Source organism: Pyrus communis, chromosome 7 (assembly GCF_963583255.1).
Source record: "Pyrus communis chromosome 7, drPyrComm1.1, whole genome shotgun sequence".
Lineage (NCBI taxonomy): Eukaryota > Viridiplantae > Streptophyta > Magnoliopsida > Rosales > Rosaceae > Pyrus > Pyrus communis.
This window is the reverse complement of record NC_084809.1, coordinates 2,492,317-2,623,897: the sequence shown is the minus strand read 5'-3', so window position 1 is coordinate 2,623,897 and position 131,581 is coordinate 2,492,317. Positions and strand designations below refer to the sequence as shown.

At 37.3% G+C, this 131,581-nt stretch overlaps 20 protein-coding genes and 1 long non-coding RNA gene across 22 annotated transcripts; 11 read left to right on the top strand and 10 right to left on the bottom strand.

Moving 5' to 3' along the window:
• Nucleotides 1-5,464: 5,464 nt before the first annotated feature.
• LOC137739382 (mini zinc finger protein 2) lies at nucleotides 5,465-6,180 on the bottom strand. Its single transcript, XM_068478950.1, has one exon. It carries the CDS (start codon nucleotides 5,955-5,957, stop codon nucleotides 5,688-5,690), a length of 270 nt encoding a protein of 89 aa, XP_068335051.1. The 5' UTR covers nucleotides 5,958-6,180; the 3' UTR covers nucleotides 5,465-5,687.
• A 10,601-nt stretch (nucleotides 6,181-16,781) lies between these two features.
• LOC137739309 (GCN5-related N-acetyltransferase 5, chloroplastic-like) lies at nucleotides 16,782-17,662 on the top strand. The gene is made up of 2 exons (XM_068478864.1): nucleotides 16,782-17,128; nucleotides 17,392-17,662. Exons 1-2 carry the CDS (start codon nucleotides 16,782-16,784, stop codon nucleotides 17,660-17,662), a joined length of 618 nt encoding a protein of 205 aa, XP_068334965.1.
• A 1,499-nt stretch (nucleotides 17,663-19,161) lies between these two features.
• LOC137740115 (myb-related protein 306) lies at nucleotides 19,162-21,354 on the bottom strand. Its single transcript, XM_068479924.1, has 3 exons — nucleotides 20,842-21,354; nucleotides 20,504-20,633; nucleotides 19,162-20,312 (listed from the first exon to the last, which is right to left on the bottom strand). The coding sequence occupies exons 1-3, from the start codon at nucleotides 20,972-20,974 to the stop codon at nucleotides 19,550-19,552; spliced, it is 1,026 nt and encodes a 341-aa protein (XP_068336025.1). The 5' UTR covers nucleotides 20,975-21,354; the 3' UTR covers nucleotides 19,162-19,549.
• A 7,493-nt stretch (nucleotides 21,355-28,847) lies between these two features.
• LOC137739549 (uncharacterized) lies at nucleotides 28,848-32,571 on the top strand. Its single transcript, XM_068479157.1, has 5 exons — nucleotides 28,848-29,498; nucleotides 29,624-30,837; nucleotides 31,411-31,830; nucleotides 31,922-32,154; nucleotides 32,251-32,571. Exons 1-5 carry the CDS (start codon nucleotides 29,323-29,325, stop codon nucleotides 32,500-32,502), a joined length of 2,295 nt encoding a protein of 764 aa, XP_068335258.1. The 5' UTR covers nucleotides 28,848-29,322; the 3' UTR covers nucleotides 32,503-32,571.
• Nucleotides 32,572-34,111: 1,540 nt separating this feature from the next.
• Nucleotides 34,112-35,727, top strand: LOC137739292 (large ribosomal subunit protein eL34). Its single transcript, XM_068478844.1, has 4 exons — nucleotides 34,112-34,269; nucleotides 34,408-34,487; nucleotides 35,222-35,331; nucleotides 35,447-35,727. Exons 1-4 carry the CDS (start codon nucleotides 34,191-34,193, stop codon nucleotides 35,547-35,549), a joined length of 372 nt encoding a protein of 123 aa, XP_068334945.1. The 5' UTR covers nucleotides 34,112-34,190; the 3' UTR covers nucleotides 35,550-35,727.
• A 1,365-nt stretch (nucleotides 35,728-37,092) lies between these two features.
• LOC137740864 (protease Do-like 8, chloroplastic) lies at nucleotides 37,093-40,938 on the top strand. The gene is made up of 13 exons (XM_068480668.1): nucleotides 37,093-37,398; nucleotides 37,599-37,726; nucleotides 38,121-38,203; nucleotides 38,325-38,423; nucleotides 38,554-38,620; nucleotides 38,914-38,989; nucleotides 39,082-39,148; nucleotides 39,244-39,461; nucleotides 39,553-39,620; nucleotides 39,740-39,819; nucleotides 39,927-40,013; nucleotides 40,132-40,239; nucleotides 40,515-40,938. Exons 1-13 carry the CDS (start codon nucleotides 37,208-37,210, stop codon nucleotides 40,641-40,643), a joined length of 1,401 nt encoding a protein of 466 aa, XP_068336769.1. The 5' UTR covers nucleotides 37,093-37,207; the 3' UTR covers nucleotides 40,644-40,938.
• A 5,412-nt stretch (nucleotides 40,939-46,350) lies between these two features.
• On the top strand, nucleotides 46,351-48,001 carry LOC137738990 (protein FEZ-like). Its single transcript, XM_068478460.1, has 3 exons — nucleotides 46,351-46,531; nucleotides 46,866-47,167; nucleotides 47,348-48,001. The coding sequence occupies exons 1-3, from the start codon at nucleotides 46,351-46,353 to the stop codon at nucleotides 47,999-48,001; spliced, it is 1,137 nt and encodes a 378-aa protein (XP_068334561.1).
• Nucleotides 48,002-49,208: 1,207 nt separating this feature from the next.
• On the bottom strand, nucleotides 49,209-54,565 carry LOC137739308 (uncharacterized). The gene is given in 7 exon segments (XM_068478863.1): nucleotides 49,209-49,592; nucleotides 49,683-49,918; nucleotides 50,003-51,297; nucleotides 52,168-52,351; nucleotides 52,481-52,589; nucleotides 52,683-52,816; nucleotides 54,226-54,565. Coding segments are annotated over 7 exon segments (2,322 nt in total). The 5' UTR covers nucleotides 54,544-54,565; the 3' UTR covers nucleotides 49,209-49,546.
• On the bottom strand, nucleotides 51,470-52,034 carry LOC137738684 (uncharacterized). Its single transcript, XR_011069044.1, has 3 exons — nucleotides 51,988-52,034; nucleotides 51,781-51,886; nucleotides 51,470-51,648 (listed from the first exon to the last, which is right to left on the bottom strand). It is a non-coding gene; the product is annotated as an uncharacterized lncRNA (long non-coding RNA).
• Nucleotides 54,566-54,595: 30 nt separating the features above from the next.
• LOC137739307 (uncharacterized) lies at nucleotides 54,596-55,947 on the bottom strand. Its single transcript, XM_068478861.1, has 4 exons — nucleotides 55,749-55,947; nucleotides 55,142-55,650; nucleotides 54,792-54,850; nucleotides 54,596-54,624 (listed from the first exon to the last, which is right to left on the bottom strand). The coding sequence occupies exons 1-4, from the start codon at nucleotides 55,755-55,757 to the stop codon at nucleotides 54,596-54,598; spliced, it is 606 nt and encodes a 201-aa protein (XP_068334962.1). The 5' UTR covers nucleotides 55,758-55,947.
• Nucleotides 55,948-59,552: 3,605 nt separating this feature from the next.
• Nucleotides 59,553-60,833, top strand: LOC137739305 (uncharacterized). The gene has a single exon (XM_068478859.1). The coding sequence runs from the start codon at nucleotides 59,553-59,555 to the stop codon at nucleotides 60,831-60,833; it is 1,281 nt and encodes a 426-aa protein (XP_068334960.1).
• A 1,631-nt stretch (nucleotides 60,834-62,464) lies between these two features.
• Nucleotides 62,465-71,552, top strand: LOC137741041 (NAP1-related protein 2-like). Its single transcript, XM_068480848.1, has 10 exons — nucleotides 62,465-62,628; nucleotides 63,337-63,459; nucleotides 63,561-63,611; nucleotides 63,747-63,821; nucleotides 63,984-64,097; nucleotides 64,194-64,255; nucleotides 64,660-64,699; nucleotides 70,498-70,554; nucleotides 70,777-70,812; nucleotides 71,227-71,552. The coding sequence occupies exons 1-10, from the start codon at nucleotides 62,500-62,502 to the stop codon at nucleotides 71,269-71,271; spliced, it is 732 nt and encodes a 243-aa protein (XP_068336949.1). The 5' UTR covers nucleotides 62,465-62,499; the 3' UTR covers nucleotides 71,272-71,552.
• A 2,736-nt stretch (nucleotides 71,553-74,288) lies between these two features.
• Nucleotides 74,289-81,676, bottom strand: LOC137740207 (uncharacterized). Of its 2 annotated transcripts, XM_068480040.1 has the most exons (5): nucleotides 80,692-80,828; nucleotides 78,152-80,332; nucleotides 77,660-77,931; nucleotides 76,909-77,505; nucleotides 74,289-76,789 (listed from the first exon to the last, which is right to left on the bottom strand). In XM_068480040.1, the coding sequence occupies exons 2-5, from the start codon at nucleotides 80,303-80,305 to the stop codon at nucleotides 74,365-74,367; spliced, it is 5,448 nt and encodes a 1,815-aa protein (XP_068336141.1). In that variant the 5' UTR covers nucleotides 80,306-80,332; nucleotides 80,692-80,828; the 3' UTR covers nucleotides 74,289-74,364. The 2 variants fall into 2 exon arrangements, with proteins under 2 accessions (XP_068336141.1, XP_068336140.1); XM_068480039.1 differs by having other exon boundaries at nucleotides 78,152-81,676.
• A 2,129-nt stretch (nucleotides 81,677-83,805) lies between these two features.
• LOC137739951 (cullin-3A-like) lies at nucleotides 83,806-87,420 on the bottom strand. Its single transcript, XM_068479707.1, has 2 exons — nucleotides 86,981-87,420; nucleotides 83,806-86,008 (listed from the first exon to the last, which is right to left on the bottom strand). The coding sequence occupies exons 1-2, from the start codon at nucleotides 87,139-87,141 to the stop codon at nucleotides 83,968-83,970; spliced, it is 2,202 nt and encodes a 733-aa protein (XP_068335808.1). The 5' UTR covers nucleotides 87,142-87,420; the 3' UTR covers nucleotides 83,806-83,967.
• A 2,038-nt stretch (nucleotides 87,421-89,458) lies between these two features.
• On the top strand, nucleotides 89,459-91,554 carry LOC137739012 (small ribosomal subunit protein uS4y). The gene is made up of 3 exons (XM_068478484.1): nucleotides 89,459-89,599; nucleotides 90,209-90,590; nucleotides 91,177-91,554. Exons 1-3 carry the CDS (start codon nucleotides 89,572-89,574, stop codon nucleotides 91,358-91,360), a joined length of 594 nt encoding a protein of 197 aa, XP_068334585.1. The 5' UTR covers nucleotides 89,459-89,571; the 3' UTR covers nucleotides 91,361-91,554.
• A 1,339-nt stretch (nucleotides 91,555-92,893) lies between these two features.
• On the top strand, nucleotides 92,894-94,143 carry LOC137739050 (uncharacterized). Its single transcript, XM_068478526.1, has 2 exons — nucleotides 92,894-93,343; nucleotides 93,871-94,143. Exon 1 carries the CDS (start codon nucleotides 92,916-92,918, stop codon nucleotides 93,309-93,311), a length of 396 nt encoding a protein of 131 aa, XP_068334627.1. The 5' UTR covers nucleotides 92,894-92,915; the 3' UTR covers nucleotides 93,312-93,343; nucleotides 93,871-94,143.
• A 95-nt stretch (nucleotides 94,144-94,238) lies between these two features.
• On the bottom strand, nucleotides 94,239-96,151 carry LOC137739049 (tubulin alpha-2 chain). Its single transcript, XM_068478524.1, has 4 exons — nucleotides 95,954-96,151; nucleotides 95,630-95,864; nucleotides 95,176-95,546; nucleotides 94,239-95,011 (listed from the first exon to the last, which is right to left on the bottom strand). The coding sequence occupies exons 1-4, from the start codon at nucleotides 96,044-96,046 to the stop codon at nucleotides 94,358-94,360; spliced, it is 1,353 nt and encodes a 450-aa protein (XP_068334625.1). The 5' UTR covers nucleotides 96,047-96,151; the 3' UTR covers nucleotides 94,239-94,357.
• Nucleotides 96,152-102,017: 5,866 nt separating this feature from the next.
• Nucleotides 102,018-109,593, top strand: LOC137739140 (ABC transporter B family member 19). Its single transcript, XM_068478646.1, has 10 exons — nucleotides 102,018-102,476; nucleotides 102,678-102,732; nucleotides 102,965-103,140; nucleotides 103,716-103,916; nucleotides 104,011-104,270; nucleotides 104,354-104,670; nucleotides 104,766-104,989; nucleotides 105,069-105,888; nucleotides 106,011-106,252; nucleotides 108,205-109,593. The coding sequence occupies exons 1-10, from the start codon at nucleotides 102,228-102,230 to the stop codon at nucleotides 109,411-109,413; spliced, it is 3,753 nt and encodes a 1,250-aa protein (XP_068334747.1). The 5' UTR covers nucleotides 102,018-102,227; the 3' UTR covers nucleotides 109,414-109,593.
• An 848-nt stretch (nucleotides 109,594-110,441) lies between these two features.
• LOC137739302 (uncharacterized mitochondrial protein AtMg00810-like) lies at nucleotides 110,442-110,906 on the bottom strand. Its single transcript, XM_068478855.1, has one exon. It carries the CDS (start codon nucleotides 110,904-110,906, stop codon nucleotides 110,442-110,444), a length of 465 nt encoding a protein of 154 aa, XP_068334956.1.
• Nucleotides 110,907-113,680: 2,774 nt separating this feature from the next.
• LOC137739297 (uncharacterized) lies at nucleotides 113,681-114,264 on the bottom strand. The gene is made up of 2 exons (XM_068478849.1): nucleotides 113,935-114,264; nucleotides 113,681-113,836 (listed from the first exon to the last, which is right to left on the bottom strand). Exons 1-2 carry the CDS (start codon nucleotides 114,262-114,264, stop codon nucleotides 113,681-113,683), a joined length of 486 nt encoding a protein of 161 aa, XP_068334950.1.
• A 9,260-nt stretch (nucleotides 114,265-123,524) lies between these two features.
• Nucleotides 123,525-125,147, top strand: LOC137741051 (transcription factor PRE1-like). Its single transcript, XM_068480857.1, has 2 exons — nucleotides 123,525-124,048; nucleotides 124,738-125,147. The coding sequence occupies exons 1-2, from the start codon at nucleotides 123,929-123,931 to the stop codon at nucleotides 124,891-124,893; spliced, it is 276 nt and encodes a 91-aa protein (XP_068336958.1). The 5' UTR covers nucleotides 123,525-123,928; the 3' UTR covers nucleotides 124,894-125,147.
• The last annotated feature ends 6,434 nt before the right edge of the window (nucleotides 125,148-131,581 follow it).

The following is a 131,581-nucleotide window of genomic DNA, read 5'->3' as shown; positions in this document are numbered from 1 at the left end:
AAAACAAGCCCAGGAGCGCCTCTTTGGTTTGGTCAGAAACTGGAAAGCATGGTGGCTTTCTGGCATTTGTTGCTATGCAGCACCCCTGCACGCTGCAAGATTTGCTTTTATAAAAAATAAAAAAAAAATTTATGAACTAAAATGACACAATTTTATAGCTTCATTAAAAACAATAATAAAAGATTGTGTGGACCGTTGGTCCCCATTAGCCATCACCCCTTTCAATTTCCCATCTCTCACTCACACTTTACCAAACACAACAAATCCCCCAATTCCTAGCTTCCATTTCAATCACCACCCATCACGCCATCCTTCCCAATTTTATGTAAATTTTTTATTTTCTAAATTTATATATTATTTCAAACCCTAATTAATTATTCAATACAATTTTTTCTTTAATTAGTATAGAATAATATGGTTATTGATTATTGATATGAATTCTATAATTATTGATGGCAATGAAATTATTGTTTAGGGTAAAAAAATGAATTCTTGTTATTGATTGATTAATTGAATTATTGAATAATGTATATGATTACTCATATTGATTAGTTGAATTGAATTTTTGTTTATTAAATAATTTGTATGATTATTAGTATTGATTAATTGAATTGTTGGATTGATTAGTTAGTAGTCATATCACTATAGTCTAAGAGTCTAAGAGTTTATTTAATTTTTTTTCCATGATACAGTTAAGTAATGCAACGATACTATAAAAAAAAACAATGCTTAAAATCCTCCTTCAAATATTCCAGGTAGTTCACAACAAAGTGAGGCTATTGAGTTGAATGAATTAGTGGCTAATTTTCCTGCAGACCTTGGACATAGACGTCAAATACTTGCTCATCCACATAATTATCGCAAATCAATTCATAGACACTCTTCAAAATGATTATTGTTAACCTAAAGACCACCTCATTGCCAAAAAAAGCTAGCAACAATAGATGTTTTATTACGGTTGGGATCAATGGTTAAATGATAGCATGATTGTTTACATTGAGATACATGTATTTGCTTTTATTGACAATAATCTATTATGCATGTTTTCATGACATGAAATCTTGCCAACAACAATTGTAATTTTTTTAAGTTCGCCCCTCTCCTCGGCAATTCCTGGCTTCACCATTGCTCATGTCCCCAACTCATCACATGATAATCGTCCATTAGATGAGTATGGCACTTTTTAAATATGAGGTAAGCGTTTATTGAACGACAACACTGCTCGAACTAAAACTTAATTGAGTGAGAGAATTTCTCCTAATTGTTTCTACTAGACCAACATATTTTCCTATACAACCGGTAAATTCTTCTTCTATGGAAAGAAGCTCTCAATATTTCATGCTCTTGCTATGGTTAAGCGATGTTATATGATAGGTAGTACAACCCAATGTCAAATCCGTATGAACTAATTAATCATTGGTGGTGACTCTGTTTGATGTCAACGAAGGATTGGTAATTATTTGTGGACAAACTCACCTTAACATTCGGTTACTCGGCTCATGTGAACCAATCACCAATTGTCTACGGTTTATGTATTGACGGATTTTGAATGTTCAAAAGTTGAGACCAAGAATTACCCAGCTAAAGTTTGTTCTCGGACAGCAAAATTTGTGGCCCATAGCCCAACAGAGTTTGGTTCACTATAGGTTGTGTATTTTGCACCCTAAATTTTAACCAAACTTTTAAAGCCCAATATTCTGCACAATGAATTCACCGGTCGCTATAGAGATCCTTAAACCCTGCGTACCATTTTAAAACCTAGTCCTACAGTCCTAGTGAATATAAAACAAATATATTGGACATTACCGGTAGAATTTGGAATGTGCTCGATTAATTGTGAGAAAGCAAAAATTGTATTTGGGAATTTCTGATTGTATTTGAGGTACAGAAATAGTTGGCTAATACGACACGTAAGCATAACATATTTTTAGATAAACAACCAGAAAGAATGGAAAAACAAGAAAATACGAGGGTGAGTTGAAAAATGATTTAAGTGTTAACTACATTGCAAAAGATGAAGAATTCGTACAGAGGAAAAACCAAAACCTCTGCTCACTCCATTATCATCACATAAGACTACAACTTTAGCCGTTGGTGAAGCAATGATGAAAGACACAAGTACAATCCAGAAATCAAAAAAACAAATGAATTCTTCTAGGCAGCAAGAGAATGACACTCTTGACACAAATGCTAAGGCAACAAGAGAATGATACTCTTGAAAAATTCTAAGGCAACAAGAGAATGATACTCTTGACTCAAATGCTAAGGCAACAAGAGAATGGCACTCTTGACAAATTCTAAAGCAACAAGAGAATAATACTCTTGACAAATTTTATGGAATCAAAGAAAGAATGATACTTTCTTATCCATCAAGAAAGAATGACACTTTCTTGAAATCTTGTAATCCAACAAAAAATCACTAAATGAAACAGTAGTTTATCTCAGACAATTCATCCAAAAACAACAAAATAAAACCCCCATTTTCAATATAAACCCATATCGGCAAGATCACTCCACACCAAAGAATAGAACACGAATCATATGTCTTCACCAACTTCACAAAACAACTTGAGCTGTGCATTTCTTCAAACATGTATACCATTAAAGAAAGAGAGAGAGAGAGAGAGAGAGAGAGAGAGAAAGAGAGATTCATTTCTGCAAGTCAATCTTCAGCCCAACAATGCCATGTGTGTATTTCAGGATGTGACCAACGCTCTCTGTATACCATAAGTACCTTCACCAGCAGGTCACCAAGAATCACCCAATTGAAAGTAAAATCCATAAACCATCAACAAAATACTTATTCTGACAATACTGAACCCCAATATTAGAAAAATAACATGAAACTCATAAAAGATCATCGAAAATGAGATGATTTCATGCCTTAAATTGGATGAAAAGGATTAAACCCAATTTTCAAAAGTGAAAGAATGACTGAGAAAGGATAGTAGAACCTTAAACACTTGCATCCAAGATATGTAGTTGCATTGTTCTGACATTCAATTTCATTGAATCATAAGATCGAACAAGTGATATGCAGGAACCCATTAGCCAACAACATTTAGAAACAAAGAGATAACTGCCAAGAAGCACACGGCCAAGGAGATCGCCGCCAAGATAGATGCTGCTGCGACGCGAACTGCGACGGCGAGAAGGCCGAGATAACTAACTGCACCGGCCAAGATAAGGGAGGACACACGAAGATGGAGTGCCCACACAATAAGATTACGGTGCCAGATGTGAAATCGATCAAAATTCACCACGCAGTTACATAAAACTGAGCTAGAATGGACCCGATTCAAGAACCGAGAAGTTCCCACTTCTAATTTGGCCCAAAGGATCAAGATTCAAGCTTACAGACGAAGCAAAATTTGCCACAATTCCAAAGACCAAGATATCATATCACCGATGATCTCTGATCACAACCCAGAACGAAAATTTACCCAGAAATTACAGAACGAATTGAACAATTACGGAAGCACCAAAGAAATTAACGAAATCTCTAACAAAAAAATTAGAAAAGAAGTAAAACTAGAAATAGACGAAATGAATGAGAAGTGGAACCACCATAATCCATGGCGTGAGCCTGGTGGCTCTGATACCATGTTAACTACATTGCAAAAGATGAAGAATTCGCATAGAGGAAGAGGAAGATGATAGAGAGAAACAAGAGAGATTGTATTGATTGATTGGAGACTATGTATAAAACCGAACTTAAGGAAATGATAGCTATACAATCTCTTATATAGCCATATAACCTAATTACAATAATATCCTTCTAACTATATTTCTGTTATATCAGTTGTTATTAAGTAGACTCGAATAGAAATAGACTAATACAAGAGAAGGCTTCTTGAGAACTAACCATCATTGGCTTCAGTCTTACGGAGTACTAAGGTCCCATTAGAGTTCTCCAAGAATAGAAGAAAGGTGTGGTAGCTTGCTTGCTTAGTGCTCGCGCTTGGAAAAATGCAAATTTGGGATGAAAACTTGTATGCAGTAATCATGTTCCTAAAGAAAAACTTTTTAAGTGTAGATTCACACTTTATGCGATGTTTTGTTCACGTGTTATCATGATATGAATAAACGACAAAATTATGCGTCACAGGTATATATAGTTAAAAAAAGTGATAATATAAGTGAATCGCTATTACATGACGTGGTAGTGACACTAAATACTTTCTCGTTTGTGAAGGGTACATTGTAGTGCAAATTGTCCAAGTTGTCAATGAACTCTTACCTTATTACTATAAGCATTCAATTGGCCCCCCAAGAAGCTAGACGAACATGCATACGTACATACTTCTTTGAGGGTTTCATAGAATTGACATCTGCCCGATCGGCTCACCTACAATGTAATGTATACCTGAATGTTTGTTCCCTCTCCATACTCAAGGCCTAACTTGATTAAAACAACTCACATGACCATGTATTATAAACATCAAAACCCTACGAACATCGAAAAGGAAAAAGAAAGAAAAAGAAAATCTTGTACCTATTTGGTTCTGCAATTTCCATTTTCATGATACTTTGATCACCTAGCTAACGCCAAGAAGGGAATCGTTTTCTAAGAAAAAACTACTACTGCATATCTATGTGCATATATATATATATATATATATATATATATAGAACATGGTTTTAATGATTCTAATTAATCCAACTTCTTCATAACGTTCTTTTGAATACTTGCAATCGAACTTGCATATGAGCGTCGTGGAGCGTTCTATAACGTTCTTTCTTGGTTTTCTTGGGATAATCAACAACTTGGCCTACCAAAGAAGATTATATTAGTGGGAGATTTAGGTTAAGGACCTACCAAAAGAGATATTAGTGGGATAATCAACAAGTTAATCACCTTTCGACTACGTTGCTAATTAAAGAAATTCCCACCATTATAACAACCAACACGATTAGATATGTGGGCCTTCAATCCTAAATACAAAGCAATCTAAACATTTATAGACTAATTGAATTAGATTAATTTTAGCAATATATGAATTTTTTCTTTAAATATATTAGAGACAGAAGGAGGAATAATTCCAGAACTTACCATTAAGATCAGTCAGTACCACTCATAAATTGATGCTTTACATATGCCACATATATGCACTTATCAAGCACAGGAATTAAGAGGATCAAACATCAAAGGTACATAATTAATTAAAAGAAGTAAATACATGAGAAGAAGTTTATTTTTTACTATGAGAAATTCAATTAACTAGCTAGGTTACATGAACTAATTACCTCAAGTAACCTAGGCGAGCTAATAATTTGTCTCTCTCTTTCATATATATATATGCCCTTTTTTGTAACAATAAACTAAAGGTTAGCTCAAGTGGTGTCATATATTCCAATCAAGATTGTCATGAAACTCTTAATTAATTTTCTTTGAGAGATATGAACTAATTTCACATACCTTTTTTTTCACCGCTTCATCACCATGTAAGGCACATACACCATATAACTGCTAGCCGTTGCTTTCTTTTAATCTGCAAACACTTAAATTAACTTGGAAAATACAACATACCCTTTTCACCTTCCATCCATACATATACAATAGACTGTCCAGCCATATATTTCTATCATCTCTCAACCCAGAAATAACTAAAACAGCAATAACTCTCAAACCACACACTTAATAATAATAATTACATATACATAAATTAGCTGCTTAATTATTTTAATTAGGCACCATTTGAAGAAGGCGAAGAGCACTCGCAGACAGTCTCGACTTCTCGTCTGTGGAAGTTCCTGTGGCAGCCACAAGCAGCACAGGTGAGTGCAGCAGTTGTTCCCTCCTCTCCGTTACTTGCCATGAACTCTCTGCATCCGTCAACAGCGTAGCCTCCGACCGCAGCAGCATGGTTCTTCTGGCACTCTCCGTATCTCACGACGGTGAAAGATGATGCTGAAGCTTGTTCTGTTCTTCTCAAAACTACTTGCCGCTTCCTCATTTAAGTTTCTGATTAATTCGTCCCTGTTTCAGATCTTGATATTTATTGCGTTTCTTGATTTCCCCAAACCCCCTTGAAACTATGCTGAAATTTCCTCACTGGTTTTTTGACTCAGAATCAAAAGATGGCAAATTCGAAGTTGGTGGAGGTGAGTTAGAGAGTGAGAAAGAGAGAGAGAGAGAGGAAACAAGAGCTTATGGTTATGTGGTGGTAATGACCAAGCCCTAACCCTAGATATATATTTATAGCATATTAGCACGTAATATTCTCTCTCTCTTCTTGCTTTAGTAGTTTTAACTATTGGTAAGCACAGTAATCAACCTGTTTTTGTTTATTTATAAATTGTTTTACTGATATATACTAAATATCATTAGAAGAAAAGTTAGTCGGTAATTTTTTTTTTTTTTTTTTATCTTTCTATTGAAAGGAATTGGGGGGCAATGATCCATGACCACCATTTTACTGTATAACTATTAATGTTTTAATCTCATTGTTTACTAGCTAGTTAGTTGTAACCCAAAAATGGTCGTTGTGAACTGATGGTCCAACAACCTCACAACTCACTAGCATAAAATTAAAGAAAAATAAAATAGAATTATGGAAACTAATGTGTGTAAATAAGGCAAAACCTTAGATGCTAAATATGTTGAGAAAGCTTTTTCTATCAACCATAACTGTGATTGGTTTAATATAGAATGACCAGCTAAGCAGAAATTAAGACCTCATAAACCATAATTATACATGTACATTGTGGACCCTTAAGTGGTACTAAAAGGATTGTTTTGTGGGGTTCATTGATACGATGCCAATAGAAATTGTCTAGCTTAGCTTCCTCAACGACCTAAAAAAGTCTTGTTTCACCACCCCAGAACTCGATGGAAAATGATATCTCACCTCGCCAACCCCGTACGGAAAATAAAATTGCAAATGCTACAATTATAATTCTCTTCTTGTTACTTAGCTTGCATTGCACAAGGTAATAATTCAATTTCATGATTTATATATGCAGAATAAATAAACAAAAATAGAAGTTTGATCTTTACCCAAAAAAAAAAAAAAAAATAAGTTTGATTGTTAATGTTTACAGAAACAGAGAAGACAATAGTTGGTGCCATGCAATATATCGATGATGGTTTTCCCAAAATTATATGTCACGGATTCATCCAATCTCAAACACACACAGATAAACAAAGTGCACACTGTTGGCTTTTGATTAATTACAAAAACAAATGATGATTCCATTCCTATTTATATCGATGTGATACTCTTTGCTTGTGTAATTATAAACTAACACGAGCAAACATTACATAACCTACATCACTTCATATGCTTTTTATACGTGATTTTCTTTTATTTTGTGCCAATTGTACCCGACAAATTACACTAAACAAAATGAATTCATGTGCTCTATAGAGCTGATTTGCACATCCATGCTTGTGAGACGAATTTTTATTATTAAAGAAACTCCCTAACATGTTAACAGCGACGGACATGTGGTTAGGTAATGCTGGTATCTGATATCAATGGAGGACTATGCCAACTTTTTGCCATTTTTGTTCATTACGTGGCTCATAGTTTGATCCACATGCATGCATGCATCTTTGCGTTATTGCCACAATTTAACTACATATCAAGTCTGCCGAACATCTGGAATCTCCCATGTCCTTGACGACACAAGGAGGTCTAGGATGACAATGTCCGTGAGGGGAAATTTAACAGTTGAAACCTTCATATACTAATTTAATTGTGTATCTGCTGAGAAGTGATGTGGAACGTACGTCTGTTGTGACTGAAATTCACAAAGCTACCTATAATAGGAAAAAAAAAATAGATATCATGCATTCAAAGCGTTTGGATGGTTTTGGATTTTATGTTGTGTTTGATTTTGAGTGACCTAATTCTCAAAACTTGGGAGTCAGTTATTTAACACTAATACTAATTACATCTTAAGACTAGCCAGCCTTGTAATTAATATTGTGACATAATGACATTTTACACACATACCGTTATGGATAATGCTTGCATTCTCCTTTTATTAGGGGGAGATCTTATTTTCTTATTTACAAATAACGTATCTTCATCGTAAAATTTTCATAATTAGAATCGTTCAAGATCATCTCTACAAAATTGAATCCGAGATCCTTTAATCATCTCACTGTGTCAAATAAATCAACGACTCATTATGAATATACTACTTGGCAGCAAATTAAACTACTATAAGGCTGAAATGTGCCTATTTGCACTTATTTATTAACAGAAACGCTTATTTTAGTTGCAATTTTAATATCTGGCCGTCCTAACTATTAGGTGCGCAAAACCGAGTCTCTTCCTCCTATTAAGCTCACGTGTAATTAGACTAAATAAGTTCCTTTGTTTAATTCTTAAAAATAGGAGGCTGGTCATCTTTTATTGTTTTCTTAGGCTAACCCCGCTACTTGCGAAAATGCTCACTGGCTTGCTTTTTCTTTCTTTTGGGAAGGTTGTATCCCTTTTATTTATATTTATTAGCATATGGGCACATACAAAACGTGTAAGAAAATTTTTTATTTTTGTTTTTGAAATAGAAGTAGAGAGGAAGAGAGTGATAGAAAATGTGGGAGTGAGAAGTTTTTTTTTTTTAATTAATTAGAGATATGTTAGGATTACATGTGAGACTTTGCAACAAAAAAAACAAAATTTGGTTGTGTAAAATTACATTTATGCCCTATATTTCTTATTCATGTTTGTTTTAATTAGAAAGTTATACTGGTAATTTCATAGAATTTTAATTAAAAATAAGTATTTTATTAATTAATAGAGATTAAGTTGGTGTTACTTTGTTGTGGCTTCTCGGGATTTCTAAGGGTCCTCGGTGGTCCCTACCAACCCCGCCCTCCTACTCGACCACTTTTTAAGGCTCCCTTACCACGACCCGGAGTGGGTGGAATATGTTAGAACCGTCTAGCTAGATGAACACACCCCCGGGCGAGACAGCTTAGAAAATCCAATGTTTTATTAACCTCAAGTCGGCAAATCCTCAAATTTTGCCCCTATTTCTAATTCATTGGTGCAAACATATTAGTCTCTACTTGTTCATAGTTTTGTAGTGTGATTTATTTGATATATGGAGATAACTAAATGATCTCTAATTCGAATGATTTTTTGTAGGAACGATTTCGAAATGAATATCGAACAATTCCGATCATGAAAATTCTACCGTAGACATACGTTATTCATAAATGGGAAAATGAGCTCATCCCTCTAAGGAGTAATTTAAAGGTAGTTAATTCTTAAGTAAACTTAGGTTATCAAATTTTTGTAAAAGGCCAAGATTTTTTGTCGTACCGGCGCCAATGATGACATAAAAAGGGGCTAGGGACGAGTATTCCACAAAATGTATATCTTATCCGTAAATTGTACTGAACTATTGCTTATATGAGTATACGATAATAAGAATACATATTTCAACCTTAAGAAAGTATTACTTGAAGTACTCAATTGCCCTAACCGTCGTCACAAAGATTTTGCCACTGAGATCAGTTTGACTATATATTCATGATCAAAACGGAACAGAATATATAATGTCTTGTAATACTCTTTCTTTAGCTTGCCACTTCCCTCTTTGGTACTTGATTTGATCATGAGAAATATAGAGAGAGATATGCCTATATAACAAGGATAAATATTTTGTAGATTGATGGGGGCTTTTTTAAAAAATATAAAAATAAATAAATATATATATGATTGTGCTTCAAGAAGTTAGCGAAAGAAGAAGCCTTTTGCCTCTCACCAACCCAACCCAAATTTTTGATGCCCATAGGAAAAGCCCTAGTGTGATTGTGCCCTTTGGGTCCTTAGGATAAAAGCATCTTAGGCACCTAAGTAATCACGTATTTCCTTTTTATCACAGTATAACATACTCACGTCAAGGGTGACAACAGCTCACTAATCCAGTTGATCAATAATACAAACTAAAATGGAAATTTTTAAACAAAAGTTGGTGTTGATTGATGCAAACTTGACCTAAAGTTCTTTCCCTCTGCAAATAAATTATGGTTCACAGCTGCTGGTATATGATGCACTTGTCAATTAACCTCCTCAATCCCAACGAAATTTCCATGTCAAAAGAGGAAGATGCCTCGTGAGCTTGGACCACATAATACGTAGAGTTTTTGTCTATATTAACCAAATGTGATTTATTTGAATCTTTTACAGTTTTAATTTTTGAGTCACAATTCTTTTACAGTTTTAGTGATTCCCTTTCGTTTCCCACTGAGTTCCACTTAGTCAATCTTGGGTTAATTTTTTTCTGTCTAATTCATTAGAGGATTCAGCATACCCTTTTTTGGTTGAATTCAGGCATGCCTAAAGTATAAAAGTCTACCAAATGAAAAACTAGTTAGTATATATGGTAATAATCTCAACGTTTCCGATGAGCTAATATTGCCTAGTTCATGTCCTACATCATCCTACTCCGATGAGTTAATATCGCCTGATTCTTATTAATTTAGTATGGAATAAGATATCCTACATGGAATATGCATGCAATGTGCTGATGGCCTTAATCATTCAAGTAAGATTTGGTTGGTGTAAATATCTGGCTCAGTGTCGTTGAAAGAAAGGCAAATAATTAATAGCTGGTATCTATCGAATAGCAAGAACACGAATCGTTAATTATCTAAGGACCAGTGTCTAATCTTTCATCTATATATATTAGGTCAGAAAAATTGATAATTAGGAATAGAACTTAGGGGCATGTCAAAATAGAAAACGTGGCCACTGAAACGACAATGAATTATAGATCCTATAACTTTCTTGTCAATTGTCATGATGGAAAATGATATTAAGTGGGAATCATTAAGTTGATGTGAAAATTTTTCTGTTTTTTTTTTGTTCATAAATGAAAGAGAAAAATCGGGCTTATATATATAATATTATGTAGCCAAAAACAATCTCAATTCTAAATAAACCAATGTAGTCATTTCCCCCCAATTCTTGTTGTTTTCAATTGTCAAAAATTCATGGACAAATATTATAGGAAATTGTTATAAGTCCATGTTTAAGAAATTGTTATTAATCCATGTACAAATATTATTTCTTTATTCTTCCCTAGTAAATTTTCATTTATTTTATCGCCCCTGATTTGAAATTTGGCCGCTTAATTGTTGATGAATGCTCGAATAAAACACTTAGTATGTAGAAGAAAGTTGCATGGAGTAACTTTTATAACCGGGCAGACCGTAAAATTTGGGAAGAAAAGCTGGAAAACTAGCAGTATTGTTGAGGACTTTAGGTTAAATAGAATAGAAAGTATGATTATGGGTAAACTATTAGAAAAAAAAAAGAAAAAAGAAGCTTCTTAGTAGGGAGTGGAGAGGAAAGACCTATTTTCTAGGGTAGGCTACGTACCCCATATTTTGCCTTTTAATGTGCTATAGACATTCGTTAAAAAAAAAAAAAAAAAATGTGCTATAGACAATCGGTTTCATTTTTTTTCGACACTTCTCAAATTAGAGACCCTTGAGCTTGCAATCGATCACCTCTGTGTTGGATAGTTTATCTTACGTAGATGCATGTGAGTCTCATAGTGAAATTTACATGAATTTATTTTTACAGATAAACACTTAGGTTTTACCTATTACTTTGTATCAATTCATTTGATACATAATTAGTTGGTGCAGCAATTAGGCGTTTGATTAAGTTTCTGTTGTGCATATTGATCAGGGTTTTGATCATACTTTTTGTTCAGTTTGTTTGGTTGTTACAAAATAGCATAGGCCAATTTAGGGTATACCCATTTCTCACACAATCCTTGTTTAATAAGCAAACCAAATCCAAAAGAACAAGCAAATTTAGAACTTATTACCTCTAAGGGCAATTTACAAAACCAAAAAAAAAAAAAAATCTCCTCATTTAATTAATTTTCAACATCACCTAAGCGCTTGGGTGGTATTGGGTAGGCTCACAAACATCTACGGTCACAAATAAACAATTACGTTTCATCTATTACTTTGCAACAACTGACAAATTATATTGCTTCACAAAAATTATACAGCCATCAATCATGTCTAAGTGAAAACGATATATATGTCCTTGAGAGCCTTCGATTTCCCTTCCTTCGAGCCAGCATTTTCTTAGTACATAAAAAAACTACATGTGCAATGTATATTCTTGAGCATGCATGTGAAATTGTGGATGTCTCGTTTGAGTACCAAAACCCTATGACACTCTCATGTGGTAGCATTAAAGAGACAGCAAAAATAGCTTCCTGTGATCTGACTCTTGGTAGTTCCTCATGGCTGTGACTGTTTGCAACTTCTTAATTCGTCAATCTCTGAAATTTATTTCTTTATATTTCTTTTTTTCCAGATTTTAATCACCCTTCTAGAAAACTCGGGGGCATTGGTTCCTTTTTTTTCTTGGTGATTGACCAAAATTAAGTATCAATGAAGATTGTGGGACACAAACTCCATACATAAGTACTACTGATTTGCTGTATATATTCAATTTTCATGGCAGATAGACCAAGTCAATAGAACCTTAATAGGAAGTCACCTCATTAGCCGGCCAGCCGGTGATCATTTTCCACATACAACAGTACATCACGGCCCATAATAAGGAACTGCATGCATGCTTTTAGACGACTTTTCATACAAACCATTAAATTACTGAGATTTTTGGTCGCAAACATAATTTTTAGGGGTTTCGCTAGAATCAATCGTACACATAGATGTACCTTGTCGTTGATCTTTTGTGTGCCGGCTAGGATCTGGCGCATGTGTAACTAACCCAAATACCGTCCTAAAGCTAGCACAATCTAATGTATATATACCTATTCAGACATATACTCAGAACACATACACAAACACATGCAGCAGTAAGTCATGTCTGAGAGGAGCACATGTTTCTGTCATGGAGCAGGTTAATTTATCAAAGTGGCAAAGACTTACAAAAAACCAATATGTTTTATATGTACATACAGAAAGAAATAGTATTATGATCAAATTAAAACTGCTCTAAGCTAGCTGTGTGCCTGTTAGCTAGCTATAGCTAGAGAGCGTTGCCAGATGGAAAATCCTTACAATAGTAGCCGGTGGGTAACCCTGGGGGCATAATGTCACAATTTAATTGGATGTGAACATCAAATTAAAAATTGGGAACACATACTTGCTAGCTTAACTAGAACAAGTTGCCTCTCATCATGATAGTGTCTTGAGAATTTTGGTCTTCCTTTCCATATATTTCTGAGTTTGGGTGGACCATCTCACCGTCCGATCACACTCACAAAAAATCATAACGTCTTACATGTACTTATATATGTTGATTTCTTTCAAATGTATGAGAGTACCTACTTTGTGAATTTGGCCGGACGGATAAACATCTCCAGACTTGAGCATTTATCCACCTAAGCCCTACAAATCCATCCCTTCATCACACCATGCTATTGCAAGAAATTAAAGACGTCTAAGGGGGGCGTTATCAACTTTGACTTTCATGTATTTGGTAGGCTAATAATGTTACTTAAATCAGCTGTTAGCATATCTGATAAATCAAATGAAGAAGCTAGAGAGGGCAAGTATTTAGTAACTTCACTATCCAACTTGCACAGCATGGTACGTCACTACTACAATATTAGTTTTAGGTGGCGGATATTAGAAAAATCTTGTCGGATAAATTATATCCGACACATCATTTAATTAGTGGCAGATAAAAATCATATCGGTTATATCCGACATAAAATCCTGGCAGATATTTAGTGGCAGATTCTGGCGGTTTTTAAGTTAACGGTGGCGGTTATAATTGACAGAAATTGACTATTTTATTATTTTACTTTATGGCGGTTATTATTTTAGTATTTTGACGGTTATAACCGACAGAAATGAAAATTTTATTATTTTAAAATGTTATATTGATTATAAATAAATAAATTAACACATATTTTAAATATATTTTTTTTCACTCATGATCCTAAAGTCTAATGAATCCAATTCCCACAGGCCATAAATTTTCTGCGAGAATAATAACAACAGACTACAATCTAAAGCTTGATCATTTTTGTAATAAGGATTATGCTCCCTCACAGGCAAGCAACAAGATACAAAGAAATTCAAACAATTTTTTTCAATGCATCACAAAGCACATTGTCTAGCACATAAACACACATGAACATCCGGTGTACTCTATCATATCTAATTTTATTATTTTAAAATGTTATATTGATTAAAAATAAATAAATAAACACATGTTTTTAATATATTTTTTTTCACTTATGGCCCTGTCAGATATAATCGACACGAACAAAGCAAAATTTTGGACTGCCGCCAAAATAATCTTTGAATGTTTATTTTTTTGCGATTTTTTACACATGCTATCTCAGAGTATATACAAACATATTTGATGGTTGGATTGTTGAAATTAGTTTCATAGAATGCATGTCCTATCAAATTGATAGATTTAACAAACACTTAAGAGTTAATGTTATACTTCCATTAAGTATATAATAAGATTTATCCACTAGTGTAAATAATTTAAATTGAAGATCGAATTCATTCATTGCATTCTTATAGGATCGAGAAGTGTAGCTGCAAAAAATCATCAAAATCGGAGCTAAAATAACCGTTAAATTGTGAATTTTCGTTTATAACCATCGAAAACTTTTGTTCCATTACCTAATCTCTGAATGCTTGTATTTTTTGATTTTTTACGTATGAAATCTTGGAGTGTATACAAACAAGTTTGACGGTTGGATCATTAAAAAACGTTTCATAGAATGCGTATCGCATCAAAACGATAGATTAAACCAAGAGTTAGTGTTATACTTCCCCATCAAGTATAAAATAAGATTTTGTGGTATCCACTAATGTAAATATTTTAAATTGAAGATCGAATTCATTCAATGCATTCTTATAGGGTCGAGGAGTGTAGCTGTAAAAAATCATCAAAATCGAAGCTAAAATAACCGTTAAATTGTGATTTTTCGTTTATAACCGTCGAAAACTTTTGTTTTGTTACCTAATCTCTGAATGTTTGTTTTTTGTGATTTTTTACGTATGTGATCTCGTATTGTGTACAAACAAGTTTGACGGTTAGATCATTGAAAAAAGTTTCGTAGAATGTGTATCGCGTCAAAACGGTAGATTAATTAAACACTTTAGAGTTAATGTTATACTTCCATTAAGTATAAAATAAGATTTTGTGGTATCCACTAGTGTAAATATTTTAAATTGATGATCAAATTTATTCATTGCATTCTTATAGGGTCGAGGAGTGTTAACTGTCACATCCCAGCCCAGGGCGGATCACTTCCCCGGCCTGCTCCACCACTGTAGCACGATATTGTCAGCTTTGGGCTTACCATTCCGTCATGGTTTGTTTTTTGGGAACTCACGAGCAACTTCCCAGTGGGTCACCCATCATGGGATTGCTCTAGCCGCCTTCTCGCTTAACTTCGGAGTTCCTAAGGAACCCGAAGCCAGTGAGCTCCCAAAAGGTCTTGTGCTAGGTAGGGATGAGAATATACATTTAAGGACCACTCCCCTGGGCGATGTGGGATGTTACATTAACTGTAAAAAATCATTAAAATCAAAGCTAAAATAATCGTTAAATTGTGATTTTTCGTTTATAACTGTCGAAAACTTTTGTTTCGTTATGTAATCTCTGAATGTTTATTTTTTACGATTTTTTACGTATGCAATCTCGGAGTGTGTATAAATAAGTTTGACGGTTAGATCGTTGAAAAAAGTTTCGTCAAAACAATGGATTAAACAAACACTTAAGAGTTAATATTATACTTCCATTAAGTATAAAATAAGATTTTGTGGTATCCACTAGTGTAAATATTTTAAATTGAGGATCAAATTCATTCATTGCAATCTTATAGGGTCGAGGAGTGTAGCTGTAAAAAAATTATCAAAATCGGAGCTAAAATAACCGTAAAATTGTGATTTTTCGTTTATAAATGTCGAAAACTTTTGTTCCGTTACCTAATCTTTAGACGTTTTTTTTTTTTTTTTTTTTGCGATTTTTTACGTATGCAATCTTGTAGTATCTACAAACAAGTTTCATGGAAACTAGTTTCGTAGAATGCATATCTCTATTAAATTTGCCTAAATTTTGAAGTGGGAAAAGTAATTTGTGCTAAATTTTTATTTATGTTTTTCAAGTATTGATTAGACAATATTTAGTTTGTGTAATGACATTTTCATTACAATTCTCTTTTTGTTTCTTTATCGCATATTTTACATGGGTTATTATCTATTAAACCAAATAATTATTTATTTAATTTTTAAAAATGTATTCTATTTAAATACATATTATTTATTTATTTATTTATTAAACCAAATGATTATTATTTTATTTTTTTAAATCGTAACAAAATTTTGGGGGAATTTAAAATTTTGGGAGGGAATTTTGCTGCTGTCACATCCCGGCCCGGGGCGGACCACTTCCCGGGCCCACTCCACCACCGTAGCACGATATTGTCCGCTTTGGGCTTACCATTCCCTCACGGTTTTGTTTTTGGGAACTCACGAGCAACTTCCCAGTGGGTCACCCATCATGGGATTGCTCTAGCCCCCTTCTCGCTTAACTTCGGAGTTCCTACGGAACCCGAAGCCAGTGAGCTCCTAAAAGGCCTCGTGCTAAGTAGGAATGGGAATATACATATAAGGATCACTCCCCTGGGTGATGTGGGATGTCACAGCTGCCATTTTGTTTATGTAGGTTATAACCAACAGTAATGAAAATTTTATGTTGGTTTTTATTTAAAAAAAAAATTATGTCAATTTTAACTGACAATAATGAAAATTTTCCAAAATAAAACCTTTCCATCTCCAAGCAGCAATAATGGCTTGGTTGCTCGCTAAGTCGTTTGCAGAGTCCATGTTTTTGCCTTCTGGGTATGTGTCTGTGTTGGGCTGCTTGGTCAAGCAGTACTTGTTTGAAAGAATGGAGCTTCTTCCCAACACCGTCACGCTCATCACGTTTTACAGAAGAAGAAAAGAAAAGGACAAAGAAGAAGAAGAACAGCGACTGGAAGAAGTAGAAGAAGAAGAAGATGAAGTTGAGCTTTTGGCGGGGACTGTGGAAGTTTGCTTTAACAAAAAGGGTGTCGTTGCCTCTCCTCCTACACCAACTCCTCCCAAGAATTCACCTTATATTAGTAACATGGTGATGAAAAAATTGCTTCGGAGGTTTGTTTTGCTTCCCCAATTGAAGTTTTACTTTATCAAATGTTGTTTCTTGGGCATGTTATGTGCTCGGCATAATTGCATTGCATTTTATTCTTGTCGTAATTCATATATTGAATGCGTTTGGTTTTCGTAATTGTATTGTTTTTTGAACTGAATGATCACAAAACTACCCACATATAACACCAGATTTGAAAAGACAAAGCTTTAGTTCACTGTGTCTCAAATGAGACTTGATTTAAGATTATGACTTCGTAAATTTTCAGGAGGGGCATTGGATGGCATCTTTTGAAGGCAAGCATGGAACTAATCTCGCAGATGAGTTCCTCAAGAGAGGTGTACTTGCATTGTAGGATGATTGATACAGCTCCATTCAACATGTATAAAAAAGCAAGATACGACATTGTAAAGATGGATACCATTTTGGTTTTGTTGCTGTTGCAGAGGCGCAAGCACTTAATGTGCAAGAAACTTCCAGTCTTAACCAACTTTTCAGAATCGGATACGTTCTGTTCACAAGAGGAATTAACACCATGAATGTTTATGTGAAAATTTTAATATGTGTCTCTGAGGTGCATGCAGTTGTTGCCATAATCATTTTTGTGGATTTGTATTGATAAATCATTATGCAGTAAATCTCATATTGTTGCCTTCCCTGAGCATAGTGAAAAAAACTAGGAATTTTGTGTCTTCTCTAAGCAGCAGTAATGGCTTGGTTCTTTATTGTTAAGCAGAAATTAATACATTTGAAAGGGAAAGAAATGATTCAGAAAGTGGTTTATATTTTTTTTATTATTAATATATTTTCTGTCGGTTTTATCGGACAGAGAATGCTCTTATTAATCATTATTAATAATTTCTCTGTCGATTATATCTGACACAATTTCTGTCGAAAAATTCATTTTCTGACGCTGGCAATTCTGTCGCTTATTATATCCGCCACTGCATCTATTTTCTGTCGGATTTTGCTTAATATCCGACAGTAATATATGTTTCTTGTCGGTTATCATAGCGACACTAATAAATAGTTTCGTAGTAGTGCGTATTGTGTACGTATTTTGAATAGTGTTTCTTAGGGACCAATTACCTGTGATTCTTACCCAATCATCCCATAATTCCCATTTTCCATGCATGCCTTTTTCTTATGGGGTTGTAATTTGCCTTTACAGTCTAGATTACTTGCTTGGCCAGGGTTCAAAAACAACTTGTAAAGACACGTAGTAGTGATGAACATCACGCCTTCACATGTTTTATATAGTTTTCTTGGCCAGCCATCAAACGCTTCACATGTTCGTTTCAAGGCCAATTTGCCCACTTCCAATGCAACTTCGCCTACCCATTTGGTTGACAAAGTTTTCTGTATGATGGGTCACATAGTCGCAAATGTTAATATTTCATCTATTATAATAAGAATGGATGACGTAATTGATATTTATTTTTTGTTTAAATTTTGCCCAATCAGTTTGTTATGATTGGTACAATGAAATAGCTTTAGCTTAAAACGCATGATTAAAGTTTCTTCCTAATGGTTGTTTTTGGACTGCAATGTTTAAGTAGACTAGTAATGCTAGGAGAAATTTTATGTAAAGCATTCAAATTTCCACAGGATGTAGCTAGACATAAAAACCCTCACTGATGATTCCACCTACTTCAATTACATTTTTTAATTATGCAAGCTGCAATACTGTTGACTTTAATTCTGTGTTTTAACATTCAATTATGCTATCTGCATGGTTGACTTGGTTTCCATTGGCATACATAAATCTGTCATTATCGTTTACATTGCCACGAATAAGTGAAAGCCATCTGTGCACAACGAGTACCATTAATTGATGCTAATCTATTGAATGAAACGATGGTTACAAAGCACAAACGGTCAGAACCAGCTCACGCGCAAGTCGCAGTCATCGTTTATTGCAATGTTGATTCGGTTATATATTAATTAGGTGAAGCGAATGCAAATGTCCAAGAAACATTGAATCTGTATTTTGATTCAATTTATTCAAGTATTTTAAAGTTTGAAGAAACAAGAACAATAGCTAGCATGAAAGAACTCTTTATATTTACACAAGATAACGAGAATATAATATACATGTAGTGATCATGAAAAGAAACTAGGCAACAAAATGGTGTATGATAATTCAATTCGTAACAACATTCCAACATCTTACAGAACAAAATCTTAAGCATGAAATGGGAAATATAATTATTAGCTTCTGAGACATTTGACAATTGACATAATAATAATATAAAATTTTTACACTTCCTTTTCTAGCAGTGAGGGGTTCTAACAATTTCCCCTTGCTAATCAAGGCACCGTGAAATTAATCAGTCCCAATAACACCTAGAACCAGATTAGATTAAGCAAAAGACTAACAATTAATTAAGATATTACGATCTTTCCGGAAAAAACAAGCAAACTCCTCAGAGAAAGTTAGCATTTCCATGATCTGATAGCATATCACTAAAGAAGTGGTCCTTCCCTAGAGCAGCAGGAGCAGCACTTTCATCAAACAGCCACTTCTCAAGAAAAGACAGCGGCAACTGATCGCTGATAAGATCCGGCTTGCTTTCGCCTTGGAATAAGCTGTCCGGCGACATAGACGGAGACAAATCGGAATTTGAGGACTCAAAACCGAACAGAGACTCAAACGTATCAGATAGCTCAACATTGCCACTATTGGCAGTATTTGCCACAGATGTGGTTCCCTCACTAGATGAGTAATGCTGATAATCTGTCTTATTATTAGCCAAGTTGGTTAAGCTAGCTGATTTCTTTGGTGGGTTTTTCATCCAACCCTTCAACAATCTTGAAATGTTCTCAGTGCTTGAAGCATAAGTGGAACTGCTTGATTGATCTAGGGTTGGTTTCTTCGGGCTCGAAATTGAAAACCCATCTGTGGGATTCAAATCTGAACTCAAAGTCAGTGGCTTTTCTGGGGAAAGGGCATCTCTGAGGGCTTGCCTGGCCATGTGGATGTCTGTTTGAAGCCTCCTCTCCCATTGTCCTCTGGATATTGGCTGTGAGGAAGAATTGCTGTTTAGTCCTTGATCTTTTGAGTGAAGGCCTTCAGCGCCTCCTCCTTCAGCTTGGAGCTTGCTCAGCTTCTTCCTCAAGTGTGTGTTCCAATAGTTTTTAATGTCATTGTCAGTTCTCTGTGGGAGGTATGAAGCTATTGCAGCCCATCTGCAATCACACATTCAATGGTGCCATTAATTAGATTTGCAGAATCCAAACCTACTCAAATTTATTTTAGACTGAATATTTTTTTCAGATTGAAAAAAATAAAAAATGGATGTTTTACGACTTAGATGTAATGTAACACACATAGAAAATCTACAAATTTATATGGTGGATTTTATATTTAATATACTTACCTATTGCCCAAAAGAGCTTGAAGGTGGATGATCATCTTCTCCTCTTTGTCAGTAAAGTTACCGCGTCTGATCCCTGGCCTGAGGTAATTAGTCCATCTAAGCCTGCAACTTTTACTGCATCTATGCAGCCCTGGATTTACCAAAATAGAACAAAATACATATTAGTTGGATTCCCAAAGAAAAAAAAATGTGACAAATTAAAGGTAAAATATCACAAATTAACATCCACTCTTAATCTCAAAGTTAAACAAAACCCATGTTTTCATTCCAAGCAAAATCCAATATTTCACTCCAAAAAATGAAGAAAAAACAGAAGATAGAAAAGAAAGAAATTTTACCAGTATTGGTAGGAACAGCTCTCCAATTTCCAGGTCCACGTTCTTGAATGTAAGAGACTAAAATGATGTCTTCTTCAGGAGTCCAAGGTCCCTTCTTGACCCCTTGTTTGTCACAGCAAGGAGGCCTCCCCATAATATTTCACCTTTCTTTTCTCTGTTCTTTAATCAAATCACCACCACAGAATGTCTCCCAAGTTTCTTGCTATGTATCCTCTCACTCACTTGGAACTATATGTCTTTCTTTCTTTCTTTCTCGGAAGATGCTAAGACAAGAGACTCGATACTAAAAATGGAGGGTTTGGTCTGCATAAATAGACAAATGAAGCCTAGAGAGAGAGAGAGAGAGAGAGGGGGGGGGGGGGGGGTCTTAAGAGATAGGGGAAGACGCTGACCTAAAAGATATCAACAACAGAGCGGCAAGGGTAGCAAAAGAGTCAAATGGTGACAGCAAGAGCATTTACTCCAATGGCAGCAAGGCTTGCCAAAGTCAGCTATAGTGGCATCTCTCTCTCTCTCTCTCTCTCTCTCTCCCCTCCTCTTCTGCTTCTTTTTCTCCTGCCTAGCAAAACCGCGTGGCATTCAATGTGGCTCAACTGGGGAAAACCCCGCCCTTTAATGTGGTCTTAAACCCACCATTTCATCTCTCATGAATTATGTGCTTCGCTTTCAACAGACTCGGCACTCGTCCTAGTGAAAAGTAAAAAGTCAAAAACCCTACAAGCCCCCTTAGTAATTACTTGGAACCAAAGTCTTTAATGCTAGCTCTCTTATAAAATTTTTGTCTCCGCACTCTCCTTTGGAAGTGCTTCACGAAGAAAGCACTAAATGTTTCTTCTATAATTCTGAAGTAATTTTAACTTTTGTTATCAAGAAGTGCTTTTAGGTCTTCTTGTAGTTCAAACATGTCCTTGAGTATACTCTCCTCTTTCTTGTGCCATACTTGTTTACATTACCTTATTAATATGATAAAGATGTGACCATAACATGAAAGATTTGGTAACATAACATATTATAATACGAATAGTTTAGCAACATTATGTGACGATACTAAGATTATATATACTAAAACAACTCTCATATGGTGAAAGAGTAAGTTGGACTTACCTTGAATCATAACTAGTGTTTGTATATCGGGGTGTTGGATTTGTCTCATGTATAGACTTTGATTTTACTTGACATCATACTGAATTAAGAAAGAGAAAATATGACCAATTTGATCACTGTTAAGTAGCTAAAATCCAAGAGGGTGACACACATGGTGATTGACGAGTCTTGTTTTCTCTTGCATCATGCATGTCGGCTAATCGGTTTGGATAGCGAGATAGTGATCAAGGTCAATCATGTTAGCTACTAATGGAAATCTCTTGTTATATGTCTATTACAGGCTTGTTTCAAAGAGATTTTAAAATAATTGAAAGTGGTTTTGATGAAAGTGTTTTTGAAATCATCAATACAAATTAAAGTGGATTATGAAAAAACACTTCAAGCGTTTTGTGCAAATGTACTTCTTTCAAAAAAACATTTAAATTGCTTTTGAAATCCAAAATAAATTTCAATCGTGCTTCTAGCCATTTTATCATTTTATGATCTTATCCTTGGAATGATTCTGACAAATAAAGAATCACATGGTCTCCCTAAGACTGACGTCTTTTCTAAATGAACTGAACCTGGATACCACGAATGGAGTTTGAAGAAGGCGAAGGGGTCCTTGACCCGCAACAGATAGAGGAGGAAGTAGGTTTAAAAAATGATCTTAGAGTGTCCAGGGTTGGACCAAGAGGGTCTCTTAACGCCTTTTAAATTAGTATCATCTAAGCCAGTGCTCAATCAAGTAAGACCATGTTTATCGAAATGATTCCCATAAATAAATAAATAAATAAATTGCATACTTAAGTCGTGAGGTTAAGCTCACCCATCTCCTATTTAGTGTAGATAATATTATTCGTTCGAAAAAAAGTCGTGAGTCAAAATAATATTTACTTTTTTATATATGAAATAAAACTATTTCTTATGATTTGATACATAATTGTTCATGTTCGAGATAATTGATTTAATGTGATATGTGCTAGTAACACATGGTATGTCATAAATCAAAATAATATCCCTATCTTAGATACCGTTTCCACTTCTTGTAAGAAAGATAACATCGATCCACACACACTTAAGCTGTATATTTGATTTTTCTTCTCCAAACTTGCTCATATCGAAGAAAAAATAAAATCAGTTCTCTTTCACCTTTTGGGTTCTGCGTATATTTTCTAGACATTACATTAAATAATTCATTAATGAATTAACAGACATAATTAAAGAGCAGGGTGTAAAAATCATTTTCCAAGCAAAAACCCTACAAATTTAATAATAGAAATGAATTAGATGATTCTCACCTCAATTAGTAATTACCATTGCTATATTGTATAATTTCGATTCATGGGTTATTCTTACCCTTGAAAAGTGAATTGACTAAGGGATAGAAGTGCATTTTGGCTCACCCCCATTTAGTGTGGTGTATACTCATCACCTTATTTATTACCATTAGATAAGTTTGAATTTTGAGATTTGTGCATGTCTGCTACACGAATCTCAAAATTCAAACTCATCTAACTGTGATAAATATGATGGTGAGTGTACACCACACTAAATAATGGTGGGCAATTAAAGAAAGCTGGGACCAATTGGGAGGCAACCGCTTGTGGTGGACTCTTTAATTAGGCCTAATTATAATTATCTAAGCTTGGACCCATCACTTTTATATCATCCTAAATTTACATATTCAAAAAATAAAAATGTGACTTCTACGTCTCGGATTTGCATTTTCTTCATTGAAGATGCTCTTAGAAAGTGAAAAGCCTGGCTTTGCACTAATTCAACCGGAAAATTAATGGTCCTGCTGGTCCCTATAATCTTTAATTTAATACTAATTTTGAAAGAACGAAGGTATAATTAAGCTTGGTCGAGAATCAAGTTATCTTGTATAATTACCACGTTTCTAATTATTTTTCCAAGTCATTGAAGCAGTAAAAAATCTAGGTTAATTAATATAACGCATGCATTAGAAGTCATACTTAAAAGTGTAATTATTCTGACTATCTGGTAAATTGACAGCAACCCATATTTTTCATTCCTGTTTGTTTGTATCATTTACTCTTTTTTTTCTTTTCTTTTTCACACTAGCGATATTATATACGCACGTTGTATACAACAACATTCTTGTGCGCCCGGTTCATTGTATCTCCATCAATATGAATAGATTTGAACTTTTATCTAATACAAGGGCTGATTTGGACCCCAAAAGCCGAAACCCTAGCAGTCTAGCAAATGAAGAAGGCATGCGTATGTTTAGATTTTAATTGTTCGTGTAAAAACATATAATATAAGATTTGGCACTTTTTCCACGACAGAGTGACTACGATGGGTTAGAGCCGTGCACCTTGCAGTCGTTTCTTCACCGATTCAGCGGCGTACGCGGTTGGCGGAGATCTGTTTAGGATTTTTAGATTTTTTTGTGTGGTCACTTTTGGGCCTCTACAATTGGACCTTAACTTTTGGGCTCCTATGTAATTTTTTGCTTTAGGTATAGATAAGAACCTTTACTCATGCATTGTGTGCATGTATGGCGTCTTGTTTGTACTGATCCTTTTTTTTAGGACTGTTTTATTTCTCGCTTTTAACTGCGAAATCTTTGCAATTTGTCATTCTGAACTTTGTATAAAAATTCCCTTTGACCGAAAAAAAAAAAATATATGTCAATTTTAAATTGTGTCACGGATTCTGTCACACCGCAACTTCCATGTGGCCTTTAATATATGCAGAAGCGAAATTCCTTCTTCTTTCTCCTCCCGATTTGGCTCTATGCTAGCTATTTGTGATAATATTGAACAATATTTTAGTCTGCAATCTACATATATATGATATCTCTATACATGCATGATCAGTTGGCCATATATCTTCTGCTGCCAATGTACGTAAATAATGGATGCATAATATATATATATATATATATATATATATATATATATATATATATTCGGGTGATGAAATTGGAGAGCATGAATGTTTGTAATTTGTTTATGATACAATCAGTCAGGATCTTGAAGACCATTGTAGTTAAGAATTTATGTCCAAGTTTTAATGGTTAGGTTACTTGCAATTTGAATTTACGTTTAAAAAATGTACATATGAATTTTAAAGTGAACCAACCGAATGGTAGTTTTCCTTGGAACCAAAGGTCAGTTGAGATTTGCTATAGATCGAAGAACTGGGTTTACTTTTTTGTTCTTTAGTTTATATTGATTATCCTCAATTTGACTTTGTTTTAAAGACGAAAATAACCTTATTTAGTTTTTAATAAAATACCAAATTGATATCAATTTGCGGAATCTTTGAATTTCATTTTCTTATAATTTAGATCAAATATATTAGAGTATCGCTCGAATAAAACAAGAACAAATAGATTTTTTAGGCCCATATAGTGCATGCCCATCTCTCTCATTTTCACTTGTTTTTTACTTGTATATTTATCTTTCTTCCGGCGGGCTACATATCCATACCAAAACAAATACATGGCCCTTATATGAAGGTGGTTTCTAGTAGTAGACGTTGACTGAAACAAATACATGTCCATACTTTCTATTTTCTTTGATATAATGCCCATACTCTCCATACTGATTTCAAGTGTCCAAGTAATGGGTACTGAGAAAAACCATGTGCATTATAGTTCCCCACAATTTACAAGCCACTTTAGTGGTGTGTATAACAAATGAAAAATTAATGCATGTGAAGTATTCTCACACGTACGCGGGTATTTAAAGATAAAGATGAGTATATATGATCTTTAATATCTTTATATATATATATATATATATATATATATATGTGTGTGTGTGTGTGTGTGTGTGTGTGTGGATGTATGTGAGAACTAACTCCAACCTTCAAGATGTGCATTGAACTTGTTATATTGTGGCCTCGTCAATGTATTTCGTCGGTTTCATTGGACATGCATATTCATATGATCAGATCGAGTAGATAATTCCGTCGACTGAACGCTCTCCAATTCCAAAATATGGGAGTACTTGATGGAGTAGTAATTTGCAAATTGATAAAAGTTTATGTACATGATCAACAATATTAATCGGAAAAGAAAACACAGTATCACCATTTAGAAGGGTAGCATTTCTCGAAGATGAAGACCTACCACATGCATAAGCATGGAAAAAAAATAATATTATGATCACCTTTAGGAAGCTATTTGACTCAAACTCAGTCTTGCCAAAAAGCTTCTTGCATATGTAGAGCATTAAGAACAGTCGTGTTAGCTACCAGAAATATGAGAATTCCAATTTCAAAGACAACGCTTAAGCACCTTAAACTTCTGCAACATAACAAACGTGCCCTTAGTTACAATAACAAAAACAACAAAAAAAAAAAAAAAAAAAAAATCCCAATTGGATCCATCATCGTGATCCCAATCTAAACTGAGGTGAAATGAAAAAGATTGGGCCTTAATGTTATTCTTAAAAATTTGTTGATTTTGGGCTGATAAAACCCAAGTCAAGGCTTCAAATATAACGAAGAAGAGATGTCCCAAGAAACATAACAAAGAGAAAGTGCGGTTGGGTGATTTAGGATTTAAGGTTTGTCTCTCATCTCTTCTTTTCTTCACGATGCAAAGATTGTACAAACCTCACACACGATTTTTCACGATTTAACTATTAGAATTTAATTAATCGCATTCGCGTCATTTGATGCGCAGGAGAACAAAACTTGCAACAGTTGATTCATACGGAATATCAAATGAACATAGTCATGAGAAATGATTTTTGCATATTCTTTTTTTCACGTGTACTTTTCTTTTTTTTTTAGGTGTTGAATTGAACAAAAGAGTCTCCATGAACGAAAGAAAAAAAGATACTGTAGAAGGAAAAAATAAGTGTCTGAAAAATCATTTTTCATATGCATGTATAGTGATGCCGTATTTGGTAACAATTACAACGTGTTAAATTTTGTATTTGGTTAGTTTCTAGTAGATTTTTCAAACGAATATTACACTGTTACCCTCTTGTTAATTTCAAACTTCTTAATTTGGGATTGAAAAAATGATTCTTTTCCATATATAGTTTGATCCCAGATATGACAATATTTTAATGGCATTCGCTCATATTTGCCCATAAGGCTGGTAGAGCCACTGTGCTGTTCTTCCAGTATTTGAGTTTTTCTTGAAACACAAGGGCAAGGTGTTTGATGAAATACGTCGTAGAATTTTTCTTCTTGGAAACCTGCCTCTTTACGTACTCTTTGGTACAACAAATTTCTATCTCCGCCACTGTATATCCACGAATACGCATACGAAACTAGAGCTAGCGGTGTTGTGCCGTGTATTGTTCTGTGAGAATTCGATCTAGAAGAAGGATTATTTTGACTAAGGGGTTGCTTAATTGTTTTCTCTCACCGAGCGTTAGGGTCGTTGTCCTCCTCTCTTCTAGAAAACGTCCCTCGACATCTTATCATGCGGTCTCCATATCTAAATCTCATGCTGCTGTCGACTGACGAGGATGAGGAATTAAAAAGAATTTTCTGCAATCGGCAGGTAAGAAAATGACCCTTAAGAAAACTCTAAACCCCAATATTATATATGTATATATATTAAAGCGGATTAGTGATACTATTTTTTAACACGTATTTTTGTAGAGCATATTTTTAATATATTTTAACTATTCAAACCGTCTATTTTTTAGAACATAATTCATATATCATCTTTGTAAAAAATAGACAAATCCAAAACCATTAAGTTATAGTGGAGAAAATGAACGAATAAGATTCTACGAAAAAAAACTCTAAATCCAATAGATCTGTTTCTTTTTGTTCTTACGAACATAATAGTTTCATTATTACTAAAAGTAATTGAAAAGAATCAAACAAATCAAACAAATATTATAATCCAACGATCATATGATTATAGAGATAAATGATTTTTGGTAGACATAACCCTTTAGGACAGGTCTAAAAAATACACAATTCTAATTGTTGAAATAAATTATAAAATGAGTCTCATAAAACCGTGTGGAAAAAATTATGTAAACAAATGCTGCCACGAATCCGTCTCATACTTATATAAGTTAAGTTCGTTGTTTGACTTGTGTGTGCATGTCTATGTATAATGACATTCATACTATGTGAAGACTCAATATTGTAGTGCGTGTGACGCGAATTCCACTAGGCATGCATAGGTTATGCATATATAGCCCCACACGTTATTAGGCAAATATTGTCTTCAGATGTACCAATCGAGGTCGGCATAAAAAGATAAGCAAACATTCTAACTTCAACTTCAATCACAAGTGGAAGCTTATCTGAATTTGTCTCGTACTTGATTTACACATATTGTATTTATAAAATAAAGATAATCGGTTTTCAGTACAAATAATATTGGAAAATAGAGAAATTAAACACACGGTTTTCGAATGTAGTAGTGTACATTTATAAGCTGTGGCTTGCAGACACGAAATTAGAGATAATCAAGGGCATAAATTATCGAAGATAAGTTATTTTTCAAGATAAATATGAAACGTTGATATTGTAATAATAAAATTTTGTAAAGTAATATAGATTTTGAAATGATTAAATCGATATCCATATAATCGCAAGAATTATGTGAAGAATACTATGTTATTGATTTTTGAGTAATTATAATTTATTAAGAATTTTATTTACTCTTATTTGAATTTGTTTAAGTTTCATAATTTATGAGATATGGAATTCATAAATGCAAGAGTTACAATGATGCTAAGAACTTTGATCAAAATATTTAAACAAACACAATTTCAACCTAACAATATGAGCTGACTAGGAATCAAAACCAAAATGACTCTTAATTCAACTTTGCAATTAGAAACAAAAGAGAAAATGCACAGAAATAAAACCGGGGTGCGAAATGACCAAAATGCCCCTTAATTCATTTGAAATTTAGGACAAGAATAAAAAATCCATAAAAAGTTAAAACTTAAGCTTTCAATCTCACCCAATTCCTCCTCTTTTTCTGATTTCTCTCTCCAAAGTTCTTAGCAAAAAAAAACAGAGACCCCTCAACCGATCGATGTTATGTATAAATCTTCTTGCAAAAATAACAGTCCGTCAGTAAACCAATCACATAACGGTCTCCTCAGAACTCCGAGGCTCTCTCTAAGCAACCCCCCATAAGATTAGTTCAATTTCAACCCCAAGTCGCTGACATGTTCTTTTCTCACCTCCCCTAAACTTTTGCTTCCAAATCCCCCTTAAATCTCAGCAGTTAGGTCAGATTTCCACCTTCGGGAATCCCATTTCATGCAACCCTTTCAAGCATTTTTATGAATCTTCCTGCTCTCTTCAGGTGGGAAGTCCATTCCTCCCTGAAAATTCAACGTGGAAATCAAAGCCTGCGTGAAACTCCTCTGTATTTTTGCTTCAAACTGAGATAAAGCGATTGATTTATGGGTTTCTTCACTGATGGGTGCCTTTATCATTTCTTTGCTAAATACCCACTTTGATTTGGAAAATATGGGTGCTTCTGGTGGGGAGTTTTACTCAAAGATGGCTCCTTTTCCTAGACTTTTCACCCTCTCTGTCTCTTCCCTTTTGCTTGCTCTGTTAAGATTTTTCAGCAAGTTCTTCCTCAGAGTCAGGTATTCAAATTCCCACTTGGGTTTTGTAACTCTGATGTTTTTAGATGAATTCTCGGCTGGGTTTTGTAATTCAGATACTTTTTTATTGATTCAGTAACTTATTTTTGTGTTTCCCTTTGTTGCAGTTTTGGTAATGGCGAGCGTTCTGGGATGAATAATTCTTGTCGTTCTCCTAACCCTCTTTCTGAAGAAACCAACCAAATGGTATCGAATAATAATCTTGTTGAGACAGAAGCTCTACCCGGAAAAGTGGATTCTTGTTCTGCTAGCCTTGTTTCTGAAGAAACCAATCAAATGGTATCGAATAATCCGGTTGAGCCAGAAGCTCTGCCGGAGAGAGCAGATTCCGAGATTTCGGAGAGCGACGGAGATTCGGAGCTTGGTGATGTTGATGGTGCAGAGGCCTCGAAGCCGAGTTTCGTGTTTAAATTCGAGTACCAGACTAGAGAAATATTAAGCAGAAGCAATACAGAGTATGAGTTTCTGGCTGACGAGTTTAACCTATTCAAAGAAGAAGGACCAGAATTCACAAGCAGCAGCAGCAGCAGCAGAAAATACGAATTCAAAGCCGGAGAGAATGTCAGTTGCTTCGTGGAAGAAGCTAAAGTTGCAACCTTCACTGTCGAAGGAGGAGGTGATCATGAAGAAATTGCTCATGAATTCTCAGGTGGGGAATGCAAGGAAGATGAAGAGTCTGATAAGAAATCGGCGATGGAAGATGCTCGTTCGGACGAAGAGCTAATGGGGAGCCTCGAAAGCGATTCTGATCGTGAGGAAGTTGATTCTCATGAAGTTAATTTCTTGTCAGAAAAGGACTTTGGCTCCCCAAGTTTGGGGTTTTTGTCAGCAGAAGATTTTGGGGAAAGAGATGAACTTCCAAATTTCGATATGGGGTACGAGTCTGATTGTTTCGATGAAGAAGATGAAGATATAAACGAACAAATTCGAGAACTCCAAGAGCTGCCCAGCAGCTCGAATCCAGAAGGGTTTAGTAGAAAGGACGAAACGCCAATCGAGCGTTCCGAAAATGCTGAAAAACCAGATGTTCGTAATTCGGTAACCAATGATTCTGAGGATTCAAACACATTGGAAACATTGTGGGAACACCAGGAATTGTTAGAACAGTTGAAAATGGAGCTCAAGAAAGTCAGAGCTACCGGTTTGCCTACCATTCTCGAAGAATCCGAGTCTCCAAATATGGATGATTTGAAACCATGGAAGATTGATGAAAAGGCCCATCAAGGTGATCGAATGGGAGAGCTTCAGAAGTTCCACAGAATTTACAGAGAGCGTATGCGAAAATTCGACATTTTAAATTACCAGAAGTTATATGCAATAGGTCAGTTCTTTTTCATCAATTTCGATTAATTTCTTCACAGTTTCAAATCATTTTGCTTGTTTTTTCTTCCCAAATTCTTTTCTTCTTAATTTCCATCTGTTCTTATCCATTCGATTCATCGGTATGATTAATTTAACCTAATTAGGACCCACTTACATCTCAACCATCAAGAGTGATTATTACATGACCTAATTAAATTAGAACACACACCTTTCCCGGTTCTCCATTGTGTAAGCACTTTTCAAAAAAAAGCACTTTTGCATATGTAGGTATCAAATATTGTCCAAAAGCACATTACATACTCAGTGGCTGTGCAGATAGTACATAGAGCCATCTCATTACCCTTAGTTTATGTTTAATTAGCACCTTCTGAGCATGCTGGTCTTTAAGCTCCACCAGTCTAATTATGGAAGTGCTTTTGTGCTCCACCATTTTGTTTGTTGGTTTCTTCTTTGCAGACAAGCTGCAGAAATTCATGTATATGAAAAGTTAATCTGTAATTATTAAATTAAATTGACTTTAATTCACATGATCTCAATTTCTTATGTGTTTTATGAAAATCCAAATGTGTAGGTTTCTTGCAGTCCAAGGATCCACTTCAGTCGTTTCCGAGCTCCTCCAAATCCTCAGCTCCGGCAATCCCATCCTTTCTCTCACAGAACTTTTGGAGATGCAAACCGAAAAAAGAATCAGATTCCGACCCAATGGAGAAGTTTATTAGAGAATTGCATGGTGATTTAGAAGCGGTTTATGTGGGGCAGTTGTGCCTTTCTTGGGAGATCCTTCAATGGCAGTATGAGAAGGCCTTCAAGCTATGGGAATCCGCTCCGTATGGAAATGGTTCGTACAATGTGGTTGCCGGCGAGTTCCAACAGTTTCAAGTTCACTTGGTTAGATTTGTAGAGAACGAATGTTTTCAAGGGCCTAGGGTTGAAAATTACGTCAAGAATCGATGCATCACGCGCCATCTTCTTCAAGTTCCGGTGATTAGAAGTGAGGGAGACTTGTAGATCAAATGTTGCGGTTACTTATAGATGTTGAAGGTTTGATTTATCGAGACTAATACAAATGTATGGCATTGCAGGGGACAATTTAAAGGAGAGGAAGAAAGCAAGAAGAAAGGGCAAAGACGGTGGTGCAATTACAAGTGACATTCTAGTAGAGATACTCGAAGAATCAATACGGACAATTTGGCGATTCATTCGAGCTGATAAATACGCTAATTGTACGCTTGCACATCGAAGGAGAAGACAAGAAGAAGAGCTTGAAGAATCGGATCTGAAGCTTTTCACGGAGATCCAAACAGATCTTCACAAGGTAGGTTTCTTATCAGATAGTCTAACATACGAGTTTTCATGTTTCGGTTTGACCTAACGATCGAATTAACTTTTTTTTTTCTTCCATGGAATGCAGAAAAACATGAAGCTAAAAGAGAGACTGAGGTGTGGGAACTGCATCCTGAAGAGATTCAAAAAGCATGAGGATGAAGGCACAGATCACCTCTACTTCTTCTCCCAAGTTGACATGAAATTGGTAGCTAGGGTTTTGAACATGTCGACTATAACAACAGAGCAACTAGTGTGGTGTCACAACAAGTTGAGCAAGATAAATTTTGTGAACCGAAAGCTTCTTGTAGATCCTTCCATCTTGCTGTTTCCATGCTAGCAATAGCAGTAGTCACATTTTTGTCTAACCAAAGTAAATATTAGGCTTCAAGCTGCACATTATTGTTCATATTTTCTTGGCAAAGCGATATTCTAATTCACATTAATTTATAAGAAAATGATTTTGAATTTAAAAACAAAGGTGGAAACAAATTGGCATGGCTAACTGATTCATCTCATATCTTATTATTGTTCATATTTGATTGTTTGAAGAATATATGCCTAATTAGATTATTAGTCCTCGTGGTAATAGGAAAGTCGGCCCTTGTGGTAAAGTTCTTTGGGATTTAGGTCCAACAAAAAAAGTTCTTTCAACTCTTCGTTAATTGTTATCACGTGAACCACATGTGTGATACTAACTCTTATTTTTAACCCCACATACAAACAATTAATGGAGAGTTCAAGTTTAGTTCAAATACCCAATTTGACGGAACTTTCAAATTTGGGTCTAACCAAGTCATCACAACAATTCTTTATTTTTTTTATTTTTTATTTTTTTTATTTTTACCGTTAGATTGTTTTTTCTGACTACCATGTCATCACGAATATTATTAATTGAATTAAGTTAAAAATATATACGACGGTGGTAACGTTGAAGTCCGTGGGCAGAAGACTAAACATATATCTTGCGGCAAAGACGAGGTCCCCACGCGTTTGCGTTCTCAAGGTGCAAGAATTATCATCTACTCGGTCAAATTTTCAATTTTCAACGATGCTATAACTAACTTACCTGTAAAGTTTTATGGGGAAATTTGTAATGGTGGGTGGAAGGTGGTTGACAATTTTGGTAAGTAATTAAGCAAGATTTTAAGAATTTTAAATGGCGTTTAACTGCATTGATAGAAAGTAATAATGTATGTGCACTCTAGCGCAGGTTTTATTGGTGCATGTTCGATTTCTACTGATTCTTTTTCCTTAATATTAACAATTTAACCCACTAACATTATTGTTTAGGTAGCAGAAACTTTGTTTTATTTATTTTTATCATAGTGAGATTTTTTTTTTCAACTAGAAGAAATTTTTCGATGTGCAGGAATACGGATCGGTACACCAAGTGTAATAATATAATTGGTTGAAATTTTTTTTTAAATATTCAACAAATTATGTTATTACACTTTGTATTGAATCATGTTCCCGACACAGTAAAATTAGAGCATAGATGGGAAGTTAAACTTGATCTCTCTTCCAACGTTATGGAGAACAAATTCTACTAGACCGATACATAATTGATCGGCCACACTGAAACTCGAATTTAGGTCCAAAACTTATAACCGTACCTTTCAATGAGATAGAAGGTAGGTAAGGCAAACACATGAAGCACCCAATTATGGAACCAAATTTTGAAAAGCATGATCGGTTTGGTTTGGTTTTCAACCGAAATTATAAATTAGCAGTAAAACCGGATTGAACGACAGAGGCCGGTCCAGTTCAGCCGGTTTGTTGAAATTTTTGTTGATTTTGCTAATTGCTAGGTTCAGGCCCGTCCCTTCTTAATTTGGACCCGGCCCATATTTAACTTAATCCTCACCGTCGAATACTACTAATCTCGCCTGAGCCGTTAGATCTAGGGTTTCTCACCCTTCGAAAACCCTATTTAAACTCTGTCATCTTCAAAGCTCGGCCCTCTTGTTGCGCTCCATCGCACTTACAGAGAGAGAGGGGCAGCCGAGCTAAACCAGCACTCCAAAAATGGTGCAGCGGCTCACGTACCGGAAGCGTCACAGCTACGCCACCAAGTCCAACCAGCACCGCATCGTCAAAACCCCCGGTAAGATATTTTTCACCGATTGCATTCCCAATTCGCTTCTGAAATATGATCGAGTTTTCAATTAGGGTCTTACTGGTTTTGTTTATGATGTCGTTTGATTGCTTTGGCTGAGTTGATTTTGTGCGTTTTGAATGTTAGGTGGGAAATTGATCTATCAGACCACCAAGAAGAGAGCCAGCGGCCCCAAATGCCCTGTTACTGGCAAGAGAATCCAAGGGGTATACATATTCTTTCTTTTGATTGTTTATTATCTGTGTATGCGATTGTATGTGTGTGTGTCTGTATTTGTTTGACTAAGCAATTAGGTTAGTTTTATGATTTGAATGCAAGAATGTGTGTGATTGTATTTGGTTGATGAATGATTGGTTGGGGTTTATGAATTTGTGGGAGACTAGGCAGTAGTTTCTGAAATTCGAATATGAACTCTAGAGGCCAAATGCACGGTTTCATAGTAGGACTTATACCGGGTTCATAAACAAAACTTCATATCTTTTGAATCCAAGCATACTATTAGATTTGTGACGGGGGGATTTGATCAGTCCCCAACTTGGAGCAGGCAACCAATGCTTGTATATTCCAAGTGTTATAACGTCGCATATAGACTTGCCAATGTTGATGGTCCTCCCAGCTCTTGTTGGGAGCTCCTCCGTTGACGGTGGTGTCATATCCTATCTTCCCGTGGAGCAGTGTCACTGCCATTACCACTTCGGAAGATAGCCATGCACTGACATTTTCAATTTTCAATATTTTGATTTTTGCTATCTCTAAAGTTCAACATGTAACGAGAATCATTGGAGTTTTGACAAATTGATTGTATATTTGTTTTTTCATTAGTTTGTATCAACCTACTTTATATGATATTTGGGAATTCTTATGTGCGTCCATGTGCAATCGAATTCCTTTATATTTCTCATTGTAATTATGGCTGATAATAATTTTGGTTTCCTTGCAGATTCCTCACTTGAGACCGGCTGAGTACAAGAGGTCTAGACTATCTAGGAACCGCAGGACTGTGAACCGGGCCTATGGTGGTGTATTGTCTGGAGGTGCTGTTAGGGAGAGGTAATTTAGTGCCAAACATTCTGATTTCAGAATGCGCTGGTTTTGTAGCAACTCTTTGGTTGTAAATTAGTAATCAAGGCATTGCATTGAGTTTTTGTTGTTTGATTTTATGCAGGATCATTAGAGCTTTCTTGGTGGAAGAGCAGAAAATTGTCAAGAAGGTTTTGAAGATCCAAAAGGCCAAGGAAAAGCAGGCGGAGAAAGGAGCTAGGAGCTAAACGAGGCGAGAATCTATAGTCTTTTGATCGAAGTATAAGAAATGGTTGAGCGAGATTTTGTCGTTAGGTTTTGTTGATTGATGAATCTGGATCTTAGATTGGAATGCTTTTATTGATATGTGCTAGTCGGTTAATTTCGTTTCAATGACAAACCAATTGCCTGTTTCGTTTGTGATAATCTTGTTCGTTGATCTTTCTCCTCTCTAGGAAGCTCCAGCTTTTCGATTTTGTTGTTTATTTTGTGCATGATAATTTTGCAAGGAACTTTAACGAAAAGTTTTTGGTACTGTTCATTTTAACGAAAAATCAGATTTTTACACTAAAAGGTTAATCATGGTACTATTTATCTTACCTTTTATTTTGTCTTTATCGTTAAAACTCGAAGTTTTCAAATTATTTTCATTAGTTTTTCTAATTTTGCGAGTGTAACTAAAAGGATGGAAGCAATCGCATGGAAAGATTCATAGAACCAAAGGGAAGGAAATGAGAGGCAAGCAAGCAACTCTTCCGAATGTACAAATTGTGATTCTTCAGTTGAAGTTTTATAAGAAAAATGGTTTTGGAGAGATTGAATGGTGGCTATTGACACAACTCATATTTAACGGCTAATAGCTCACTCTCATCCTTTTTCTACCAAGTTCAAATTTTATACTCTTTATATGTAAAAAGCTATTCATATTTTAATGAAGTCAATATATCATCTCACCGTGTAAAAAATTATCCAAAACTGTTCATTTTATTTATATTTACAGATTATTTCTGAAAAAAAAATCATCTAATTTAGAAATTGTTCAACTATCTATACATATCGAACTAATTAACGATTACGATAAATAAAATAAACAATTTCAAATATAATGTTTGTGCCATAATATTATGTTTAAGATAGTGCTATTTACACAACCATTGTTACCTCACACACACCCTTCTTAATTTTTTATTATGGATCAATTCATTCGATCCGACGACAAAAATTAAGAGGAAAGTGTGAGAAGTTAAAATAGGTGTGTAAATAGCAATGTTCTACATTTGGTAGTTTCTCCTTGGCTCTTACAAACTAGGAATCTCTCTCATCCTCCTTCCATCCCCTCCTCTCACATTCTCTATTTTGTCTTTCTTTTTTCTATAAAAAATTAATATAAGATGTTCAAGTGGCTTAACAGTGACCGTTCAAATAGGAGGGGAGAGAATGAGAGATTTTTCAGTGTGACCATCACACGAGGCAGTACACCACGTGTTCTTATATAAATAGTGGGATATGTGTGTTAAAAGGTTAATAACTTAAAAATTAAAATTTTTCACCACTTACCTAAAAACAAGTGGTCTACAATCCGTATTTCCGTCACAACTAAAAATTTTTCGAAAAGAAGGGGAGAGGAAAAATATAGGGGAGAAAATCCTACACCGGCCCTTACATTGTCCTTTGGGATCGGAGGGTAGAATGGTAATCGTACCGTGTCAGTTGTGAACAGTGAGAAGAACTGAGAAGTGAGAAGAGAGGCCACAACCCAACCAACTCTTATCTCCCTCCGCCTCTCTCAAAACTTCCATTTTTCAGAGACGCGCAGAAAGCTTTCGTTCTTTGTCATCTCTTTCCCCATTCATATATCTATCTGCAGAATCCAAGTCATAACATTATCAACCAGAAAACCAATAAAATGCAAGCGTTAGCATGCAGTTCTCCTCCTCTGCAGTCCTACTCATTGGGCTTGGGCACCTCCAAGAACCGCCTACTCAGCCGCCGGCAGCTCTGCTGCGACGGTATTTCCTCCGCCTGTTCTCACACTCAATCCAACCGTACTCACTCCCCGGACGACGTCGTTTCTCCCTTGTCCATTTCCACCCAAAGGTCCCCTTTCTTTCTGAGTAGCATTTTACTGACCTGAGCTTTTCTGTTCACTGCATTGTGGTAATTCTTGTGATTTGGGTTGATGGGTGTTTATAGAATTGAAAAAGTTTCGATATTTATGCTGTATCATGTAGTTTCTGGGTTTTTGCTATTTGGGTGGAATTCTGATTTTTTGTTTGTTTGTTCTTTTGACCATTTAGGAGTGTCCAAAAACTGAGCAAGGATTTTGATCCGTTGGTAGACGAGGGTACGAATTTCACAACGAGGCGGGCGTTGTTTGCGAGTATTTTCATGTATTCGCTTTGTGATCCTTCAAGGTACTTGTCAGGTTCGCAAGTTTTCAGCTTTAGCCTTCATTTTTTAGTTTGGATGATATTGTTATGCCTGTCAAAAATGCCCCGTGAGGTGTTTAGTTTGCAAAAAGTTAAAGAATGTAGCTAATAATAGCAATTGTGGACTACTTATTATGCTTGTCAAGTTTCGCATTGGCAATGTAGGCGAAAGCTGTGTCCCGGAGGACTGTTACGAAACTGTGTCTGGTCCACAGATATGAGTAGTTCAAAAATAAATGTTAAACAACACGGTACCCCTTTTGTTTCGTCTATGTTGGCTCTATTTGATAGCTTATTTCAAAGTATTTGGTATGGTATTTGTTACAGCTTGTGTATTTGTTTCATGCCAACTACTCCATTCTGATGATGCAATTTACTTTGGATTTACAGCTCTAGCTTTAGGGGATCCCTCTGTAACAATTGAAGAAGTAACTCCTCCAGTTTTCACTTCCGGGCCTCTCTTCCCCACTGAGGTCCATATTTTTCTTTATTTTGTATACCTTTATAAGAGGAATCATTCTTTTATAAGTTTCACACTCCATTCTTCTGAATTCTGATGTTTTTGGCTGAATTGTTGATGTGTCTGATTGACAGGAAAGAATTGTCGAACTCTTTGAGAAGAACACATACTCTGTTGTTAACATTTTTGATGTGACATTGCGTCCTCAACTTAATATAACTGGCGTGGTTGAGGTGCGTGGCTATCATACTTAATCTTTGATAACTCTTTAGTTTCTAAAAGTAGAATTTTCCATTATGTTCACTTTTCCTTTGAATTTTTTTTTGGCTAATCGCATGTGGCATGCTCCCCAATATTCAGCAGGTTCCAGAAGGAAATGGTTCAGGAGTAGTTTGGGATGGGCAAGGTCACATTGTAACAAATTATCATGGTAGGATCTTGAAGAATTACCTGATAAAAATCATAATATAAAAGAATATTGTTGTAGGTCTCAAAACAATAAATGAATACATCATCCATGATTTTGCTTCTTACTGATGTTATTTATGGTGTTAACCAGAAGATATTGCTTATTACAATGAAGCCAAAATTTTCATTCCGAAAAATACTTCCAATTCATGTGCTTGAAATAACAAAAATGTCAAAAAATTGAATGGATTGCTAGTAAAATATACAAATGGAGGGACTTAAATTAAATTTAACAATTGTTTCTTTTATTTACAGTAATTGGTAATGCCCTCTCTAGAAATCCAGGTCTTGGGGAGGTCGTTGCACGAGTTAACATTCTAGCATTGGAAGGGTGAGATTTCAGTGCATTCCTAGATAGACTTTTAAACGGTGGCCTTAATGCAGAAATTTATATTTCTCATTTGGTTGAATTTTTTGTAAAAGGTTACAAAAGAATTTTGAGGGTAAGCTAATTGGTGCCGACCGTGCAAAAGATCTTGCTGTCTTGAAGGTATTTTCTGTTATTGCAAAGGATCATTTCGTGGTCACTTTCAAATTGCAATGTCTTAGCACAAGTAGCTAGGTACTGATTTGTCTAAATTTTAGGTAGAAGCATCCGAAGATCTGTTGAAGCCAATCTCTGTTGGGCAATCATCTTCTCTAAGAGTTGGGCAGCAGTGTTTAGCAATTGGAAATCCATTTGGTTTTGATCACACCCTCACTGTTGGAGTAATTAGCGGACTGAATCGAGACATTTTCAGTCAAGCTGGAGTCACAATTAGTGGTGGGATTCAAACAGATGCAGCAATCAATCCTGGGAACAGGTTGGTGATTTCATTTTGACATAAAAATCAGTTAGAAATAATTTTATCTTTTGAACTTGATCTGACCTGCTCCTTGTTCTTACTATGGCAGTGGAGGTCCCCTGTTAGATTCGAAAGGAAATTTAATTGGGATCAATACCGCAATATTTACTCAGACAGGTTAGTAATATCATTGTAAAGTCCACCACAGAACTCTAATATATATTCAAAGTTGAAATTTGAGAAAATAAGTACGGAAGTTGCATACTGATTGCCTCAAAATTTAAATGGTTTGGCAGGGACATCAGCCGGTGTTGGGTTTGCCATCCCATCTTCAACTGTACTCAAAATCGTGCCTCAATTGATTCAATATGGAAAAGTATGTATAGTTGCCAATTATTTTTAAAGTTTGAACTGACTGGCACCAACCCCTTGGTTTTATTATATAATGTTCTTGGTGGTTCTTCACTGGTTCATCCATTGTAGGTTGTTCGAGCTGGTTTGAATGTGGAGATTGCTCCAGAGCTAGTTGCAAATCAACTCAATGTTCGATATGGAGCTCTCGTTCTACAGGTATACCTGTAGATTTTAGGTTGCATTGCATATCAATTAATATCTCTGTCCTTCATATTCACATCCATCCATGGACAGTTCATTTCCTGATTGTTCGATTCACCTTATAATGCTGCAGGTCCCTAAAAATAGTGTTGCAGCAAAGGCTGGCCTGCTTCCCACCACAAGGGGGTTTGCAGGGAATATAGTACTTGGGGATATCATCGTTGCAGTTGATGACAAACCCGTGAGCTGTCCCCTACTCAAATCTTACCATCTTTCATCTCTATGCATTATAACATGCTTCTGTTCAATTTACAAAATCAGTAACCTGTATCCAATGATTCCTCCATGGATGTAATGCAAGAGCTTGTATTGACACTGTTTGCTCTTGTTTTCCATTTCGTAAAGTTTGAAAATTAAAAATAGACAACCATTGCTCGACAATCTAAGTCTTTGTACTCGCGAGATCTACCGAAACTAATTTATTGATCGATGTTGTGTTATGTTATGTTATAACAGGTTAAAAGCAAAGCAGAGTTCAACAGAGTATTTGATGAATATAATGTGGGGGATCAAGTAATTTTAAAGATCCAGAGGAGCAGTGAAAAATTGGAGATTCCTATAACATTAGAGGAAAAGAGTTCATGATTTGGTGTGCTGACAATTTTTACTTGCTAGTCAGCCAAGCATTTTCTTCAGTTGTAAAACGAAAGGCGACCCCATACCAACAAGGCTCCCTGCTTTGCTAGGGTGGGGGGGAACGTCTGTCGTAAGCGTTTTCTTGAGCTGTATCTTAGTAATATTAATTTTGCTCCATTATTTGATGTAAAATGATGAATTACTGTATATAATTAATGTAACCACAGTAATGAGTAAGCTACTCATACCAGGGAAAATGGGCTTTTACTATGGCCCAAATATGCTGTTTTGTGTTGATCCAAGAAATCCATGAACCCTTTTTTGGTCAAGTCCAGTAGTCCATTTGTGTGTGAATAGATGTGAAAACACAATTTTCGTTAATCCGACAAAATATAATTTAAATTAGTAACAATAATTTAATTTTTTGCTTAATATAATGCTAATAACTTGATATAATATGCCCCCGTCCCCAAAAACCCATCAATATGAGAAGGACTTGCATGATAGGAGTACATCGTTATTATGGTGTTTCGTGACAATAATATAATGGCATGTGTAAGTTTCTTGTTGCTTGACACTATATTATCGACGCTATACGTCAAATTTGCAGTGTACTTGTATCAGGTAAGTTGTTCTTCGTCAATATTACTTTTTTTTTTATTAGTTCTACACGTCACCAGACTAGGTTGTGATCTATCAACTTATTCCTGCACGCAATTTTAATTTAATTGATTTGAGACAAAATTAGTTAATTTAGTTGATGTTAAGAGAAATCCCAAACATTATTTTTTTCCCATGTATCAAATTTAATATTAAGACTAGGTTTGTCATTGTGTTGTCTTTTTCCATTTTGCTTCCAATATTCTAACACCATGTCAGACTCTTACATATCCCAATCAAATTGACATCATCATTTTCCAATAATAAGTTCAAGTTTGTGTTTCTTGTATAGGATAAGTTATAACAAGTAAAATTATGCCGATTTTCTCCCGTCTTTATTGTGCATGATGTCTTGTTTTAAAAATAGGACAGGTTGAATAAATCTTACGTTTACTTCATCTTTTTCCACTTTAGCTTCAGATATTGATATGATTGATTAGGCTAACGAATAAACCATCAGTTAGAGCTTAGACTCTAGCTGGGTTATAGCCACGAATTGGTTAATCGGCTTTAATCTCATCAAATTTTGGGCTCTAGAGGGCTTGTTAAATTTTAAATAATCAATGAGATCAACGTTGAAGAAAATTAAGTAAAAACGAAATTTCTGTTATCAATATTTTAAAAATGATAAAAGATGTCATGCAGATATAACTTCAATCTGAACTCCCCAATCCAAGGAATGACTTTAAGAATTTGATAGAGTAATAATTTGATGGTGACTACTGCATGTATGGAGCCCTTTTACAAGTCTCTCAAATTAATGATAAGGTCTGTACAGGAACTTAGCACGTAAGCAACAAGACAGTATTCTTAGGTTATTTTATGCCATAAATATTGAAGGAATGATGCTTTCAAAGTGGTTTATCTTAATTAGTAGTTATTCTAAAACATATTAATTATAATGATTAAACATATATGTGATTGAGAACCTTGATAATGACGGGATAAATCTTTAAGTTGCTGTTTGATTATAATGATTAAACATAATAATTGCAAGCTGATTATGTATGCATCTCATTTGTTCGTGTACAGTTGATATTATTGACTCCTATCCTAGAAAACCAATTGAAAAGTTAACCCTAGTTTTTATTGGGTTAGGATAGGAACAAATTGAAAAGTAAGTAGTAGGAGTAACTTGCCGATCAAGCTCAAATATTTAGCAGGAGTGCTAGACTTGAGCTTAGTGGCGGAGTCAGAATTTTAGTCTAGAAGGTGCCCAAAAGTTTTAATCCAAAACGTTGTCCTGATCTTACAAAAATTACTATGTCGTGTGTTGAGCAATCGATCACCGTCGTTTGGGTCTAGTATCGTGTCGTCATCATCGTCCAATGATCCCCAAGCCTCTCGGCCTTTCTTCCTTTCTCTTCAAAGATGACAAGCAACATATTGTCTGGACTCCATAGGAGTCGCCAAACTTAAATCAAACACGATGAACGAAATTAAAGTAAAAACGTCGGATTAAGGTTCTAAACCTTGAAAATCAATAACATAACAATAAACTTTTCTACGTGAAAAAAAAAACTTCAGGATGGGTCTGGGACCATATATCCTAGTTCCTTTATGACTCCGCCTATGCTTGAGCTACTCAATCCCATAAGTCAATAAGATCTATGCTCATTTGTGGGTTCAGTTGTTAAATATTAGGAGTGAGGGGGATCAGTGGGGATAGAATGTGCACTAGGATGCATAATCATTATTATTTTCAGCCACTGCGGTAAAGCACCATCTACATCTATGCTCTTTTTTATTGATGAGTAATTTGTACAAGCACGCATGGCTAAAATTTACATTACAACTTAACTTCTTTGTTCACAATGAGCTGTGGAATCATCTATTATTTTCTATCTCAACCCTTCTTTTCTTAAACGCTGGATATTGATTATCATGGATATTTTTACAGCAGGATCATTCACCTGTGAGCTATGCACTGTAATGAGTAAGTTATAAGCATTAAACTTAAAAATACGCATTGTTAACCTTGCATTTATATCAGTCCAACCTGAGATGTCCTCAAATTAAGTGGAAATAACTACATGTGAACCAAACAAGGGTTTGTATTTGGTGCCTTTGGTCAATATAGGTTTGCTTGAAAATTGAAAATGGTGTATGGGTTGAAGTGTTGCTCAAAAATTTTAGTGTTTTAAACAGAATGTAAAGCATTTTCCTAACATATAATATATAATGGACCATGGAATTTGAAGTGGTAAAGGAAAACTGTATTGTAATTAGCTACAAAAATCATGCATTATAGTCAATAACATTGATCTAAGTTTTGTCTGATAGGGAAAATAGTTGCGTTAATTAGAGAGTTGATGCTTGCAAAGAAAGAGGTTAGAAAGCTTGGATTGGAAGAGTTTGATCCAAATTTCAACTTAGGTTGCACGCATGGGTTCCAAATCCAAGGTCACGCAACAGACAACAAGGGTTGCAAACGAGGATCTATATCTGGGGAATTTCACTATATTTGAGTCTCCAATTGCCACATATATACATAATTGACCTAAAAGGATCTTCACCAATTAATTAATTAATGCTTCATGTGGCTTACTATTTATGTAGCAGACATGGTTAGCAAACTTCAGCAACCGACAATTAGTTTAAATTTAACTCTGATGATCTTAGCATCTCGATTTTAGCTTGACTACTTGTCCAGAGACAAGATTAATGCGAGTAGCTCTTGTTGAAAATATAGTGGTTGACATGTGAAGGTCACATCGTCATGCGTTGTTACTAATTGATGTTTTATGGTTCATCACCGATTTCGATTATAATCGGTGGATGACATGTACGTACGTGGATTGGTAATACAGCGTAGAATAGAAAGATCAAAACAAAGCCAAGCGATCTCAATTCTTTGGAAGAAATGCAGCTTCTCAAAACGGGTGTCTGGGAAGTACCAAAAGGATTTTTCTTTTTGGCCAGTGAGGTTACCAAAAAATTTATAAATTAGAAAGTTTGGATTCCCATGTTCGTGAAATCAAGGGGATTGACCTATGCCTTCTCATTTCTTAATTAAGTATAATGCATTGACAAAACTAAGGCGGATTCATTGTTTCATAGTGTATGGATTTCAAACCAAACAGAAATTTTTCAATATTAAACAATATGCTGTACATATATCCTTTTTATTTTTTTAAAGTTCAACAGTCAGAACATAATAAAGGAATTAAATAAAATTTACAGGCAGTTACACGTTTGGATGACACGTCAATATGTTTTGATATTGACATGTTATCTACTATTATTGTTGATCCGACATTATATTAACAATTTGTTGTGTCCAAAAGAAGAACTGTTAATTTTGGATAACACGCTAACATGTTTTCATATTGACATGTTATCTACTATTATCGTTGATACAACATTATATTGACAATCTGTTGTGCCCCTAGAAGCTGTAATTTGGCAACAAAGTAGTTTGATTCAAGAATCCACTTGATATTATTCAGGATCTTCTCATTCAAGATTTGATGCAACTTTCATTCGATGTTATTAATATATCATCTTTTTTGAAATAAAATAAAAGTATTATATTACTATACTTCATTAATTTTGGGAAGACGAAAAAATTTGTGAATAGTTATTTATTTATGTAAAATCAATAGAAGAGCAGATTTATGATTCCAATATTGAGCAGTACCTACCAGACATAATTTTTTTCACCCGTTTGCTTTTGTTTTGATTGTATTGTGTTTGCATCTTGCATGCAACTTAAATTAAAGGTCAGATGACATCACTGGTCAAACCCTAACCCTAGTAGTTGAACTGCCCTTTGTGGAACAGTTTGGTGAACAGTCTGAATTTACCCTAAATGGAGAACTGCCCTTTGCCTAACAACCTTGTCATCACTGCAGCACATCAGGTACAGTATTCTTGTAATTTCTGGATTTCCTGGTAATCCAGTAAAAGTATATCATTTTACCAATTTACCATGCATCGTCTCAGTGTGTGAGTAAGGATTAGTTCCGGTGTTTTATTTTGCATGGTGGCTTTTCTTGAGCTAATCCATATTATTATACTTTAATCACTGGTTTTGGATATATCTTAAGACTAAATCATCAGATGACATGTCACGTTTTCATATTTGGCAGATGAGGGAATTGAAGAGATGACATTTTTGGATCTTGGGATGACAGGAAAAGAAATGATATTTCTATATATATTTCTATATAATTGCATAGATCTGTCTTGGATTGACTATAATTTTGAGCTTTCTGGTATGGGAAGTTGGTCCATAATTTACATGCAACAACCAAGTTTTATCCAACTAAATAAGGTCGGTTGTATGAATCCTAGAACGTCATTGCATTCAGTTTTGCACCAATTCTTCCGTTAGTTCCAAATACTCCATATCTCAATTTTGGTCCATAATTTACATGCTTTGCCAAAAAAAAAAAAACAATTTCAGCAAAGATTATTTAAAAGGAGGTAGTAAGCCAAAAATAAAGATTATATTATTCAAATACATTATAATATTGTACAAGGAACGTCTGTTTGTCACTTTGCCTATGGTGGTTTGAAGATAAAAAGGGTTGGTTTCTATAAACTGAGCCACGAGGATATGTGAAAGCATGCAACTTGGAATTTAAAATTCCAAGACTTTGTTGAAATTTGCAGACTCTTTGAGATCCTTAGTTTGGATTTAAATAACCCCTCTCCTCCTTATGCAGTTCAAGAAGCACACACCAACTTAAATAAAAAGCACTTATAATTCAATAATAATCTCATTCACTTGCTACTCAAGTTTTTCTTGGTAGCTGCTCTTATAAGAGTTGAAACCCTCAGCTTCTGCTTTACCAAAATAGTGATTTTCGTGCAGACCTACTTCTCTCCGTTTTAGTCACCCTGAAGGGGCGGCCGAAGCTCCGGATTCAGACTCCTCCTTTGGTGGCACATAATATATAGCTTTGGACGAAGTGAGCGCGCTTTAACTCACAAGTGCTTTTCTTTGAGCTCATATTCAAGAACTAGCTAAAAGTTCTTATCCAAAAAGCTTAAGCTGTTCCACTATTTCATAGAGACAATAGTTCTTAAGACTTTGAGAAGGAAGAGAAGTATGGAGGAGAAGAATGAGATGGAAAGGGTTGATGATGTGATATTACCTGGTTTTCGGTTTCATCCGACGGATGAGGAGCTTGTAGGGTTTTACCTTAAGAGAAAAATCCAGCAGAGGCTTCTTCCTATTGAGCTGATTAAGCAAGTTGACATTTATAAATATGATCCCTGGGATCTTCCAAGTAAGTTAACTTGTCTCTAATTCATTCTTACAAAGTGCTTTTTTAGTTTGAATTTTTAAACTGTCTGCCCTTTTCGTGTTCTGGATCTCTCATGTTTATGGCCAATTTAGAAAGGCTAAAAGTGTTGAGCAAAAAAACGCTTCTAACCATGTTTAACAGAAAAACTCAAAATTTTAGCAAGTGCTTCTTGAGGAAGCACTTAACTATTCAAAATAAATTTCAACATATATCTTAAATTCTTCTTGCTTTTTGCTTAACTTTTCAAGTGAGCTTATAGCAACTGTTTTAGTTCTTATGACTGAACTTATAAGTTGTATTTCATCTGTGTAAGCAGAGCTGGCAAGTACTGGGGAGAAAGAGTGGTACTTCTACTGCCCGAGGGACCGAAAATACCGGAACAGCGCTAGACCTAATCGAGTCACAGGAGCCGGGTTTTGGAAGGCTACCGGAACAGACCGGCCTATCTATTCTTCCGAAGGCACCAAGTGCATAGGGTTAAAGAAGTCCCTAGTGTTCTACAGAGGCAGAGCTGCTAAAGGGATCAAAACTGACTGGATGATGCACGAATTTCGGTTACCTTCTCTCTCAGATTCAGCTCCACCAAAAAAGTTCTTAGATAAAAGCCTCCCTGCAAATGTAAGTACTAGTTAAAATTTTGGACACCGAAATAAAATAATCCGGCTATGAAACTATCGTCTATTTTTTATTAAAGAACTGACAGTCGATATGTCATAATTAATGGTTGTATCTTTCTAGTCAATAAAACGTGGCTAACATGTTATCGCTCTGCTGATTAAAACACTTCATGGTGTGCAGGATTCATGGGCAATATGCAGGATTTTCAAGAAAACAAACTCCATGGCACAGAGAGCACTTTCTCACTCTTGGGCCTCTCAGTTTCCAGAGCCTACAGCGTCTAATTTATTCACTCAGCAGTTCAGCTCAGAGAATATGTCCTGCACAACTGACATGGGATCAACCGTGCAGTTTTGGAACAACAATGACTTGCAACAACCATCTAACACAAACTTCTCTGCCTTCGATACTCTTCCTTACAAACCAATCAACCCTACCGTGTCGAAACCCTCCATGTTTGATGGAGAGCTTCCCAATGGCTTCATGTTCTCGCCGGTCGAAATGTCAGGACCTATGAATCCTGCATTAATCGGCGATTTGAGCAACCCCGCTGGGAGCATAGACTTTGATGGTTCACAACAGCAGTTCACCGGCTTTTCAATCGGTTTGCAGCAGCAGGATCAGTTGCAAGGAAACATAGGGACATCAGAAAATGAAGGGGGATTCAGGAAGAATGTGAGTAGTAGTAGTACAAGCCAGTGGGGAACCAGCAGCATCAGATCAATTGGATTTCCATTCAGTTTGGCTTCAGAAGATGAGGCTTGGAAGCCAACTCTGCCTTCTGATTCACCACCCTGTCCTAGTAGCTATTCTACAAACAAGTGCTACACTTGATTCGATTCATTTGGGGACGAGAAAATATTTGGTAGGGCTGCCTAATTAGAGCAACTTTCTAAGACAAAGAAATCTCATACTTTTGTAAAAAGTGTTTGCACATGTCGTGAGCCGGGCACCCCTACCCAAGTTTTTCTCCTATCGTGATTTACCTGTTGTAACGATGCAGCTAGTATCAAAATCACACACCTAGTGTGTCATTGTACAGTTTCCTACATTCCAATCAGACAAGTTTAAGGCAAAATATATGGAAACTTCCTTCATGTTACGTATCATTAAACTCTACGACCATTGGATGACCTAGATTGGTTTGGATTATTACTTTTATTGTGGTTCCGTGAATACACATCATCCAATACTCGTAACATTTAATGATACGTAGCATGGAAGTGGAACCCAAAATATATTGTAATACACCTTTTGAATATTTGAATGTCTAATTAATTAAATTAATGAGTTTTTTAGTCAATGTAGTGTAAATGTAACTTACATATCAGCCAAGTTATGAGTTTCATGCTCACCATGTCATCAATTTAACGAAAATTCAAATAATTCAAGAGACAAAAATCTTAATTGGTACAATTTCAAATATGAGAAAATTAAAACTTCATAACCGATTTTGAAAATGACTCCAAAAATAAAAGATGTAAAACGTAATTAGCTCCCATCTCATGCATATGAATTGATATGGACTATTGACCCTATAGGGCGTATACCTATTATTAGGCCCAAATGAAACTCATGCCCGTAATCTTAAAACGATCCAGAGTAAGAAAAGAAAGATCGAAAAATCAGCCCCACAAAGTCAAAACCCAAAGCAGCTCCTGAGGTTTTAGCTGGGGAAAGGAAAAGGATCCTAGCCGGATCCTTTTTATGAGGATCCTAGAGATCCCATGATCATGACCTTTCATCGTACATCGTGCGATTAAAAATCATTTCAAAATTTAAAATCAAATATAAATAGTATCTAACAAAAATTGACTGCACGATGTACAATTAACGGTCTCGATCACAGGATCCCTAGGATCCCAAAAAAAGGATCCGAGGAAAACCCTCACCTGCAAAAAAAAAGCTGATGCGGCAATAATCAAAGTAAAATTAAATATACATAATACTTGCTCACAAAATTAGACTTATATCACGGTAATTTGAATGTACCGCAATTGGCACTTGCGAAACTGAATCATAAAACAGATAAGCTCACGGTAATTAGTGTTGTTTATATCACGGTAATTACTCCAAAATATCAACAAAACGAGTTATATATCAGCAGAACGCTTCTGCTATCATTTTCTTTCCTTCTTCTAAGTGATATATGGCTACTGCTCTGCAGCAAACTCTACGGTTTCGACCTGAGTCCAAAAGTATTTTCTAGTGTGGCGGGAAGGAGCCACTATGCCCAACCCGCCTTTAACCTCTTTACCTTTTCCGGGTGCATATTTACAGTTTACCTGCACCCTCATACTACGCGTCTTTAGCTGTCGTCTACCTTCCACTTGCAGCATTTCTCCCCTCTATGCACGGGGACCTAGAGTGCAAATGATTTCATCTGTTACCGGTCATCAGTGGAGATGTCTTCTGCACGAATGGACTACAAAGAGGGAGAAAAACAAAGCAATATTAGGAAAACAAGATAAAAACAATCAAGGTGTTAGGCAAGTGGAATCATCTGTGATCTTACGTTCGGAAAAGACCAGGTGGCATAGGCAAGAACTCATCATTCCGCGGAAGTGAAATGAGTTTGTGTACTTGCGCATCACAAACCACGCATTTATGCACAAAATCACCGGCAGCCAGTATGGCCTGCACTTTGCAGTCGCTGCACCACAGCAAGTGTTGGCAGGGGAAGTTGGCCCATGACATCTGGTTCTGGTTGCAGCCAAAACACTTTCCCTCCAAGATGTTTTCCTTGTAGTTCTGCGTCCATATGAACACTATATATGAACTCTTTAACAATGTATATAAAATCGTAACGTTTAGTTCACTGGCTACTGCTCTCACCTTGTAGAAATCAAATTCACGAAGGAAGAACCCCGAGGATTTGTTCCTTTTTCTGGTAAGGGCCTCCAAAACCAAATGCTGCTGTGGATCGCTAGGCTTAGTGCTTCCTGTATTCTCTACATGCTGTCCTCTTACTTCTTGCACATCATAATCTTTTCGACCATGGAATACAGGATCTGGCTTCAAGAATTGCAGGACCCTTGAATGCTCCCAATGGGATGTTGTATCCTTTCCTGAGGTTACTTCAGGGTTCCCAGAGGAGGGTCTCTCTTTAGGGTGCCCAAAGTTTCCGGCACAATCATCAACCGAAAGCTCCTGAAGACACTTTGAATCACCGCCATCATTAGTTGGAATGTCCTGAACACACTTTGGATCACCAACATCATCGGTTGGAATATCCTGAAGGCACCTTGAATCACCAACATCATCCATTGGGAGGTCTTGAAGACACTTTGAATCACCAACATCATCCATTGGGAGGTCTTGAAGACACTTCGAATCACCGCCAGCCTCAACTGAAATTTCATGAAGACATTTTGAATCCCCACCATCATGAGTTGGTGTAGGAAAAGGGGAACTGCAAGGCGTTTTGAATGCATGACAAAGGTTGTGGTGAAGCCTGGGATTTGGTAGGAGGACCATGTGACTGAGAGATCCGAGTTTTCCAATAGGGACATGCTTAATGGTACATAAGTTGGAGAAAGATTTGATGAAGTCACTGAGCTTAGAGAAGCCAATGTGCGAATGATCCAGTTCTAAGCCAACAGAAGCCCTGAAATCACTTTTCAGAGAGGAGAGAGCATATTCTCCAACCGTGGGCTTTGGCAGACGTTGTAAGAAGCGAGGAAACCACTTCTTGAAAGCCTTTAGCCATACAGGCATGCTTTTATCCTTGGGGCTGCTGGTATTATGTGCTTGAGGGGATGTGTTTGGTTGGCCGTGGACTACCTTATCAAGCCAAGAACCTTGTTTGGGTTTATTTGCTTCCATAATCATCTCGTTGGACAACACCTTTGCTGGAAGTGGAGATTGGCAATTGCAATTCTTTTGTTCTTGTTGTTGAAGTGCCATTTTCGCTGACTCAGCTGCCAATTTTGGTATTAGACGTTTTATTTCAACCGGCTTGCCTGCCATGGTGATATGGTGTGCTTGAACAGCTGCAGAAACAGATTTCTCCTCTTTAAATGTGACAAATCCAAAGCCTCGAGAGTGTGTCTTTTTTTCCATTTGAGCTAAAATGACTATGGCATCTTCCACCGGGCCAAATTCTTTTTCAAAAAACTTACCCAACGAATCTGATTCACAAAGTAAAGCATGAAAATTATGTCATCCAGAGAAATAGAGTTGATTATATGTATGTTAAACAAATCATTGATAAATGCTTGAGAGTATTCATAATTCATACGGCTTAAAGCTTTTTGTATGAAAGTTTCTTAGAGTGGTGAGATTAACCAGAGTCCACCGAAGGAGGAAGTCCTCCTACGAAGATGCGCTTGAGGGCTAATGCTTTAGCAACAGGAGAATGATTATGGGCTGCTTCATGCTTCACTTTCCGATGCTCCTCCGCATCATGTGAATAAAAGCACTTAGATCCTCTGACACATCCACGAGAGGAGTCAAAGTATTTGCAAATCTCCGGTTTGCTGCTGGAGTGAATAGTTGTAGCATGCACAAACAAGTATAGAAACTTGAGAACATGCTAACAGATTAAGGACATACACATGCACCACCACTTGCATGCTCACACACCCACACACAAGCACATAACTTGAATGTACCTTTCAGTAGCGGTGTCTTCATATTGCATGGTTAGAAGTGCTTCACAGGTGCTTGAGAAAGGCTCATTGACTCGTGAACAAGTATGGCATTTATGTTGATTGGTGTCTGCAAAATTGAAAATCGATAGTAAGAAATGTGAAACAAATGTACAATTGATAGAGTTGCTTCATTATTTCCTCACATACACATTTTGAAAATCAACTTACTGAGGCTAACACTGGTCGGGTTCAGCAACATGAAACGCATATCTTGCGAGTTTGTCAGGTCAATAGGTCTTTGTCTACTGGTTATGTTAACAGTTTGCAGACATGGAGATAAACGTTAGTATTTGAAGTTTGAATTCCGAGGGCCAGCTTCAAATTGGCAAATACAGAATAAACACTAACAACATTGAACTGGAAGAGTAGGTTCAATTGTTTCTTACCGCAGATTGAGAATTTCACTATTTGCTCCCCAGCTCAAAAGAAGTTCAGCGCACTCCATGTTATCATTTCTCACAGCAAAGAACAGTGGGGTTTCTTTAATTTCTGTCTTGTACTGGACACCTTCCGGGTCTTCCAACAGAAGAACCTGCCAATTGGCTCAAAGTCGATATAAGTGACTTCCATGAAAACTTAAAGTTGCCAACTAGTTTTGGCTGCCTAAAAGTTGATGCTTTAAGAAAATTGAAAACTATGCAGAAGAGAACACATGCAATACCTGAAGTGCCTCTGTGTTACCACTACCAGCAGCAATATGAAAGGAAGTTAATCCTAATTTGTTCCTCTGGCTCACTCGTGCCCCATGCTTAATGAGAAGCCATAAAATTCTGAAACAAGAAATCAATCAAAATTTATAAATGCAATTAACTCTATGCATCTGTGTGTGTTAGAGAGAGAGAGAGACGGAGAAGGAGAGAGACTTGATCTGCTGTGGATGCAACAATCTCGACAGTTTGAGGGTCCAATGAAGAGCAGAATTTCCTTCTGTATCATCAGCATCATTTACATCTATATTTGTCTTCAGAAGCAGACGAATGACGGCTTCATCTCCTACCTATCCAAATTCCAACAAGTTTCAAATCACATATCACAGTAAAACCCCAACAGCACACAGTGACACGTATATGAAGCATATCACAAATAATGTTCAGTTAGCAACTTTTTTCCTTTTCATACAAGACTGTGTAGCGATGCATTTCCTTCTGCATTGTATTTTAAGTTACCGTACATGCAGAAAAACTAACTAGTTGGAGGATGATACCCTTCTTATGCAATGAACAGGAATGAATTTTACCAACAAATACCCTAAACCCTAAATTCAAAAGAGGGATTGTCCCTGATATATACATACATATATACACACACACACACACACACACATATACAGACCTAATGCATTCTTCCCATCTATTACATCTTCTGGTTGTACCTTACTTCTCTTTAGTGTAATAATATAGTCCTAACTAGTTCTATTTGGAAGCAAATTGCTTCCCTTCAAAATATTTAGAGACAATTTGATTTCATTGAATGAGACACGTGCTTCACATGTTTTTCTTAAAGACAAACAACAATTAAACAAAAACAAATGAAACAGAGAAAAGAAAAGGACACCAAGGCCCACAACCACAAGAGCAAGCCAGAAAAAAGAAGCCTGAGGCAGGCAGACCCAAATGTAGTCACAAACGGGACCATACACAGAGGCTAAAGGCCCAGACCCCCACCACTTATAACTACCACACCACATAAATCAGCACCTGGACGAGAAGAAAACAAAAGGATTGTTTGTTTAGTGGGGTCGTCAATTCCAGCATAATCCAGTACAAATCCCAAAACGAATGTCTTTTTCGCATAGTCTCCATCAAGCATATCACCACAATCGAGGTTCAACTTTCCCTCTTTCACAAACAAAACTTCAAACTGGCCTCCGGATCACGTGTTCCGTCGCACAATAAAGTTTTACGCATCATATTAGAGAACATTTTGCTCACTACTTTCAACTTGAGGCGAGTATATTTCAAGCCCCAATCATATTAGCTACTATTATTATAATTTAGAGATATTTTTTTTCTTATAAATAGGAGAATTTAAGTTAAAAACATTACAACGAGTTTCATACTAATTTATTATATGTGGTTCAAAGATCTAATATTTTGAATTCAAAATTGAAGTGGCCTTAATAAGTGATTTGACATATATTAATTATCTTAACTTATCTCAATTTTGTTATTATAAATTTAATATATGTTAAACACTTATTAAGGCCATATAGATACGACATCTATTTTGAGTACAGAATATTCGAACTATGCTGTCCATCTGCAATCCTTACGAGGCCACCACTTAACAATAAAAATGCACTAACAAAAATATGGTCGTTTGCCTTTCACTGTTTGATGATTTGAGAACGTTTCTTTTGTATAATAAATCAACAAAAAGGACAAATTGGAGAACTGTTGGGCTTACCTGGGCTGCTCGGATGAGTGGTGACATCACCTTCTTGTCCGTACCACTGCTGAAAGCAACAGCTCCGAAGAGCTGAAGCAGCTCTATCTCGAGAAGCAGAATCCTCCTTTTCTCGGCGTCGTCGCTCTCCGTGGTGGTCGAGGTGCGTTTGGCCGCCCTCAACGGCGTCGTTGAAGGGGCCAGGGACAGAGCTTCACGTATAACGCATTCGTATATTGTCACCTTCTCTTTGGAACCCGAATCGGCATCGCGCAACTCCAACACCGCTTCGTTCACCTTCTCCGCAGCTACTGCAAGCAGAGCCGCTAAAGCAACCATGCGGCCTTCAACGGCGTTTGCATATGCCACGTCACCTAGTTCCTTCGTCTTCTCACTGAGAAGTCTTACAGTCGTCAAATCCTGAGACGGAAAATAAAAAAAAAATAAAAATACCAAATTGAAGTGAGTTTTTTTGTTAACATTTAAGTTGCCAGCTTTTTCATTTTCTAGGAAGCCAAACAGGCCAAGAAAAATACAAATAATTACCAAAAAATAAAAAATAAAATAAAAAATAAAAACCTTTTCACCAAGAACAACAACCAAGTCCTCAATGGTGTAGTCATCCGGTGTCCAAATCACATCGATCCTGAAAATCAAAAGGCGAATTAGGGTTTATCATAATTCGGAAATTAATTAAAATTTTACTTTTAAGGACAACCGGACAAGAAAGAAAAAGAAAAAAAAAATTAGAAAGAGGTACAGTTAATTAATAAAAATGTTGAAATAGGTCAAAGGAGCACTGAAAAGGAAAAAGCAAAATTTCCACAAGAAGCAATATGTGCAGTGGGGTTTATGGGGAAGGGATCACCTTTTTACCTTTTAAGGCAATCAAATTCTAAAAACGACTGTGTTTTGGGACGTTTTAATTGGTTGTTACCTGCTGCTAGAGAGAGACAGGTCCAGAGCAAGCTGTGCGCGTCCATCTCGTGTCCTCAGGCCCGTACGAGCGTGTTTCTTTAGCAAAACCTCCACGCACCTCGCCGCGTGAGCCAGAGCCGCCGTGTGCAGCGCCGATTTCCCGGAATCGTCGAGCTCGTTCACCAGCGGTGTCGCTCCGAGCTCTCCGGCTAGCAATGCCGACGCGCACACCGGTGAGTCGAAGTTGCAGCAGAGTTGGAGGAGCTTCAACACCGTGCTCCGGTCAATCGCCTCCCCGGACGCCTCAGCGAACCGCTTCGCGTGAGTCACGAGTTGCGCCTTGTTGTCTCGGAAAACCGAGTTGATCAGGAGCGATTCGGCTTCCACGAAGTCGAACCGTTCGCTCTTCGCGCTCCGGAGTTCGTCGTCGGCCTTGAACGCGACGTTTTCGTCGCGATTGTAAGAGAAATAGTTGCATTTAGGAAGCGAGTTGGTCAGGAGCTCTGTCGCTCCAAAACTTTGTATTTCCTGCGATTTTCAGTACATTTTCTCAAGAAAATCAAGATATATATTAAAGATAATCAGGATTAATCAAGATTAATCGAGATTAAGAGTTCGTGGCGCACCAGATCCATCAGAAAACCCTAATTTTTGAGCGCGGATCATAAACCTCTGGACTGCCTGAGCAATGCAGCAGGCATTTATCGGAGTAACTACAAGGCGGTTCGTATGCAAGCTTTGAGGTGGTAGCGATGGCGAAACCCTAGATTTCAGTGAGAGGCGTTTGGACGCCGTGGAAATGTTTCAGGGTCTGGTCAGTCCGGACTTTTCACTCGAGTCTGAGGAAGCAGCGGAGAAACGAAATGGGAGGGAAGCGGAGGGCCGGTCTGTTACTTATAGTGGCGGACTTCAGACGGTTAATTAAACTCGGTTTATGATCCAACGGAAATTAATAATTTATTATTTTTCCATTTACATTTTTTGTTTTTGTTTTTTTTTTTTTTTTGGTAATACAAACAATAATAAGTGGAAATTTAGACTGGACCACGTATTAATTTTTTTAATACAAACAATAATAGGTGGAGATTTAGACTGGATCAAACTATAATTTGATATTAAATTCGTCATTCGTAGGAATTGCTCGCCACTCCCCGAGGCCGAGGATGGAGTCGAACTGTAGTTCCAGGAGTTGTAGGTCGATTCATTTCTACTATGTTACCTAGCCAAACCGCCACCTCATGTGACAAAGACTTGAAATCTTCGATTATAAGTTTAAAGGAATAATAGTAGATTATAATACTAAGTGATCATTTATCTTTTGTGTTTAGATCATCTACGGTAAGATAGATTTCTTAATTTAACACATGTTACGCGATATGATCAACCCACGTGTGCTATATGACACATTGATTTATCACTAATGTATATTATAAGTCAATAATATTTCAACTTTATTGTTCGTTTATTGTACAACATGTAACAGTGTGAACATCACATTGAAAACTTTTCCAAAATAGCACCTCAAACAAAAATGGATAAATACCTAGAAGTTGCCCAAAACTCAGCAGAGTTTGTTTCACAGTGTGCCAAATTTAAATTTAGTATGGATACTATAGTCTATAGTTTTTCAAACGCCATATTTGTCTCAGTTATTTATTTGGGCAGTTTTTAAATAATGCGTGATGTGCATTAAAAGAAATATAAAAAAATAAAAAAAACCAAAGAAAAGCACAAGTTATTTGAATAACGATAAAATAATTTATACTGGACTTTCTAAATTACTAGAAGAATTCGGAATCAAAGGGTTCGCTTTGACCGTTAAGAGTAGATAACTGAAGAAAAGTTTGAACTGGTGATACATCGTGTTGAAAAAAATGCAATACCTCACCTTTGGATTAGTTCTTTAAATCAGTCAACGAAAGCTTCATAGCTCATTGATCTGGCTCCGTGGCACATAAAATGTTTCGTAGCTCGAGCGATTCACAGAAGCGAAGTCCAATCTTACGAAATTGGTGATTTTTGCCCACAAAATTTTCAATCTGAATCAATAGAGTCTAATATGAAACTAGCTTGCCCGTTAATTGTCACTCCCTTTTGTTGGTAATATTTGTAAACGCATGGCCCCATGGATTTTCAAAAGAAGCAAGTTTTTGTTCTTCCTAAACAAGTTAGGGCAAACGAAAAGGGGAAAGTAGTACAAAAACAGCACTCCCGCTAGGAAAACTCTCCAAACTATAAAAACTTAGGACATAGAACCCAACCAAATATTGCAAACCACACTACAATTCTTTGCGAAGCTGAATCTGTTCCAGCTAAAGCTGCTCGTTCATATCTTCGTGCGAAATTCCAGATCGATACCATGGCCTTGCAAACAAGGAACACATTGCTTCGAGTTGTTGATCATATGACATTTGATCCGAGCAAGCGTAACCACCATGCTTCTCAACTTCCACGGCATACGCTCCAATCTCAACGCCTCGCCTCCCTCAAACAACGTCGCAATTTAGGTCCAAGTGATGGGAATTTTTTCAAATGGAATTTTCCCACTTGTTGCAAAATAAAAAGGCTTGATTGTGTTGGATCGATTCAAGGTTGGTTGATCATGGTCGATGTTGAATGTTGGAACGTAGGGAGTTTCGGTGCTTTCGCAAATCCTTGGTCGTTCCATTTGCTACCCGATCAGCGTAGTGGTACTCGTTTTTCTTGTGTCAACTTCTTCTTCAATCCGACATCAGGAGATGGAGTTATGCTTCCATCTCAGTCCACGGTTCCATGTGAGGGCAGCAACCGGCCTTCGTTCTTCAAAAAAGTAGTAGCCTCTTCAGCGCCAACAAGCCCGCATTGTCTCGTGGCAGCCCTATGTTGGCAAGGCCGGATAGCGTTCTGCAGACCGACCGATCAATCATGGACTTTCGTTGATCAAGGCAAGGCCCGAGGGGTCGAGTTTTGCGACATAGAAATAATTAACGGGAAACTACACGCTGCATTAAGGAATGCGCCGGAGTTTTTAGTAGAGTTCAACATTGAACTAGACGCCGCTCGCCCTCCTGCCTATTTCGCTGAAAGTTTGCATATGCTTGAACCTGTGCAAATTCCTTGCCATATTACGACAACCGATCGAGGGCTAAAAGATTTGACGTCAAAGGAACTGTGGATGAAGAATGTTCTTCATCGGAGTTACAGCTTTGATCTCGAGGAGGATGAAGTAGTTCCCTGGACCGAGGTCAGATTTGATGATGATTCCACTACTGCTCCGGCTAAGAAGGTTGGATTTAGAGTAAGTCCGGGACCGGAAAACATCAGGAGAGTCTTCAGACAAAACTGGAAAACCACCAAGCGGATGCATCAAACGCAGTGTGGCCGAGATCAAGCTCCTGGCCTTCTTTGTTTAGTTAGATAGTCTCTGCACTCGGCAGCAGAGTTTTTTCTTGTTCACATTAACAGCAACAGAGCCTTATCCCACTCGGCTGCATGAATCATAAAACATCATTGCACTTAACATGTTAATTTTTAAAGTTTAGTACAAATGCATGAGCTTAATTACGTGGTGTCACTTTTAAAGTTTTGAACATCTAGATATTAACAAATCTAGTAATTTATTAATTCTAATTGTTCAGTTAAATAATTTTTTTGTTATTGGTGAATTACAAATCAACATGCATGTTCCCGGTTTAAGCCCCCTTTTCACGTACACTTTGTTTCTGGTTTAAAAAATGGAATTTTAATGAAAAACTTTCAGTATTGTTCACTTTCATGAAAAACCACATTTTCACTAAAAAGTGAATCATGGTACTATTCACTTTACCATTTATTGTCCTTATCGTTAAAATTTATTGTCCTTATCGTTAAAACTCAAAGTTTTAAAGTCATTTTCATTAGTTTTTTTTTTAAAAAAATGGTATGCTGGCAACATTTTCTTTCCGAAAACATAAAAAATTAAGCAGAAGACGGGCTTAACCCGAGGACATGTTGATTCGAAATCAAGCAATTTGATTCATTTATTACACTTTATCGGCCAAAAAATTTGAATTGAAACGGGTAATATTTGCATGGATTGATTTGGATAAGCACATGTCACAATCCATATTTTTAATTAAAAAAAACGTCAATGTTTCTTAATAAAAAAAACTTATAACAAAAATGTTTACGAGCAGAAGTGCTTTCCAAAAGTTATATTGCGGGAAAGATGAGAAAGGCTAAGTACTTGTGTACTAAAAGAACCGTAAGGGAAAGTTTACGGGGCTCACAAATCTTGACAAGAATCCCATATTCCCACCAAATCCTATATCAACTAAGGACATGCAGGAGTTGGACAAACCCAATACATGCAAGCCTGAAGCCACACGCACAAAAATTGCTCTTTCAATCTCTTAGAACCTTGCATGCTCATCGTATAACATCTTTACTGAATTCCAGATACAAACTGCATCATGGTTCTGGGAATAGATTCATTAATCCGGATTGGGAGGAGGATCTATAACTATGAGCATACAATTGGTAATCGGTCGTCGGCTCGAGTTTCCGACGATGATCGGAGCAAGCGTTGCCATTCTCCTGCTCGTCAACTTCCCCAGCTTATGCTCCGCTCCACTAGTCGAAAACTCAACAATACGCATCGTAAAGATCATTGGTTTCTCAGCCTAAGTGACGAAAAGATTTACAAACTATCGAGTCCCTCTTGTAATAACGACTGTGTTGGGTCGATCGAGGGTTGGTTAATCGTGGTTGATCACGAATTCGTCCAGCCGGCCGAGGGTTTCAGATCGCTCCAGTCATTGAATAACGAGAGCCGTAGTTCTTTTGGTGCTATCTACTTCTTGAATCCGACATCACGCGAACGAGTTAGAGTTATGCTTCCATCGCAATTCAACTTACCTTGCGGCAAGGGCAACCAACAGTCCTTCAAGTTCAAGAAAATAGTAGCCTCTTCAGCACCAACAAGCCCGCATTGTGTTGTGGCAGGCCTTTGTTCAGAAGGCCGTTTGGCAATTTGTAGGCCTACTGATATGTCATGGACTCTAATTGAAGATTGGGATGTCCGAGGGCTCGACTTTTGCGACATAGAAATAATCGACGGGAAATTATACGCGGCAACAAGGGAAGCATCGGAGTTTATCATGGTGTTTGACATCGAAGATGCCACGAAAAACGGTGGTCGTCCAAACTACGGTGTTGAAAATTTGGTTATGTGTAAGCCCGGGCCAATTCCTTTACAAACTACCACAAGGGACGATGGAGAAATCAGAGACGACGTTTACCTAGCAAAAGATGCTGCATCGAAGGAGCTGTTCATGATTTTCCGCGGTAATAGCTTTGTTCGTGAGAAGGATTCGATAATCTGTTGGTCGGACATCAAGGGTTGTGACAATTTCGTTATTCCGCCGGAGACTTTTGGATTTCAAGTGTTCAGGTTGGAGTGTGCTGGGAATGGTCATGAATGGGTGATAGTTTCGGACCTTGGCGATCGAATATTGTTTGTGAGCAAGGCTAGCAACATGTTCCTCTCTGCGACCGATACTGTTTGCGAGAAGACACTTGAGAGAAACTGCATTTGTTTTGCGTTTGATAATTTCTGCTCGAGTTCACCGTCGAGGGGGCGAGATATTGGGGTGTTTTCGTTGACAAACAAGAGCATCATGAACTTCAACTGCCTCAAGGATTTACGTGGAGAATTAGACGCTCCACCTATATGGTTCACATCAAATAATTGATGACTTAGTTAAATTGTTTTTAGTTAAATTTTCAACATAGCTAGCTAGGTTAATTTGTCATCCATTTTAAATTTTAAGTGGTGTTCAAGACGAATGGTTACTTTGAGTCTCTAAATAGAGAGACTCAAGGAGGATAGAGACTCCATTGGTGATGCCGTAGTATGTATGAACAATCTCTTCTTCAAAAACCAAGAATGAATTATTATGTTTAAGTGTCAATTCTGAGCTGTTGGGGTTTTCGGTAATTTAATTTTTCAGTTTGTTTAGTATATTTTTTAATATCATTTATTTTTTTGAATTGTCATGCTGACGTTAAGTAACTATTGACATTCAAATGGGCTAAATTGAAGGCTGGCAAAATGTCAAGCTTGACATTCTGGAGTTGGAAGGTTGACAAAATGTCAAGCTTGATATTATGGTTTTGGAAGGCTGGGCTGGAGGCTGGCTGGCTGGAAATGGCTAGCATGCTGGCCTGATTTGGAGATTTAGGCCCGATGGGGCCCACAAGCCTTTTGGCCAAGCTCTTGGTTGGAGAAGATTTTCATATCATTTGTTAGCTATTTTTAACCCTATAACCCTTTAACCGGGTCGGTTAGAGATGGTCTAATATTCTCAACTCACAAAATTCGGGCATTACCTTTTTGTTTGTTCCATGCAAATCATATGAATCCCACGAGTATCATGCTAAACTTACCCAAACCAAAATTAATGGGCTTTTTGATGATCCATAATCTCCTCTGTCTAAAGCCCATCAAAGGGTTTGCTTCGGCCTTTTGGCAAGTACGCCGTTGACCGAAAATTAGAGAGGCCAATATGCCCAAATTAGGAGAAATGTTTTGGTCCGAACGATCGGATGACTTGGTTGTTTGTATGAAGAAACACCAAATGAGGCGGGTGGGGTGTTTTTATGTCTTGGAACCGCCATCACGTGGTCCGATTGGGAGTTTTTCTCCATTTGTTTATAGGAAGAAACTTCCTTTCGTATTACATGAGAAGAAAGATAAAGTGAATAGTTTAGCCCTCTCAAATAATTGGAATTTTAAGTTTGTTTCGCTTTTCTAATATTGTGGACTTGTCCACGATAAGCGAGAGCCCATAATTGATCTAGAAACACGTGGAATTTTAATTTCTAACATAATTCTATGCATATAGACTGTAAATCTACACAATTCCTTAGTGTCAAAATATTAATAGAAGAATTATTAATAGCACTTGAAAATAATTACTTTGCATTCATCTCTACCAAAAAAGGAAATGCAAAATTTCCGTGCTAGAATGCCAACAATTACTTTTGATGCCTAAAATTGCTTAAGAGTCTAAGACACAAGTGACAGAGCACTACAACCACTTAGTACTATAGTTTAGTAGTATCCTCGTCACTTGGAAGTGAGAGGTCTTAAGTTTAAATTTCGTAGATAACTAATTCGATACTAAATTAGGCTGCTCATTGTGTGATTTTGCCTAACTTCCCCTCCTCTTAATATAAAAATATTAATGTACTCAAAAAAAAAAAAAAAAAAAAAGGTGACACAGCACTACAGTGAGGATGTGAAAAGACTGTAAAGCCCTCACACACGGACAATAATGACCAAACAATCATTACAAAACCCTGGCGCTGATTTTCCCTCGCTTTCCCGACATAAAATAAGGGTTTTGCTTTTTCACGATGGTGGCGGACGCGGCGAAGATGGCCAAGCTCACTGAGCGAGCTCCGGAGGACGACGCCTATTACTTGGACAAGGAGTTCGTGCCTTCCGTTGAGAAGTTGCAGGAGGTTCAGGACGAACTCGACAAGGTTCCGTAACCTCTCTGTTCTCTCTCTCTCTCTCTCTCTCTCTTTATGCTGTATATATGTGTGTGTGTGTAAATATATGTATTGGCACTGTGTATATATAAAAGTTTCTATATGTCACAGCTCATAAGCGTGGCTTTCAATTTCGATTTTTGTTATTTTATCGGGATTTCAATCACTTGCAGAGCTTTTTGTTTTTACAACATTTTCCCTTTTGTTTTTGTGGATTGATTGGTGTTGTTATCTAAATTCGAATTCGTAATCTATGTTTCTTGGTATTTTAGAGAATGTGACCTGAGGCATTATGATCCAGTGAAGGTTTTCGAATTCGGGGTATTTCAAGGTTTGGAAATCGAATTTGAAACCGGAAATTTTATGTTCGTGTGATAGTCTGTTTAGGCTATTTTGGGTTGGTTGTGAGTCTTGCAAAAACCTTTTCTTTCTTTTCATCATTATAAAAGGAAAATCGCGCATAAGATCGAGTATTTTGTTTCTTTTTTTTCGTCAGCTTCGTAAGAATCTGTTTATAAGATTGCACGTTTTGGGATTACTAGCGTTTATGATTTATGGGAAATGTAGTTGGCAACGTTATTTATGCCTTGAGCACTTGTCAATGTTTATACTAGAATGGTTTGGTTCGTTGGTACAGCTTAAGATTTCAGATTGTTATATAATGCTCATGAAGCTCGAAATTGCATTGTCACCCCACAGGTTGATGGCGAAGAGAGTGACAAGATTTTGGAAGTTGAGCAAGAGTATAACGAGATACGCAGGCCCGTCTATGTGAAACGGAATGAGATCATAAAAACCATTCCTGACTTTTGGCTAACTTCTGTTAGTGATTCAATCTATTTCACTTCATCTTGTTTAGAATGTTTAATGGTTGATACAGAATTTGCGCGCGTGTATAACTCGTGCATTATTGCTCCACGCAGCTCATGAGCCATCCTGTTCTTTGTGATATTTTGAGTGAAGAAGACCAGAAGGTCAGACAAATAGTTTGTTAATGATTACTTTAGCGTAGATTTTCGTTTATCCTCCTATTGTCTTAATTCTTTCAGCTGGCTGGAATTGAACAGTTCTGTGTATTTACCATTTCTGTTCTTTTCTTCTTGACATAGATATTCAAGTATTTAAAGTCTGTTGATGTGGTGGACTTCAAAGATGATAAGACGTTAGGATACTCCGTCACATTTGTAAGCTTCCTTGTTGAGTTTAACTTGGTCACACTCACATTCTATTGCATGCTGCTTTCCTTTTTTTCTCTTTGGAATTTGCTCCGAATATAAATGCCCATTCTTTCTGATAGTGTTTGAATTACTCTCTGCTAATGCTTCCTTCGAATTCCTCTATTTCAGAACTTTAATGACAATCCTTGTTTTGAAGATACAAAGTTGACGAAAACTTTTACATTCGTTGATGGTGAGACAACAAGAATTACTGGTACTCCCATCAAATGGAAGGAGGGCATGGTATTCACCACACTTGCCGCTTTGGCCCTTGTTGTCTTCTTTTTTCTCCCTTCTTTTCTCCCCTCATATAATTTACTGGAGTTGTAAATTGTGTAGGGTCTTGTGAATGGAGTTACCGAAGAGAAAAATGGAAAGAAACGACCACTTGTTGATGAGAGGTTATAATCTTTTTATTTTATGTGTTCGTTTATAGCTAATATTGTTCTGTTAGGCTGGGGCTCAAGGGTTTATGAGCTAGTAGGAACTCTTTTTTAGCTTGGCATAAAGTGTGAGTCCCTGTCTTTCGTACATCTGAACCAAGAAAGAAAAATATTTCATTAGTTTCTTGTTCAATTTTTTTCTACATAAGACTGATATCCATCTTTTGCTGAAAACTCTTGTCGCTGAGCGATTTAGTTTATTTCTTGTAAAAATGTTTGAAATGTTTTTTTGTACCGTCTAGGAAGGCTGATAACCATATTGTTTACGATTTATGTTAGAATTTTTTTCTTTTACTATCTTCTCTTTGATTTATCTGGCGTATCAGAGATTTGTATTTGCTAATCTAGTGTAATTGTTGCAGCTTCTTCAGTTTGTTTGACTCACCTCTTGAACATGACGAGGTAACGTCTGTTTTTATCCATCTAGTTTCACCGAGTAACGCTTGTATATATCTGTGCATGCTATTTTTTCGTGTTAAAACGCTTCATTTAAAAGGAAATTCATCAATATCACTCGTAACCATCAAAATCAATGGTAGTTGTTTGCCAATGTGTAGTTCTTGTTGTGCAAACCCGGATAGCACCAAATCAATTTTGGAACCAACTCAAGCTAACCCACAGGAAATATATCAAATAAAATGCAAGAACAAAATATAAAAGAACACCAAGATTTTAACGAGGTTCCTCCACAGTCAGTGTAACTGGAGTACGTCCTCGGAGCAGTAGGAGCTCACCCAATAATCCACTATCAACCAAATGGGAGTTTACAAAGTGTTGGCAATCTCACAACCCTTAACCCCAATACACCCAAAAGCTCTCACACACCAAAAAAACAAATAGAGAAGAAAATATAGTGATTAATTTCTTCTCTATACAAAGCTCAAAGCTATTACAATTACTTTGATGGATGATTACTAACTAAAGAGAAGAACACCTTCTTTTCTTCGAAATGGGGTTGCTGCTCCAGATTTCTTCTTCTTCTCTGCCCTCTGTTTTTCAGCTCTCACTCTCTCTATCAAAACAATGAGGATAATTGCTATCCTTTAATTAAAACCCCAAAGCCATCCGTGGCTTTTCCCATGGGTCAAGACAAAAAACAATTCCATGTTTTCCTCCCCAAACCAAGGAAGACACAATGATGTTGTCCACCTTTTTTTTTTCTTTTCAACAAACATCATCATTCCACTTGGCCACTAATACAACAATCTCCACCTTGGCCAAGTTCCGAAAACGCCATGATAAGCCAACCAACACAATTGACACAAAAAATCACTCCCAAACACTAGCAAGAGAACAACTCATGCCGAGCCAATTCTCCAAAACTCCTACTGCTCAACGCCTTCTTTATATAGGCAAAATGTGAGCCAAGTTCAAGCAATGAACAAACTTGGTTACACCAACAACCTTAGTCAACATATCAGCGGGGTTGTCTTTAGTTGGAATCTTCTGGAGAATGATTTCTCCTTCACCAACAACTTCACGAACAAAGTGATAACGCACATCTATGTGCTTGGTCCTCGCATGATGAACCTGATACTTAGCCAAATAAATGGCACTCTGACTATCACAATGCACTTCCACCTGCTTCTGATCAACCCCCAAATCTCTAACCAGCCCATGTATCCAAATGGCCTCCTTTATAGCTTCAGCAACTGCCATATATTCAGCCTCTGTAGTAGACAAAGCAACAGACGACTGCAAAATGGACCTCCAACAAACTGGCCCTTTAGCCATAGTAAACACATAGCCTGTAGTAGACTTCCTTCCATCTAGATCACCTGCATAATCTGAATCAACATAACCAACTGCAAAATGACCAATACCAGAGTCATCTCTCTCAAAGCATAAACCAACGTCTCGAGTACCATGGAGATATCTCAATATTCATTTAGCTGCTTGCCAATGCTCTTTACCTGAATTATGCATATATCGACTCACCATGCCAACTGCATGAGCAATATCCGGTCTAGAGCATACCATTGCATACATCAAACTACCAACCAAATTTGCATATGGTATATTTTTCATTTGCAGCTTCTCTTTATCAGTTTTAGGACACTGTAGAGAACTTAATTTAAAATGAGGAGCCAAAGGGGTACTAACCGGTTTGGTTGAATCATGAACTCCAAACTTCCGAATCAACTCCTCAAGGTATTGTCTTTGATTCAAGCATACCAAACCTTTCTCTCTGTCTCTAGTGATCTCCATGCCAAGGATCTTCTTTACTTCACCAAGATCCTTCATCTCGAACTCATTTTTCATTTGCTTCTTCAATTTCTCAATCTCTTCAACATTCTTGGAGGCAATCAACATATCATCAACATATATCAACAAATAAATGAAAGACCCATCTTGCAACTTCTTGAAGTACACACAATGATCATATTGACTTCTAGAATAATTTTGGCCTCTCATAAATTTATCAAACCTCAAATACCATTGTCTTGGAGATTGCTTCAAGCCATAAAGTGATTTCTTCAACTTGCAAAACAAATTCTCTTTCCCTTTCACTTTATACCCATCCGGTTGACACATAAATCTCTTCATTCAAATCACCATGTAGGAAAGCCGTCTTCACATCAAGTTGCACAAGTTCAAGATCATATTGTGCAACAAGAGCTAACATAATGCGAATTGAGGAGTGCTTCACAACTGGAGAAAAGATTTCATTGTAGTCAATGCCCTCCTTTTGTGCATACCCTTTAGCAACTAATCTTGCTTTGAATCTGACATTGCTTTTCTCAGCAACATCTTCCTTCTTGGCATACACCCATTTGCAACCAATAGCTTTCTTACCCTTAGGCAATTTAGCTAACTCCCAAGTCTTGTTTTTCATGAGAGAATTCATCTCATCACCCATGACATTGCACCACTTCTCCTTTTCCTCACTCTCAATGGCTTCCTCAAAATTGGATGGAATCTCATCAATGATAATAGGAAGAGCAAAAGCAACATAGTCACTATACCGAGCTGGCTTGGTAATATTTCTTTTTCCTCTGTTATTGGCAATAGACTCTTGAGGTGAAACTTGCTCTTCAACTTAAATAGAATCTTCAAGTTCAACTTCTTCAACATCCTCATGGTCTCCCACTTCTTCATTTGTAGTGGCTTCGACATCAGCGGAAATAGGATTTGAAGTACTAGAGGCAACTTTCTCAAGCTCCACCTGTTGGACATCTTTCACATTCTTTTCAGAGCCTCTGAACATATTTTCTTCATCAAATGTCACATCTCTGCTGATTACAAGTTTCTTCATCTCCGGGCACCATAACCTATAACATTTGACACCACTACTAAAACCAAGAAAGATAGCCTTTTTGGCTCTAGGATCAAGTTTATTTTCAGTTACATGAAAATAAGCAGGTGAACCAAAAATACGAATATAATCATAATCAGTAGAAGGTTTTCCAGTCCATACCTCCATTGGCGTCTTACCCTGAACAGCAGCTGAGGGTAATCGGTTGATGATGTGACATGCATAAGTAACTGCCTCTGCCCAAAACGACTTGCTCAAACCCGACTGAGACAACATGCATCTAACCTTCTCAAGCAAGGTTCGATTCAATCTTTCTGCAACTCCATTTTGTTGTGGAGTTCCCCGAACACTAAAATGTCTCACAATCCCTTCCTCTTTGCAAACTTTAAAGAAAGGGTCGGATGTGTATTCACCACCATTATCCGATCTCAAAATCTTAATCTTTCTCCCAGTCTGGTTCTCAACCATTTTCTTCCAACCCAAGAAAATGCTCAACACCTCACTCTTGTGCTTCATAGTGTAAACCCAAGACCTTCTTGAATAATCATCAACAAAGGTCACGAACCAATGTCTACCACTCAAAGAGGGAGTCTTTGTAGGACCCCAAACATCCGAATGCACATAATCAAGAATGCCCTTCGTCTGATGTACAGCAGTACCAAACTTCACTCTAGTTTGTTTTCCCAAGACACAATGCTCGCAGAAATCAAGCTTACAAGTCGTGGCACCTTTTAGAAGACCTTGTTTCACAAGCCTTTGTAGAGCTCTCTCACCAGCATGGCCTAACCTCATATGCCACAGTCTAGTAGTATCAGAATCGGATGTGCCCATATTTTCTGAGACTACAGACGCTTCACCTGTCACAGTGCTTCCTTGTAATAAATACAAATGGCCACATCGAGGAGCTTTCATCACAACAAGTGCACCATAAGTCACCTTCAATGTCTGCCCATCTGAATGAAACCTGAAGCCCTTGGCTTCCAAAGTTCCCAAAGAAATAAAATTTTTCTTCAAATTCGGTACATACCGAACACCTGTCAACTCTTTAACCATGCCATCATGCAACTTCAAACGAACTGTACCAATCCCTTTTGTTGTGCAAGGATTGTCATCTCCCATGAACACAACACCGCCATCAAACTCTTTCAAGCTTGAAAACCAATCCTTGTGAGGAGTCATATGATGAGTACAACCCGTATCCAAAACCCACTTAGTAGCACAATCAAATGATGAGGAAGTGGTTAAAGCAAAATCAGAAAAATCTGTTTCAACCTCAGCAACATTAGCTTCAGAACTTTCTTTGTCTTTGGTCTTCAATCTAGGACAATCTTTCTTCCAATGGCCCTTATTACGACAAAAGGCACATTCATCCCTTTCCAAAGGTTTTCTACCTTTAGAGTTTCCTCTAGGTCGAGACTGTGATTTTTTCCTACTAGAAGATGATCTTCTCTCCGATGATCTACCTCTAACAAATAAAGCTTCCGAGTTACTATCATGATTTTTATCTCTATGCCTCATTTCATAATTTATCAATGCATTTGACACATCTTCAAATTTCACAGTTTCTTTACCATGCATAATAGTGGTAACAAAATGCTCATAAGAGTCCGGCAAGGAATTCAACAATATTAAGGCCTTATCTTCATCCTTAATATCCTCATCTAAATTTAACAAGTCGGCAATCAACTTATTAAAAGCATCAAGGTGTCTAATCATTTTTGTACCTTCTTTGTATTGGAAGCGGTAGAGCTTTTTCTTCAAGTGTAGCCGGTTCTCTGCACTCTTCGTCATATGCTTGTCTTCCAATTTTTGCCACAACACACTTGCCAAAGTCTCCCGCATCACAAAATACTTCTGAGTTTTTGCAAGGCACAACTGAATTGAAGAGCAAGCCCACAAATTTAATTTCTCCCATTCCGGCTTCGACATAGCTTCCGGCTTCTCTCCCAAAGCGGCAAGTAGATCTTGTTGAGCCAACACATCTTTGACCTCACATTGCCACATGCCAAAGTTGTTTGTGCCATCAAACTTTTCAACTTCGAACTTTGCATTTTGCACCATAGTTCTTGCAAATCTGGAGCTGCTTCCAAAAGGATTCTCATCTTACCCATCTGACATTTTTGGCAATTAGACAGTACCCAAGAGCAACCAGTGCTCTGATACCAATTGTTGTGCAAACCCGGATAGCACCAAATCAATTTTGGAACCAACTCAAGCTAACCCACAGGAAATATATCAAATAAAATGCAAGAACAAAATATAAAAGAACACCAAGATTTTAACGAGGTTCCTCCACAGTCAGTGTAACTGGAGTACGTCCTCGGAGCAGTAGGAGCTCACCCAATAATCCACTATCAACCAAATGGGAGTTTACAAAGTGTTGGCAATCTCACAACCCTTAACCCCAATACACCCAAAAGCTCTCACACACCAAAGAAACAAATAGAGAAGAAAATATAGTGATTAATTTCTTCTCTATACAAAGCTCAAAGCTATTACAATTACTTTGATGGATGATTACTAACCAAAGAGAAGAGCACCTTCTTCTCTTCGAAATGGGGTTGCTGCTCCAGATTTCTTCTTCTTCTCTGCCCTCTGTTTTTCAGCTCTCACTCTCTCTATCAAAACAATGAGGATAATTGCTATCCTTTAATTAAAACCCCAAAGCCATCCGTGGCTTTTCCCATGGGTCAAGACAAAAAACAATTCCATGTTTTCCTCCCCAAACCAAGGAAGACACAATGATGTTGTCCACCTTTTTTTTTTCTTTTCAACAAACATCATCATTCCACTTGGCCACTAATACAACAGTTCTTAGTTATAGTTTCATTCTTTTAAGATTTAACTGTAGCCAATTTCCACAGGGTTTAAATTGAAGTTAAAATAATCTACGTTTATTTTCCTGTTAATCTTTACTGATCTTTCGTTCACTGTGACATTGCAGGTGGTAGAGATAATTAAGAACGATTTATGGCCCAATCCTCTAAAGTATTTTAATAACGTAATATTTTCTTCTCATGCGTGTATATTTGTTACTTTGAATATGTTAATCGACTCCTGTTTTAAGGCCTTTGGGACAAACGGGATGGATTCTCGTCTCCAAGACTTGTTGGGAGTGCTAATCTATCTGCCATGAACAATAGAAATTATGATTTTGAGCTTTAATGTTTCTTTTCAATCTAACCATGGCAGGCAGGGTAACTTTTTGAATTCGTTGTTTCAGGAGGCCGATGAAGAGGATTCTGAAGATGATGAAATGGTAACGAAGATGAAATTTCACTACCTATATCTTGCGTACATCTTTATTCTTCATTTCTAGTGCGTGTTGTGGTTAGACCCGATGTTGTAAGGATTTGTGATGCTCACTTGAATTACATCCTGTGCAGTGCATATAGGCATGTCATGCGTGTGTTACATCCATGTTTAGTTGATATTTTGATAGGTTCTCTGTGTTTCTTTGTTCAGTTCTGCTTTTGGAATCATGGTTTTCTTTTTCATATTCTTTGGCGGGTTCTGAGAGGCTGGTCGATCGGCTCGCTCATGTCCCACAAATCGGGATCCCGTCCCCTTGAGTCTTGTTGCATATATATTCATTGTAGTCAGAGTTCATCACCTTGGATATTAGTATTGAATTGAATGATTGTCCTAACAACTTCTGGATGCACATGTGCAGGACAATGGTGAGGAAGAGGAAGACGATGACGAGGAAGATAGCTAGATTCTTCTGGTGCCGTCTTCATTTTTGTAGCTCCTTCATGGGTAGCGGCGATAGAAACATCACCGGTTTTTTGTCTTGTCAATCAACGATATGAAGCGTTCTAGTAGGATGTATGGGAAAAGAAGAAGTCTTGTAGGTTGATACCTCACAGCAGACTTGTTGCATATAAATTAGTCTCGGTTTATCGTTTAGGCCTTTTGGGTTTTTGTTTTTGTGTAATCTACCTGCTATCAAAACTGAGCATAATAGCATTTTAGAATTCATACGGGTAACGATATATAATGGGATAAAATTTGATTTTATTTAGTGGGATAAGGTTTGATTGTTGTTGTAGTGTACCCGTTATATACAGTTAAATATTATAGCTAATGAATTGCATTCTGGTTTATTTACCTCCAAATATTACCTTATTTTTTTTCGTAGACGTTTTAAACTCAAAATATCTTGGTTTTTTGTCACGTTGGAGAGAATTGTCACTGGGCTTGTCCTAATTCTGACCCAGCAAACCGCCCTCGCCCGACGGGCTTAAAGATCTTTGATAAAATAAAAAAAGGTACGGCTAGTTGTGTGGACCACCGTTGCGGCCTCCATCCACCGTACGGATCATTGAGGCCATCTCCAACCAATCTGGCCAAAAGGTCATAAGGTTAAAAATAGTTTGAAATGACACGAAAACCGTTTCCAACCCAGGACTAGGCCATGGTCGGAGCCAATGAAGGCTCACTGGGGGCATATGCCCCCACTCAAGTAATTCGTTTATTCAGTTGCATACTACACTTATATAATATATATGCCTTAGCTTTGGAGAAAATTATATGTATCTAATATTCAACATATATTCATACTACTTATGCTCCATATCAAATATTACATGAGCAAAAATGCTCTTATTTTGTCATTCAGACGGAAAAAATCCTCTTCAGCCTATCATGCATTAGTATATTTCTTATCACTTTTCACTATTATATTGAAATTTTTGTAACATTGGAATTGTGATACATCGTCATTTGAAATAATCCATGTTGTCGTATTGAGTATAAGCCATACTATAATAAGGTTTTCTTAGTTGGTTTTCGGGTTGCCCCTCTTGAAGAAATTTCTAGCTCTGTCTCTGGGTTAGGCCAAAGGGCCTGTGGGCCTCATTGGGCCCAAACCCCTAAATCAGGCCAGAGGGCTGGTCATTTCTAGCCAGCCAGCCAACCCTCCAGCGCTAGAATGTTAAGCTTGACATTTTGTCAGTCCTCTAGCTCAGCCCATTTGAATGCCAACGGTTAGCTGATATTAGCATGATGCCAACTAGCAACGACTAGCTAACATCATGTTGCCGTCAGCTTACCGTTGGAATTTGAATTATTTTTAAAAATTCTAATTTTTTTTCCTATAAATACCTACACCATTTCTACAACATTGAAAGCTAAAGATAAGAATCCTATCTAAAATTTGCACAACCAATTACATCTCGACACGTGGCACTCGAAATTCTATGCAAAAAATTATTAAGATTACGTAAAGATAAGAAATCTGGAGAGTTACTCACTTGAGCAACACGTGTTACTCGAAATCCTATCCGAAAAATGAATGAAATTACATAAATATAAGAAATATGAAGAGTTACTCACATTAGCAACATGTATTACTCGAAATATATCCAAAAAATTATTGAGATTATATAAAGATAAGAAATCCAAGGAAGCTTATTCATTTGGTGACAAGTGGCACTCAAAATATGTCCGAAAATCTTATTTTAATATGATAGTTTAATTTAATTAACCATATTAATTTAATTAAAATAATAAATTATATTTGGCCTATGGCCATTTGGCTCCCTCGTTTGAAGATGGTTTTTTGTCAAAAAAGCTATGTTTGGCCTATAGCCCTTTAGATCTCTCGGTTGGAGATGATATAAAATATGACATAACACTTTATTAAATATAATTTCTTACAGGGCTATAGGGCTAAAAGGAGCCCCTTGACCCTCCTTCGGTTAGAGATGGCCTAAGATTCCTCAAACGTATCCGGCCGATCGGCCAAAAAAATGGGCTTTTTGGAAAGCAGTACAAATCAAGTAGTACAGATGTAGGAAGGTGTCCAATAAGAGTGGAACTCCAATGTTGAATGGATGGTGTAACTGAATTAGGGGTGGAAAAAATTCCCAAAAATCCCGAACCGAACCGAAAAAATCCCGATCCCAAACTGAAATTGCCGAAATTTTTGGGATGCTATCCCGAACCGATCCCAAAATTTCGGTATGGGATTCGGGATTGGCTTCTCGATATTTCGGGAATCCCATACCAAACCGAAAATATATAATATTAATTATTATATATATATTATTATTTTATAATTGATGCTAGTAGTTTCTAATTCATGCTCTGCAACCTGGAATGCCCTACACCTTGCATATTTTTCATGTTTTGTTTGATATTCATGTGGATTTTATTATTGCTGCTGCCATGGCTGATGATTTTAGAAGACTTGATTAGTTTGTCTCTCAACATATTGCAAAAAGGGTTTAATTAATTTGAATTTTGACTATGATAAAAACAGTCAGGCATGCTAGTGTTCAATTAAATAGTAGTGTGAATGAAATGAAATTCCTAGTTCATGAATGTGTTCTTGAATTATATATTTGAAGAACAATTCATAATTTCATATTTCAATTTGGGATTCCCGATTTGTCCCAAAATCCCGAAAATATTTCGGGATTCCCGAAATTTGAGATTCCCGAAAATTTGGTTTGGGATTGGTCTTCAAATTCCCGTCCCGAAAAATTTTGGTTTGGGATTCGGGATACTAGTTTCGGTATGGTATCCCATACCGAACCACCCCTAAACTGAATTAAGGAAGTCATTTGGCAAGGGTATAGCTTCGTCGGGTAAGAGGAGCATTCAACCTCTGCACCCGACATCTCTTGGAGTTTGAATCCTTCTAATATGAGCTATATGAATCCTAAAACGCCAATAAGCTGTCAGAACCTCACGAGGCTTCCCAAAAAAAATGCAATAACGTTGGAATGCAGAGTACTTGTACTTCCAGCTGAAGTGTATACTAATATGAATCATTCATGGCTATTGTATTGTACAAATCACATCTTTACCTAAGAAGAAAATAGGGATTGAATCCCTCCCATATCGCACCCTCTCCCAATTTCGGAATCAAGTCGTCACCGTTCGAACCAACTGCATCCCCGTGCGATTTAACCACTAACAAATACAGGTTAGAGATCAAAGGGTTCCTAAGAAACGGATTGATAGCTTTACCGAGTTCGGTAACATCAGACTGTAGATGCTTGTTGTCGCCAGTTTTCCCGTTGAATATGCAATTCGAGAGGGTGTAGAAGGCGAGCAAATTGGCATACAGGGGAAGAAATGCATCCTTGTGGTTGCCCGCTCCACCAACCCAATCCGCTCCACCTAGTTTCGCAATGCGGTCCTTGGCAAATGAGGTCAACTGGCAGGAAAATCTGAGCCTCCAATCATGTAGATAATTGCCAAACTGTTGTTTGTTCCGAAAGTCAGCCCCCCAAGATTTTGAAATTCGAAGCTTGTCCAGTTGAGAACAACACAGTTGACAGATGAACAGCTTTTCCTCGTGATGATTGTCAATTTCCTTATCAAATACCTGTCTCACAAGATCTCCTTTCAGCACCTCGCAATTTGAAGCATTCAGCACCCAGCGTAAAAGAGAATCGAAATACCCAATCCAGTGGCCAAAGACGGAAGATAGATGCTCAAAACAAGCTCCTATCACTTTCTCCACTTGAGTCGGGACTACTCCACCATGAGAGCTTCTGGATCTTTTGCTCGTAAAACACCCTTGAATGCCCATGGCAAGCCTTTCTCTAATCTCATCATCTTCATCCTCCAGCAGCTGGATACATGTGAACCATATATCTAGTATTTGATGTGCGTAGAAATTCACCGCTTCTTTTGGTTCAAAAGTAGAACATGGATTTTCAGAAGGGATTCGGTTATTGAATACAGTGTAACCGATAAGCTCAGCTTGCTCTAGCAAACCGGATGCTATGATAGACTCTGCTGCTGCCATGCGCATGTTTATTGGCTCAGACGAGGCACTATGTTTCATAATTACGTTGGTGAAAAAGGAAATTATGCCATAAAGTCGGGTCAACTTTTCTAACCGATCAGAGTCACTGTTATCCGAAACAACAGAAGTTGTTAATAAACCTGCAAACCTCTTTACGCAGATTCCGAAGCAGCAGATGAGTGTTTGTCGAGCTTTTGCATGTCTCGTGAACTTGTACAACGAAATCAACTTATCCCAAAGCAGAAATACAGAATCGCATTCCATACTACCGACGTAAATTGTTTCCGTGCATTTTGCATCCCCAAGCTTCTGAAACTGCAGTGTATTCCAAGTGAATAGAATCCTCAGAATGTAATATGAGCATCTGTGGTACTTCTCCACATCCAATAGATTAACCAATGTCGTTTGGAGGTTAGTCCTGACCCAGTGCTGAATAACCCTAATCTCACTGCTGTTATCATGGGACTCATGACCAGATTCTGTTGATGTTATGAATTTCAGCAGCCACTTCAATGTTGCAAGTCGAACTTCATATTCTGAATCCGACAAAGAGCGGACCAGCCTTTCCTGGAGTCCTGCAAAAGAGTTTTCCATTTCAGGTATCTCCACAAATCTTGAATTACTCTGAGAATACCTCTGAGGCGTCTGAAAAACCTCTTCAGCCATTTTATCAGATGCTTGAAACACGCAACTGAAATAGGAGACTGCTGCTTGTTGTCGGAGTTCTGCCATTGTTGGATCATAATACGAACGCCCGTTAGAAGCTTTTACATCTAAACATTCTGTAGATAACTCCAAAAGTAGGTTGCGGAGAGCATAAACGTTTTTGCTCGTATGGCACGTCCTTTCAATACTGAGCATGTGATCCAGCAAATTTAGGAAAGAGGCATTGAGGATTGGACAAGGGCACAAACTGGGCTTTCCGATCCATGAATGCGCTAAAAGAGCTTGAAACAAATCACCAAGAATCTGATCTTTCTTTGAGGAATCAGCCAGATTTCTACAGTTCGTATCCAGGAGAGAGCTCAACTGCAATAGAATTCCATGAATCCAATTATAAGAACTTTGTTGTCTTCTTTCGGTTTTATCAAATAATAGGGACGGTTCAGGAGTCCATGTAGCTTGGTCATCTCTTCTAGGCAACTCAGATACTATATTGAGGAGAACACTTGGCAACTTCTCGTTAGATACAAGACCCGCTAAAGCTCTAGATGCAAGAACACGGACTCTTAGATTGCTTTGTGTTGAGCACTTTCTAATGAAGGGCATTAACAGAAAAGGATCCACGTCATCTCCAGTCTCGCTTGCGATTGTTGAGGGCTTCAGCCTTGATAACAGAATCAATACAGGGCACAAGCTTGGGTGCACAGCATTTTCTAGGTTGGATTCAGATTGTCCAGATATCCCGTCTCCAAGCAACACTGTCGCAGCTTTCAGTTCCTTGATTAGAAATGGATGCAATAAGGGATACCTTCAAGGAAAAAGGATATTTTGATTAAAGTTACAGTTTACTCAGGAAACCAAATAAAAAATCAAAGCATTCAGCAAGAACCCATGATAGTACGAAATAACTAGTCAAGGAATCCATACCGATGAAAAAATTCCACCCCAGTTAGCGCACGCCTAGATGACTCTCGTTTTTGGACATTAAGGAATCCAATCATGCGACGTACCAAAGCAGTGTATGCCAGACAAGCACTATTCCGGACCTCCCAGTGGGGAGAAGAAAAGGAGCGAACTGAAACAATCATAGCCTCAGCAGAAAAACCTGAGGTATCAGCAGCCAGGTTTGTATCATTGAAGGCAGCTCTGAGGACATTGAATGCATGTACAGTAGGAATGACACCCTCATCACGGATCCTTGAAACCTTGTCACTAATATCTATATCTGACGAGACCACAGACTCAAAAACTTTGTCCGACTTAATTGAGGGCAATTTACCCATGTCGCCATTAGAGTTGTTGGTTTCAACCGGACCCACAAAAGATGCATTAGCAACATCTATGAGCCACCGTAAAGCCCGTGGGAGAAGTTTCTTAGGTGCACCTTCTGGCTCTGAGAGGAACAGTGCTATAAATGCAGCAGGAATACCTGCACTTCTCCTTAACAAGTCATCCACTGTTTGACCCTTGGCCACGGTTCTGTCCATAAGCTGCTCCATCCAGGATTCTGTTAACTTGCAAAGTCTGAATGGTGACGGCATAATCCAACAAATAAAAGTCATGAGAGGCATGAAAACCTTATACTAAAGTTGTTGCCTTGACATAAATAATAACATAGTATATAGTATTACAATGTACAAACTTGAAAAATAACTATAAAAAAAAACCATAAACATACCGAGGATCATTTGAACAAAGTAACCGGTTGCAAAGAGCTGTAAATCCGGCCCTCGTTTTATCAATTGCACCGTTGTGCTTCATCTTCAAAAGGACTTCCAAGAAGTGATTCCCAATTCTTTCAAGTTGTTTCACATCAAGCATTGCATCCGAAGCCATCATAACTGAAGCATCAGAAGCACAAGAATAGGTGGCTTCTGAATCTAATGATTCTGAGGAAGGGGTACTTGGTAAAGGAATCTTTCTTGTGATAGTTCCCAAAAGAAGACTCACCTGAAAATTTATGGCAAAATTAACATGGTCCACATTGACGTAAATTTACAAAACCTTGGTCTTGACTGTACATTCTACTTACTACAACATCATATATCCTCGACATTGAGGGTTAAAGTATATAGATTCAACTATAAATCCATGTTCTTAAAGAAACTATCACATCAATGACATATTAACTGCATTCCAATGCAAAACCAAAAGTTAACGACAATTTGACCTCTTTCATCGCAAGCCAACAGCCAACCATTACACTTTGTTCTGATTGCCTGTTATTCTGGACAAATTTGTAATTTTTGTCTTCATCCTCCAACAGAGATGTCTTCACCCCAACCTCATCTGGAACCTCTGATAAGAAAGAATCATCGTCATCAACCACTTCATCCATGTCCTCAGGGAGATGCCAAGCATCTGCAGAGACGACCCAAAGTGCCAAAGAAGTTATTCGCATTACAAGCTCCAAGAGCTTCTCTAGTGAATGTCTCATCTCTGAGATACTAGACTGTGCTATGTCAGAGTTGAAGTCCAATTCCTCAAAAGCATATCGTAGAGTGAGTAATACGCCATGAACAAAGCTGTTCTGACATGCTTCAGAAAGATCCTTCTCCCCTTCCTCTATGGAAACATCCAACCATTCAATCAGTGACCTTATATATTCCATCACAGGATATCCAGAATTATAAGTTTGATTATCTCCGCTTTCCAAGCCAGACTGTGTATTGAGACAAGCTACATTAACTGAAGCTCGGACTGTCCATCCTAGCTGTAAGACATACTTCCTGAAAATCAGCCTTAAAGTCAGAGCTCCAGCATCAGTTTCTCTCACTCGTGGACTGCAAACTAATTTCTTAGCCCATAAAATCACGTTCTGGACCATACCTTGATCTGAAATTCCAGGAAGTGGGGTCGGAAAATGTAACAATATGCGAAAAGAATTCTCTCTCAGCCTGTCCCAACTATCAATTATGGATCCCACTAACAACAGAGTTGAATCAGGTAAGGTCATTCCTTTATTATAAGGATAGAGATGGTCTTCCGCACATAAAGAACCATTTTTCTCTTGAGTAGCAGGCACAATAGACCAAACATTGAGCATTATTAGAATGAGCTCCATTGCCATTATTTTTCTCTTATAAGGTGCAGAAGGATAGCAAGAGAAAAATAGAAATGAACTTAACCACCTCATGAAATGAAAAAGATCGCTCACCCTGTTAGCTTCAGGATGTTCACTTCCAATTGAAAGATGCATTCCATTGCTGTTAGTATGCTCCAGGGGTTCCCAGCGTCCCTGCTTAAATTGTCTCTCTAATGCTGTTCGGACCCGAGCAAAAAACTTTCTGAACAAGCTACTCCACTTCATTTGGAAAGCTGTAGAGCAACACCTCATGTTCAATGGCACTGCTTCCTTTAATAACATGAGTTCTAAATGGGAAGGTAAACTAGCTGTCTTGGGATTCAAGAAAAGTGTCTCTGCAGCATCCACACGTAATGAATCATCAACATGGGTCAATGCCAGCACTAGCCACTCAACACGAACTTCAACCTTTATCCCCTTGATAGAAACAAGAGCATGTCGTTCAGGGAAATTTGTTTCCAGTCCACCAAAATTTTCACATACTGCATAATCAATGTCCCCTTCAAGCAATGTAAGTAAACGAGATACCTTCAGCAATGAAACTAAGATGGCCACTTTCTGTTGAACTCTCAGTTCCATGTTTCCACGACAAAGCTCAGGATATGACAGTTGACTTTCACCCTTGCTCGGACCAACTGAAATAAAAGCAAGCATAGCAAATATACTGTCCTCATCCACTTCAAGTAAAATTGGTAGAGCATAAGTGTTCAAATTAGAGCGGAGCTTTGAAACCCCAGAAGCAAGTCCAGACAAAATTGGAGGCAGACAATGCCCCCTATAAAGTGCATAACCACCTTCAATACCATCACTGCTCCAACACTCATTACGCAAGTCCTCAAGTAAAATCTTCAAAAATGATGTGAGAGCACAGCACACGTCATCATCAATGTACGCATGTATAGTGTCAAACAGCAAGCCAGGACTCATATCCAACATAGTTTTTGCACCTAATCTCTTGGTCAGTGAACCCAAAGGAACATATCTTCCCTTGCAGCGAGGACCCAGACGAAGAAGATCTGAAGCAATGCTTTGCAAGAATGACCTTATTCTCTCACTACCTTCTGACCAGTGTAGAGTGGATCGAATGTCTAGGAAGAGATCAAAAATGAGATGAACTTGTTTGACTGTTTGACTCAAAGGATCTTCCAAATTATTCCATACGATCCTCAATATCCGGGTACCCATCTCCACCGGAACCGGATCATAATCCTCAGATGTGATGGTAAGATTAGCTAACATGGAGGTTTTTATTTGTTGCAAACAAATCTGCAACACAGTCAATGCATGAAAGTTAAAATGGCTATCGGTAGGGTTCTCGCAGTAGTTACATAACTCAGGCAAAATTCCATCATACAGTATAGTCTTAACACAGTTGCCACCATTCGTATGACTCTCGTAGCCATTCGAACTACTCTTTGACACATCGAAATGGGTATTAAGCACTGCTCTCGAAACCGCGGTAAGAATCCCCCGTAGCAAGCAAAGTCTACTCAAGTCCGATAAACTATGAATTTCAGTGTACATATCCCCTTTATAAGGAAGTTTGGCAATGGCATTCCTTTTTTCACTATCTGCATTAGCATCTAAACTACTACTACTACTACAATCAGTTGGGTGAAAAATACCTTCCATTATAAACAAGCCGAGCTCTTCTGGACTGAGACGCACTTGCAGGGCTGCACAAAAGCTCACTCCAGCAGCCACATAGCAGTCCCTCGAAAAAGCCACCGATCTCAGAACGCTCAAAATAACAGCCACACTCATCTCCAACACATTCGAACGACCAGCATTATCACAACCACCCCCAGAACCACCATTGAACTCCTCGAATTTCGAAGGGAAGCGCTGAAACAGATAATACAAACAAGACAGAGCCTCCTGGCATTGCTCCATGACGATCGGAGAAGGCCGAGAGTGCGCTTTCGTCTCCGAAATCAGAGCATTCAAGCTCGAAACCGTATCGCAAGCGATCAAAACGGCGCATTCTTCCACAATTTCAACCAAAAACCCCAACTTTGGCATACCCATTACCGATAAGGCCGACCGTGACACGCAGAACCGCTTCCCTCTACCGCCGCCGTAGTCTTCGCAGAGCCTCCGATAGCATCGCCTGATCAGAGCCTGAAAAGTCCTAGCCTTTGCCAAAACAGAGACGAGGGTCTTATGCAGAGGCAGCGAATTTTCCAGAAACAGAAGCTCCAAGTAAAACGGCGCCGCTTCGGAGACCAGAGCTTCGTCCCCACTGGCGAGTACGTCGCCGAAAGCGGCGGCGAGGCCCTTAGTGTGGTTGAGCTGGGCGTATGTGGAGTTCAGAGAGACTAGCTCTTTGAGCAGGGAGAAGAACTTTGAGGTGGCGATTTGCGGAGGGAGGGAGTTCAGGGAATCGGTGTAGGTGGCGGGGAAGACGACGGTGTTGTAGGTGTAGCGGTGGCGGTGCTGGATTGCGCGCCATTTGGAGGACATGGTTGGAATTTTCAAGCTCTGCTCGGAGCCGTCAGCGTTGCTGGGGTTGTTGGTTACTGGTTACTGATCAGTCGTTGGAAACATAGAACCGGCGGTTAGGGCATACGTCATACCGGACAGAACTATTTAGCCCCAATGTTTGGCCAAAGTGGCTCAAGATCTTGCAAAGTATTTGCTAATGAGGACGGAATTTGGTTTTATTGAACTTGTGTACTGCTTTGTGTTTTGTTTAATAAGCATGTGTCGTGTTTAAAATTGACACGAAAATATTTAAATTTTCTATCAATTTCTAACGCGTAACATTTTATATCTCCAAATATGCACAAACATAGAATTTAATGTGAATACTATTAGCACAACTAAAATCACGATAACACTCTTTTTGCTTCGCTCTTTTATGAAGTGTGAGTTATTGTTTTATTGTATTATTATTGTAATATCATATATGCTAAATCGATTTGTAAGTTGGCACAAACACGACTTGTAAATAAATGGGTATACAATAATCACTACCATTGCCACCAACTCATTGCGACGAGGTGCAATTATGACAGTTTTTCGAGTCAATCACATAAAAAAAATCAAATCATATTGCGTGATTAGCTTAGAATAACGCTATTGTTACATCCCCAAGGTAAGTACCCTCCTCAACTACAATAAGTCATCCTGGTGGGTTTGTTTATGGGCTTCCTTTAGCTTCACTTTGCTGCAGCAAACTGAATGAACTTGGGCCCGTATCTACGGTCCAGCCCAAAACCACTTATTAACTTTGTTTATCGGGCCCATAATCCATTTTTGTCAGTATGCTAGACCTTGACCGTCAGTCGCAGCATGAAAATTTTGCTCCCATGAATTACCAAATGCATGAAGGAAAGATAGTCTTCATCTCTCGTTGAGATATGAGGAATGAGAATGCCTATAAATACTTGGTTGCTTGCTCTTCAGCCTTCAATTGACATAAAAAGAAAGAGGATGTGGAATATTGTAAATGAGAGTTGAAGGAAACTGAACCTATTTTCGAAAAAACGTGGTTCTATTTCCTCCAATATCTCGTCTACCACCGTCCCTCCATACCAATTCAACATTTCATGCTGTTTTAAAAGTTGTATGTGAGAATTGGAGGGGACTAAACAAATTAGAATCCCAATGGAACATTCCTAATTTGTTTAGTTTCCTCCAATATCTCATATCCGGCGTCTAAACTAAAATTTGCTCTTAACATCCCAATGTTATTTTAAAAGTCGTATGTGAGAGTTGGAGGGGGCCAAACAAATAGGAATTATTATAATAATGGCATAGTTTATTTGGTTTCCTCCAACATCTCATCTCCGACTTATAAAGTTCACTCCCATATACATATAAAGCTTTTGATAGTTGTGAAGTCTTCAACTCCGTTGTTCGTTAGCGTAGCCGTCTGCATCTAAGAGCGCATTTATGTAAGGATAATGGGAATAAAAAAAAAGGGAATTGAATTCCGATTATGGATTATTCCAATTTTTACTAAATATTGGGGAATCATTATTGTGGTGGGCCCCACCCGAAACAAGGAATGCAATTCCTGAAATTGGAGGAGTGGGATTCCCTAGATAGATGAGGTATTTGAATTCCAAGAGGGTAAGGGAATCAGGAATGCATTTTTTCTTCCTATTATGCCCTCATTTACATTATGCGCAACTCCATGCATATGCCGAAGAGAAGAAACTACAATTTGAGAAAGAAAATTTAAATATTAAAGTAAATACTTAAATTTATATAAAAATAAAAAATAAACAAAAGCATTTTAGTATGTCTATGAAATAAAAATAAAAAAAAATTTAATTTTTTTTCTTACTATTATATATCATATCAAATTTTAGTACATAAAATATTTGATTTGGGACAAGGGCATTTTAGTAATCATAATTATTTATATTCCAATTCCATTGAATTAGTAAACAACTTTATGAAATTAATGTCATTTCTATTTCGATTACAGAATATTTAAGTAAACAACTTCAACAAAAATCTGATTTTGACTTCCAACCCCTCAATTTAATTCCTCATATTTTCATTACGGTTACGTAAACGTGTCATAAAACTCAACAGATTCTGCTCAGTTGCTCAGCTTCGTGCGAAATGGTATTCTCCGTCGGGCGTCGAGGAGTATATCAATCGTTTCGCAAGCTATTAATGAACATCAGCATGTAATACCAGAAGCAATAGGAGGAGTGATTCTTTCCAACACAGTTCCATCATCCCATTCAGAAAAGTTCAAGCTGAATAAACATGCGGAAAGATTAAGCAACAAAGATGCATGAATTTAACTTCATCGGAACCCACCAACAGCCCGTAATGATCCAACAACAATATTCCGACCAACCAAACGTAGGATAAATTATACAGGCTTGTGCCGAACGCCACAAATAAATAAGAAAAGAAACCGACCGTAGTTTTTCTTTTCAAGCAAGGTACCTGTACAATTTTCGATCCATTTTATCCCTCTCCAAAAACTCCCGCTCAATGAGGGACTCGATTCGTTTCTTTATTACAACAGGGTTGGGCAAGAATCGCGCCTGCAGCTGTTTCGTCACCTCCGCGACAATGTTATTGTGATCCAGGACCCGCCTAGACTTCATGATCCTCACAATTGCTGCTTCAATCTGGGGCTTCCTGTCTTCCTCTACTCTCTGTCGGGTTTCTTGATTTTCTGGTTCGGACTCCCTTTGTGCAACCACAGTACCTATCTTTACCTTGAAGGACTTGCTTGTGAACTTGTCATTAAAGAAGAAGACATCCTCCTCAGCTATGTCCTTGCTCATTGGCTCCTTCCGAAGAACATTCTTCCCCTTGACACATGCCAGAGATTGCAGGCACCTCTTCAAGTCAACGGCTGGTATCTCTGTAGCCTGCTCTATTTTCTTATACGTCAACCGGTCAGCGTCGTTAAATAGCATCAGTACACACATCTGATATGTGGAAACATTCAGCTCATGCTTCTGGCCCTTTCCAAAGGTTGATTTCAAATCAGCTGTGCCCATATTAGTTTGCCAGGACAATCTCCGGCCAGTATGGGTCCCAAGATAGTAACTCTTGAACTTCTCACATACCCACAAAATTTCTGCTGGAAGGTTGCAGGTCGCACTTGGTTGAGTAGGCCATGAACCTGTGGTGAGGACCTGGACAGTTAGTGTTGGGCTGTCGCCTAACTGAGCTCCGACAGTTGAGTAGAATTCATGCATTGTATCCTGAGAGGTCTTCATATCAGTGAACATACCCTCCAACTTAGAAGTAAACTGATATCCACACTCTGTTTTGAGCTTAACAATCAGACTTCTTTCCGCATCATCAGAAACAGTCTTCCCAGAAAGAAGCCTCTTTGCCAAGTGTTGCTTGTAATACTTTTCAAAGACATCTTTCTCATGAAGATAACGGAAAAGCATCATGACCTTGTCCAGTACAACCTCTACATCCTCCTCACTAACCCCTCTTAGACCTTTCCGAAGCTTGTCATCCACAAACAGAGATATGAACTCTGGGGACCGGGCATTCAAATTAATGAAGTATTCAAAGGAGGAATTTAGAGCATTTTGGAATGTTTTGTCATTGTTAAACGCCGAGCTGATAACTTTGTCATATTTATCCTTCAAATCCAGGAGACGCTGCACAAAATCTACAGGATCCCTTAACCTTTCTGGGTCAGTAACTAGCTGCTTACCAGTATCTCGGATGTAAGCGGTCATGACATCTCGTACTATTACAAGTCCATTCTGCACCCTGCGAAACAAGCTATACATTCTTCCCAAGTCGTCATATTTGTCATCCACAAGCATATTAACTAAACCTGAGCTCTCCATATGAACTAGTCTGTTCATGTGATTTTCAATCATCTCCTTCTCCACCACATTAGTTATCTTAGCTTCACTTCTAGCATCCAAATACTGGGAGACTCTTTCCATTTCTTCCATTAAGCGTCTCTCAGCCTTCTTTAAATAGTTCCCACAATCACATGACTCTATGAACTCCTGAGACTCACAGCGGTAAAAATCAGCTGAAACCTCAAGAAAATGCTTCTCAAAGTCATCTTGATAAACAGTAGAACCTAAATCCATTAACATTTTTATAATATTCCTCATCAAGCCTCTGTTAATTACTTCACCACTCCTTTCTCTATGCACAAGCTCAAGAAGTGTATCCAACAGCCTCAACTGGGTTTTGGTAGCGTGGATAACAACATCCCTCCACAGGTTTAACCCAAGCTCATGAACAGGGGTTTTGTGGGTGCTTGGGATGAAAGTCCTGTCCATGTACATCAATATGTCTCGAACCATCTGCAACGCTTTGTTATGGTCTGCCCACTTCCGGTTCAGCTCTTCCAAAAACAACTCACCCTGTGCAGCTTCAATTGACTTAGATATATCTTTTAGATGACAAGTCATGGTTGTCACCAGACCAGAGTAGAGTTTCTCTCCAAATTTGTGCAGCACCATATTGTAAGCATTCCTGAATTCATGCCATAATCTTAAACATCAGAAGCATAAAGTTTCACGATGTAAAACAAACAGTAGTTATAACATAAGAATGATATGCACTTCCAAGTTATATTGCAAAATGAAACACAGTTTAGGATCATTCCAATATCTTGAACTACAAAACCGTTTGAAACAAGGAGAAGAACGGAATGAGCATTAAAGTGCAGTGAACATAAAATATGTGGGAGATCACCATCAAATGCACTACAGGGGGATATTCTAACACTCTATAGCATAAATCAGCACAAATGATAAAGTAGAACAGATATAAGCAGCGTAGATAAGACTTAAGAGATTATACAATGATATCCTAGAACCTCATGATCAACTGAAAACATATCCTAGAACCATTGTGACAATTAACTTCGGAACCAAATATGCCTACACTCCCTAAGATATTCCACTTCTTAATATAGCCTAGAATCACTCATTTTCCTACCATAACTAGCCACATATAAGCAACATAGATAAGAGATAATACAATGATCTAATACATCCTCGAACCATCGTGACACTTAACTTCAGAACCAAATATGCCTACACTCCCTAAGATATTCCAACTCTTTTGATAGCCTAGAATCACTCATTTTCCAACCATAACTACCCACAGTAAGCTCTCACCGACAGAAGGGCAACATGCAAACAATTCAAAATAATAATAGGGACCACCATTTACACCTAAATCAACATGTAAACCGAGAAAATGGATCACGAAAAAAAACAATTAAAGAGTAAGATGATCAAACTGAAAGCTGTATCTCACAAATTAATCAAACCTCAACTACTAGTGTTCAGAAATGAAGTTATCCAACCAAATCCAGCATACACAAAGCAAATTATCACCTCTTAACAAGCATCAATATTTTCATTACCCAAAAACTAGATCATAATTCACACATATTTACATATCCTTTTGCTTTAAACGTAAAACCGAGTAGCAAACCTGTAGAGCTCCTCGAAGCTAAGCCCGCTAGCGTTGTGATTGTAAATTTCATGAATCGCATGCTCCAGGATCTTCCACGTCTTCTCAGCGTACTTGGGATCAACCACGACCCGATGCTTGAAGGCCTCAATTTGGAAGTTCCTCTTCTTCTGAGCACTCATCTTCTCGAACTCAACTCAGCTCAAAACCCTAAAACCTCCGATTCCGGACCCTAGAAACCCGATTGAGATTGGACGGTTCGGGTACTGCGAGAAAACCCTAGCTGTTGTCCCGAATTGGGAAGAAGGGAAAACGAATCAGAGCATGCGAGAAGTGGGTTTTGGAGTCGTAGGGGTTTCGAGATGGTTGAAGAAATTAGGGTTTCGTATTGGAATGGGGGAGATGAACCAGCGCAAATAACGGGGAAATTTGGGGATAATGGTAACGGTGACGAGAGAGAGAGAGAGAGATGCCGACGGCTTTATTTATTTTATGATTTATTTATTTATCTGTTAAAAAAAAATATCTATACTATTATTTCTACTCATTAATAAAACATTCATTATCAACCAAAATCTTATGAAATTATCAGTTTAACCTTCTAATTAAAACAGAATATGGATAAGAAATATGAGGCATAAATGTAATTTCACACAACCAAATTTTGTTATTTTTTTTTCAAAGTCTAACCTACATGTAATCCTAATATATGTCTAATTAAAAATATAAAAAAAACTTCCCACCCCACATTCTTTATTACCCTCTTCCTCTCTCCTTCTATTCAAAAACAAAAATAATAAATTTTTTCACACACTTTATGTGTGCTCATATACTAGTACTATTATTAAAAGAACTTTCATTGTCAACTTTTTACCACTTTTTTTCTATTTGGCCCTCACTTTTGATACAATATTGACCAAAAAAGGGCAAAATAGTAATTTTGTACATTTTAACAAAACGACAACTATATCCCTATTTTTTCTATTTTACCCTTTTTTTATACTTATTGTTTCAATTTTACCCTTACTTTTGATACAAAATATTTACATAAGGATGACAAAACAGTAATTATGTAATATTAAAAATAAAAATTTACTTATTAAGAGAAATTGTTCACACAGACACACATAAAGTATGTGCTCTCTACTAGTTTATTTTTAAATAAGTCGGTGCTCTTGCACTTTTATTTGGACAATTCGGGACAACAACTCTTTTCTTCCTTAGCTTCCTTCTGAAGCCTAAAAAGACCATTAACCCCCACCTACCCTTGCGTCTGGTACAGCAAATGGAAGGGTCATTTTGAGAATCCAACTTTTGTGAGTTGTAACGGATGTGTGGGTAAAGTGTACACCACTTGACTTGAGCTAAAAAATCTGTCTCGACCGTGAGCATGGTGTCTTTTTATTTTTTTTTTACTTTTTTTTTTTAAGAGGGTAAATGATGGCAAACAATGGTTATCAACTCCTTTTGAGAGTCGGAAAGATTAACATAGGCATTTCAGCTTCTCTCTGGTCACAAGTCTGGCTTTCACACCAGCAACGGGTTTTGAACCCGATACCTCTAGTTTTTAGTTTTAAGGAAGTTTCGTAATCCGTCATTTACTACTGAGTCATCAGCTCGTGGTTAATCTTGAGTATGACTTTCACACCAGCAACGGGCTTCGAACCCAAGACCTCCAGTTTTTACTTTTAAAAAACCTCGTAATCTGTTATTTACTACTGGACCACATGCTTGTGATTAGGTTGGTATAGTTTGATGTTTGCCTATTTAGAAAACCCGCTAAACAAAATCAAACCGCCTACAAATTTCATAGATTTTAGCACACGACATTTTTTTTCTTCATATTGATTACCACTATATAATATTGTGGTCGACGACCAAAGTGGAAGGTGGAGCCAAAGACTGAAGGTGGGGTGGGATCCAGTGTGCGTTCATATGTTTTTAAATAATTAAGAGTGTTAGCTTAGTGATTTAAATAAGTCGCATGAAGTAATAAATTTTTTGTTTTCGCTTATACTTTTAACTATAAAATTGTTGCCTTTCATTTCATAGGACTACAAGATTTTAAAGGTGTGTACATGCAAAGATACAGAAAATAAAACACTACCTCGTTTGATAACCAATTCGTTTTAAAATTTTAAATTAAAAACAAAATGATTTTTAGATTTCATGATTCATGACTCGTATGGATGGATTGGCTTCGCCTCCATCTTACCGAATTAAATCAAACCGCACCGCTTCATGATTGATCCGGCCATAATTCAAAAGTAAAACCTATCCAAACCAGACTGCACACACCACCCACTAAATCTCTAAATAATGGATTTTAGTTGGCCCAGTTGCACTGTAGGCAGCTCAAAATTCGATGCCCATGCCCGAAAAGGGCAAAGTCCAATCCAAAGGTAAAGGGCTTTTTACGCAGAAGCCCTTCACCAACACAGTGGCAAACTTGTCATTACGCTCGCGCCTTTAGGGTTCTAGCCAATTTAGGGTTTGCGTATAAAGCGAAACAAAGTGCCATTTGTGTCGTCCTCTTCTCTCAGAACTCGGCAGCGCGAGCCACCCTCTCTCCCTCACTCTCCTTTCTGGATCTGACCTAGGGCTACCCAGCCATGGTGCACGTCGTCCATTACCGCAACTGTAAGCCTCTCATCTCCCTCTCTATCTCATATCTATGGAGCTATTAGGGTTTCGATCGACCTTTTTTTATCTGTGTTGTTAATTTTCATTGCTTTCTGTTCTAATTTTTATAGTTGATTAGTTTTTTTCTGTGTTTATTATGTATTCCCTTAAAGTTTGATCACTTTTTTGAGTTACTCATTTGTGTTAATCAGCATTTGACTTTGATTTCGTTGATTTCGTTGCACCCAAATGTGTCTTTAATCTTTTTGTATTCAGTTTTATTTTTTTGGCCTTTTGATGTTGCCTTTGTTTATGCTGGGTGTAGCTCAGTCTTGTTTTGTTTCAAGAATTTGTATTGAAAATTCTTGTTGTAAACTATTGCCGCTGAAGCCGTGTTTCGATTAGAAAGAAAGAAGCCCCAAAAGAGTTAAGAGTTTAGTAAAAATTCGTAGGTGGGTGCTTAAAGGTTACATTTTTATCGTTGTTATTAATCCATGAATTACGAAGCTGTTTGGTATTGAGTATTGAAATGCAAGGGTTTGAATTAAGATTTTGTTCTTGCCAATTTGATATTGGTGAATGAAAATTTGTATTGAAATGTGTATGCATTTTGATGGGTGATGTCAGATGGGAAGACTTTCAAGAAGCCACGTCGGCCTTATGAGAAAGAACGTTTGGATGCTGAGCTGAAGCTGGTTGGGGAATATGGACTCCGCGCAAAGAGGGAACTGTGGAGGGTTCAGTATTCTCTGAGTCGTATCCGTAATGCTGCCAGGGAACTCCTTACCCTGGATGAGAAAAATCCTCGCCGTATCTTTGAGGGTGAGGCTCTTCTTCGTAGGATGAACAGGTATGGGCTTCTGGATGAGAGCCAGAACAAGCTCGATTATGTGTTGGCTTTGACTGTGGAGAACTTTTTGGAGCGTCGTCTTCAAACCCTTGTGTTCAAAAGTGGTATGGCGAAGTCCATCCACCACGCCAGAGTTCTCATCAGGCAAAGGCACATCAGGTATAAACATTGTTGCTCAAAACATGTTGTTTGTGTTATCTGTTTGTTACATATCTATACTTGGCAGGTGAATTTATTAAGGTAACAATTTCTGTACCGTCATGGTTGATCTTCTTGTTTCTTAATTTAGTTTAAAGTTGTTTTGATTTGCTAATGATTGTCCCGTCTTTTGTTAATTAACCTTCACATTTCCTAACCATTCTCTTGGTTATTCCTTCTTGTCTGGTCATTTGTGTGGATTTATGAGGTTAATTGTCGTGACTAAGTGGGTTAACTGCTCGCTTGTGTCTACTGTTTTTCTGATGTTATTGTTAACACAAATCATTCATACCACGCTTTTGTTCTTGGTATGGTTGGTATCTTCGGATTAAGCATAGTGAAATGAAAATTCTTTTTCTATCTACATTTTCGGATGCAGAGTTGGAGGGTGGGACTTGTGGGTTTTTCTATTTTATCTGCTTTAACCATCTTGGTTGTATGCTATGTTATCATGGAACCTACTTAAGAAATGCCTTGTATGCGGTGTTATAAGTTTGATGTCAAAGCTTGTAGTGTTTAATGTACAATATCCTTGTTTCGTTGTCAGGGTCGGAAGGCAGTTGGTCAACATCCCATCTTTCATGGTGAGGGTTGACTCCCAGAAGCACATTGACTTTTCACTCACCAGTCCCCTCGGAGGTGGGCGCCCCGGAAGAGTGAAGAGAAGGAACCAGAAGGCCGCTGCCAAGAAGGCTGCTGGTGGTGATGGCGACGAAGAGGAAGAAGAATGAAGTGGAGGCCTCTCAAGTTAGGAACTGTTTTGATATCATGAGCCGCAATTTTATCGTTAGTTTCTTTTACCGACTTTACAGTCCGTATTGTAGTGGATGTTACTAAGCGTTTCTTGCTCGTGTTTTGTTGCGACTAGAACTCAAATTTTTGCTTTAAATACTCTTTAAGTAATGAATTTTGTGTTACTTGGGCACTCTCTTCTCGGTCTTTTTACGTTATATTTTTGTCTCCCGATTCTTTTCAATTTCATTTTATTCAAAGGTCATAAATTTACATGGATTTGTAGAAAAGGAGATACGGGTGTGGAAATTATTTTCCTCGTTCAAATTCTTGAGTTTTAGTTTACTATATCGTTGTGGATCCGATCCGATCAATTAGAACCAGTAATACGTTTACTAACACATATGAAATCAAAATATCCGATCTATATCTAACTGCGTTATTGATGTCGATCAATATGGTGAGAGCTGGCGTTCGTAGGTATGGAGTCGGGTTTCCATCTCTCTCGTGCACATTTTCAGAATCCAAAAGTATCACGGTTTGCATTTGAATATCAACTTTAGGTAACACTCCCTCGCTACGTGTCCCATGTTTAGTCTGGTCGTAATCTTATTGCAATTACACATTTGACCACGTTTCTATTTTAAATGTCTTGGGTGGCCATGCTTTGAGTGCCTGTTTGCTGGGCTGGACGGATTGGATCTTTGGGATAAGATTGAATTGGTAGGAACATATAAGACATGATTTATAACTCATGCATAAGAATAAGTTAAATAACTCACTCTCTAGTAGATTCACAAATTATCACGTCCAATCATGTCTATCTCAAATTTTGACACAACCAATTTACTAAACAAGCTCTTAAAATTTTCAATTTGACTCGATAGCCCCCTTCAAATCCCATGCATGCCACTTGTCCCACTGCCACGTCCACACCACTAAATCCTAATGTTGATTAGTGTGATTAATTATCCAATAAAATCTTCCATCTCACTATCACACAACTAAAATCTTTTGTGTGGGTGTTGTGTGGCACTGTTCTAAATCAAACACGTGTCATGTTGTTACAACGATGATGTACTAGGAGTCTAGAAGCTGTAAGCTCATTTTTCGTTGTTGAGGCTATCCAATAACAAATTTTCGGTTGTTCTAGTCAAATTATTCTCGCTCTAAGAAATAAGAACATAAAAGCAAAATTACAGATTAATTATCATGTTCAAGTTTTCTCGTTAATTTAAAATACCGTCACAATCGGATTTGGATAAGTGTAAACCAAGTCACCAAAGTGATTTCCTCACAAAACGGGGAACGGCCTCGTCCTCCTAATCCAGATGACTACAGCTAAGAAAACCGTTAGAGTGGTTTCCGAGTCGGGGAGTTTATAATAACCACAAGTCCCATCACTCCACCACGTGGACACCATCGTTTCTCTCTCATCATTCTCCACGTGTTGCGCTCCCATAAGTTTCCACCCGCAATAAAAGCTATAAAACCTCAGATCCCAAGCCAAAGCTCTCGCCACTGCGCAATCCGTTCCGTGCCGTTTCAACCAACATGATGACACTGCGTCACAAGCCGGAGGAGGAGAACCGGAACCAGAGCGAGATTCGGGAGACGATGGAGGAGGTCCGGCGGAGCATGCTGTCCGTATCTTCGAAGGAGAAGAAGGCGTGTACGGAAGACCAGGAGGAGGACAGCGCGGGATCGTCGGAGGAGATGGAGTCGCCGAGGTCGGTGGGGCGATGGCGGAGGGGGACGACGAAGAAGACGGGGTGCGTTCTGCACAGCCAGATCTTGAGGATCAGAGAGGAGGACTCGCATCTCGGCGAGAGTACGGCTCTGATCGGTGCTGCCGCTGCAGCTGGAAAAGATTATCACGGCATTGACGTCGTTCTTTTCGCCCGGCCAATCTTGCCTTCCTCGCCTCTCAAGAACACAATCAACGGTTAATCTACACTAATAACTCTGCTAATGATGTTCAGGTTTGTTAATTTTTTCCTCTATTTTTCTGAAATTGATTGATTAATGTGTTGCGTTAGTTTCTCTGATTTCGTTATGTAGGAGAGAATTGGAGACCATGAATTCTGACCGATTTCTGGAATCGGTGGCGTTCTTGATTGTTTTCAAATCTTGATCTGCAATTATTGGATGTGGTTTTAATTGTTTGGTTGAACTTTTAACCATTCCTGTTATTTGGACGCTGGGAAAATTTAGCAGCTGTTTGGATGCTAGGAAAATTCATGGACCTCAGAAATGTGGATTTTCATTTCAGAAGTAAATAATTATTTTTCGAAATCCTCTAATCTGATCAAAGAAAGTTCTGAATTTCTGTTAAGATCAATATTAGTTGTGAGATTAAGAAATTTTCTCGGCATCCAAACGGCGGTTTCAAACTTTTTCCCCTTCTTTCATAACGTAACTTTTCAGGCCTTCAGCTCTGTGCCTGTTATTGGGCCTGGCCCATATTCTTTATTTGGATCTTAATGGGCTTTTCATTGTTTTTCCTTAGGAAGAAGAACAGGTAGCTTTCAAGTCAAGAGCAGCAATGAAAAATTCCGAGAAGACAAATGAAGAGTTAGAATTAAGTTCCATCGTTGTGTTTTTTTTTTTTCTAGGATAAAATTGTAGCCGTTTGATCTGCGAACGTTGCTGTACAGTTAAACAAAAATCACATCGCCGCTTTCCCGGGATCCCTTATGAAGGGCCAAAAGCGATTTCTGACAATTAAAAGTGATTCCCGACTACAGTTGTATTGTAGAGGAAACACTTTGATGGACTTTAATTAGATCTTCAGATTTTCAGTTAAAAACACTTGTAGCAAAAGTGCTTCAGCATTTGGAGTTAAATTAAGCCAAATATCATCGTCACGAGACCAAGTTGTGACAAAAGAAGGCATCCATTAATACTACTAAACTTCAACAAGAGAAACAATAAACCAATGAGTCCATTGGCAGGAACCCATTAACAACAGCTTTTTAGCCTAAACCGACAACAACCTAATACTCATCATCTTCACCATCATCACCTTCAGCAGACTCAAGCCCAACTTCCTCATAGTCCTTCTCTAGCGCCGCCAAGTCCTCCCGAGCCTCGGAAAACTCTCCTTCCTCCATGCCCTCGCCAACATACCAATGCACGAAAGCGCGCTTGGCGTACATGAGATCAAACTTGTGATCAATCCTCGAAAACACCTCAGCAACACTAGTAGAGTTGGAAATCATGCACACAGCCCTCTGAACTTTGGCCAAGTCGCCACCAGGAACAACAGTAGGAGGCTGGTAGTTGATGCCGCACTTGAACCCAGTCGGGCACCAGTCCACAAACTGAATTGTCCTCTTGGTCTTGATTGTAGCCACAGCTGCGTTGACATCTTTCGGAACCACATCTCCCCGGTACATTAAACAGCAGGCCATGTACTTCCCGTGCCTTGGGTCACATTTTGCCATCATAGACGCCGGCTCAAAGGCACTGTTGGTGATTTCTGCCACAGAGAGCTGCTCGTGGTAGGCCTTCTCTGCGGAGATCACAGGTGCATAAGACGAAAGCATGAAGTGGATTCTTGGGTAGGGGACCAAATTGGTCTGGAACTCTGTCACGTCCACGTTGAGCGCCCCATCAAAACGCAGAGAAGCGGTGAGTGAGGAAATAACCTGCACAGAAAACACAATTCCTCATCCACATTAGCAAGAAACGCACAGAAAACAATCTGTCAAACAATTCAAGTGCACAAGAGTAAATTATCAAACGCGATCAGCGCACACAGGAAAATTATCGAACACCTTCAGTGCGTAATGAATGTTTCAATCTGTTTTACCTGAGAGACCAGCCTGTTGAGGTTGGTGTAAGTGGGTCTTTCAATGTCTAGAGACCTGCGGCAGATGTCGTAGATGGCTTCGTTGTCAAGGAGAACCGACACATCAGTGTGCTCCAAGAGGGAGTGAGTGGACAGTACGCTGTTGTACGGCTCAACGACAGAGGTTGAGACCTGAGGAGACGGGTAGACTGTGAACCCGAGTTTCGATTTCTTTCCGTAATCAACAGATAGCCTTTCCAGGAGAAGAGAGCCGAGGCCAGAGCCAGTCCCACCTCCAACAGCGTGGAACACCAGGAACCCTTGAAGACCAGTGCAGTTGTCGGCAAGCTTTCGGATTCTATCAAGACAGAGATCCACAATCTCCTTCCCAACTGTTCAAATACGAACACAATAAATCAAACGAGATCAACCATTTGAAAATTTGAAATCGGGGTAGTGAGAAAGTTTCTCTTACTTGTGTAGTGGCCTCTGGCGAAGTTATTAGCGGCGTCTTCCTTGCCGCTGATGAGCTGTTCCGGGTGGAATAGCTGGCGGTAAGTGCCGGTCCTGACCTCATCGATGACGGTGGGCTCAAGATCCAAGAACACAGCACGGGGGACGTGCTTTCCGGCTCCAGTTTCGCTGAAGAAAGTGTTGAAGGCGTCGTCTCCGCCACCGACGGTCTTGTCACTCGGCATTTGGCCATCAGGCTGCAAAAAAATAAAATAAAAATAATCCCAAATTATATTCACAACGGAGAGATAAACAAAATCGGGGAAGAAATGTAAAAAGAACGGACCTGGATGCCATGTTCGAGGCAGTAGAGCTCCCAGCAAGCGTTTCCGACTTGGATTCCGGCCTGGCCGATGTGGATGGAGATGCACTCTCTCATTTTTCAGTTGATTTCTTTCTTTGGGTTCTTTGTTCGCCTGAGAGGAGAGAGCGAGATCTGCAGAGAAAGAGAGGGAGTTCCAAATTTGACGATTTGAATTTGGGAGAAGGGTGAGATTTGGGAATTTATAACGGCAATGAAGCCGAGAAATTCGGATGTGTTCAAATTTTGAAAAGAGGTTTTGGTGGGATCCAGCTATTCGTGACCGTTATTAGTTCTATATTTTGGGGTGTGGATTTGAAATTTGAATTGTGAAGCGCGAGAATCAAATAGTTCTATTGGGCTGGGCTCACCTTCGTACGGGTTTCAGTTTGAGTTTCAATTATCCAGCTACAAATGGGCCTATAATGCTCATGGGCTATTTGGGTTTCAGCTCCTGTGCCTATTTATGTCGAACCATTCGATAATCGATATATATAATCTTAAAACAAATGTTAGTTAATCATGGCAGTGTGTCCGCTTCCTTAAATTCGAGTTCAAATTTCTCATACAATCCAGATTGCTATGACACAAACTAGGCTTTAGGCCGAACCTTTGGCAATTAGGAAATGTCATAACAGCAGTCACCCAAAAGTTCATTTCCATTCGGTTCCCACACCACCCTGGAAAGGACAGCTCTCGAAGTTTGATCATTCGCCAACTTCAGGGTTACTCATTGGTATAACTTTACATTTGTGAATTCCTCCTAGCCCAGCTATTTCTTGGATTCTCCTGAAAACCAAAAAGCCGATATGGAGTTCAACTGAGAAACACATGCCAGAGACCATCATTCGAAGAAGATGGGCATTCCCTTTTGTAAATGTAAAGCCATCCCAACCTCAGCTTGTTCTTCACTTTGCGGCCAAATGAGCATCCTCCCACAGCTAACAATGATTAACACTTTGTTTAAAAGTCCTTAAGTAAAATTATTACATTCCAATTTCCATATGACACATCACTTCTCTTTCTGCTATTTCATACACATGCAATGTTTAATCCTAATCAGTTTTGTATCTACTTTACAGACATGCTTTAATAAACCATGCTCTTGAACTTTACAGAAAGTTTGCCCATGCTTGTCTTTCTTTTGAGAAAAATACTTGGCTGCTTAAAGAGCGAGTAGGAGTTTTTACGTAAAATTGTTCGTTGTTGCTGATTAATACAACTTCGTGTTTATGATCAGAACCGTTCATATTATAAATCGATCTATAAAGATCGTCTCCGATTAAAAATCAATTAAAAGTAAGGTCATACACATCTATTTGTGACGAGCTGATATTTGCAAACCGTTTATGTATTTGTAAAAGCATTACAAACCGTTTATGTATTTGCTACGATATATTAGCTACAAGACATTAGTTTTATTTCAAGTTTTGCAAAGGTGATATTTGCAATGTGATTCATAATAATGTGAACGGTTCTGATTATAAATATAAAAGTCTGTGATTTGAACACGAAAATGCATGTACGATTTGGCATGATCATATACATCTATTTGTGACGAGCTGTGTGCACTGAATGACTCTGTTGCCCCATTTATCTCCCTCGACTTTTGAGTTTCTTGCTCTACTAATTAAAAGATACGAGGTATATATGTAAGGTTAGCTGACCTAATTCCATTGTCGGATTAAAAAATTTCTTAATTGTAAAGTATGAAGTAAAAGTAAAATTAAAGATATAATAACTTAGATTGTGACAATTTGAGGGTCCCCAAAGTGTGGTGTGGTGCCGATGAGATTTCACTTCTTTTTTCCATGATTTTCAGGTATTCGTTTTGATATTGAACATAAAGGTGCCTTCAAATCACATTTCAATGGCTCATGTAAACTGAACCCAACAACAACAATCAAGTTTTATTCCACCAAATATTATCGGTTCTGTGTTCTTAAAACGTCAGTGTACACAATTTTGCGTCAAGTCTTTCATTAGTTCTAAACCTCCCAAGTATTTCATATTTTTTCTTAAAATGTATTTATTTTTTTCTAAACCTCATTCTCATGGTCGAATCTTTTATCCGAAGCGTCTGTATGGTTTCAGCTCATATAACTTGAACCCTTTTTAATTATTTGATAGGTCAAATCAAATACTTAATTATTCTTAATTAATTTCTGCGCCGCTGAACGAGCACAGACTCCAAAAATGTGGTCCAAGCATATAGATTATACACTCTTGCCTCCTAGTTGTGGTCCTAATTTTCCAGGCAGCTCGTACCTTCGCTTGCTGGCCAGAAAATTAAATTATAAAAAATGTTTAATGATGTTTAAAGTTTAATTAGCACAATAAAATATGAATTAAACCCTAATTGAGAAGCACATCACATGCTTAGGGTTAGCAAAACATAAACTAGGACAAGGGTAGCTCACCAAAACGGATCTAGTGTCCCCAAAAGGACATACATTGCGGCCAAAGCCACTTCAACTTATAGGGCTTAAGAACACTTAGGGGCTATGTCTTTAGTTTTATATAGCTTCTTCCAACATCTTAACCAAGGTTTTCTAGACCCATTGGGGTAGGCTTAAAGGGGGGACGAATTACATTAGTTGCCTGTCACAAGAAATGACTGATCTTATTAACTTTTTAGAGTTGATTCAGTTGAATACTGATTAGCTCCTTACAATTTATGAGTAATTTTTTTGTACTTGTCAAACACAAGTTGACATACATTTATAAGTAACTTAATTGTAAACGTAGGAGAAAAAGCTTTTGTATATGTATCAAACTATAACTTCTGATGTAGTATTATAGGGCTCCTAATGTGGTCTCGTAGTTTATTATGGTGGATTGAAAGAATTGTCTCTGACGACTTCACAAATGAGATTTATATGTACACATATTTATAGAGAAAGCAATCATGTCACAAATGCTTTAGCTTTTTTTTTAGGGATAGTTATGATTATTACTGGTTGTCTAGGATTCCAGATTTTATAGTCTCTATCCATGCCCATGACATTTCGTTTTGTCCTTATTTAGTGTTTTCGTTGTTCGTTTTTGTCTTTGCGGGTCTTGACATAGTCCCTCTGCTTGTATCTTTTTCGTTTATTTTTATTTATTACCCATAAGTTTGGTCAAGGAGGGACAGGCGGTGAGTTTCTGGGTGTAATGGTCCTTATTCCTTTGAGGGAGGGTAGGTGCCTCGCACGCTACCATTGTCGAAAAATTAATCTCGTCTAATCATTCTCTATTTGAAGAAAAAAATGATTGTGATCAAATATTGATTAACAAGCAGTATTCCAATTTTGAGATTTAGTGAAACACTCATGGGTTAGGTCTTTTGAAGGATGACAGATCATTTGTTCCTAAATAACATCAAGATTATGAAGAAAGTTTGATGCTTTATATGCGACAACATTGATTAGTTGTAACTTTTCATTGAACTGTGTTTATGATAAAAGCTTTGCCAACAGCTTTCCAAGAAGATGCTAGTTTTTTAGTGTAATGGTCATCAACCCTTCGGGAGAGGATAGGTGACTTGCACGTGACTATTGCCGAAAAGTTAATCTCGCCTAATCTTTTTTCACTTGAAAAAAAGAGTACACAACCTGCAAGTATTTTTTGTGGGGTTTTTATAGGATAAACTATGCATTATGCTTTTTGGTTGAGCCCATTTTTTTCAGGGTGTGTCAAGTGGTTGAGCCCTTATTTTGTTGACCCAAATACAAACCCTTTTTCTAGCAAGAAAATGTTCGTTGGTGAACCCAAATTATAGCCAGATTTTTGGGTTTTCTTTTGGGTGGATGTCTTTTCTTGTTAGGGTAGGGATACAAAAAGGAAAGGAAGATAATATAGTTTTCTATCAAATGTGACTTACCATAACTACAAAAATGTGACATTTGATACTAATTGTGGTAATGGACAATGGAGATGTGTTAAAGAAGATGATAGATAGTTCATGGAAACTAAAGTTTCACACTTTTATTTGACCACTTTGTTGGAGTCTTGGATTTGCCAACTCACGCAGTCCTAACATGGAAACCATCCAATTGTGTGGATTGAGATACTTTTCGGATTTCTGTGTCTTCGAAGCTAACGAAACAGAAATTCAGACCATTCAATTTAAATCATGCTTAGTTCATCTCATTGACAACTTCAAACAAAATCAAACCCTTGAACGGTCCAAATCTTTCTTTCTCTTTCGAATGATCAAGATTTCCCAATTTATCGACTCAAGACACACAGATCTGACTAGGATGTCAACTCCAATTGTACTACCTTACTCCAGCAGACAAAAGATTTTAGCTTTTTTTATTTTTAAGACCACCAACTTAATCATGATTTCCAAGGCCAAGTGCATGATAATGGAGGGCACAAGAAAATGGGTCCATGTAATACCCTGTAAATGTAATCCTTATCTTAATAAATAATACTTTATGCACCATAGCCTTTATTTTTTATGGGGTCGCCTAATGCAGAAAAAAACTTACTTGTTACATTGCTGTCAAACTCAATTTATATCTATATGTTTGCGTGATTTACAATTCACATCAAGAGAGAGAAATAGAGGGTGGTATATTACGTGAACGGAAATTCTCTGTCCACATAACAAGAACATGCATTTCAAGGGCATGTTCATGATGAGGGTTTCCTTCCAAACACATAAGATTTTGATGTAAACTCTTTAGCTTATGCAATGGAATGGCTACCCAATACGATAGACGTTTTTTCTCCGATCCTCGCAAAACAGAGAATCTTGTTGATTTGGGATTGTTTGTTTGTCAAGTTAAATTAAAATTTCCTAAACAAATTCTAGCATTCCATAAAATCTCATCAACTCATCACTTTAGCAAGGAAAAAAAATGTGGGAAGTGATAGGGATTTATATGAACAAGAAGGGAGAAAAAGGACGGCAAAACACATGCAATGTCAAGTTAAATTAGTTTTTCCTAAACAAATTCTACCACCCCATAAAATCTCATCAACTCATCACTTTGGCAAGGAAAAAAAATGTGGGAAGTGAAAGGGATTTATATGAACAAGAAGGGAGAAAAAGGACGGCAAAACACATGCAATGTCAAGTCAAAAGGGGTGCTTCCACGATTATGGTATGAATTTATTTATGAGTCTCAAGTGTTATTTTTCTCATACCAGTTAACAAACATATAGAGAAATTCATGAATTCTATTATGGCACCAACGTTCGTTTTTATTTTAAAGAATGAATTATCGTTATGTTATTGATAATAAGTCAACATTATTAATGTCGAAACACATGAATATAGTATCGATGTCATCGAAATTCTATATTTGAAACGTCCGTTATTTACATTTTGTACTAGAATTTGTCATCTTGTCAAAGAAACAGACGTATTGCACATGAAATTCCTGCTCTAATTACAATTTATGTATCCAGTTTTTTTTTCTTCTGTTCATGATTGAACCAACTCATGTTAATCATGCTTCCTATTTTCTTTTGAAAGTTTATTTTAGAGATCATAAAGATTAGAAAATATGCATATATAAAAACCAAATAAAAGACCTAGAACGATAACCAGACACATTTTCAAGCTGATTTTTTAGCTAAAATGGTCTCTAAAATTGGTATAACTTCTTATTTTGATTCTTAAGATTTAAAATCAATAAAAGTCGTTCATAAGATTGTCTACCATCAATCATTTTGACAATTTTATAAAAAATCTTCATTAAACTAAAGAAACCACCGGTTCAAGCAAAAAAATTGATTTGATAAAAATACCCTTAATTTAACAAAAATTATTCACAAAATAATTAACGGTAAATAACCTCAGATCATTTTTATCGATTTTAAATATCAAGAACCATAAAGAATTGTACTGAGCAGGAGCAGAGCAGAGCAGGACACACAGTGTAATACTGTTAACCAGATTCCTCAATTGCAGTAATTTTCACTACCGCAGTTAAAGCTCCCTACCACCTCTGTATACTAAATAGTATATAACTCCACCACCCACTCCCCTCTCTCTCTCCATCCCTCGTTTTCTCCCACCCTCCTCCTTTGACCACTGGTCCAACCTCTCTCACACACTCTCTCTCTCTCTTCATTTTCTTTCCGGCAAACGAATCTGTGTTGCGCTGATCACCCAGAACAAATCGACATTGACAGTTCTTGAAACAAAACTGACAGAAAAAAAAAAATTAATGGGTTCTTTAGATCTCTCACTCTAAAGCTCGTTTCTTTTTTACTGGGTTTACTCTGCTCTGCGTTTTTATCAACAAGCTGAGCTGCTGCAATGGCGGAGCCAGCGGCGGAGGCGAAGACAGTGCCTGAGGCGGAGAAGAAGAAGGAGCAGAGCCTGCCCTTTTTCCAGCTCTTCTCCTTTGCAGACAAGTACGATTGGCTCCTCATGATCTTCGGAAGCTTGGGCGCCGTCGTGCACGGGTCCTCCATGCCGGTGTTCTTCCTCATGTTCGGGGAAATGGTTAACGGATTCGGCGAAAACCAAATGAATTTGCAGAAAATGACCGCAGAAGTAGCAAAGGTTTGCAACCCCATCTGTTAATTTCTCATATTTTTAAGGAAAGACGATTTCCGCACACCAACTTTCTCCTCCCAAATGCGCAAAATAAATAAACATGAATGTGCATAGGAGAAAAATGAGTATGCGAAAATCACTTTCCTTCCTTGAGATTTCGTTGCGATTTCTCGGATCCCAGATCTGATTTTTTGTTGTTGATTGCAGTATGCTCTGTACTTTGTGTATCTCGGTCTCATAGTATGCGTAACATCCTACGCAGGTAAACAAAACTTCAAAATCCAACCTTTTTAATTATTTTTTATTTTTATTTTTAGTCCTTGCTGGTCGTCGGATCACACTTGTTGGACTTCTGTCCAGTCCAATCCAGTCCCACATGACTCGTGCATCACTTCACGTGCACTGTTCCCTCCCCTATTTTCTCATTAATTATACGTTAATCCGTTGATTAATGAGGTTAAAGGTGATTAATTTATGTGATTATTTTTTTACAGAGATTGCATGCTGGATGTACACCGGTGAGAGGCAGGTGAGCACGCTGAGGAAGAAGTATCTGGAGGCCGTGCTGAAACAGGACGTCGGCTTCTTCGACACCGACGCTAGAACTGGAGACATTGTCTTTAGTATCTCAACGGACACTCTTCTGGTCCAAGATGCCATCAGTGAGAAGGTTTCCCTTCTTTGGCAACTTGCATTTTGCTCCCCCTCTCTCTCTCCTCTTTCTCTCTCTAAACTTTTTATTTCCTTGTCATTTTATCATCGAGGAGTGATTTCTGCCCACTATTTGAGTTTTATCGATAATTACAAAATAAAAGAAAAAATAAATAGTATCAAGATTGATTATTTAATATAAAAATATAATTTTTCGCTAGAAAAGCAATACTTAAAACTTTTCGTTAAAACTCTCATATAAATATTGTGCAGAAGAATATCTCTCCCACTCCCATACACGCGGCAGAATCTAGTCTCTGGGAGTGTTAAATTTGTAAATGGACTTATCCGGGGTGGGGTAGTTGGGCATGCATCAATGCGGGGCACACTGCCTAATCAGTGCGCACGTTAGCAAGGACTGGCTTAACGTGCGCGGTGAGGCCCCCTTGGCATTTTTTGGATATTTTGATATTTCCTTAAATGTTTGATTTTGAAAGTTTATATCCAGTAGGTGGACGTTCGGTTAATTCCATACTGTTTTATTTATTTTATTTAATTTTTGGGATTTTTTTTTTTTTTTTTGTTTTGATTTAGGTGGGGAACTTCATACACTATCTCTCAACGTTTCTGGCGGGGCTGGTGGTAGGGTTTGTATCAGCATGGAGGCTGGCGCTGCTGAGTATTGCGGTGATTCCCGGAATCGCTTTTGCCGGCGGCTTATATGCCTATACACTCACCGGCCTCACGTCCAAGAGTCGCCAGTCGTATGCCAATGCAGGGATAATGGCTGATCAGGTGAAATTTTAGAACTCCATACAAACAGTACGTGTTACTGTTTTCGTAAGAAACTTCTCATGGCCTAATTTTGTAAGGTTTTGTTCGTGCATAGGCCATCGCGCAAGTTCGGACAGTTTATTCGTACGTTGGTGAAAGCAAGGCCCTCAATTCGTATTCGGATGCAATACAGAACACGTTGCAGCTTGGTTACAAGGCCGGAATGGCCAAGGGTCTCGGCCTAGGGTGTACCTACGGCATTGCTTGTATGTCATGGGCACTTGTTTTCTGGTACGCTGGTGTGTTTATCCGGAATGGGCAGACTGATGGAGGGAAAGCGTTCACCGCCATTTTCTCCGCCATTGTTGGTGGCATGTAAGATTTTAATCTGAAAACTTTCATTTTTCTTCTACGATGAATAAGCCTTGTTATGCTAATACAACACTTGAATGTTACAGGAGCTTGGGTCAGTCATTTTCGAACCTCGGGGCCTTTAGCAAAGGTAAATCAGCCGGATACAAGTTGATGGAGATAATTAAGCAAAAGCCAACCATAGTTCAAGACCCCTTGGAGGGAAAGTGCTTATCGGATGTTAGTGGCAATATAGAATTCAAGGAAGTAACCTTCAGCTACCCTTCGAGGCCAGATGTTATTATCTTCCGAAATTTTTCGATCTTCTTTCCAGCCGGAAAAACAGTTGCTGTTGTTGGTGGCAGTGGTTCAGGGAAGAGCACTGTTGTCTCTCTGATCGAAAGGTTCTACGATCCTAACCAGGGTAAGTTAAAGGCTTTTGGTGATTGGAGATGTTTGTTTGAAAATCTATGATGCTTGATGAAGGGAAGTATCTAACATGTCTTGTTCGGTAAGCAGGGCAGGTTTTGATTGATAGCGTGGACATAAAAACGCTGCAATTGAAATGGTTGCGCGATCAGATCGGGCTGGTAAACCAGGAACCGGCACTCTTTGCAACTACGATACTCGAGAACATTCTTTATGGAAAGCCTGACGCAACAATGGAAGATGTTGAAGTTGCAGCTTCCTCAGCGAATGCTCACAGTTTCATCACCTTGCTTCCAAACGGATATAACACTCAGGTTGGTATCGATTATTCGCTGAATGTATGGCTCTGTACAAACGTTATGCATATAACATTTTTAGCTTGTGTGAATTCAGGTAGGAGAGCGAGGAGTTCAGTTATCTGGTGGTCAAAAGCAGAGGATTGCAATTGCCAGAGCTATGTTGAAAAACCCGAAGATCCTACTACTTGACGAAGCAACCAGCGCCCTTGATGCAAGCTCGGAGAGCATTGTTCAAGAAGCTCTAGACCGTCTCATGGTCGGAAGGACAACTGTTGTTGTTGCACATCGCCTTTCCACCATTAGAAATGTTGATAGCATTGCAGTTATACAACAAGGCCAAGTTGTCGAGACAGGAACACATGAAGAACTGATTGCCAAAGCAGGGGCCTACGCTTCTTTAATTCGATTCCAAGAAATGGTCGGGAACAGAGACTTCAGGAACCCATCTACTCGCTGCTCGCGCTCATCACGTCTAAGCCACTCATTGTCGACGAAGTCTTTAAGCCTTCGGTCTGGCAGCTTAAGGAACCTGAGCTATTCGTACAGTACTGGTGCTGATGGGCGGATAGAGATGATTTCAAATGCTGAAACCGACAAGAAAACTCGAGCTCCTAAGAACTATTTCTTCCGGCTTCTGAAGCTAAACGCTCCCGAATGGCCCTATTCAATCATGGCCGCTATAGGATCAGTACTCTCAGGGTTTATTGGTCCAACATTTGCTATTCTAATGGGCAACATGATTGAAGTTTTCTACTATAAAAACCCCGCCTCAATGGAAAGGAAGACAAAGGAATACGTTTTCATGTACATTGGAGTCGGGCTATACGCTGTGGTTGCGTATTTGATACAGCATTACTTCTTCAGCATCATGGGAGAGAACCTCACTACTAGAGTGAGAAGGATGATGCTTGCAGGTATAAACAATTAGCCTTTATATCTGCCTCGTTAAATCACTTTGAATTCTTTACCGCACATTCAACTGTTTCATTCAAGTTTACGTCTTTTTGATTCGCGCAATGTACTTGTTTTTCTTCAGCAATCTTGAGGAATGAAGTTGGATGGTTCGATGAGGAGGAGCACAACTCCAACCTTCTAACAACTAAATTGGCAACGGATGCTGCTGATGTGAAATCAGCTATTTCTGAGAGGATATCTGTGATATTGCAGAACATGACTTCACTCCTCACTTCATTCATTGTTGCCTTCATAGTGGAATGGAGAGTCTCCCTCCTCATTTTAGCAACCTTCCCACTTCTTGTGCTTTCCAACTATGCTCAGGTACATTTCACACTCTCAACTCACTTAACTCAAAGAAACTTACCTAAACCTAAATGTCATGGCGACGGTATCACAAACCAATCATGCACTGTTTGTTATGTGTGTTAACTTTATCAATGACAATGCGTGATTGGTTTAGTAGTGGCCTTGCCAACTTTGCTTTCGTGACTCGGATAAGGTTACGCTTAGAACTTCACTGTGTCTGTGGTACAAATCAATTGCTCATTGTTATTTGTTTTAACCTTTTCATACGTAGGTTATATTACGATTCAATTAATAACGCACTTTCATGTGTTTTAACCCTCTTTTTTTTTTTTTTTTTTTTTTTTTGTTTTTGTTTTTACCACTTTCTTCTTTTTCTTCTTCTAAAACACCAAAACATATTTGCTCTGAAAATTGCTAGCTTTATGCACCCAAAGAGAAAAATGCTAACTTTTTGCTTTGGTGGGTTGACCCAAAGTCCCGCAGAAGCATATGGGAGTGGTCTACATATTATTTTTATCGGTGTGTCAGATATTGCATCAACTTGCACGTCTATGGAATCTTAAACTTCACCCCAATCCTAGCATGAAACGACAACAGAATACTGCTACGTGTCACCATACCCCTACACCGCACGTGCCTCCTTCCGAGCCTTGTGCACATTAGGTCTTGGAAAGTGGTCACAGAAAATTAAAATATAAGAGTGAAGAAATTAATATAAAATACCAACAATTCCTTGGAAGCATCCTTTCTTCCAAGCTGCTAATTAGCATCTATATTCGATTTCTATGCATATTACTAAATTAATAGCGATATTTCAAACTAATCATTTAATGTTATGTATTTAAATACATGACATCGCGTGATAAACTTTATAACACAGCTACTTTGATGTCTCGGTTCTCTTATTTTCTATAAATAGTAACCGAGGAGCTGGCGCTGCACATCACAGAGTTACAACATGGAAAGGATCCTCTTCGGATCTCTTCCACCTAATCCTCCTCATCAAACAATCTGGGCCCTTGAAATATGATTCAACAGCTATAAACACGGACATGCTTTAAAAATTATAATAACTTTAGTCGTTGAATAAAATTTCAAGAATCCAGATTATTTTCCTACATCATATATATACTGTTATATGTCTGAATCTATAGGCCCCAAAATTTGTCACAATACTTTATACTTCTCCCTTTTTTCTTACAATAATTCAGTGAAGACTCCCATGTGATGAGAGTTACAAGAGAGATTTCAGTCCCGTGAGCACATTTTATATTACATGATAGATATAGAAACTTTTATTTTTTCCAGAGCTTTTTCTGCAGAAAGGGAAGAAGGTAATTTGTCCCTGGTGCGCATTGTGCACACCCCAGTTTGATTTGCCAATCTTGTCGTTTTGGAGTGCATGAGAGGGTTTCAATCTTTGGGGTGGCTGTTAGGGGTTCGCTTTCAAACTGTAGTCGTACAGAGACAGGCGCCTGTGTTCGTTCTTTTTTTGTCTTGTGTGGGAACAGTGTTCTAAATTCGCGCATGATGCATGCACAGTGAGAAAATGACCCGTCTGATTAAATAAGAACGTACATTGTCTGATAGATTTATGTCCTTGTCCTTTGTTTTGTTGTTTTCTGAGGGCCCGCTTTGAATAAGCAACGAGCCCGTTAAAGGGGAGAAACTGACTTGCCCCTGAGATGACACGGTAGCATTGCGGTGTATTTACTTTGTTGTTTTCGAGGTTTTTGTACAAGTAATGAGCCGGTAGGAGGAGAGAAACTTAACAGCGTCTTTGGAGTTGTCATATGTTTTAACTTTTCGTTTGGTTACCGAATTGTATCAAGAAATAACTCTCAACCACCAATCCAACAGATAACAGAACAAACACTTAACTAACGCACTGTATTAGTTCTTAATCATTTACTTAACGGAGTTTACTGACTGTTTAATTCTGCAACTCTGCATTATGCGTTATGCAGCAACTTTCTTTGAAGGGCTTTGCTGGAGACACAGCCAAAGCTCATGCAAAGACGAGCATGATTGCAGGGGAGGGAGTGAGCAACATTCGGACAGTCGCCGCCTTCAATGCCCAAAACAAGATCCTATCTCTCTTCTGCCACGAGCTCCGTCTCCCACAGCTGGGAAGCCTCCGCCGCAGCCAAACCGCTGGCGTCCTATTCGGCCTCTCTCAGTTTGCTCTCCATGCATCTGAAGCTCTCATTTTGTGGTATGGTGCCCACCTCGTTAGCAAAGGTGTCTCGACCTTCTCGAAAGTTATTAAGGTTTTCGTTGTCCTCGTTGTAACGGCCAATTCAGTTGCTGAAACCGTTAGCCTTGCCCCGGAGATTATTAGGGGCGGTGAAGCTGTTGGTTCGGTCTTTTCAATCCTCGATCGTCAAACAAGGATTGATCCGGATGATCCTGAGGCTGAGGTGGTTGAATCAGTACGCGGAGAAATTGAACTTAGGCATGTTGATTTTGCGTACCCATCGCGACCTGATGTCATGGTGTTCAAAGATTTTAGTCTCAGAATCCGCACTGGCCAAAGCCAAGCACTTGTTGGAGCTAGTGGTTCAGGAAAGAGTTCCGTGATTGCATTGATCGAGCGGTTTTATGATCCGATAGTTGGGAAAGTAATGATCGATGGCAAAGACATTCGCCGTCTGAACTTGAAGTCACTTAGGCTGAAGATTGGATTGGTGCAACAAGAACCAGCCCTGTTTGCATCAAGCATTTTCGAAAACATTGCCTACGGCAAAGAAGGCGCGACCGAAGCAGAAGTAATTGAAGCTGCACGTACTGCCAACGTGCATGGTTTTGTTAGCGGGTTGCCAGATGGATACAAAACCCCGGTTGGGGAGAGAGGAGTTCAGCTCTCCGGTGGACAGAAACAAAGAATTGCAATCGCACGGGCGGTGCTCAAGGACCCGAGAATACTCTTGCTAGATGAGGCTACAAGTGCACTTGATGCCGAGTCAGAATGTGTGCTGCAAGAAGCACTCGAGAGGCTAATGAGGGGCCGCACCACCGTGCTTGTTGCCCACCGTTTGTCTACAATTAGAGGGGTGGACAGCATCGGCGTGGTGCAAGACGGGCGCATTGTTGAGCACGGCAGCCATTCGGAACTAGCGAGCCGCCCCGACGGAGCTTATACAAGGCTGTTGCAGCTGCAAAATCATCACATATGAGAAGAGTTTTGGTCAAAAACATGCATGCATGGCCTTGTTGGTTGTTAATTATGTGTGTCCCCTATTAATCTTTATGTATCCACCATTTTTCTTTTAGTTGTAGATATTGGCAAATCTTTCTCAACAATTTCTCTAATCTTTAAGCGAGTAGCAAGTATTATATTATCAATCAATATCATATCTTTCCTTTCTCCATTTTAGACAAGCTTTCCTCCCTCGTGCTTTTCCCGAATCCCATCGCATGTGTTTTCAAAGGGTAATAATTTCAATCGCGACATGTTATACAATTCATAATTCACAAGTTAAACGACATACTAAAAGATTTGAAACTTAACTCGTAGGATTATAAGATCCTCGATGTGTACACAATTAACACGGTTAAGCAAATACAAATCGATTGTAAAGCAACAGATTATGTTGCAGAAATCTAATATTGCAGAAATGGTGATGAAGGTTTTAGAGAGAGATGACAGAGAAATGTAGAGAGAGAGAGAGAGAGAGAGAGAGAGAGAGAGAGAGAGAGAGATATATATATATATATATATATATATATATGAATTGTTGTAATGTTTTCTTATTACTGAATTACACTCATTACATTTGTTATATACTCTCAAACATGCTTGCTCACTAAGTCACCTTATAACTACCTTAACCACCTTATAACAAACCTACTAATCTATTGACACATGACACTCTATTTAACCATCCATTATATACTGTTAACATCCTCCCTCAAGCTTAGGAGAAGGATCACGAAGCCTGAGATTGCAGCAATAAGCATGGAATAGTGGTGCAGACAACCCCTTTATCAGAATATCAGCAAATTGCTCATTAGAAGATACAAATTGCATGTGAAGTAATTGTTTGGCAACCCTTTCTCGAATAAAATGCACATCTATCTCGATATGTTTAGTTCTTTGATGCATCACTAGATTACAGGTAAAAGCAATATCTGATAGATCATCACAAAACATTGTCGATGGAGTTGGAACTTCAATATGCAAGAATGCAAGAATCTGTCTTATCTAGTTGATCTCAGCAGTTGTTGTAGCAATTGCTCTATACTTAGCTTCAATAGATGAACGAGATACTGTGTTTTGCTTCTTTGATGACCACAATATTGGATTGTTCCCCAAGAAAGCAACCAATCTAGTTGTGGATCTTCTGTTATTGGGATCCCCTGCCCAGTCAGCATCACTAAATGCATTTAACTCCAACTTTCCTTTCATATATTGAATACCATAATGTTGAGTCCCCTTAAGATATCGTAATATCATTTTTACAGCCAAGTAATGTGACTCTATAGGACAATGCATGAACTGACAAACCTGATGCACAGAGAATGCAATGTCAGGTCTTGTGAAAGTGAGATATTGTAATTCTCCCACTATGCTTCTGTACAACTCATGATTGCCAAATGGTGTTCCATCATCCTTAAGAAGTCGATTTTGAGGCAAGCAATGAGTAGCACAGAGCTTTGACTTATGCATTTATGTCTTTATCAATAAGTCATTGACATATTTATGCTAAGATAAAAACAATACTTCTGCAGTTTGTGTAATCTGAATACCAAGAAAATAGTGTAGTAGTCCTAGATCATTCATATCAAATTATGTTGCCAATGCAGAAATTACCTCTTGAATGATAGTTGTTGCACTCCTTGTGATGATTATATTATCCACATATAGTAAGAGGATCACTACCCCAGAATCAGTGTGTTTGACAAATAATGATGTGTTTGCATAGGTTGTTTGAAATCCTAGAGAAGGTAGAAAATTAGTAAACCTCTCATTCCATGCCCTTGGGGCTTGTTTGAGACCATATAAGGACTTGTGAAGTTTACAAACTAAGGATGAATAGATAAAATCCACAAAATCAGGAGGTTGTGCCATGTAGACTTCTTCTTGCAATATTCCATGCAGAAATGCATTTTTTACATCGAGATGTCTTAAACCCCATCCAAATTGTGCAGCTAATGCAAGAATAAGTCTCACTGTAGTAGGCTTAACCACCGGGCTGAATGTTTCACCATAATCCATACATGCCTCTTGATTGAACCCCTTTGCCATAAGCCTAGCCTTGTATCTTGAAATGGTTCCATTTGCATGTCTTTTGATCTTAAAGACCCATTTGCACCCCTACAAGATTTCTGTTTGATGGTAAAGGAACCAAGGACCACGTTTTCTGATACTGTAAGGTTATATTTCCTTCTCCATGGCTTTAAACCAGACTGGAGATTTAAGAGCAGACTTATAAAAAACCGGTTCAATCTAAGACAAATCAACTTCTACATTCTCATATGTTATGACAATGAATGTTTTCTTCTTGACAATTCCACTATTCGGCCATCTTTGCATATGATGCAAGTTCAATGGAGGTATAGGAAGAATTACTTGTAAACTTTATGTTTGAAACTCAGGAGCCACAGGGAATGAAGCAGAAGTACACTGAGGTGAAATGCCAGTAATGGGTTGTCTTGTGTCTTCTATTGATGTTGGCTGAGATAGATCAGTTGCATGAGATGAATTGTGAGACCTAGTATTGGCATTAGCAGAGCTAGGTGGAACACTAGGGCTAGACGCAGATAGATTTGATGGTGCTCCAACAATCATGTTTTCAATTGTAACACACACTGAATTCACTGGAATTTCAGAAATAGGCTTTTAGGAATGAACATATGACTTTTGTAAAAGGGAAGGATACACTCATCAAATATAACATGTCTCAAAATATAAAATCTCTTTGAGCTAACTTCAAAACAAATATACCCTTTGTATTTAGATGCATATCCCAGAAAAAATGCATATCTTGGTTTTAGGTTTTAGCTTGTTACTAGTATAAGGCTTTAATAATGGGAAACATGCCCAACCAAAAATCCTAAGGTGTTGAACATTTGGAACAGATTGAAATAGAACCTCAAATGGAGACTGATTATTTAGAGTTGATGAAAGCATCATATTGATAAGGTATATCATAGTTTGACAAGCAAAAGACCATAAAAATACTAGTAGAGATGCATTTTGTAATAGTGTGATTGAGATTTCAACAATATGACTATGTTTTCTTTCTGTCAGCTCATTTTGCTCTGGAGTATGAGCTCATTTTGCCCAATGACCACAGAACAAACTTCACTTTTATTATGCAAAGGAAATAGCCAACAATATCTAGTGCATTCATCAATGAATGTCACATAGTATTTATAATCATCAATAAAGGTACATGGAGCAAGGCATCATACATCACTATGAACAATTTCAAATGGAATTACAAATTTAGACATAGATGGTGAGAAGGGTAACTTGCTGAATTTCCCTTGTAAACATGAATGGCACAAAGAAGGTGACACATTAGAAGGTACTGCGATATTAGACTTTCTAAGTATAGTGGAGACAATGGAATTAGAAAGGTGACCTAGTCTATTATGCCAGAAACTGGAATGTACTTGCTGTCCAAGGAATGTAGCTTTAACTCATTGACTCTAAACTACAACTGGTCTTGATATTGGAATTGGATATAACCTATTACTGCACTACGCCTTGTACAAAATCTTCCATGTGGCTTTGTCCAAGGATAGATTCTGCAAGTTTGCAGTTAGATGATTTGTTGCTCCTGAATCTGTAAGCCAGAACTGCTGAGACAAGGCATTTGATGTTAGAGTGGATGATGAGGAGTTTACATGCATTGCAGTCATTTGAGGGGTGATGCCAGAGATATTTGCATTTCAAAAATGGCAAAACTGAGCAGTATGATTCTTCTTGCCACATATTTGACATCCTTCAACTACCACGACATCAATATTTCTGAATCTACATGTATCAGCAAGGTGACCAAACTTTCCACATATTTGACAGGCTGAATGTGTTGGAGGTGCACCCATAATTCCAGAAGTAGTGTAGGTGTTCTTTGAATTCCCAAATCAAGAATTAGCATTATAGTTGAATTTACTTCTGCCCTTGTTCTTGTTATAGTTTTTCTTGAACTAGATAGGCTGAGTAGTTGCACTAGAGAAACCAGAAGACTAAGTGCTCGAATACCTTTGACTTGAATTTGCAGAAACCATTTGATTATGATCACCAGAATACACATTAGATGAAAAAGACGAGTTCTTGGAACCAGATTCAGAATTTTTTGCAACCATTACAGAGAGAAATAGTGTAACAATAATGTTCTCGACCATCGCTTCTTCAGCAAGCAATTGAGATCTCAAGTCTTTGAGAGAGATGGCATTCTCTCTGCCTCGAATTATGGATTGGATGGTATTATATTATCCAGATAAGCCATTAAGAGTCAATATGACAATATCATCATCTTCAAAATGCACTTCTGTAGCTGCCAAATAATCACTAGTTTCCTTGATTCTCTGCAAGTATTGGGATATTGAATTAGGCCATTTCTTGATATTTTGTAACTCAGACTTCATCTGGAATATGGTTGCACGAGTAACAATGGAGAATTGTTCTTTGAGCCGAATCCATAGATCTCGAGCACTTGTGCTTCTAATGACACGACACACGATACAGCCGATGGGGAAAGTGTGACAATAATGAGCTGCATCAAGGCTCGATCATGCATTTTCCAGACCTTGTATGCATCTGTTTCAGTTCTTGATGATGAATCCCCATAATCGACATTAGAACCCCCAAAACCAGAAGAAACAAACCTTGTAGGACAAGGGTTAGAACCATTCAAGAACCCCATAATTCCATGACATTCGAGTAGCAATTGCATCTGAAAATGCCAGGTGAGGTAGTTGGAATCATCCAGTTTGATAGTCACCAACGTAGAAACAGTAGAGATAAGAGAGGTGATGGGCGGTTGCATAATTTGTAGTTGGTTGGCAGTCACCATTGCAGCTTGTTGAAGAAAAATTCACACAGGAAATATAGCAAACACTTAGAGTGCACCATTGTAAAGAAGAACAATCGTGAAACAGAAAAATATTAAAGTTCCGAGATCAGAAGAACAAAGAAGAAGATCTTGGGCAGCAGAAGCAAGAAATCCAAGATCGAGATAACCTTTCAAGCAAGAAGAGTTCGATCGGCGAATGATACCATGTAAAGCAACATGTTACGTTGCAGAAGTCTAATATTGCAGAAATGGTGATAAAGGTTTTAGAGAGAGATGGCAGAGAAATGTAGAGAGGGAGAAATGAATTGTTGTAATGTTTTCTTATTACTAAATTATACTCATTACATTTGCTATATACTGTAACATCCCACATCGCCTAGGGGGTGGATTATCTAAGCCTTATATGTATATTCTCATCTCTACCTAGTACGAGGCCTTTTGGAAGCTCACTGGCTTCGGGTTCCATAGGAACTCTGAAGTTAAGTAAGTTCGGGAAAGAGCATTCCCAGGATGGGTGACCCACTGGGAAGTTCTCGTGTTAGTTCCCAGAAACAAAACCATGAGGGCTTGGTCGGGGCCCAAAGCAGACAATATTATGATACGGTGGAGTCGAGCCTGGGTTGTGGTGGGAGCCCGGGCCGAGATGTGACAATTTGGTATCAGAACCAATCCCTGGTCGGATGTGTGCCAACGAGGACATCGGGCCCCTAAAAGGGGTGAATTGTAACATCCCACATCATCCAAGGGGTGGATTCTCTAAGCCTTATATTTATATTTTCATCTCTACCTAGTACGATGCCTTTTGGGAGCTCATTGGCTTCTGGTTCCATAGGAACTCCGAAGTTAAGCGAGTTCGGGGGAGAGCATTCTCAGGATGGGTGATCCACTGGAAAGTTATCGTGTGAGTTCCCCAGAAACAAAACCGTGAGGGCATGGTCGGGGTCCAAAGCGGACAATATCGTACTACGGTGGAGTCGAACCCGAATTGTAATGAGGGCCTGGACCAGGATGTGACATATACTCTCAAACATGCTTGCTCAACCCAAACACAACCCATTAACGCCCCTACTTTCCTAGGGATTAAAGGTTGAGGCCTACAAAAAAGCAAAGGCTCACTCTTTATAATAAAATGGAGACACATTCATTTGTAGCAGACTGTGTGAATGTGAAGCCTAAGAATGTGCAGCAAATGGCAATAATGAAACCACTCGTTTTGCAAAGCAAAGTAGAAAAAAGGGTCCATATTTTTAATTATTTACTCTTTTTCCCCTTCCATTAGTGAAGTTCTGAGGGCCCAACTTTTTACAATTCATTGAGTGCACCAAAATTATTGTATATATTTCAGGGCTCCCTTTTTCTGAATGTGCAGTAAATTAGTGGGTTTCCAGAAATGTCATGCCCATGTTCAAACATTCGAAGTTAGTCAGTCTAGCTTTTTCTATATATTCTCAGATAAAATAGTAAATTCATAATTTCATGGAACTGTCACTACATAAAAAGAAAAAGAAAAGAAAGCTTTTAAGGGAAGGTCTTTTGATCAACTTCACAGTTTGAATATATTTCGAGTTGGAAGTCAGACATTGGAGAAAGTAAAAAAGAAGGGGCAAGGCATGACAAGAACAAGGATGATATGCAATTATGCGTCATGTCTTTCTCAGTGGAAAGTCACAATTATAATTCTGCAATCTCTTTGTATGTACGAGTAATAATACCATTAGCATATTTTTTTTTCGAAGAGCTGATATTCATTAAACTTAAAACATATTATAAAATAATGGGAGGCCTAATTTCACATCGACAATGACTTAAAAATTGAGCACACATGACATATGGAACGGAAAAAAACCAATCTGTGTTAGGAAGAAGCAGCGCGCCGCTGCCGAACTCTCACTAGCAACCACCGGAGTGGCAGCCATGTAGGAACTAAAGTGAAGGAGGATCTGCAAAGAGTCAAGCACAACCAAAATAACACAAAAAAATGAGAGAAAATATATAGCAAATATCATATCTGAGAACGCAGTAACCGACCAAGCCATCTTGATACTTTTGAATTAACTAGGATTTTTTCAGGTCTCATAGTTATTACACTTTCTAGATACACACTCTATTGAATCTTTGACAAGTTTTAACCTGTTTTGGATTGCTGTAAAAGGTTGGTAGCTTAGATAATTAAGAGCATTCACTCATGTACTTAATATTTCGAGTTTGATTCTCTCTCCCTCCCCTCCACTATATCTAGTGTAAAAAAGACACTAATTTGGATTGCTTTCTTAGAACAACGAAAAGTGTTTTAAAACAAACTAAAAGTGTGCACTTGTTTGCAGCAAAACTTAAAAATATTTTCGAGTCATAACTTTATGTTTTCCAGAGAAGCACCTACAAGGTGTTTTCTATAGAAGTTTATAAATAAAAAAATCTACTTCCCGGAATGCAATTCTAATAAGGAAAGTAAATTTCACACACCTATTTTAGTCTCTTCCTAACTTCTGCTCAATCTTGACCGTTAATTTTGTTTGATTTATTAAATTCGATAGCCTTATAAAGAGGGATCTATAACAAATTAAGAGTAAAAATACTTGTATATACTTGGATGTAATGAGACTAGAAATACAAAAGGACAAGTGATCGTGTCATACTCCTGCTTCGGTAGGAGAAAGAGAGGTGTAACTGGGATTTTCTTTACTGTTTTAGAGTATTTTGTACTTCAGAAATTTTTCGTTAAATTTTTATTTAAAAACACCCGAATTATCGGATACTCCGACCCATCCAAATTTTTTCGATGTTACTGTTTGTACCTGTGCATGGCAAGGGGCACATGCTTTTGTTTGTTCAGGCCAAATCGATCTCATAGGCAAGAATTTCAATCACAAGATTTTGTGATGAATGAAGCAATGCATGTCCTTGTTAACTAGTGGATCACTTGGATATGAACCCGGTTTAATTGAATGGTTCTCATCAACCCTAATGATTTGGGATCCATTTTATGAGTGGTTTTGATGTACAACACTTGTCAGATAAATTTATGAATTTTAACATTTCGAGTTTTAAGTTTGAGAAATTGGTGGGAGTAAGAACTTTACGAATCTCAATTGTCAAACTTAAATTGATCAAAAATCAAATAACGATATTATCTATTAAATATTAACGACATTGTTGATTAAATATTGACTACATAACAACACAATTAAAAAGATGATGTTTTTTTAAACTAAATCGTACGTAAAATAATGCTTAGCTTCTTGTTATATTCACACTTTTAAGGATGTGAAAGTCTTAGTTATTTTTTATTGTATAGCTCTTTTGTTGATTTACGCGACGCAAAAAAACAAACATACACAAACAGATATACCACCGGTTGAAAAAACCCACTGTCTAGTGCCAACGACATATTATCTTGCCAAGCAAACTAAGAAAGAGAATATCAAAGAGGAAATGAATTTAAACAACTTTCAATAATTGAGATAATATCATTAAAGAAGATTGATCAAGTGGGCAGGGCAAAGGCAATCCATTAACTTTAATAAAATCTGCAGAAAAAGAAGAAGAAAATAATTGACATGGATGATCTGTCACCTGTCTGCGCATGCACTTCTATTTAGATCAAAGCTTGATAAAGATAAGCACTAAACATAAATATTTTTTTTTTTTTAAGATTCATTCAGAAATAATATACAGCTGCTCTTGCTAGCTTATGTTTTAATCAATTAATTGCTCTTTCAACTTTTTTATGGATAATATTTTCGACTGCTTCGATTTGTCCTGATCCTCAGCTGCACAGTCCAAAGATAATGTGTGTTCCCCATTTGCTACTGGGATACATATGAATTATAACAAAGGTGTTCCACAACCATTCTCGTACTCCAATAAGCTCAATTTCTATGTTTCAGAACGCCAATAATAAGTGAGCCTGTAAACAAAGTTGTTGAAAACCGTTTTCGAATACGTGTAATTCCTCGCTGTAAAATATGTATGTAGTTTTAAAAAAATAAAATAGATAGTATTATACTCTGCGGCACAAATGAGTTAAAAAACATATAAGATACGAAATATCTCAAATCATGTCACAGAAATCTATATATATCATTTACTAATCGATTGGTTGTTTTTGAAGTGGGGCTGGCCCATCTCTATATTATGCTTACATGCAAAACGAGCCCTTCAAGAATTTGGGTCTGCATGAAACATGAGCCTGAAACTATTTTTTCTTGGGCTTACCTCAGTTATTCACGTATGAACCCAGTGTACCATGTTCATAATTTATTGGGTTACCTTCTTTATGGCTTATGGTTCAAAACCCGAAGTTGGTTCAAGTTTTCAATATTCATGTCATGCAGAAATTCTTACGTCCGTCCGCCACACAAATGACAAACGGCCAGCAGTGTGACAACAAACACATGCAAGTTGGCCAACTTGTTTGAGTCTGTCGTTGAACAGGCGACAAGGTCTAGCGGGTGGACATTAGAATTTCTTCATGTCAGGCTTGTGTGCCTTTTTCAACTTTCAGTTGTATGGTAAACGATTTCCACACTCCTCCTTTCTCGTATGCACTTCTCCTATTGTTTCTCTATTGATTTAACTTTGATTTGTGCAGATGGAGAAAGGGAGATTGTAGAAATCATTCCCATGTCTGTCAACTGTGCCAAAAATACAAAAGGGAAGGAAGTAGCCAATAATCTGTGGCATAAATCCAGGGCCTAGTTTGAAAATGCAGCAGTCTGATTTTACATTCTATCATCATTGATGTTGAAGGTCTAAGTGCATGCGCATTCGAGGCCGGTGCACTCCATGCATCTTATCAAGTTTATCACAATATAACATTAACTGCGATTTGATTCCACAGATCGTGGATCTTCGCAGAAAATTAAGATGATATAATTACAATATTGTACTTTTTCGATGGAACTGTAATACCGTCACTTGGTGTCATGAATTATTCATACTACGATATTAAAATATAAACCTATCATTAGTGCTCTTACTAACTCCTCTTCTGTTATTGAACATTGCCTACTACGTACCTCAATCTATCGTCCACTTCTACTATAATTTGTGACTTGTAGAAATACGGAATCACGTGGCAATGTTACAATCATATCAATCACTTATTTTCGGAACATGAAATCAGTACAGTACATTAGTCATAAAAGTCACTTTGAAGAAAGTAGTCGGCAAGGAATGCATTACCTATATTGTCTTTTTGTACGTGAAAAGTACTGAACGATTTACCCGCATGCAGTGACCATCCAATATTTTACTTGAACAGGCATGCGTGCATAATGCATTAGATGATCGAGCCATGAGTAGTAAACTGCATTAACTCGTGATGAAGAAATAAAAGTAGGTGGTGGTGCATATAAACTAATTAGACATCATTAACGATTTGTCGGGGCAGATTCAAACTTAATAACTTTGTGCTAAAGGTAAAAGAGAACGGTGTGGACTTGTCGAGATATGCAAATTGGGTATATTTTTGCTCACCATGTACTTTTAAGTAGTGGTAATATTCATCACTATATTTATTACCGTTAGATGAGTTTAAATTTTTAGATTTATATCTATTCACTACACAAATTTCAAAATTTTGGTGAGCATCACTATCACTTGAAAATGATGAGCAAAAATATTTTATATGCAAATTAAGCAGTTAATTTGACCGTTGATAACTATACCAATTACCTACCAAAAGCTATGGATTAATTAGTGGAGACGAGTAAAAATGAGTAAATCAAGGGATTAATTTGTCGGAGACTCATGATCCTCTCCAACAAACAAATTGACTTAATCAAGTGGGATACTTGATATAAAAAGTTTTATGGAATCGGAACTATAGTGTTTCAGCAAAGAGAAATGCTAAGGGGACTCTTTCAAAAGTGGAACTCTACATTTCATATTTTTTACATAATGTTTTATAATGTTGGCACGAGAATTAACGTTAAACTGTGCGGTGACAGAGAGTCTTACTTTTAAAAAAATCTCTTTAGCATTTCTCTTTGGCAAAACAATGTTTTTAGATGGGACTTGTTGGAACCATAATGGTTGTTTAATATTTTGACAACCGATGTTTAAAGTAACCATAAGTTTGTACAACGATATATTTAATACTAAGGAAAGAGAAGAATTATATTAAACCACACAATTAATAGCTTAATTTGATATCACCATCTACATCACACATATGTATAACAGATTTTTGTAGCTTGCAACACACATAACTTTCAGGAAGATTCATGACGTGTAGTAGGCTATCATTGAACTTTTGGTTTAAACATAATGTCCTTTCCACATAAAAAAAACCCAATAAATATAATACAAAACTTTCAGAAATATAGAGGAACAACAAAGGCCCCCAGCGGACCCCAAAAATTGGCAACACCTCTTTGAATTAATAATAGGGGGACATGGATCGAGTAAGAGCAATACGGCTCACATTCAAACAGCATTGCAAAGCAATTTTTCAATATATTCGGAACATAATCATGTGATGTTAAAATTATTATCTAAATTATAACGTTCTGGTTTGTTTTTTTATTTTTATTAATATACATTATAAGTAAGATATATCAGATATATCGTCCATTATTTTGATAACATAAGTAATAATACATCACATGACTTGTGTTTTTGATACTTTAAAAAAAAATTCGAGTATTAGATACAAGGGCTAATCCAAGATTCGAACATTTGGGATCCTAATGTTAAAGGTTTAAGTTTTTCAGTAGAAATCGAGCGCGAAGTGTGCAATTTTTTTTTTCAATTTATTCACTGAAACATTTTGTTGAATGCTTGGTGGGCTTATTATTGTCAGTCAAACTATGTTGTGCATATGTCAGCAGATATCGACATATGTTGAAGCAATCTAATAGTGCTATCGAGAGAATCATGTAAAGTGATGCAGAGATATGCCTAACAAACACTATATCAAACACTTGGTGTAGGCACAAAAGGAACCCACCAAAAATTAAAAGGCACCACAGAAAACCTTCACATGTATATTCTCCTACTTTGGATCATCCAGAGACCACCTTAGTCCTAATATACATCCACCGTTGATTAGATATGTATAATGATTAACCAAAACAACAATGAGATAGATAAAGCTAAAAAAGTAGCTGATGTTTTGCCTCAAATGAATCCTGTATCGCTCCATCAAGTTAACTGGGTCCGGTACTAGACCCTTATTTTTACGGCAACATCACATGCATGTATAAGGACAAATACATTAGGATCAATGAGATAAGATTTGATTTGTATATATACGGTGGTCAATTTTTCTTCCTGATTAAAGTTCATGCAGTAAACCATGTGAGCCTATCGATTTGCTATAACCCATGCATATAGAGACTGCATGTATGTGTGCGGCTTTGCGCCTTTACCATTTTCAGTGGATTATGTGGGTTTGAAGAGAATATGAAAGTTAATTTCCTCTTGATCTATATGTAAATCTTTAGGGTACATATAATACATGTACCATTTCGTCTGGTAAGGGAGCTTGCTTTTTTTTTTTTTTTTTTTTTCTTTTTTTTTTGGTAGTGACATAAAGGCTCATCTGAAAGATTAGAATATTGTCGTTGTTACTAAATAATAAATCTTTTTACTAGACCCTAATTGTAGATCATAATCCAATGTATCTACGTCCATTAGTAAACCCTAGTTATATGTTCTTTAGTATGTGCGACTACGTTTATGATCTTATTCATAACTTAAGTTGACAACATATATAACATATCCGACTGTCTTGATAAAACAACCTATCTTTATAAATTGAATATATATTACATGTGGATTAGAGTCTAGAAACATGAAAGATACATACCCACACAACATATTTATACCAATATCATTTCGTTTTATCTTTAGGGTTGGAATTATATTATTTGGTTGGTGGGTGCCCAAAACGATCGTAGTTAAAGATCTTGCTGGTTGTTGGCTAAAATAAAATTTGCAACAAAATGCACACACATGCAGCACATAGGCACACAACACACAAGAGGTTCACTGTAAGAGAGAGAGAGAGAGAGAGAGAGGAGGGGTCCTTGCAGACAAATAGGGGGTCGTTTAATTTTATAGTCGCACGTGACAGTGCTTGACAAAAGCCTGGAAATTTCACATCTATGCCTGTTCTAGAAAACACCTCCCACCTCTGGACCTCTTCTCGTATGTACTCAGGTTTATGGTGTGCCACTTGGGGTGTCGTGTGTGCCAGGAAATTGGCATGTGACCCTGAAGCTTGTGCTAAGCAGTGCTCACGTAGTTGTGTCCCAAACAAGAAGGGAAAACAAATATAAACTCATAGCCAGAGACGCAGTAGAGATTTGCTTGGTTAAAACGAATTGAATATTTCATTTACAATTTGCTTAATGCATATACATAAGAAGATTTGATATGATTTCCGAGGGATAATATGAAAGAAATATTTCAAATATACAGTTCGAAAACTAACTCCATTGAAGTTTAAGAATCTGACTAGTTAATTTTTTTACCAAGCATGACACATTGATTTTTTATTAGACACCCTGACCACCCACATCATCCGAAGAATGCTTATGTATATAAAAAAAGCATAAGATTATATTTACGTTCCACTTAGTCTCACTCGGTGTGAAAACTGACCGGAGAAGTTTATCTATTGTCAAGTAGAGGCCCCAATGTATGTAACTAATCCAGCCTTGTGTTCAAAACCAACCGTAGAATGCCAAGTCAGAATAATGGAGTAGAAAGAAATAACTGCATCTGGAGATGACTGCCCTGAAACATAGGAGCCATGGCTGGAAATACAAAGGGGGCGCAAACGTGGCAATGGCTGATTGGTGAATAAAATTCAGTAACCCTAGTTGTGCAAGTTGAGAGGATCAGTATCCTATGATCACATGGTGTTGCGTATGGAGACATGTACATGAAGGCCCCACTTTGTTAGCTCAAAATCGAACACCTTTCTTGAAGCCCACTTGAAATCAAACCCCAACTCGGGAACACACACACACAACGTCTAACTAATCTTTTATGCACCTAGAACATATTCACGTTGAAATTTTAGCACGGAAATTCATTTTTTTAATTAATACCTTAAACATAGAGGTATACCAACCACATCGTTCATCTGTATTATAACACGTGAATAATACACATAACTTATGTTTGGACTACCCATAAAAATTTTCGTCGCTCTCATATCTCTCTCTCACTGGCTTAAAATACCAGGACTAGCAGACTGCTTTCTCCAATGCGCGGTTGTCTTCTTCACATCCAACATCGCTGTCTATGTTATTGTACTCCCTCTCTCTCTCTCTGCTATTTTCCCTAGTGGTCCTTCCTCTCTTTATATCTCTCTTATCACTGTCTGGGGCTAAGCTCTTCATATACCTTATTTCTAGGATTGCTAGTACCACTTCTTCTGTTATCTGATAGGCAGATACCATTTTTCCTCTTCTTCTTCTCCTTCTCCTTGTCCTTTCATCTACTTCTCCTTCGCTTTCCGCTTTTCCAGTGCTTCTGTTACTAGCTAGCCTCTTTTAGGTTAATATTCTCGTTCTTAAACCTTATATATGATGTATAAAGCTCCATAGCTAGCCAGGCTGATCATACATACGAACATATATATATGTTCTGAGAACGATATATAAAACTATAGCTACTTGTCTAGCTAGCTAGCTAGGTGCAGGGTATCATGTCTAGCAGAAGGTCGAGGCAGTCAGGTACTCCAGCGATCAAAGATGACCAAATCATCGAACTGGTGTCCAAATTACGTCAACTGGTTCCTGAGATTCGAGATAGGCGCTCCAACAAGGTAAACTCTTCCTCTCTGCTCTCAAAGAAAATACATCTAAAATAAAGTCATTGATTTCGCACTCATTTTCTTAGGTAAATTAGTAACAGAACTGTTAAAAGCGCGTATAATCAGTAATATAAGACTTTGTTTGTAAGTGTCGATAACAATTCTATGTCATGAAACATATGCATCTGGATTTGAAGAATTCTAAACAACCCAAGTGCAGGTAGATAATCATGGAGCAAAAAGAAAATGCACTTTAGGACCGCATGTAAAGTATAATATTGTAGTCTATTGGACTTTTCGAGTAGCCTAAACTTGACCCGGACATCAAGGGATTGATACATTTCCATAGGAACTAGATATATGGGTTGATAATTAATAATATGGGTTTCCCATTGACCCATATATTCCTAAACACTGTCTTGTTGAAGTTGGACCATCTAGTAGTAAACCTCATCACGTGTCATGTGTTATGTCACATGTGATATGTTTAGAACTTGAAGAATTTATATGTTATACATATATAATATGTATGCATATAGAGAGATTATTCTGTGTACGCAAACTGAATATTGTATAATAGTTTTGTTAATTACCGTCACACTGAAAAAAAAAATATGTCCTTAAAATGTGTTGTGAAAATATTAGAAAGCCAGTAGTTATGGCGCTAATTGGGATGGCTTTTACTTTGGTGTATGGTGCAGGCACCAGCATCTAAGGTCCTACAAGAGACTTGCAGCTACATCAGAAACTTACACAGAGAGGTTGACGACCTAAGCGAGCGACTCTCCCAACTGCTCTCTACAATTGATGCTGATAGTCCGGAGGCCGCTATAATTAGGAGCTTGATTATGCAGTAGATGGATCATCAAATCACGAGCAACCCTAATTATATACATATATATATATATATATATATTGTCGTTTTAATTATATAGTTAATTGTCCTTCTATTTGTTTCCAGGTTATAGTACTTTGTATTGTATGTATTTAGAAATGCCGTGTGTGGTTAATTAGAGTGTTTAATAAATTGAAGGACTTGCACTGCTACTAGCAAGTCCTACTATAAAGAAAGAAACCTATTTACTTTCTCCAATTTCTATAAAGAAGTGATTTCTGCACTCTTTTTTTCTACACAATCTCGCAACTTTACTTAATTTTTGCATTTGAATAAACGTAAAGAGAATTAGGGGATCGACAAACAAACAAAAACGTGCAGAAACTAGCTAGGCTTCATCGAAACTGAAACTAGCTAGAAAATTATACATGCGCACTGCATTTACAAACGTGCAGAAACTAGCTAGGCTTCATCGAAACTGAAACTAGCTAGAAATAAATTTATATCTGAGCACTGCATTTACGTAGAAGCTTAGTGCTCTTCGTTTATCCTTTTCAGGCAGTGTGGTTTTTGGTTCTGGACTTAAACTTAGTATATAGAAGAGCAACTCAATCAGTCTTATCTCACTTAACTTACCCATTAGAGATAAATTCCAACAGACCATCGTGCATGGAAGATTATCAATTAACTTGCCTGTTTAATTTAATAATATAATAGATAGTGGCACAGCAACACCAATAAGTCGCAAGATTAGCAAAACAGCCACCAAATACTCACGTGAAAATAATTTGATCATGATTGTCGTTTGTTCATGTTCACAAACTAGGGTCCTAGGCATGAGCTGAGTTTAGGAGTCCGCAGCGAAGTAAAATGTTGCATATAAGTGTTCATATGATTTTGGCCATTGTCGTTAATTGAATTTTGAATTGAATGCTCACATTCTAATATGACATCGTCAAAGCTCACAACTTAATTAAACTGTAAGAATATTCTTCGTTAATTAACATACAACTTGTGAAATGGTTATATCCGGATCTCTAATTATTATCTGTTTGCTTAAATGATAATCAGTTTAATTTAGACTGGATCAGAGAGTAAGCCATCGGCATCATGATGAAAAATTAGTTAAATATATTCCGTAAGCTTTCAGTACTCTGCAATTGCATCAAGGTATTTCTAGCTCATAGGGCTTGCCAAGTTGTGTACGAAGAAAACAACTTTATCAGGTACAGGTACATACATATGTATTAAACTACCGATCTCCCCCCTGAATTTCACTTAATTTTTTATTTCCTCCCTAAACTTTTCAATTGGAAAATTAAGGACTTAAACTAATTTTTTTGGCTGATTTCCCCCTGCTGTTAGTTTTTCGTCCATTTCATCTAAATTTCTGTTAATTGAAGCATGTGCACAACATTTGTGGGTAGTTCGGTCATTTTGTTCTTTAAAATAATTGAAAACCCTAAATTTCTAGAATGTCAATTTTTGTAAATCTGTGTAATTCTATAGCTTTTGTATTTGAAGGTCTAGCGAAGTGACACTTTTGTTCTTAAATGAGAGTCACGTAGTGTGCACGTGATAAGTGTTAACGTTAATTTGGATGAAATTTATGGAAAACTAATGGTAGGGGAAATTGGAAGAAAAAAAAAATTAGTTTAAGTCCTTGATTTTCCAAATAAAAAATTTAGGGGATAAATCGAAAGCTAAGTAAAAGTTCAGGGAAAAAATCAGCAGTTTTCTCATATATATATATATATATATATATATATAAATTAGGTTTCCATCCTTCTTTTTGTAATTCCCTTGATTAAAATGTTATTCATTTTCAATTTGTGATCAAGGTCCCTAGGTATTAATAAACATCATTAATTATTTCAATAATAAAATATTTGTTATTTCTAAATATATTCATTTAGTGTTAGAAATTAACAATTAGTATATTTATATTTATGGCTAAATTTTTTATCATATATTTTTATTTTTATTTTGTACCCATTTTTAATTTGCAACCCTTTTTTTATTTGTACCAATTTTCTTTTCACTTTTAATTTGTACCCTTGTATTAATTTCTTTTTGTGCCCATATTTTTTAATTTATTTGTACCCATTTTATATTTTACTAAATGTACCCATGCTAATTATAAGTATTTATTTTATGTTTTAAAATATATCAGTAGTTATTTTTTACAATATGTTAAGAATTATGTTGGTACATTATTTTCTTTGCTATAATTTTGTGAAGAACAGTATTATTCTAATATTTATTTTCAAGTATTTATTATATTTTAAAAATATTATTTGAATTTGTTTAAATTTCATAATTTGTGGGACATTAAATGTATAAATATATGAGTTAAATCTCTTAAATAATGTTAAGGACCTCGATCAAAGAATTTAAACAAATAAGATTTTAGTCTAAGAACTAAGTTGATTAGGGACCGGAACCAAAATGATGCATATATATGTCTCTGTGTGTGTTCGTGTGTATATAATGTGACTAACTGATCATTTGTTACAAGTGCTAGATATTTAATATGTATATATGTGGGATATTTTAGTTCGGTCTCTGGTTGACCAATATCTTATACTTAAACATTAGTAGATCCTTTCTAAAATTATCCAAAGATTAATACCAAGTAGCGACTTTTTGTTCATATTTGAATTGTGTGAAAATATAATCAAATTTATTACTACTATATATATATATACTTGTTTACATCTCACATCTACGAATTTTATTTATTTATTTATTATTATTATTATTATTACAAACAATATTTTAAACTAATTCACACTAAATTAATGAATGACCAGTATTTAAACTTGGAACGCCATGAGTTAAAAAGTCCCTAACCGCTAGGGCAATATCGACTATGTGCATATCTATGAGTATTTTTGACAAACTAAGGGCTGGTTTGGTATTGCTGTGCTTTGAAAAAAAGCTCATTCTGCTGTGCTGTGAGAATAAGCAGCTGTGAAATAAAGCAGCAGAGTGTTTGGTAAACTTTTTTGTAAAAGTGCTTTTGAAAAAAAAAAAAGCAGTATTAGAGTGTTTGGTAAACTTTTATGTAAAACAGATGTGAAAAAAAGCCAGCTTTTCAAAGCTAGGTTTTGCAGCTTCTTGTTTTTGGCTTTTTTTCATCCAAAACTGTGAAAAAAAGCTGAAGCTGAGTGTTTACCAAACACAAAAACAGCTCCCAGCTTTTTTTGATAGCAGCTTTTTTCAGAATCACCTCAGTACCAAACCAGGTCTAATTCACATGTGACATATTCGTTAATGCATGCATGCAAGTTGCAACCATATGATGTCATGCTCAAATTGAAGCAAGAGCAAACAGTTCAAGCTGCCAATCAATCACATATAATTAAGATTAGACTATTATAAAAGGACAAACTGTTGATTTCGTTGATTCCTGATCACTTTGATATCGGAAAGATAAATATGAGTTTGACCATTCATGGGAGGGTCATCTACAAACTATTAACTTGTAGCTAGATGATTAGGAGAGGGTTTATAGAAAATTTCTTGGATTAAGAAACACGAAGAGACTAATTTTCTGCAGATGGAGGTTGTCAACTTTGGAAGAAACATAAATGAATCCATCGAGGAGATTGCCTTATAAGTACGCAACTTTTAAATTATTTAATCAAATAATTAGCAGCATAAACCAAGGAATGTGCAAAGTTTAATTTACATAAACTTTTGTTTGATTGCTAACAAACAAAGGAAGAAAGAGATAGAAGTACTCCGTTTAGTTAGCATGTAATTAAGGGGTTTTTGAATTTTAATCAAGATTAAAATTTAAAAAAAATCTGGTGTTAAATTGATTATTGATTTTAGACTCTTAATGTGTACTTAATTCAAATTCATATTATATTTTTGTTTTTAAATTTAATAGATTTTTTTTTTGTCAAGTTTTTATATTTAATAGATAACTTATTTAATGTTATTACATTAAAATTTAAATTTATTAGCATACAATTTTATTTAACTTTCTCCAATTAGTGTACCTAAACTTCCACATCATAATATATTTTACTAAAATAGTGTACCGAAATGCCTATACCCAAATATATTATAGTGAATTAATGACAGATAAGAAAATATGCAAAAATATAAGTGTACCAAAATTCCGTACCTAACTATATGATACTAAACTAGTTCACCGAAATGTCGGTACCTAAATATATTATACTAAACTAGTGTACCGAAATGTCCGTACCTAAACATATTATACTAACCCATTGTACCGAAATGTTCGTACCTAAATATATTTTTATGAATTAGTGGCAGATAAGAAAATATGCAAAAATATAAGTGTATCGAAAAATCTGTATGAAAATATTTTCTTATATAAGATGCCTACCATAATGAGAATTAAAATTTATAATATTTTCATAAAATTTAAATTCATAAAATTATAAATAAAAAAAGAAACATTGAATACATTTACTTGCATTAAATAGATTCTAGGGACTAAAATTAATTTTTAATCTTGTATAAGACATTTTTCTAAACTTCATCTTATTTAGGGATTAAAATCTAGTTTTCTATATAATTAAATTGATGTATAAGAAAATATAAGAAAACAGAGTCATATTAAACTATTGATATAGGATAAGTAAACAAGATGCTAATTAATCCAATCCTCCAAGGCTTTGGCTGCCGGTTGGAAGGAGTTATTAGTTGTGACTTAATTAGGTATTTTGGAGCACTTAGATGCATATATGATCATAGTTTGCAAGTCATGAGTCCATATGAGTTCGTTATGTTGATGTTTGCTTGACGTGGTATAAGATCTTCTAGCCAAGATAAGAAAAAGGCGTTCACCAAAAACTAAAAAACAAAAAAAGATAAGAAAAAGGCATAAGGGTAGCGTATGTGAGAGTTAAGGCTATTGCCCCTATTCGCGTGTTTTGCTATTTACGATGTTTCGAAATTTATATAGAAGATTTTTTTTTTTTTTTTTTATGGGAAATGTTAAGGATATTTAAATTTTAAAGTAAACTAAATGATATGATGGTTGATGATTTGATTAATGTGTATATTTTCTATTTATGACATGTCATTTACTTTGCAAATTAATTTAAAATTTTGGTTTTCCTAGCATTATCTTTTCTTTGAGAGGGCCAAGTTGTCTTTGTGAGATATTTTTTAGTGTGCCGGAAATGCGGTCTGACATACCAAGTATATTAATATAGTTGGTTGGAAACTTAAAAAAAAATATAACCAAATATATTATGACACTTGGTGTATTGAATCATGTTCCCAACATACTAAAAAGTAGGATAGTGGACAATGGGCATGAAGGGGAAAATTGGTGTGGGGTTTGGCTACAATATCTTGCCTCCCAACAAGAAAATTTCTAGATCCGCCACTCCACATACTTTCTCCTCACACTCCGTATTTGTATCTCTTTCATCTCTCTTAACTTTTTTTTTTTTTTTTAAAGTTTAGGGGGAGGGGAGGCTAATTCATCCTAATATCAGGGCACACCACAAGTCTCTTCAAGACTTATGGGGTCTTAGCCCTTCTTTTGATTTTTACAGATCGCCCACCAAGAGGATGATGTGGTAGAAACTAACACACAAATTAAACCCTTTTTTAGACAATTGTAGTATACGTAAGTGGGATCGTTCTAGGCCGGGGATTAGAAGGGATGCTAATCAACATTAACTTGACTCAAAAACTGAAAACTAGACTCAAATACACAAGACCAAGCTAGACTGACTCAAATAACACAAAACAAGCACTAAGGGGTGTTTTGGATGAAAATTGAAGTAAATTGACACAAAATACTAAAGGGGGGGTTTGTTTGGACGAATTTTAAACTAAAACTAAGTAGGGTGCATAAACAAAGTAAGGGTGGTACGAAACTAAGGTAACTTAAGGAGTGAAAGGCTAGCTAGATGGTCCTTCTCTACACATGACACATATGCAACACAAATCGATTTCCAGTTATTATTTCCATAAACCATGAATGACAATGCCCAAAGTTAACCATGAACTGCACAAATTAACCATCAGATTTTCCTAAATTCATTGAATTGAACTCAGCGACGCAATCAAATTATTCTTATCAAGTTCCCTCTATGAACTGCATGATAGAGATACATATCAAGGATCATTAAGTTCTATGAAAATCATAAGTATTGACAAGGCATTCGTAACTATGAACTGCATGATACTCCTACCAGAAATTTACTTAACACAATCATGACTAGTGATTTCCACTACTTATAAATATAAGTTCATAACTATTAGATGAAATTCCCTTATATTTTAGCATCAAATTCATGCATGCAAACTAAGTAGGCCACCTTAATCAACATACAAGAATAAGTTATCAATCAAACAGATAAGTAAATTGCATTCACGATTTATTAAACAATAACTGGATGTAATCAATTCATATCACACATATGTTCATGGCTTTGAATTCACCTCTAGCTAAAACGAAATTAGTTCCACATGTCTATCATAACTGCAAACCAAATTAAAACAAACATTGAACTAAAAACTAAAGATATAATACACCTAGAAACGCTCCAGCAATCCAAAGGCCTTGGATGGCAGGCACGGCTCCAAACTCTCCTTCCTTGCAAGCTGCGGCACTCTTTATATTTTATCTCTGAAATTCTCTCTCAAGCTCTCTCTCCCCCTGGAAGTTGCAGCAACAATGTGTATTTATAGGCTAGGGTTCGGCAGAA

Coding starts and splice junctions, on each gene's coding strand:
- LOC137740115 (XM_068479924.1), bottom strand. CDS start 20,974: ATGGGGAGGCCTCCTTGCTGTGACAAACAAGGGGTCAAGAAGGGACCT. Junction 20,634..20,841: donor AGCTGTTCCTACCAATACTG/GTAAAATTTCTT, acceptor TGGTAAATCCAG/GGCTGCATAGATGCAGTAAA. Junction 20,313..20,503: donor CAAGCTCTTTTGGGCAATAG/GTAAGTATATTA, acceptor GTGTGATTGCAG/ATGGGCTGCAATAGCTTCAT.
- LOC137739382 (XM_068478950.1), bottom strand. CDS start 5,957: ATGAGGAAGCGGCAAGTAGTTTTGAGAAGAACAGAACAAGCTTCAGCA.
- LOC137741041 (XM_068480848.1), top strand. CDS start 62,500: ATGGTGGCGGACGCGGCGAAGATGGCCAAGCTCACTGAGCGAGCTCCG. Junction 64,098..64,193: donor TCAAATGGAAGGAGGGCATG/GTATTCACCACA, acceptor TAAATTGTGTAG/GGTCTTGTGAATGGAGTTAC. Junction 64,256..64,659: donor CGACCACTTGTTGATGAGAG/GTTATAATCTTT, acceptor TAATTGTTGCAG/CTTCTTCAGTTTGTTTGACT.
- LOC137739549 (XM_068479157.1), top strand. CDS start 29,323: ATGGGTGCCTTTATCATTTCTTTGCTAAATACCCACTTTGATTTGGAA. Junction 29,499..29,623: donor AAGTTCTTCCTCAGAGTCAG/GTATTCAAATTC, acceptor CCTTTGTTGCAG/TTTTGGTAATGGCGAGCGTT. Junction 31,831..31,921: donor TCAAGTTCCGGTGATTAGAA/GTGAGGGAGACT, acceptor ATGGCATTGCAG/GGGACAATTTAAAGGAGAGG.
- LOC137739012 (XM_068478484.1), top strand. CDS start 89,572: ATGGTGCACGTCGTCCATTACCGCAACT. Junction 89,600..90,208: donor CGTCGTCCATTACCGCAACT/GTAAGCCTCTCA, acceptor GGGTGATGTCAG/ATGGGAAGACTTTCAAGAAG. Junction 90,591..91,176: donor ATCAGGCAAAGGCACATCAG/GTATAAACATTG, acceptor TTTCGTTGTCAG/GGTCGGAAGGCAGTTGGTCA.
- LOC137739292 (XM_068478844.1), top strand. CDS start 34,191: ATGGTGCAGCGGCTCACGTACCGGAAGCGTCACAGCTACGCCACCAAG. Junction 34,270..34,407: donor CCGCATCGTCAAAACCCCCG/GTAAGATATTTT, acceptor TTTGAATGTTAG/GTGGGAAATTGATCTATCAG. Junction 34,488..35,221: donor CTGGCAAGAGAATCCAAGGG/GTATACATATTC, acceptor GTTTCCTTGCAG/ATTCCTCACTTGAGACCGGC.
- LOC137740207 (XM_068480039.1), bottom strand. CDS start 81,529: ATGTCCTCCAAATGGCGCGCAATCCAGCACCGCCACCGCTACACCTAC. Junction 77,932..78,151: donor GTTGGCTTGCGATGAAAGAG/GTCAAATTGTCG, acceptor ATAAATTTTCAG/GTGAGTCTTCTTTTGGGAAC. Junction 77,506..77,659: donor CTTTGTTCAAATGATCCTCG/GTATGTTTATGG, acceptor GTCACCATTCAG/ACTTTGCAAGTTAACAGAAT.
- LOC137739305 (XM_068478859.1), top strand. CDS start 59,553: ATGGTTCTGGGAATAGATTCATTAATCCGGATTGGGAGGAGGATCTAT.
- LOC137741051 (XM_068480857.1), top strand. CDS start 123,929: ATGTCTAGCAGAAGGTCGAGGCAGTCAGGTACTCCAGCGATCAAAGAT. Junction 124,049..124,737: donor GAGATAGGCGCTCCAACAAG/GTAAACTCTTCC, acceptor TGTATGGTGCAG/GCACCAGCATCTAAGGTCCT.
- LOC137738990 (XM_068478460.1), top strand. CDS start 46,351: ATGGAGGAGAAGAATGAGATGGAAAGGGTTGATGATGTGATATTACCT. Junction 46,532..46,865: donor TGATCCCTGGGATCTTCCAA/GTAAGTTAACTT, acceptor CTGTGTAAGCAG/AGCTGGCAAGTACTGGGGAG. Junction 47,168..47,347: donor ATAAAAGCCTCCCTGCAAAT/GTAAGTACTAGT, acceptor CATGGTGTGCAG/GATTCATGGGCAATATGCAG.
- LOC137739049 (XM_068478524.1), bottom strand. CDS start 96,046: ATGAGAGAGTGCATCTCCATCCACATCGGCCAGGCCGGAATCCAAGTC. Junction 95,865..95,953: donor GCCTCGAACATGGCATCCAG/GTCCGTTCTTTT, acceptor ATTTTTTTGCAG/CCTGATGGCCAAATGCCGAG. Junction 95,547..95,629: donor CGCCAGAGGCCACTACACAA/GTAAGAGAAACT, acceptor GTATTTGAACAG/TTGGGAAGGAGATTGTGGAT.
- LOC137739951 (XM_068479707.1), bottom strand. CDS start 87,141: ATGAGTGCTCAGAAGAAGAGGAACTTCCAAATTGAGGCCTTCAAGCAT. Junction 86,009..86,980: donor AGCTTCGAGGAGCTCTACAG/GTTTGCTACTCG, acceptor GCATGAATTCAG/GAATGCTTACAATATGGTGC.
- LOC137740864 (XM_068480668.1), top strand. CDS start 37,208: ATGCAAGCGTTAGCATGCAGTTCTCCTCCTCTGCAGTCCTACTCATTG. Junction 38,990..39,081: donor AACATTCTAGCATTGGAAGG/GTGAGATTTCAG, acceptor TTTTTGTAAAAG/GTTACAAAAGAATTTTGAGG. Junction 40,014..40,131: donor ATGGAGCTCTCGTTCTACAG/GTATACCTGTAG, acceptor ATAATGCTGCAG/GTCCCTAAAAATAGTGTTGC.
- LOC137739140 (XM_068478646.1), top strand. CDS start 102,228: ATGGCGGAGCCAGCGGCGGAGGCGAAGACAGTGCCTGAGGCGGAGAAG. Junction 102,477..102,677: donor TGACCGCAGAAGTAGCAAAG/GTTTGCAACCCC, acceptor TGTTGATTGCAG/TATGCTCTGTACTTTGTGTA. Junction 105,889..106,010: donor GAGAAGGATGATGCTTGCAG/GTATAAACAATT, acceptor GTTTTTCTTCAG/CAATCTTGAGGAATGAAGTT.
- LOC137739309 (XM_068478864.1), top strand. CDS start 16,782: ATGGCTTGGTTGCTCGCTAAGTCGTTTGCAGAGTCCATGTTTTTGCCT. Junction 17,129..17,391: donor ATGAAAAAATTGCTTCGGAG/GTTTGTTTTGCT, acceptor GTAAATTTTCAG/GAGGGGCATTGGATGGCATC.
- LOC137739297 (XM_068478849.1), bottom strand. CDS start 114,264: ATGGTGACTGCCAACCAACTACAAATTATGCAACCGCCCATCACCTCT. Junction 113,837..113,934: donor TCACACTTTCCCCATCGGCT/GTATCGTGTGTC, acceptor ACCATATTCCAG/ATGAAGTCTGAGTTACAAAA.
- LOC137739307 (XM_068478861.1), bottom strand. Junction 54,851..55,141: donor CTGTCTCTCTCTAGCAGCAG/GTAACAACCAAT, acceptor TTTGATTTTCAG/GATCGATGTGATTTGGACAC. Junction 54,625..54,791: donor GGACTTGGTTGTTGTTCTTG/GTGAAAAGGTTT, acceptor TTTCCGTCTCAG/GATTTGACGACTGTAAGACT.
- LOC137739302 (XM_068478855.1), bottom strand. CDS start 110,906: ATGCATAAGTCAAAGCTCTGTGCTACTCATTGCTTGCCTCAAAATCGA.
- LOC137739050 (XM_068478526.1), top strand. CDS start 92,916: ATGATGACACTGCGTCACAAGCCGGAGGAGGAGAACCGGAACCAGAGC.